This window comes from Phyllobates terribilis, unplaced genomic scaffold (genome assembly GCF_046119375.1).
Source record: "Phyllobates terribilis strain yellow unplaced genomic scaffold, ASM4611937v1 Scaffold_5__5_contigs__length_657084704, whole genome shotgun sequence".
Taxonomy (NCBI): Eukaryota; Metazoa; Chordata; class Amphibia; order Anura; family Dendrobatidae; genus Phyllobates; species Phyllobates terribilis.
Genome location: NW_027362765.1, coordinates 509,367,671 through 509,511,849, shown reverse-complemented (window position 1 = coordinate 509,511,849; position 144,179 = coordinate 509,367,671). Strand labels below are relative to the sequence as shown.

At 45.3% G+C, this 144,179-nt stretch overlaps 1 protein-coding gene across 5 annotated transcripts; it reads left to right on the top strand.

Annotated features, from left to right (window-relative positions):
• Window positions 1-22,961: 22,961 nt before the first annotated feature.
• PDLIM1 (PDZ and LIM domain 1) lies at window positions 22,962-138,007 on the top strand. 5 transcript variants are annotated; one of them, XM_073685636.1, is made up of 9 exons: window positions 22,962-23,260; window positions 68,669-68,820; window positions 87,020-87,104; window positions 122,105-122,175; window positions 123,050-123,358; window positions 129,454-129,605; window positions 135,071-135,130; window positions 136,554-136,665; window positions 137,605-138,007. In XM_073685636.1, exons 1-9 carry the CDS (start codon window positions 23,165-23,167, stop codon window positions 137,789-137,791), a joined length of 1,224 nt encoding a protein of 407 aa, XP_073541737.1. In that variant the 5' UTR covers window positions 22,962-23,164; the 3' UTR covers window positions 137,792-138,007. The 5 variants fall into 5 exon arrangements, with proteins under 5 accessions (XP_073541737.1, XP_073541742.1, XP_073541738.1 ...); XM_073685641.1 differs by lacking the exon at window positions 123,050-123,358 and having other exon boundaries at window positions 22,963-23,260; XM_073685637.1 differs by lacking the exon at window positions 135,071-135,130 and having other exon boundaries at window positions 22,963-23,260.
• Window positions 138,008-144,179: the final 6,172 nt, after the last annotated feature.

Here is a 144,179-nt window from a genome sequence, read left to right as displayed (position 1 = left end):
TTCCCCTTTTTCCACCGCAGCAATATGTCCGTTACAACACTTGTCATAACACTTAGGGCTCCAGGACTTAATTTCATTGGTAGACCAATCCAGTACAGGATTGTGCAATTTTAACCAGGGCAACCCCAATATTACTGGAGAAGGCAAATTATCCAATACCACCAAATCCAAATTCTCTTGATGAATACCATTAATAGTGAGGGGAAATTCACAGACCTTATGAGTAACACTCCTCAAGGGAGAGCCATCAACAGAAACCACAGCAATAGGGGATGACAAAGTTTTAGGTTCTAATCTAAGTTTTTCCAAGAATCCCCCATCAATCACATTCAGAGTAGAACCACAATCCACAAAAACCCGAAATTCAATTAATTCATCCTGAGCAGCAGTAGTAGCAGATAGGAATACTCCCTTAGAATTTAAACAGGCAATACGTGCATGACTGACCATTTTTTTTTCTTTCTTCATACGAAGCACACAGTTCTTAATAAAATGACCAGAATTTCCGCAATAGAAGCACAAGCCTTCAGAAAGCCTGCGGTCTTTTTCCTGAGAGCGGGGTGCCATCGCCCCAATCTCCATCGGCTCGCCATTGTCAGCACAGACCCTCTCAGGACTCGGAGCTGACATAGCAGAGGATTTGCTCTCATTAACCCTTGCACGCAGTCTCCTGTCCACCCGTATAGCTAATTGCATTGCCTCCTGCAAGTTTCCAGGTGTGGGATAAGCAATCAGTAAATCCTTAACCCTTTCACCTAGCCCTGCAAGAAACAAGCTTTTCAAAGCTGAATCGTTCCACCCCACCTGGGCAGACCACCGACGGAAGTGAGAACAATATTTTTCCACATTACCTGATCCCTGCCTCAAACGTCTCAATTCAGACTCAGCAGATGAGACACGATCAGGATCATCGTACAACAAACCCAAAGCAGAAAAAAAACTATCCACTGATCTAAAGCACGGATCACTAGGTTGGAGAGAGAAGGCCCATCCCTGAGGATCTTTGCGCAAAAGTGACATTATGAACCCTATGCGCTGTGATTCATCACCAGAGGATCCGGGTCTCAAATGAAAATACAATAAACAAGCATTTTTAAAAGAAAAAAAATCTTGTTGTTCGCCAAAAAATAAATCAGGCAGACGTACCTTTGGTTCCACAAAATGTGCTCCAGAACAGCTACTCACGTGTTGTTGGAGCTTGGCCACCTCCAGAGAGAGTCCCTGCAAGCGTTGAGCCAAATCTTGAACCGAGACCATGATGGAAAACTGGAGGTCTTTCCTTAGAGAAAATTTTTTTTTTTTTTTTTTTTTATGGCTGGACTTACTGTTATGATCTGCTACAGGGACTAAGGAAAGACAGGAGATCTGTCCCTACAATAGAACTAAACTAGATCCCTACGATGTAACGAGGAACCTGATCCTGCGATCAGACCCGCTAAAGTCCTCGGCTAGTCTGTACGAAGACCTATAGATGTGAGGAAGGGATCCCTACAAGAACTAGGGACTGGGATAAGTTGGACACATCCTAGCAGAAATAGTAGCAGTCAAAGACAAACACACAATAAAAAGCATAGAGGTCAGAAGACCTAGCAAAACTAACAGAGAACGGCAACAGAGCACCAAGCTAGCTCAAGAGTAGTAAATACAATGAAGTCCAGCAAGGCCATGAGGGCGGAGCCGGATTAAATAGGCAAAAATGGTCATGTGACCAGCAAACTAAAAAAAAACTAACAGGAGAGTTCTAACAATGATTACAGGAAGAGACCAGGATGGAGGACATTATTACTGGAAGGGGCCCATGATTAAAGTAAGATTCCAGGATAAAGGACATTATTACATGGAAGGCAAACACATGTCTTTATAGAATCTAGAATGCTGCAAAGGCTCATATGTCTGACCAACATGCAGGTGGGGGCCCAGGTTAAAATTTTGCACTGGGGCCCATTGAATTCTAGCTACTGCTAAAGTAAAGGTATACTGTATTCTGCATAGGACAGTGCAATCTGCTGCTCCGTTGCAAAACATGGGATACTGACATACCCCCTTGACAGAGGTCAAATAGACATTGTTTTGGACTTCTTTAGGTGATACATTTAACAAATACACAGCAGTAGTTTTTGTCCTAGTCCCTGGATAGAACTCTATAAGCGATCTGGATTAATAAAAAGCAAACCTGAATTAGTTGGCATAAGAGGCATTTACACTGGAAGAAAATCATGAATGAGCGTTGTTAATAACATTTGTTTCATGATTATCTTGTGTTGGAAACAGGTTGCTAATCTGATCAACAAGCAAAACGCTCGTTCATCAGGTGAAATGATCTCTTATGCAGCATAAAAGAACATCATTCTCATAGGTGTAAACAGGACTCACGCTGCCGAGAATCATGGCAGCCTATCGACACTGTGCGGTGTAACATGGTTCGATCAGTGCACATCGTTTACTTTGGTCTGCCTGTGTAAACAGACATCCAAACGATCCACAATTGGTAAACGTTTACCAATCAGCGGTCGTATCCAGCTGCTTGTTGGTCTCTGTAAACAGACTGAAGCTGACTCGCCCCCTGGGCCGTGGGGTACCCGGAGCCGGGCAACAGGAAGACGATGGGGGTAGTGGTGGCGACCCGGTTCCGTGGCTCAGGGTGGTCAGACCAATGGTAGTCTGCTATGTGCTGTTCATGTTGTCCGACTACGCCACCCGTGGATTGTGGTTATTATGAACCGCCGCTGCAAGGTAATCCCCTGAGGCTGATGGTGTACGCAGCTGAGGTTGTTTAACTCCCCACGGGAAGAGTGTAGCCCCAGGGTTGTGCAATGGATGATGGGGGTGATGGTGCAGGGAGTCCCAGTACCGGTAGTGCTGGAGAAGCGAGAAAGTACACAGACAACGTACTGCAATCCAATGTCTTTTACTCACAGTTCATGTGCTCCGGGTCACTTCTGTACAGGTAGTGACCGCCCGAGCCGTGCTGCGTCCACCAGGTGTGGGGCTCGGTCAACTCCCAGGCAGTTCAGAAGTCTGGCTCAGGACCCCCTTTTGCCCTTTCTCTGGCCTGCCTCACCAGTGACCCACTTTTGTCCAGCTGCCACGGATCTGCGCTGGTAAACGTGGGTCCCGTTCCCCGCTGTCCTATATGGTGCCTTCCTAGCAGGTTTAATGAGGTGTCGCACCAATAAATGGTCACAGCCTCCAGTCTTTGGCTGAGGGTAGTTTCTCCTCCACCAACTTGAGATCCGGTACCCTTAATCTGCCTGACCCTTCACCCGGTATTCTCATGGGTTCTTAGGGTCCCTTCCACCTTCTTGTTCCTGAGCCCTTCTGTTTCTCTATCTCTCCTCCTCCTTTTCTGTTCCTTCTTCTCCTGTTCCTTCTTCTCCTCCTTCCTCGGCCTTTTCTCTAGGCCCACTCCTGAGCAGAGTTCCTACAGAGCCTCTGCTCCCTGTCTTCTCCTCTGACTGAACAGACTCTGCTCTCACTCTTTCCTGCATCTAAGATGGTGCCCACCTTTTATACTTCCCTCTAGAACATGAGCCCAGGTGACCAGCAACCAATGGGCTCCTACCTACGCTCAGGAACCGTCCCCTCCTGCTCCTACATCACTGGGTTTTCCTCCCCCCTCCCCACTCCAGCCAGGGACATGGTCTGTCGTGCCTGCATTACTGTCTAATGGGAGCACCGTTGAACTGTCCCTCGGAAATGGGGTGTGTGTGCTATATGCAGCTAACTGAGCCCTGGTCCATACTTCATCCTTACCCGGGAGTGGAATATCACACCTCTGGCAGAGGTGCAATACCCCTGTAGCGGCCGAACCCTCGGGGCGCTACATAACTCTTTACCAACTTTACGCAAACCTCAGTTACTTCAACCCTAATTTTACCAATGCATTCTTCAGCTCTGATAACCAAATTACACATACAGTATTTTACTATACTAATTTTAAGAGTTATAAACAGAGTAGGAAACCCAACAGAGCCCAAATCACGTCCATAAGAAATTAGGTCTAGATGAAGATGGTACAAAGACTTCTAATAACCTTGTCACTTTACGCTAAGCCATCTTACTCAGGGCCGGCCTTAGGGTATATGGCGCCCTGTGCGAAATCCCTCTTGGCGCCCCCCCCCAAAGAAAAAAAATTAAACTCATGTAGGTGAAAACAACAAGTGCATTTTTTATTAATCAAATGATCAAGTAATAACAAGCAACAAAAGTTGAAAAGTTTTAAAGCCGCCACCACGATAAGGTAGACTCTTCTGGCAGGGCCCTACTCTAACCTATTAAAATTTTCTTAAAATATCCAATACTCTTTTTAGATATATTTTTATTTAGTTTTCTTTAAGGGAATGTGTCATATACATTTTTTTTTAAAAATGACCAATAATACCACATACAGGGAATACTGCCACACCATGACCAGACCACATATTACCACAACATAGTGACCGAATAATACCACACAGAAGGGGGAAAAACTGCCACACCATGACCAGACCACATATTACCACCACATTACTAATATTACCACCACATTACTAATATTACCATAAGTGTCATTATGCACGGGAGCTCTATACATGGTATGTATAATGTAAGTGTCCAGGTAATCTAGTGATCACCAGTGACATTATACACAGGAGCTCTGTATATAGTGTCAGTGTACAGGTAATACAGTGATCATCAGTGACATTATACACAGGAGCTCTGTATATAGTGTCAGTGTACAGGTAATACAGTGATCACCAGTGACATTATACACAGGAGCCCGGTACATAGTATATAGTGTAAGTGTACATGTAATACACTGACTCACTGGTGACGTCTCTAGGTGAAGTCCTTCAGCTACGCTTTTCTCCTTCATCCAGCACAGACCGCCATTACGTCTTCCAGCCAGGACTCGTCTCTGCATAAAATAACACAGTTATCTAGAGCACATTCCCCAACTTCTACATTACGCAGCTGAATACAGACGTGTATCCACCATCAATATATGGTTAGTTATTATACAACCTACCATTCCAAATATAAATTGTAATCCACCACGGTGCCCCCATTAACTGTAAATAGGCACTTAATATATAATTTAATTAGAACCTCTACTCTTTCCGCCAATTTGTTACCAGTTACACTCCTGCATCCGCAACGCCCCCTACTCTATACTTCCTGCTCCCCGCATTCATTATTTACATGCACCCCCTGCCCCAATTCATTATATCATGTCCTGCTCTCCCCACCCCATCATCATTTACTGTCCCCCACCCCACATTCATTATGTGCAGCTCATTATCCCCCTACTCCCAATTCCCCCATGTGCAGCTCATTTTCTCCCAATTCCCCCATGTGCAGCTCTCACCCCCCCATGTGCACATCTCTCATCCCCCTCCCCCACATGTGCCCCTCTCTCATCCCCCTCCCCCACATGTGCACCTCTCTCATCCCACTCCCCCACATGTGCACCTCTCTCATCCCCCTCCCCCACATGTGCACCTCTCTCATCCCCCTCCCCCACATGTGCACCTCTCTCATCCCCCCCATGTGCACATCTCTCATCCCCCTCCCCCACATGTGCACCTCTCTCATCCCCCTCCCCCACATGTGCACCTCTCTCATCCCCCTCCCCCACATGTGCACACCTCTCATCCCCCTCCCCCACATGTGCACCTCTCTCATCCCCCTCCCCCACATGTGCACCTCTCTCATTCCCCTCCCCCACATGTGCACCTCCCATTCCCCCCACTCCTAGTAAATTGTATTTAAAAAAAAAAAAAAACTTGTTATACTTACCCCCATGCGATCCCTGCAGAATCCTCGTCCAAATCGATGACACCAGGTTCTCCTGACTTCCGGTCATGTGACGGTGCCGTCACATGACCGGAAGTCAGAGAAATCATGACAGAGATGTTCCGGCCCCGGCGCTTAGCATGGGGCCGGGGGCCCCATGAGGAGAGAGACACACAAGAGGGGGGCCCCCAAGGGGGCCCCTACCGGCCGGGCCCCATACTGGAGTCAGGGCAGTCATGCCCTGATGGCGGCCCTGCTGGAGGCTGAAGGGGCCCCCTCTCCCTCGGGGCCCCCGTTCAATGAACCGGCTGCACGGGCGGTAGTTCCGCCCCTGTGTGTGAGGAGGAGAGAGTGCAGCGCGCCCGGGTCCCGGCCGGACATTTCAGAGCAGAGAGGGGGCGCCGGCGCCTGAGCACAGAAGAAACGCTGGGCGCTCCCTCTCTGCTCTTCCATAAGAAAAATACCGACGGGGAGGGAGCCAGCGCAGCGCCCCCCTTCACTCTCAAGTTTGAGGCGCCCTGTGCAGTTGCACAGCTGGCACGCCCCAAAGGCCGGCCCTGATCTTACTCTATATAAACTGTTATTTAGAATTATATTTAGCTTCTACTCATTATATCATATTACACAGTATTATTCAACGAGTGCGCAATTGCTTTTTCACCAAGGCCCACTAGTAAGCCATATTACAGATCAGTCTTTTTTGTATAATGTAATGGATCAAGTCTTGGAATGAAGAATTAGTAAAAACTTTAGTTTTAGGTTTGTTAGTCACACTATATATAGTCATAGATGTCTTTTGTATCTATATGAACAACATGAGAGCTTTCCCTATCAGTTTCCTTACAGAGCAGCTGTATCAGGAATCTGGCGCTATATATAAAGGCTCAAGGTCTATTAACAGCTTTCTCTATGCTCCAACATAAAATTTGTCAGTGCGGAGAAGGTATTGTTCTATGAAACTTATCATTCTCTTAAATAAAGCAGACTAGAAGGAATCCTCCTCGCCAGTCTGGATAAGATTTTCATTGTGGCAATTTAATTATGTTATGCATGCAAAAAATAGTCTGAAGTGTAATAAACTATGTACTCCTAATACATTATAGCATTATGCTTTGTTAAAAAAAAAAAATTGTTTTGCCATATTTTACTAGATTTTGGCCTCCATTTAAAACTGATTACTGACTGATTTCCAGAGACTTTTATATGAGTTTTTCTACCTCTATAGAGGAATTCCTTGTTTTTGAATATCAACTCACATAGATACAAAAAGGAAAAGAAGTACGACTATGGGACATGCTGTACAGGGACGAGAGGTGATCGGAGTGAGTATATCGTATGCGCCCTGGGTGACAAAATGACCAAAGACAACTCATCATAGCCTCCAACATGTCTAGTTCGTTGCAACTTCCTTACAGAGAGCAAAAAATTGACACATATCTTCTAGCAAAATAAAATAAATGTACAGATACAGGTTTCTCCCAGAGAGCAATTCTAGAGAATGAACTGCAAGTGTGGACTAGGCAAACACACTTTTGACAGTAAATAAAAATCCTGATTTGCTCCATAAGACTCCACAATCTGGCAGTCTGAGAGGGAATAACATCATAATATGGTGCCATATGGTCTTCCATACATCACTGCCTTTAATATAGGAGAAAAACATGTCCATATAGGAGGCACAGTGCTGACTCAAATCAATCTATGGGCAATGAATTACAGAACCTTCAGGGTATGCATGAGTTTGATGAGACATCAAAATGAGTCATTATTTTTTCACATTTCAAAGGCAAACAGTGACAGCATGCAAACCATTGCTCAAGCTGTTCTGACATGCAAGTCCATACACCGGGTCTAATAAACCAAACTCAAAATGCTTGAGGTCAGCAATCTAGGTGTCTGGTCATCAACAGGAGAGCCTTTAAGGTTAGATTCACACACAGTATTTTGCAATACTTTTACTGTGTTTTTAACAGTATTTTTTAGATTAAAGGAAATCTGTCAGTAAGATCAACCCTCCCAAGCTGTGTATATGGGCATGTAGGTCATAGGAAGTTAAATCAAATGATACCTTGATATCTGTGATCCGAAGTCTAATTCCAGAGAAATCCATGTTTTTCTTCTATGTAAATGAGCTTTTCAGGACTATGGGCCGGACACTGATCTGTATGAGAATCTGCCTCCAGAGATTATTTTATATGAAGGGGAGTTACCAGTGTGATGTGTGATGGCCACTCTCTGCTCTCCTGATCTCACTGCAGAGCTGTGTGTGATTATACCTGACACATCTGCAGGTTCCTCTCAGCTCCAGCTTCCATCTCACAGGCAGACAAGGTTGCAATATTGCTGCAATACAGCAGAGCTGTGAGAGCTACAGCCGCTAACGTGTTTGTAAAGCAGACAAAGTTCAGTTCTCCTGTTCTGTGTTAGTTATATGTCTTACACTGGTAATGCCTTCTTTTTTTTATAATAATCTCTGGAGGCAGATTCTCATGCAGATCAGTGTCCAACCCATAGTCCTGAACAGCTCATTTACATATATGAAAAACATGGATCTCTCTGGAATTAAACATCAGATCGCAGATATAATTTTATTCAGCTTCCTATGATCTACATGTTTATATAAACAGCTTAGGAGGGTTGATCCTACTGTCAGATTCCCTTTAAAGCAAATGCATAGTAAAATTTCTAGAAAATTATTGAAAGAAACGTCTACATGTACAGTGGGGAAAAAAGTATTTAGTCAGCCACCAATTGTGCAAGTTCTCCCACTTAAAAAGATGAGAGGCCTGTAATTGACATCATAGTTAGACCTGAACTATGAGAGACAAAATGAGAAAACAAATCCTGAAAATCATTGTCTGCTTTGGAAATAATTTTTCTTCAAATTTTGGTGGAAAATAAGTATTTGGTCACCTACAAACAAGCAAGATTTCTGGCTCTCACAGACCTGTAACTTCTTATTGAAGAGGCTCCTCTGTCCTCCACTCATTACCTGTAGTACTGGCACATGTTTGAACTTGTTATCAATATAAAAGACACCTGTCCGCAACCTCAGTCACACTCCAAACTCCACTATGGTGAAGACCAAAGAGCTGTCGAAGAACACCAGAAAGAAAATTGTAGCCCTGCACCAGGCTGGGAAGACTGAATCTGCAATAGGCAAGCAGCTTGGTGTGAAGAAATCAACTGTGGGAGCAATAATTAGAAAATGGAAGACATACAAGACAAATGATAATCTCCCTCGATCTGGGGCTCCACACAAGATCTCACCCCGTGGGGTCAAAATGATCTCAAGAACGGTGAGCAAAAATCCCAGAACTACACGGGGGACCTAGTGAATGACCTGCCGAGAGCTGGGACCAATGTTACACATTACACATGTTCTGCCATACAGAATTATGTACAATTATGTACATACTGTATATAGACACATATGAGACTGTAACTTCGGATTGGAAAACATGGTTGGTCTGGGCTTTACTATCTGTACACGGCCCGTGAAATACCCTCATGTGAACCGTGTCTGATTGCTACCATCTGAGAGAAATGGGCTGATTTTCTCAGGTGTCATCCTAGTTGCATAGGTTTTTTTCTCATCACGATTTTTGTCACTGAAACAAATAGACTGAGAGACTGTCTGAACTTTTTTTTATCCATTGACTTTTATCAATAGATCACTTAAGAAAGGATGAAACTTGGATGGGACACTCTGATACAAAGTATGTGTGGAGGCACAGATCCATTTTTAAAAGTGATGTGTGTATGAATAAATTGAAGCTCTTTGGATGTGTATTTGCAAATAAAACAAAAACGGACACCACATCGACCTGTCACACAGATGTGTGAATACAGCCTTAGTGCAAGCATCAAGCTGGGACTACACAGCGACATGGCTGCACACAGATCTGGCAGCCAGAGATTGCTGTATGCTGTGGCAAGTGAATGTGACAAGTGAGCAGCAAAAAGTCAGAACTAGTTGGACTTTTTGCAGCTTGTCACTGTACTTTGCATGTGGCAATGCAGCCTCATTCACTTGCTGTGATGTATCTTTGGCTGTAAGCTGTGACTTGGCCATAACCGTCATGTAGTGCCAGCCTTATGACACGTTCAGTATTTTACCTCAGTATTTATAGGCGAAATCCAGGAGTGGGTGATAAATACAGAAGTGGTGACTAGTGATGAGCGAATGTGCTCGAAACCGCTCGATACTCGCCCGAGCATCACTGTGCTCGATCGACGAGCTCGTCCCTCGGTGAGTAATTCCGGGTTGCTCAGGCGGGAACTCGGGTCCCCTCCCTGCATGTTGGCCGCTCTTTAGAGAGCCAATGAACATGCAGGGATTGCCTGCATCGCACTGTAATGCCGTAGCCATGTTGGTTGTGGGCATTACAGTGATTGGCTGGCCGCACAGCATCATCAGGTGTACAGTACAGACCAAAAGTTTGGACACACCTTCTCTTTTAAAGATTTTTCTGTATTTTCATGACTTTGAAAATTGTACATTCACACTGAAGGCATCAAAACTATGAATTAACACGTGGAATTATATACTTAACAAAAAAGTGTGAAACAACTGAAAATATGTCTTATATTCTAGGTTCTTCAAAGTAGCCACTTTTTGCTTTGATGACTGCTTTGCACACTCTTGGCATTCTCTTGATGAGCTTCAAGAGGTAGTCATCGGAAATGGTTTTCACTTCACAGGCGTGCCCTGTCAGGCTTAATAAGTGGGATTTCTTGCCTTATAAATGGGGTTGGGACCATCAGTTGTGTTGTGCAGAAGTCTGGTGGATACACAGCTGATAGTCCTACTGAATAGACTGTTAGAATTTGTATTATGGCAAGAAAAAAGCAGTTAAGTAAAGAAAAACGAGTGGCCATCATTACTTTAAGAAATGAAGGTCAGTCAGTCCGAAAAATTGGGAAAACTTTGAAAGTGTCCCCAAGTTCAGTTGCAAAATCCATCAAGCGCTACAAAGAAACTGGCTCACATGAGGACCGCCCCAGGAAAGGAAGACCAAGAGTCACCTCTGCTTCGGAGGATAAGTTTATCCGAGTCACCAGCCTCAGAAATCGCAGGTTAACAGCAGCTCAGATTAGAGACCAGGTCAATGCCACACAGAGTTCTAGCAGCAGACACATCTCTACAACAGCTGTTAAGAGGAGACTTTGTGCAGCAGGCCTTCATGGTAAAATAGCTGCTAGGAAACCACTGCTAAGGACAGGCAACAAGCAGAAGAGACTTGTTTTGGCTAAAGAACACAAGGAATGGACATTAGACCAGTGGAAATCTGTGCTTTGGTCTGATGAGTCCAAATTTTAGATCTTTGGCTCCAACCACCGTGTCTTTGTGCGACGCAGAAAAGGTGAACGGATGGACTCTACATGCCTGGTTCCCACCGTGAAGCATGGAGGAGGAGGTGTGATGGTGTGGGGGTGCTTTGCTGGTGACACTGTTGGGGATTTATTCAAAATTGAAGGCATATTGAACCAGCATGGCTACCACAGCATCTTGCAGCGGCATGCTATTCCATCCGGTTTGCGTTTAGTTGGACCATCATTTATTTTTCAACAGGACAGTGACCCCAAACACACCTCCAGGCTGTGTAAGGGCTATTTGACCAAGAGGGACAGTGATGGGGTGCTACGCCAGATGACCTGGCCTCCACAGTCACCAGACCTGAATCCAATCGAGATGGTTTGGGGTGAGCTTGACCGCAGAGTGAAGGCAAAAGGGCCAACAAGTGCTAAGCATCTCTGGGAACTCCTTCAAGATTGTTGGAAGACCATTTCCGGTGACTACCTCTTGAAGCTTATCAAGAGAATGCCAAGAGTGTGCAAAGCAGTCATCAAAGCAAAAGGTGGCTACTTTGAAGAACCTAGAATATAAGACATATTTTCAGTTGTTTCACACTTTTTTGTTAAGTATATAATTCCACATGTGTTAATTCATAGTTTTGATGCCTTCAGTGTGAATGTACAATTTTCAAAGTCATGAAAATACAGAAAAATCTTTAAATGAGAAGGTGTGTCCAAACTTTTGGTCTGTACTGTATATACATATATATATATATATATATATATATATATATATATACACACTGCTCAAAAAAATAAAGGGAACACTTAAACAACAGAATATGACTCCAAGTAAATCAAACTTCTGTGAAATCAAACTGTCCACACTGATTGACAATCAATTTCACATGCTGTTGTGCAAATGGAATAGACAATATATGGAAATTATTGGCAATTATCAAGACACCGTCAATAAAGGAGTGGTTCTGCAACTGGGGACCACAGACCACATCTCAGTACCAATGCTTTCTGGCTGATGTTTTGGTCACTTTTATGTTGGTTGTGCTTTCACACTCGTGGTAGCATGAGACGAATTCTACAACCCACTGAAGTTGCTCAGGTAGTGCAGCTCATCCAGGATGGCACATCAATGCGAGCTGTGGCAAGAAGGTTTGCTGTGTCTGTCAGCATAGTGTGCAGAGGCTGGAGGCGCTACCAGGAGACAGGCCAGTACACCAGGAGACATGGAAGAGGCCGTAGGAGGGCAACAACCCAGCAGCAGGACCGCTACCTCCGCCTTTGTGCAAGGAGGAACAGGAGGAGCACTGCCGGGTCCTGCAATCCTGCAAAATGACCTCCAGCAGGCCACAAATGTGCATGTGTCTGCACAAACGGTTAGAGACCGACTCCATGAGGGTGGTATGAGGGCTCGATGTCCACAGATGGGGGTTGTGCTCACAGCCCAACACCGTGCAGGACGCTTGGCATTTGCCACAAAACACCAGGATTGGCAAAGTCGCCACTGGCACCCTGTGCTCTTCACAGATGAAAGCCGGTTCACACTGAGCCCATGTGACAGACGTGACAGAGTCTGGAGACGCCATGGAGAGCGATCTGCTGCCTGCAACATCTTTCAGCATGACCGGTTTGGCAGTGGGTCAGTAATGGTGTGGGGTGGCATTTCTTTGGAGGGCCGCACAGCCCTCCATGTGCTCGCCAGAGGTAGCCTGACTGCCATTAGGTACCCAGATGAGATCATCGGACCCCTTGTGAGACCATATGCTGGTGCGGTTGGCCCTGGGTTCCTCCTAATGCAGGACAATACCAGACCTCATGTGGCTGGAGTGTGTCAGCAGTTCCTGCAAGATGAAGGCATTGAAGCCATGGACTGGCTCGCCCGTTCCCCAGACCTGAATCCGATTGAGCACATCTGGGACATCATGTCTTGCTCCATCCACCAACGTTATGTTGCACCACAGACTGTCCAGGAGTTGGTGGATGCTTTAGTCCAGGTCTGGGAGGAGATCCCACAGGAGACCATCCGCAACCTCATCAGGAGTATGCCTAGGCGTTGTAGGGAGGTCATACAGAGGCAAGTGGAGGCCACACACAATACTGAGCCTCATTTTCACTTGTTTTAAAGGACATTACATCAAAGTTGGATCAGCCTGTAGTGTGTTTTTCCACTTTAATTTTGGGGGTGACTCCAAATCCAGGCCTCCATTGGTTAATAAATTTGATTTCCATTGTTGAATTTTGTGTGATTTTGTTGTCAGCACATTCAACTTTGTACAGAACAAAGTATTCAATGAGAATATTTCATTCAGATCTAGGATGTGTTATTTGAGTGTTCCCTTAATTTTTTTGAGCAGTGTATATGTTACTGTAAAAGTCAGAAGGCCGGTAAAACCTAGGATTTACCGGTCAATCTGGACATTTACCGAGGCCGTCGGTAAAAGCTCAAAATGAAAAGTAAAATTGGACTTTTACCTGTGAAGTCTTGGTAAATGTTAACATTTACCGTCGAGCGTGGTAAAAGTCAGAAATATCAGGTGTGAAGATGGAACATCTGACTTTAACCAAGCGCAGTTGGTAAATGTGCACATTTACCACGGCTTCTTGGTAAATGTAGCTGAGAAGGGTGTAAGAGTCAGAATTCTGTGACTCAAAGTTACTTTTACCAACACATGCTGGTAGTTACTTTTACCAACAGATGCTTGTAAATGTAAAGATTTAACAATTCGACCAGGTAAAAGTCCAAAATCATTCGTTTATATGGAATACATCTGACTTTTACCAACGCTGTTGAGAAATGTTAAGATTTACCAAGACTTCACCGGTAAAAGTCCAATTTTACTTTTCATTTTGAGCTTTTACCGACGGCCTCGGTAAATGTCCAGATTGACTGGTAAATCCTAGGTTTTACCGGCCTTCTGACTTTTACAGTAACATATATATTCATCTGAACGAAGTCCTTCTGAGAACTAATCCAGCTGCGTATATTCAGTGGTGATAGCAGGAATTAGGCAGGCAGTGTATATGGCAGACTGCAGTGCATATAGTGCAAGAGGGTCCATTGAATGTTCCTGCTGCTGTACTTACAGATATTTGTAGACATAGCCCCATATATCAGGAGCCAGGGAATTTTTTTTTTTATCTTAATCCTGGTTATTTGCTTAAAAAGCAATCCAGAGTACACCATTTTAATGCACCATTTGCTTGTTCTCACTGCAGAATAAAGCCAGATCTGTTCCATATTTCAGCGATAAAAATCCAGAAATTTAAACTGAACGTGGAAAATATTGGGCTCCTTTTCCATTCTGTTGCAGTGTGTCGGTCAAGCTATTCACACTAGGCGTCTGTGAAGGATAGTATTACCAAATTTCAGGCCTGTTTATTTAAAATTGTTGTTCTCTGTCAGACGTAGCACATTGGTAGTGGGGGACTCAATTATTAGGGGAACAGATAGGGCAATCTGTCACAAAGACAGGGATCGTCGAACAGTGTGCTGCCTACCTGGCGCTCGAGTCCGGCACATCGCTGATCGGGTTGACAGACTACTGGCAGGGGCTGGTGAGGACCCAGCGGTCATGGTGCACATTGGCACAAATGACAAAGTTAGTGGTTTGTGGAAGGTCCTTAAAGATGATTTCAGGGAATTAGGCTGCAAGCTTAAAGCAAGGACCTCCAAGGTGGTATTCTATGAAATACTACCGGTACCACGTGCCACGCCAGAGAGGCAAGGGGAGATTAGGGAGATAAATAAGTGGCTCAAGAACTGGTGTAGGAAGGAGGGATTTGGGTTCCTGGAGAACTGTGCCGACTTCTCAGTTGGCTACAGACTCTACGCTAGGGACCGGCTGCACCTCAATGGGGAGGGTGCAGCTGTGCTGGGGGGGAAAATGGCTAGAAGGTTGGAGGAGTGTTTAAACTAGGGATTGGGGGGGGGGGGAGGGTATTCATTTTATAGGTGGGGAAGATAGTGCAGATAGTGACCTGGGCACAAATAAAGAAATTGGGGGTGGGGTTAGAACAGTCAATAAAGTAAGAAGGAATAGAGGTACAGAGAGATATATAAAATGCATGTACACTAATGCCAGAAGCCTCACCAGCAAAATGGAGGAATTAAAATTAATTTTGTTGGAAAATAATTATGACATGGTAGGGATATCTGAGACGTGGCTGGACGAGAGCCATGACTGGGCAGTTAATTTACAGGGCTATAGTCTGTTCAGAAATGACCGTACAAACAAGCGAGGGGGGGGCGTGTGTGTTTATATGTAAAATCATCCTTAAAACCCGTCTTGCGGGAGGATATATGTGAATCTAATGAAAATATAGAGTCCCTGTGGGTAGAGATAAGGGGAGGGGGAAAAAATAATAAATTACTGATAGGGGTTTATTATAAGTCTCCAAAAATAATGGAAGTAGCGGAGAATATCCTCGTAAAGCAAATAGATGAAGCAGCGACTCAAGGAGAAGTCATTATTATGGGAGACTTCAACTACCCTGAAATACATTGGGGGACAGAAACATGTAGTTCAAGCAAAGGTAATAGGTTTTTGACAACTATGAGAGACAATTACCTTTCACAACTGATTCAGGACCCAACAAGAAGGGGGGCACTGCTAGACCTAATATTAACCAATAGGCCAGACCGTATATCAAATATACGAGTTGGGGGTCACTTGGGTAATAGTGATCACAAAATAATACGTTTTCATGTAACTTTTAATAAGATGTGTAGTAGAGGGGTTACAAGGACACTAAACTTCAGGAAGGCAAATTTCCAACGGTTGAGAGATGATGTTAGTGCAATAAACTGGGACGATATCCTGAGACATAAAGCTACACAAAGCAAATGGGAGACATTTATTAACATCCTGAATAGGACCTGTGCACAATATATACCCTTTGGGAATAAACATGCTAGAAATAGGAGGAAACCAATATGGCTAAATAGAGCTGTAAGGGGCGCAATAAGTGACAAAAAGAAAGCATTTAGAGAACTAAAGCAAGTAGGTAGTGATGAGGCATTAAATAAATATAGAAAATGAAATAAATTATGTTAAAAACAAATCAACGTAGCAAAGATTGAGGCAGAGAGAATCATTGCCAGAGAAAGTAAAAAATAACCCCAAAATATTCTTTAACTGCATAAATAGTAAAAAACTAAAAAATGATAGTGTTGGCCCCCTTAAAAATAGTCTGGGTGAAATGGTGGATGAGGATGAGGAAAAAGCCAATATGCTAAATGATTTTTTTTCAACCGTATTTACACAAGAAAATCGCATGACAGAAAACATGATTAGTGATAACAAAAATTCTCCATAAAATGTCACTTGCTTAACCCAGCAGAAAGTACGGCGGCGTCTAAAAATCACTAAAGTTGACAAATCCCCGGGCCCGGATGGGATACACCCGCGAATACTGCAGGAATTAAGTAACGTCATAAATAGACCATTATTTTTAATCTTTAAAGATTCCATAATAACAGGGTCTGTACCACACGACTGGCGTATAGCAAATGTGGTGCCAATATTCAAAAAGGGGACAAAAACTGAACTTGGAAATTATAGGCCAGTAAGCTTAACCTCTACTGTGGGTAAAATCCTGGAGGGTTTCCTAAGAGATGCTATAATAGAGTATCTGAAGAAGAATAACCTCAAGACCCAATATCAACATGGGTTTACCAGGGACCGTTCCTGTCAAACTAATTTGATCAGTTTTTATGAGGAGGCAAGTTCTGGACTGGACCAAGGAAATGCAGTGGATGTTGTGTATATGGACTTTTCAAAAGCTTTTGATACGGTTCCACACAAAAGGTTGATACATAAAATGAGAACAATGGGGATAGGGGAAAATATATGTATGTGGGTTAAGAATTGGCTCAGTGATAGGAAACAAAGGGTGGTTATTAATGGAAAACACTCAGACTGGGTCTCAGTTAACAGTGGGGTACCACAGGGGTCAGTATTGGGCCCCCTTCTTTTTAACATATTTATTAATGATCTTGTAGGGTGCATACAGAGTAATATTTCAATATTTGAAGATGACACTAAACTCTGCAGGGTAATCAATACGGAGGAGGACAATTTTATATTACAGGAGGATCTATGTAAACTAGAAGCTTGTGCTGATAAATGGCAAATGAGCTTTAATGGGGATAAATGTAAGGTAATGCACTTGGGCAGAGGAAATAAAATGTATAATTATATGCTTAATTGTAAAACACTGGGCAAAACTGTAACTGAAAAAGACCTGGGTGTATTGGTGGACGACAAGCTCACGTTTAGTGGCCAGTGTCATGCAGCTGCTGCAAAGGCAAATAAAATAATTGGATGCATTTAAAGAGGCATAGATGCTCATGAGGAGAACATAATTTTACCTCTATACAAGTCATTAGTGCGACCACACTTAGAATACTGTGTACAGTTTTGGTCTCCGGTGTATAAGAAAGACATAGCTGAACTAGAGAGGGTGCAGAGAAGGGCGACCAAGGTTATTAGAGGACTGGGGGGTCTGCAATACCAAGACAGGTTATTACACTTGGGGTTATTTACTGTGGAAAAACGAAGGCTTAGGGGTGATCTTATTACTATGTACAAGTATATGAGGGGACAGTACAAAGACCTTTCTACTGATCTTTTTACTCTGAGGCCTGACACGGGGACAAGGGGGCATCTTCTACGTCTGGAGGAAAGAAGGTTTAATCATAATCACAGACGGGGATTCTTTACTGTAAGAGCAGTAAGACTATGGAACTCTCGGCCGCATGATGTTGTAATGAGTGATTCACTACCAACATTTAAGAAGGGCATGCCTTTCTTGAAAAGTATAATATTACAGGTTATATATACTAGATTCCTTGATAGGGCGTTGATCCAGGGAACTAGTCTGATTGTCGTATGGAGTCGGGAAGGAATTTTTTTCCCCAATGTGGAGCTTAGTGTTTGCCACATGGTTTTTTTTGCCTTCCTCTGGATCAACATGTTAGGCTATGGGTTGAACTAGATGGACTTAGTCTTCCTTCAACCTTAAAAACTATGTTACTATGTTACATAAAACTGCGTTCCAAAATCAGCCATTTCTCGTGAACGTGGAGAATATTGTCCTACATTAAAAATGGGCACGGTGGGCGGCAAGGGATGGGGAAGTCGACGTGATGGTGATGGTTCATGCAGAGGCTGAGGCTGAGGCCGTGGGCAAGCTGAAATTGTGCCACAACAAACACCCACATCTTGTCGCTCGATCTTCTTGTCCCAATTACTAGGGGACCGCAGAACACCACTATTGAACAAAGAACAGTGTGAAAAAGTCATTGGCTGGATAGCAGATAATGCTTCCAGTCACTTAGCCGCCGCCACCACCACCCTGTCTTCCACACGGTCAAGTCTCAGTAGCCGAGAGTCTGGACCGCATATTCATCACCCTGATCCTCCTTCCTCCCACCATGCCGAGTGCCCGGAGACAACTGATCCCACACTTGGACACTCTGAAGAGCTGTTCGCTTTTCCATTTGTAGATTCAGGCCTCTCACCCGGCCAGCTTCAAGCGAGTCAAGAGGAGAACGCGTGTAGCGATGCCCAAATGTTGGAGCAGCCACGGTCACACGAAGGCGACGGTGGGAAAGTGCAATTACTGTCGCAAGAGGTGGATGATGAGACACAATTGCCAGAAAGTCAGGAGGAGGACCAGGGTGCAAAAGTGGAAGACGAGGTGGTGGATGATATAGTAACTGACCCAACCTGGCAGGGGGACATACAAAGCGAGGACAGCAGCACACAGGGGGAGGGAGGCATAGCATCACAACAGGCAGGAAGAAGCAGTGTGGTGGCCGAAGGCATGAGGCGGGAAAGCGTTCATCGTAACACCAACACGACGGAAGTTGCCAGTACAACTGTTAGGTTTTCCCGAGTCTGGTTATTTTTTAATAACCTGACTGCAGATAACCCCAAAAAATAAATTTGCACCACCTGCCAGGCCAGCATCAGCAGGGGTAGCAAAACTAGCAGCTTCACTACCACCAGCATGATCAGGCACATGGCAGCAAAGCACCTGACTAAGTGGGCAGAACCCCACGGTCCAGCAACAGTGTCTACGGGTGACACCACTGCTTGTTCCGCTGTTGTGCGTGTACGCCAATCCCCTGTCCATGGCACATGCCAAGATGCCTCCCGTCCTGCACCTGTCGTTGAACATTCTCAACTAGCAACATCAGCAAGCACGTCCACGTCCTTGTCCCAGCGCAGCGTTCAGTTGTCCCTACCCCAGTCCTTGGAACGCAAGCACAAATACGCAGCCAACGCCCCACAGGCCACACTACTAAATTCACACATTTTGCGAATGCTTGCGCTCGAAATGTTGCCTTTTAGGCTCGTGGAGACTGAAGCTTTCCGCAACCTGATGGCGGTGGCCGTCCCTCGGTACTCGGTCCCCAGCCGCCACCATTTCTCCCAGTGTGCCGTCCCCGCATTATACGAGCACATGTCCCACAACATTAGACGTGCCCTCAACAATGCAGTTACTGGGTAAGTCCACCTAACCACGGACACGTGGACAAGTGCTTGTGGGCAGGGACGGTACATCTCGCTGGCCGCCCACTTGGTTTATATAATGGAAGCTGGGACACAGTCGGACCTTGGGACGGAACTCATCCTCCCGACACCGAGGATTGCGGGCCCTGGGTCTATCAGGGTTGCCCCCACATTCTACAGCTCCTGCACCTCCTCCTCTTCAGCCTCCATCTCCGAAATTACCACATCAGTCGCAAGCTAGAAGCACTGCAGCACTGCCTTGGCCAAGCGGCAACAGGCTGTGCTGGAGCTAATATGCTTAGGTAGCAAACTGCATAATGCTGAAGAGCTGTGGACAGCTCTGAAAGAGCAGGCAGATCTGTGGCTGACACCGCTGACCCTACAGCCAGGCATGGTCGTGTGTGACAATGGCGGTAACCTGGTGGCAGCTCTGAGGCGAGGCAAGCTCACACACATACCATGCCTGGCCCATGTGCTTAACCTTGTGGTTCAGCGGTTTCTCAAAACCTACCCGGATCTGTCGCATCTGCTTGTCAAAGTATGCTGCCTGTGTGCCCATTTTAGAAAGTCAGCTACAGCTTCCGCTGCCCTTGCCGTGCTTCAGCAGCGTTTGCAGCGTCCAGCTCACCGACTGATCTGTGATGTCCCCACGCATTGGAAGTCTACATTGCAGATGTTGGGAAGGATTTGTGAGCAGAAGAGGGCAGTTGTTGACTACCAGCATCAACAAGGCCGTCGGTATTCAGGTCAGACTCCACACATAAAACCTCAGGAGTGGACATGGATGTCAGACATTTGTACCATCCTCCAAAACTTTGAGGACTCCACCAAGATGGTTAGCTGCGATGATGCCATAATTAGCGTCACCATCCCGCTTCTCTGTCTTCTGAAACGCTTTCTGCTTACAATCAAAGAGGATGCATTGCAGGCGGAGCATGATGAGATTAACCATACATGGTGATTCCACACAGCCCAGCCTTATCTCATCATGGATTGGGTGACAATGAGGAAGAGGAGGAGGAGGATGAAGAACAGGAGCTAGTTTCCTGCGCTATAGACAGTACTACCTGCACAACTGTCATACCATCTGTTCAGCGTGGATGGCCTGAGGACAGGGAGAAGGAAGAGGAGGAGGAGGAGGAGAGAATGGTCAGTTGTCCTCTTGGTGAGGACATGGAAGTCTTGCCTCTTTGCAGTCTGGCACACATGGCTGAGTTTATGTTACGCTGCCTTTCCCGTGAACCTCGCATAGTCCAAATTTTGGGTGACAGTCATTACTGGTTGGTGACACTTCTAGACGCTACAAGGAGAACTTTCTGTCTCTTATTCCCTTGCAGGACAGGTCTAATAAAATGGGGCAGTAAGAGAAGGCCCTTGTTGAGGAATTATTTAAAAAATTCCCATCTGAAAACGCTGGCGGCAGAGGGCACAGTTCGTTGGACAACCAAGGAGTACAGGCGAGAGAGACACAAATGCAATCCAGCAGAGGCAGGGGAACACTGTCAAAGTTCTGGGACAGTTTTCTCAGATCCTCCCATCGCACAAGCCCTGAGGCGCGGAGTATTCTCCCAAGGAAGGAAAAGTTTCGGAAGATGGTGAGAGAGTACCTTGCCGACCGTACCAATGTCCTCCGTGATTCGTCTGTGCCTTATAATTATTGGGTATCCAAGCTGGACACGTGGCATGAACTGGCTCTCTACGACTTGGAGGTTCTAGCCTGCCCTGCCGCTAGCGTTTTGTCAGAGCGGGTTTTTAGTGCCGCTGGGGGAATTATAACTGATAGGCGCCTCCGCCTGTCAACTGAAAATGCTGACAGGCTGACTGTTATAAAAATGAACAAGGGCTGGATTGGGCCAGACTTCTCAACACCACCGAATGATAGCAGCGTAACATATACTCAAATACAGTGTCTTTTTTTTTGGGAGGTCTAACTCTATTCCCATGCACCTCTGTCTTCACACCCAGACATGAGTATACGCTTCCTGATTTTGTCTATTTGCTCTTGTCCTCCTTCTCCGCATCCTCCACCACCATATGTACCATATCAACATATCTACGTCTCTTGCAAGGGTCATTGGAGTTCCTCCAAATTTTCGGCAGCCGTTGCTTCACTGCGTAGGCAAACAGTATGGGAGACACACTTCCTAATAATGGGAGCATTTTTCGCAGGAGGCCCTCCAACCTCTACATCTCTTGCAAGGGGCATTGGAGTCCCTCCAAATTTTTGGCAGCCATTGCTTCACTGAATACCCTATAACTGAATAGCAGAGCCTCTCCTTTATAATGGGAACATGTTGTGCTCGTTACTGTGGCTTTTCCCAAATTTTGGCAGCTCTTGCAGTCACAGAATGGGCATTACCACTATAGGAGACCTGTTCTTTTATAATGGGAACATTTTTTTTTACTGAGACCCTCCTCTATGTCTCTTTAAAGGGGTATTGGGTTGCGTCCAAATTTTACTGAACGAGTGTGAACATAGCCTAAGACCAGGATGTCACCTACAAGGGTAGGTGACATCCTGGTCTTAGGCTACGTTCACACACATTGTGTTTTTTTTTTTTCTGCAGCTAAATCTGCTGACAACTTTTCTCTGGCAGGAAAACAGCTGCATCAAAAAAGCAGGTTTTCTCGCATTTTTTGCAGGGTTTTTTTTCACTGTCCTTCTGTCTCTATTTAGGCATATACATAAAGTTCTGTGAAAAAAAAGAATCCCACTATATTTTGCTATCAAAAAAGCTGCAAAAAACACAGGTGCGTTTTTTGCTGCATTTTTGGTGCGTATTTGTAGCGTTTTTTCACCACCCATTACTTCCTATGGGTGAAAAAACGCTGAAAGAAGTGACATGCTCTATTTTCCAAATACGCAAGCAACGCAGAAAATACGCAGCAAACAAAAAGCAACATGTGTGAACAGAGGATTCTGGTTTCTCATAGACTTTGCTGGTACTGCCAGACGCAGCTGGAAATTTGCTGCAAAATAGGCAGAAAAACAGAACGTGTGTGAACTTAGCCTAACAGAGGCAAATTTGATAATGCTACATTTAAAATCTTCTATTCAACTCTCTAAATTATTGTGACTTCAAACCAGAGCTTCAGGGGATTGTGTATTTAGCCTCCATTTTCACTCTAAGCATAGCTGTTTCTATATGAAGCAGAATGTATTCCCCAATCTCCCGGATCCTGGTGAGCCCCCCTGTGGAGCTGAAGGTGCAGCACTGGCTCCTGACTAATCCCATATGGGAGGGGGCAGGAATGCAGAGATGTGTAAACTTTCCCCTGCTTTGGGATCCCTGCTCTTCCATACAAGGAAACAGTGCAGTGTCAGAGAGGGGAGGAGATGTTAGGAGACCATCCCAAAACAAAGAGAGTCCCATACATCCAGTCACTGTGTAGAGTCTCCTCGCCTTTGTATGGGTGTTCCTGGCTGTCTGACACCACACCCCTGTGTGCTGGAGGCTCAGTAATCAGGAAAAGCTCCTGCTGTACAGGAACAGCCACAGCTTGTGCCTGGAAGGAACTGAGAGAAGGGAAACCTTCCCTATATATTCCCTATAATGGCATCTAAGCACATTACTATTGAAGGGCCAGCACCTTGGGGATTCAGGCTGGTGGGAGGAAAAGACTTTGATCAGCCTTTAACTATTTCTAGGGTAAGTGTCTGCCTTGTCTGGTGCTAACAGCTGTGTCTATCTGTCTGGTTCATTCTGAGGTGTAAGGTCTCCATACTCCTATTAGTTGTGATCCTATTAGTGTAGATTAAGATTGTCAATTTGGAATATTACGTCATTATTCAGAATTTCACGCTGTAATCTACATGAGACCCTCCGCTGAACGCTTATGTTGTGCTGGAAACACCTGGCTGCTTATACAATGCACTGATGGGGCGGGGAACACTGGTATAATTGTGATACTAGCACCACACTTTCCTGGATGGATCATTGCAATTAATGCTCCAAATCCCTGATAAATCATTAAAGGTTGTGACTCAATTTCCAAAATGAGTTCTGGTGAGCAGAATTGCACATATTTGTCAGGTTTGTGATTTTTTTGTAAAGTGATTTTCATTCCAGGATGCTTTACTATAGTGCGATTATCGCATCGTGCAATTGTAGAAGACAGATGTGCTATAATAACTCACCGAAGATGCAGTTATTACATTATATGTACACTAGAGAATAGAGAGCATCATAGTTTTGAAGCCATTGCGCCACTTTTTCTGACCTGCTTCTATTTTGGTTTGGCGTGGCTTTAAAGTCGCACAATTAAACACAACGATGACCGCTTTATGCCACTTTTCTGATTAGTAAAGTCGCAGAAAACACTAGGTGCAGCATAATGCTGTAATGACTTGTTTAGTAGTATAAACTGGTGCACCACTTTTGGTTAAACTATTAAAAAAATAAATAAATAAAAATCAGATCCTTATTTCTAATCCTGGACTGACTCTTTAGTTGCTTTTAATGTTTTTAAACTGTTGTATTTTTGGTAAATATGGTCGTGTGAATGTTCATGTGGATAAGATTTGACTGTACCATTGTATTTAAGCTGAGAAGCAAAGAAATGTCGATACAACTACAACTAAAGTGTATTTTGCGGTGTGATAACAATCATTGCAACAGAACTCGCATGGGACAAGTGAGAATCTTCAGTTGACTCTTGTGAAATATTCCAGCTATCAAATCGCTCTGCTAAAATTTAGTCCACAACAAGCTCTTCTTGTGACTACACATAGAGGCAAACTAGAAGTTTTTGCCATAATAGGGACGGAAATGTGTGAACATGTGTTATATAGTATCCATGTGGTCTTCCATAAGAACAAAATCTTAGCGTCAGTATTTTTTCTCAGAAGTGGGAGCCAAAACCAGGTGAGGAACAATTCGAGAAAAGGTATAATAGAAACAAGTCACCAATTCTGCATTTATCACCCACTCCTGGTTTTGTCTCCCACTCCTGAGAACAAATACTGACCGAATACTGATAGTGGGGCCCTGGTATTAATGGAAACCTGTCAAGTGAAAAAAAGACTATTAACTTGCAGATCTAGGATTAATAGCGACTAGTGATGAGCGAGTATGTTTTGTTAACCCTTTCACCAAGTATACTCAGGCCGAGCTCCGAGTATTTACAGCTGCTCGGTGATGTGTTTGAATCGCTCCCGTGTACATGATTTGCGACTGACAGTTTTAATACATGTGAGGAATGTCTGCTTCTTACACATTCCTCACATGTATTAAATCTGTCAAACAGTCGCAAATCATGCACACGGGAGTGATTCAAACACATCACCGAGCAGCTGTAACTACTCGGTGCTAGTCCAAGTATACTCAACGAAAGGGTTAACCTAACATACTCGCTCATCACTAATAGCGACCTGAACCTGCCCGGCGCTGGCACTTAGAACCCCGCTGCCGGAATGAAATTAGCTTTTATTCCCCCCGGCAGGCTCGCTCTTTTAGTCATCTGGGTGGTGCTGGCGCGATTTCAGTCACCGCTCTGTGACTAGAGAGCAGCGGCTTTGCTATCCCAGCACTGACTGTTGTCCAGCCCTAATGATGAGCGAGCTGTCTGTTAGTGCAGGGTGCGCGGTTACAGTCGCTCTCTATACACAGAGCAGGGCGGTGACTGATCCCGCGCCGACACCACCCCTATGACTGACTGCCGAATGCTGCCGGGAGGAATAAAGTTCATTATCTCTTGACAATCAGCCTTTCAGTGCAGGTGTCGGGCAGGTTCAGGACGCTATTAACCTGTAAATTATAACCCCATATCTGAAGGTTGTGTTTTTCATGTGACAGGTTCCCTTTAACTGATCCCCATAGACTTTAATGGATGGGAATAGGACAGTCTCGGGGTTGGACTCACAGATCCGTCTTTTACAAACAGTTGTTTGTATGAATCAATAAACCTGAGTTTGTGTGCTATCTGTTTTAAAACTGACAGCACATATACCTGTACAATGCATGTGTGAATATAGCCTTAAATCATTAGACGTATCTAGAATCTTCCAGATTATAATTATTGAAACTCCTGTATGTGGATTCTAAATTTCATGAGTACTTGGTGTATTTTCAGTGCTAAAGATTTTCTGCACCCATTAACTAAACTAGATTACTTGAGTTTTTTCATTGTGTTTTTGAGTGTGTTTTTTTTTCAGCTGCATTGTTTTGGATACTTTGCTTTAGTAGAACTTTTATTGGTAATGTCATGTGTGGGTTACATGCAGCGCTTTTCTTGCGGTTCTGAAATGGAAATGCACTAAAAAATGTTTTATTTTTTTTCCTGTGTATTTTCTTCATCTAATGTATGTCTATGGGGGGAAATACATGTATAAACTGCATCACAAGAGAAATCGACATACTGCGGATTTCAAAACTGTACTGCAGGTCATTTTACGCAGCATAAAAAAGCACAGTGGCCATGAGATTTATATAAACCCATCCACTTTGATGAAGCTGTAATAAGCTGCATCAAAATAAGCAGCGGGAAAAAAAACCTGCACAAAATACTCATCATGGGAACTTAGCCTAATAATTTAGAAACGCCTATACACATGAATGACCCGAGTAGATGAACCATCACTTCTGTTTGCAGTAATGGTGTCAGGAGAATTATGGTTTCTTTACATATTTGTAGTTCCCTTATAGAAAATATATTATGAATTTGCCCTTGATTCTGTAGACAAAAATCTCTACTCCTTTTTCTTGTTGCTCCTTGTTATCTTATAAAGGTCTTCACTGTAGTCTTGAATTTAGGACTGTAGCCTGGCAGAGATCCAAGTGAGCTCATCGGTTTTGCAAGGGCAGAAGTGTAAATCTGAGTATCAGACAGGCCAGGACTTATCATGTGCAAATAAAGTATATTGTCATCTAGAAAAACTGCAAAAATGTGGATATTAAATGTCCGCTATCACCTCTGGTTATTAGAACCGGTTCTTATAGTTGTCACTTTCCCATTAAAATGCAAAGTTTTGATCCCACAGGCAGAGTGTAAGCCGAGCACCTTCACAGGTTTATTTATTTTACTCATTTTATAGCACCAACCATTTCCGCAGCACTTTACAGTTATCAGCATCACTGTCCCCATTGGGGCTCGCAATCTAAATTCCCTATCAGTATGTCTGTGAAGTATGGGAGGAAACTGGAGAACCCAGAGGAAACCCACACAGACACTGGGAGAACATACAAACCCCTACAGATGTTGTCCTTGGTGGTATTTGGACTCGAGACCCCAGCACTGCAGGGCTACAATGCTAACCACTGAGTCACTGTGCTGCCCTTGCTTGTTTATTGGACAACAATAATGGCTGTGCTTGAGTATCGCCTTCTGTGGTGCTCTTATCTCTTAGATACCCTGTACAATATAATTCCAGTCTTTTAGACTTTGGAGCAACCTGTGAAGATAATGGGGGGAGATTCACCATAACTGCTATAAGGATAAAGTGGAGGACTTACATTGATTCCTAGAATCTGATGGAGGACTCGTATTCTTTTCTCTTGCACTAGTTTAATATTTCTACAACTATGCAGTCATCAGTAATACTTGTGTAAATTACTTGTAGCAATTAGTTGTTTAATGTTGGGCTTCATGAATAGCCGTGTTCAGTTGACACTGACCAATGCAAGTTAGTGGTCCCACTTTGCATCCTCATGTAGAAAGGGATGAGAGTGTGACATTGTGTGTATCCTAAAGAATAGCCTTTCTTATTATGACAAACTGCAATCTGAATGCATTTTCAGAGAGGTGTTATTTGGGACACCGATATAACCGCTTATGTGTTTTTTACAGGTGGTTACACTCTTTCAATGCGTCACACAAGTATTTGTGAAAATACCAGAATATTCTTCTTGTTACTTTTTCTCATGAATACACAAAACTTTCTCTGCTGGTTTTGTGTGGTTTGTTTCTATTTGTATTGCACAATGTTGCTTTATACATCCAGACTTCTCCTCCCTGAGAAATCACATCTGCTTGTCAGATCCTCGCAGTAAAAATGTATCATTACCAGAAACCAGTCGCTAATACAGGCTTATTGTATCCCCTTTTCCTTTGGTAATGTTACTATTTCACTGAACATGTCATGTACTGCACCCGATTACTATATACGGTCCCATATACTCTTGGTCGTGTGTTGTGAAAGACATTGAGAAGGGAACAAAGCCTTGTGTTCAAATTGTATGATCCATAAATAGTGGAAAATAATCTATTGACCTTAAGATAGTCATGCCAAAATATTTAACACTATTAATCGCTCGCATCTTGCTGTGGTACATGTAGTCGACGCCGCATCTCACGATGCAAGAAGAATAGCAGTCCAATATGACTGGCCAGATTAATCACAGTTTTTGGTATAAATTATATTACCACATGTCCAACAATTTACCAGTTGGTGCAGTAGATTCTAAGAAAACCACCAGACTCAGCATTCATGATCTGCAGGTTTTTGAGTCTGTGTATTTGAATAATTAATAGAAAGGGGAAGTGTTCAAAATAATAGCAGTGTGGAGTTCAATTAGTGAGGTCAGTCATTCTGTGAAGAAACAGGTGTGAATCAGGTGGCCCTTATTTAAGAGTGAAGCCTGCACATGTTGTACATGCATTTCTCCTTGAAAGCCTGAGAAGTATGGGTCATTCAAGAAATTGTTCAGAAGAACAGCGTACTTGGATTAACCCCTTTACCCCCGAGGGTGGTTTGCACGTTAATGACTAGGCCGATTTTTACAATTCTGACCACTGTCACTTTATGAAGTAATTACTCTGGAACGCTTCAACGGATCCCGCTGATTCTTAGACTGATTTTTCGTGACATATTGTACTTCATGATAGTTGTAAAATTTCTTTGATATGACTTGCGTTTATTTGTGAAAAAATTGGAAATTTGGTGAAAATGTAGAAAATTTTTCAAACTTTGAATTTTCATGCCCTTAAATCAGAGAGATATGCCACACAAGATAGTTAATAAATAACATTTACCACATGTCTACTTTACATCAGCACAGTTTTGCAACCAAAGGTTTTTTTTTGTGTTAGGAAGTTATAAGGGTTAAAAGTTGATCAGCGATTTCTAATTTTTCTAACAGTTTACAAAACCATTTTTTTTTAGGGACCACATCACATTTGAAGTGACTTTGAGGGGCCTTTATGACAGAAAATACCCAAAAGTGACCCCATTCTAAAAATTGCACCCCTCAAGGTGCTCAAAACCACATTCAAGAAGTTTATTAACCCTTCAGGTGCTTCACAGGAATTTATGTAATGTGGAAGAAAAAAATGAACATTTTAACTTTTTTCACAAAATGACCCCAATTTCTTTATTTTCGCAAGGTTAACCGGAAAAAATGGACCCCAAAATTTGTTGTGCAATTTCTCCAGAGCATGCCAATACCCCATATGAGGGGGCAAACCACTGTTGGGCGCACGGCAGGCTCAGAAGGGAAGGAGCGCCATTTGACTTTTAGAATGTAAAATTTGCTTGAATAATTACCAGACGCCATGTTGCATTTGGAGAGCCTCTGATGTGCCTAAACAGTGGAAACCCCCCACAAGTGACACCATTTTGGAAACTAGACCCCTCAGAGAACTTGTCTAAATGTGTGGTGAGCACCTTGAACCCCCAGGTGCTTCACAGAAGTTTATTACATGGAGCCGTGAAAATAAAAATGATGTTTTAGCCCCATATTTTTTATTTTCACAATGGTAAGAGGAGAAAAATGGACCCCAAAAACTGTTGTGCAATTTCTCCTGAGTATGCCGATATGGGGAAAATACACTGTTTAGGCGCACGGCAGGGTTCAGAAGGGAAGGAGCACTGTGTGACTTTTTGAATAAAAAATTGGCTGGAATTGAGAGCGGATGCCATGTTGCATTTGGAGAGCCCCTGATGCGCTTAAATAGTGGAAACCTCCTACAAGTGACTCTATTTTGGAAACTACACCCCTCAAGGATTTTATCAAGGGGTATAGTGAACATTTTGAACCCAGAGGTACAACACAGAAATTGACAACATTACGTCATCATATTGAATAAGTTGTCATTAGTCTTGAGCACGAGTGCTCGCTATTTGAGTTCGCATCGGGTACTCAGGTATGCACCATGTATCGCGGGTGCTCGAGTCCCTGCCCTGCATGTTTCACGGTTGTTAGACACCCCAAAAAAAAAAAAAACATGCGGGGATCACTCGGGCATGGCTGGCAATCCCCTTGAGTTTTTTTTTGGCCACGAAGCATATGGGGCAGAGACTTGAGCACCCATGATACTCGGTGCATACCCGAGCACCCGATGCAAATTTAAGTAGCGAGCACTTGCGCTCAACACTAGTCGCCATATCGTCATAATTATTATTTTTTTTCTTTACTTTTGAAAAAATCCCAACCCCCCCAACACAACCCTAGAGTTTATTTTTTACGCCGTTTCTCGTGCGGTATAAGTGATTAGATGACTTTATTCTTTGGGTCGGTGCGATTACAGCGATACCAGAATCATATCGTGTTTTTATGATGGACAGCTGTCACACACTAAAAGACGCATTTTTTTGCAAAATCTAGTTTTTGCATCGCCATATTTTGAGAGCTATAATTTTACCATATTTCGTCCGAAAGTCATGTGATGGCTTGTTTTTTGCAGGACGAGTTGACGTTTTTATTGGTACCATTTTCAGGCAGATGACACTTTTTGATCGCTTTCTATTCCGATTTTTGGGAGGCAGAATAAACAAAAATCAACAATTGAGGAATTGTCAGTATGTTTACAGCGGTATCACATTTATATCTTTTTTTATATTTTGGCGCTTTTACACAATAAAAACTTTTATAGAAAAAATAATTTTTTTTTTTGCATCGCTTTATTCTGAGAGCTATAACTTTATTTTTTTGCAGATGGAGCTGTATGGTGGCTTGTTTTTTTGCGGGACAAGATTACGTTTTCATCTGTACCATTTTAATTTACATTTGTCTTTTTTATTGCGTTCTATTCCATTTTTTCTTGGTGGTATGAAGCATCGTTTTTTGCTTCATATTTTTTTTTTTTTTACTGTGTTCACTAAAGGGGTTAACTAAGGGGACAGTTTTATACATCAGGTCATTCCGGACGCGGCGATACCAAATATGTCTACTTCTATTGTTTTTTTTTTTTTTTTTAAGAATAATATATTTATTCATGGGTACAATATACTTTAATTTTTTTTTAAATTTTTTTTTAAAAATATCTTTACTATTTTTTTTTTTATTTTTTTTTATTTATTTTTTTCCGCTGACATTTTTTTTTAAATTTTTACACTTTGTCCCACTATGGGACTTTCACTTTTTGCAGTCTGATCACCTATATAGCAGAGATGCAGCAGCATCTCTATGCTATACAGCCTGTCAACTCTGCACAGGCAGAAGTCACTTTGATCGCGCACTGCGCATGATCAAAGTAACTTCCTGCTGTCTGGTGACCCGGATGTTGTCATGACAACATCGGGTCGCCATGACAGCGCGGGACGCCGGAGAGGAGGTAAGTAAGCGGCGCTTACCTCCCCTTGCTCCCTGAATGCTGCGATCGACTTCGATCACAGCATTTCGGGGGTTAATGTGCTAAGAGCGGTGCGGAACCGCTTCTAGCACATAGCACCTGGTGTCGGCTGTGAGAATCGGATGACACCTGGCGGTGATCGCACCCCCACAGCCTGTGTGCGGGCGCAATCGCCAGGGTGTATTATTATGTATCTGGCACAAAAGACCCAGGGCACAGATACGTATTAATATGCCCCATGTCAGAAAGGGGTTAAAAAGTTGATTGGAGAGGGTAAAACTTAGAAAGAAGTGCAGGCAATGATATGCTGTTAAGATAAAAATGCTTTAAAATGGAAAGCGAAACCAGAGAGACATGGAAGAAATTCAAATGGATCGAAGAATAGTCAGAATGGCGAAGGCTCAGCCAATGATCAGCTCCAGGATGATCAAAGACAGTCTCAAGTTACCTGTGAGTACTGTGACAGTTAGAAGACGCCTGTGTGAAGCTAATCTCTTAGCAAGAAGTCCACGCAAAGTCCCACTGTTAAAAAAAGACATGTACTGAAGCGGATACAATTTGCCAAAGAACACATCAACTGGCCTAAAGAGAAATGGAGAAATATTTTGTGGACTAATGAAAGTAAAATGGTTCTTTTTGGGTTCAAGGGCAGTGGCCAGTTCGTCAGACGACCCCCAAATTCTGCATTCAAGCCACAGTACACTCTGAAGACAGTGAAGCATGGTGGTGCCAGCATCATGATATGGACATGTTTCTCTTACTATGGTGCCGGACCTATTTACCGGATACCAGGGATCATGGACCAGTTTGCATGTATTAAAATACTTGAAGAGGTCATGTTGCCTTATGCTGAAGAGGATATGCCCTTTTGAAATGGGTTTTTCAACAAGACAACGACCCTAAACACACCAGTAAACAAGCAAAATCTTGGCTCCAGTCCAACAAAATTGAGGTTATGGAGTGACCAGGCCAATTACCTGAACCTTAATTCGATAAACACTTGTGGGGTGACATAAAAAATGCTGTTTCTGAGGCAAAGCCAACAAATGGCAGAAGATTGTGGGATGTAGTCAAAGCATCCTGGGCTGGAATAACAGTTGACAGGTGCCAGAAGTTAGTTGACTCTATGCAACATAGATGTTTAGCAGTTCTAAAAAACTGTGGTTATACAACTAAAGATTAGGTTAGTGATTCGCAGGAATGCGAAATCCTAAAAAAAAGTGTACATATTGTGAGTTTGTAAAGACAAATGCAGACACTGCTATTTTTTTTAGAACAGCCCAATGTTCATTTTTTATTTTCTGTAAAGTGGTTAAAATTCTATACATTTCTCCATGTTTTGAATTAAAAACAGTGTGCAATGTTCCCAATGAATGGAAATAATAACTAGTATAAAGATTGTGCTTAACTCATGTTTTCGAACACTACTGTACCTTCCATACTTGCCGAAATATGACAAAAACAAACTTCCTCTGGCTCCAATGGATCGAGGCGACTAATCAAAGGTTAACAGAACTATGCAAAGCTCTGACATGCAAGTGTATACAAAACAACTAAATATGGTGGCCATTATCTTCAATTGTTAAATAACATTTTTTGCGGTATCCTGTTCTACAGTCGCATTACTTTTTGTCCCTTAAACTGCCATATATTAGGCTGCTTCCCAGTATCTCCAACATGTGAATGCTAAACCCATCCTGTAGTTTACCAAAAAACAGCTTTACACATGGTCGCTCGACCTGTAACTCTCCTGCTCCCGATCTTCTGGGTGGTGCTTTATCATTCTAGTTAAGTTTCTGCCTGTCATCATAATGGTGTATCTGTATATATATTTTATTGCTGTGACATCAGGCATCTCCAGGTGCATCTCACTAAATTAGAATTTCATCAAAAAGTGAACTTATTTCAGTTCTTCAATACAAAAAGTAAAACTCCTATAGAGTCATTACAAACAGTGATCTAATTCAAGTGTTTTATTTCTGTTTAATGTTGATGATTATGGCTTACAGCCAATGAAAACACAAAAATCATTATCTCAGTAAAATAGAATAATTAACAAAAAACACCTGCAAAGGCTTCCTAAGCATTTAAAAAAGTCCCTCAGTTTGTTTCAGTAGGCTCCACAATCATGGGGAAGACTGCTGACTTGACAGATGTCCAGAAGGGAGTCATTGACACACTCCACAAGGTCCCAGAGTTCCAATTTTCATTTGGAAATCAAGGTCCCAGAGTCTGGAGGAAGAGCCACAATCCAAGCTGCTTGAGGTCTAGTGTGAAGTTTCCACAATCAGTGATGGTTTGGGGAGCCATATCATCTGCTGGTGTAGGTCCACTGTGTTTTATCAAGACCAAAGTCAGCGGAGCCATCTACAAGGAAATTTTAGAGCACTTCATGCTTCCCTGTGCCGACAAGCTTTTTGGAGATGGAAATGTCATTCTCCAGCAGGACTTGGCACCTGTCCACACTGCCAAAAGTACCAATACCTGGTTTACACACCACAGTATCACTGTGCTTGATTGGCCAGCAAACTCGCCTGATCTTAACCTCATAGACAATCTATGGGGTATTGTCAAGAGGAAGATGAGAGACACCAGACCCAACAATGCAGACGAGCTGAAGGCTGCTATCAGAGCAACCTGGGCTTCCATAACACCTCAGCAGTGCCACAGGCTGATCGCCTCCATGCCACGCCGCATTGATGCAGTAATTGATGCAAAAGGAGCCCCGACCAAGTATTGAGTGCACTTACTGAACATACATTTCAGTAGGCCAACATTTCGGATTTTAAAAACATTTTTCAAGCTGTTATAAAGTATTCTAATTTACTGAGATAATGACTTTTGTGTTTCCATTGGCTGTAAGCCATAATCAACATTAACAGAAATAAACACTTGAAATAGATCACTCGGTTTGTAATCACTCTATATAATATAGGAGTTTCACTTTTTGTATTGAAGAACTGAAATAAATTCACTTTTGGATGATATTCTAATTTTGTGAGATGCATCTGTATTACACGTTGGGGCTGATTTACTAAAACAGACTTGGGCTATACAGTCTTAAAATGCTCCAGATTTATCATAGAGGTTCAGTCTGTTTTTAATAAATGTGGTGCATCTTTAGTACTTTAGGTTTATACCGTCTATTAGTTGACTGACTTTGGTCAGCTTAGTTATGGCAAAGTTTAGCACACAGGATCACAATTTAAGCTGAGCTCTTTTCTCCAGCCCCTTTTTTTTTTTTGTTGGCCACATTCCCTGGCAAGTGGATCCAAAAAATAGCTAAAACGCACAAGAAATGTGCTGCTATTACTCCCATTCCAGAGACAACCCTTCACTGCTAATCCCATCTTTGTTAACAACTGCAATTGTGATATAACAAGTACAGCACACGTGACCGCTGCAACTAATCAGTAGTTGACTCAGCAGCTCATGCTGTCTATATCAGCAGCATCACTGCGCTCTAGTTGTGACTTCAGCCTGTAAACAAAAAGAGCAGAGTTGGAGAAGTAGCACATCAGAATAAAAGCTGATACCTGGAAAAACCCTTTAATAAAGAATAATATTTTCTGCCAATTTTTATCCTGCATCCTTTTTCATGTATGTGTTTATATTTGTAATTTTGGATCATCTTTAATCTGAAAACAGTGTTTGGAGACATAATCAACTGGACTTTGGGCTCATAAAGCACAGCTGTCCATTAGAATACTACAAAGTACTGTTTTCTACATGTGTTTTTTTACATTTCATTGGTAATATTATTTTGATGGTCCAGTACTCATCTATGCTAATCCTGAATTGTCAATCATTTTTCCCTTCTCCCATGACGGCACCACCTGAGAGGGTATCCCCCCACCAAGGACAGGAAACCTACTGAATAAAAAGGCAGTATCTCTCCTCCGCATCAGTTTAGCTTCCTGTCCTTGATGGGAACCTCTGAGATGCGGTACTTCGTGGACTTACCAGGCTGAGGGTGTCTGGGACGTGGATTCCTTCGGTCTGGGATATGCTGCAGCCAGGAGGTCGGCGGTATAGTAGGCGTGCATGCGGGATCCTCTCAGGCATGTCCCCGACCAACACGTTTCCCGGGTCTGCCTGCACCGGATTTCATGCCGGGCTTGTGCTGGTGCCGGGCGTGATGCCTCTGATGGAGTGCGCCGGGACCCGCTTCCGAGGCTGTGCATGCGCGGGGTGCTGTCATGGTATGCACCTGTGGCTCAGCGCGCCGGTAAGCAGGACTTCCGGCTGCACATGTGCAGGGCGTGTGACAGGAAGTTCCGGCGCGCCCTAAAGATGTAGCGTGCCAGAATGCTGGGCCGCTCGGGACTGCGCAGGGCGTGTGTCAGGAAGTGACACTCCCTGCTGCCTGAGCGTGCCGGAAGCCAGGAATCCGGCATAGTAAAAAAATAAAACAAAAGAAAAGAAAGAGCTGTGTCTACTCGGATTTACGCGGGAGGGGCCGGACTGAGGGTGAATCTATTTAAGAGAGGGAGAGCTGCAGAATGGTGGTGTCTGTACATCTTCTTCATCATAGACCAAGAACCGCAGTCACCTGGGCAGCAGCAGCGCCATCATCAGGACCGCAGTAGTGGCAGTTGGACGAGCGGCAGGAAGACCAGCCAGAAGAGCAGGGTGGGTCGCGAGTCCATCGCCTCCAGACGGGAGAGATCATGTGAACTGATCCAGCCTCCATCTCCAGTACCCTAGACTGAACGGAAGAGTGGTGAGTGATCTCCGTGAAATGGGTCCCTTTTTTCTATGTATTTTTTTTTACTAGGAAAAGCCCAAAAAGTGTAGCGCCAAAAGGAATAACAGAGTGTGCGCTGTGCAGAGTTTTTTCCCAGCACCTACACTAAAAAGCTTTGCCCGAGTTGTACGCAAAGGACCATATCGGAGGAAACGCCTAATTTTGCCATGGATTTCAAATCCTTAATCGAGTCAGAGGTTAGGGACTCCCTGAAGGCGCTAACTACACGTAAAAAGAGTAAGAAGCTGAAGCGTCGTACTTCAGATTCAGAGGAATCTGTAAGATTCCAGGACATGGAGTCTAATTCCTCGCCTACCTCCTCTTCAGCCTCATCATCATCTTCCTCAGATAGCGATGCAGGGGGTAGGCCGTGTTTTCCAGTGGAAAAAACGGATAAATTAAAGCCATAAGAACAGCTATGGGCATAGCCAATACCAAGACCCTGAGAACCGTTCAGGACATCATGTTCAGGGGCCTGGATCAAAGTAAAGGCGCACATTCCCTGTCAATGAGAGAATTGGAACACTCTTCGGCTGGGAATGGAAAAGACCTGATTGAAGATGATGATAGCTGCCCTTTTCTAAGAGTCCGTTTTAGGAAGAGGATGCAGTCAGGTGGGATAAGACCCCAAAGATTGATATGGCAGTGTCAAAGTCTTCTAAGAAATCCACCATGCCGTTTGAGGATTTGGGAGCTGTCACAGATCCTCTTAATAAAAAAGCAGAAACTTTCTTAAAACAAACTTGGGATTCCTCACCAGGCGCATTGAAACTGGCAGTTGCAGCCACTTTCACTGCCAGGTCAATGATGGTCTGGTTGCAGCAGTTAGAAGACCAGATTAAAGGGGACATTCCCAGGGAAAAGATCCTGGCTGGTCTTCCTCGCGGACGCATCGTCAGATTCAGTGAGGCTGGCTGCCAGATATGCAAATTTCTCTAATGCGGCTCGCAGAGCACTGTGGCTCAAGATCTGGCCAGGGGATGTACAGTCTAAAACAAAACTAAAAATATATAAAACCACTGCGCTGATGTACTGAGAGGAGTAAGTGAGGATTACTGGGAGTAGTAATGGAAGAATATACAAATGTTGATGAATATTAATATTTTTATTGTGAGCCAATATTAAAAATGTTATGGATACATATTAGTATCAAAACAAGGGTTAAAAATAGTGCATTGGGTAATTCCTCCAGGGATCCAGAGCTGTTTGGGACCTGTAGTGGGACAAATAAGGACTATGATTACTGACCTGTATAGGTTAGTTGATTCTCTGTAGAACTACTGGGCATGCGTTTACCTGGGATGTCAGGAAGATCTTATTAGAAGATGAGGAGGAGAATACGAACGGAATAATAGATCTTCTTATTAGATGAAATATTGGAGTGATTGCTCTAATAAAAAGAATTTTATATTTAAACACCAGTTAAATCTTCCTATAGATAACTCTATAGTGATGGTTTACATAAAAGAGTGTAATCCTAGATATTGGTTAAATACCCAGGGGTGTGTCTTCAGTTGATGAGTATATGCTTCTGTGGGGTTATGGAAGCTTAATTTGGGTTAAAAAAGCTGGTAGAGCCTGTGGTTTTAGAACGATAAATAGAAATTAGGATTATAATTATGAACTATATGGGGCTTTTAATGAATGAATAGGGGTTTACCTGGTATAGTTCAGGTAAGCTGGTGGATGCATAGAAACCAGATCGGGGTGTTTATTTGGATCTGTAGAGGTAGAGCAACAACCTGTGTGGTAGGTAGTAATCCCCGTCAGATGAACCCTAAAACCAGGGGGAGTAGCTGTAGGTTGAGCTGCCAGCTGATGGCTGGTGTGGGTAGCTGAGAAAAAGAGTGGGGGTTATTCAATAAACATGAGTAGAAAACATGTATAATGGGGAAGTATATAAGAGGAAAAACCTCTGTGTCCTTAGTGTTCAAAGTTCAACGCCCGTTGGTGATACAGTTCAGTACCTTAATGTATAGCCAGGGCGTCTGATGGTTGCCTTGTAATATCCAGTGGTTCTGGTCACTCAGTTGCGGGGAGCATACTTATCTTCCGCTTGAATCTTGCTGGGTGAGCAGAGAAAGAAAACGAGATGCAGGAGAAAAGAGGTGTCGGGGTCCTGGCCAGAGACTCCGATACCACAATGCAGCGTGCGGCGTGCAGCGAGCGCTTCCGGGAGGACGCGCTGAGAGAGAGCGAGAGGACCTTCGTGCAGGGCCTTGTGTGACGTCACGGGTAGCGATCACAGATACCAGCAGCAGAGAGGACCAAAAAGGCTTTTCCTACGTGTTTCGGATACGCGGTATCCTTCATCAGGGATAGCCTTTGGTCTCCTGGTCCTGTTTAAGTATCCTTCCAATCAGAGGGTAACGATTAGCAGGTGTAGTTAATCAAATGCAAACAATTCTATACCGCCGTTGAGACCTCTTGGTTTCAAAGAGTCCATTTCATATATCCATTTCGTTTCATTTCTTGACATCTGATTGATGTAGTTCCCTTTTCTCCAGTCTTTTTGTATAAGCTGTATACCTGTCACTTCACTTCCCAAAATTGAGCCATCATGTTTGTCTTTAAAATGTTTAGATAAAGGGTGGCCTTCAAATTTATTTCTGATATTTCGTAAATGCTCACTTAGTCTTTTTTTTTTTTTTTTTTCAAGGGGCGGATAGTGCGTCCTATGTAGAGTTTTTTACAGGGACATTTAAGTCCATATATCACTCCCTTGCTAGTACAAGTTATAAAATCTTTTATTGGATGTTCGATCTTTCCATGGGAAATGGTGTTTTGTTTTTTAGTGTTTAAGGTTTTACAAGCTGAGCATTTTTTGCATGGGAAGAAGCCGGGCGGCTTATGAGAAAGAGAGATGGGTGGATGTGTTATTGTGGGAGCTACCCTATTGCCAATATTTCTCGCTTTCCTAAATATAAATTGAGGATATGGCGGTATTAATTCCCCCAATATTTGATCATCCTTCAGTATGCCCCAATGTTTTTTTATGATGTTTTTGAGGATGTAGACGTTTAAGTTGTATGTAGTTATAATTGGGGGAATGTCCATTGTGGGTCTGTCTGATTCCTGTTTCTTATCCATAAGTATGTTTGAGCGGGGTATTTTGCTTACTTCCTCTTTGGTTTTGTTGAGGAATACTTCATTATATCCTTTGTCAATAAATTTCTGTGTTAGTATGTTTGCTTCATTTGTGAAGTCTTGGTTGTGAGAGCAGTTTCTTTGAAGTCTCAAATACTGGCTTCTAGGTACATTTAGTAGCCAACTGGGTAGATGGCAGCTGTCCATATGAATGAAACTATTTGTGTCAGTAGGCTTAAAGTGTGTCCTAGTGCATAATCGTCCTCCGTTTACAAAAATGTTAAGATCTAAGAAACTAATTTCTTTCTGGCTTGTGGAGGAAATAAAATTTAAATAAAAATCATTTTTATTAATATCAGTTAAAAAGGTGTCCAAGGAAGGACGGTCTCCTGACCAGATGAATATAATACCATCTATAAAACGGCGCCATAGGACCAGATTCGCACATAGCTTACCATTTGGGTATATGTTATTATGTTCCCACATGCCTACGTATAAATTTGCATAACTTGGTGCGAATCTGGTTCCCATGGCGGTCCCCCATCTGTGTATAGAAGTTTTGTTCATATTTAAAAGAGTTATGATTTAAAATAAAAAGCATACAGTCCTTGATGAAGTCGATTTGGGTATTTGGCATATCGCCAAATTCCTTAAGAAAAAAACATGTGGATTGACAACCTTTTTCGTGCTGTATTACCGTGTACAAGGAGGTAATATCTATGGTTCCTAGGATGTAATGGTCCTGCCATTGGATTTGACTGAGCAATTGTAGTGTGTGTTTAGTGTCCTTCAGGTGGGCCGGTAGTTGGGGTACTAGTTTTTGGATGTGGCAGTCAACATATCTGGATAAATTTGAGGTCAGGCTCTGGATCCCTGAGATAATTGGCCTACCTGGCGGGTTTTCCAAGGTTTTATGAATCTTGGGTAGATGGTAAAACATGGCAATCCTAGGGAATGGAGTATTTATGTAATCAAATTCTTGTTTATTAAGCGAGCCCATTTCGAGGCCCTTCTTAATCAAGATTTTCATATCTTCAAGATGATGTTTAGTGGGATCATTGCTTAGTAGCTCATAGGTACGTGTGTCACTTAGTAGCTTCATAGATTTTGCGTGGTATTGTTCATAGTCCAGCACGACAATGCCACCTCCTTTGTCGGCTGGGCGTATGATCACGTTTTTATTTTTGGACAATTGTTGAATGGCTTTTTGTTCGCTGGCTGTGAGGTTATATTTATATCTGAGACATTTTTTGTCACTTGTTTTCCTGATATCATCGATCACATTTTTTTGGAAGGTTTCGAATGCTTCTGAGTATTCATGAGTAGGGTGAAATTTAGATTTCTTTTTCACATTCGTATGAATGTATTGGGAAAACATTGGATTGGGTGGTGATGCTGTATCTGGTTGTTTGTTTTTAATAAAATGCTTTTTAATAGCTAATTTTCTCATAAGTTGTTTGACCCCTAAAAAGGCATCAAACTTATTAAACCTGGTGGCGGGCATGTATTTGAGGCCTTTATTTAATAATTGTATTTCGTTCGGCTGTAACTGATATTTGCTGAGGTTGTAGATGGTAGTAGGGGGGGGTGGAGGTTTTCCTTTTCTTTATCTTTATCTACCTTCTGAGATTGTATCTTTTTTTTTTTTTTTTTTTTTTATTCTAAAACAAAACTGTGTTCAATCCCATGTGAGGGGGGAGTTTCTTTTTAGCAAAGCTTTGGATGACATTCTGGATGAAGCCGCAGATAAGAAGCATGGGTTTCCCAGTGTGTCGCTGCCTCAGTACAAATCTTTATTTCGTAAGAGAAGGTACATAAGAGGTAAATTCTCCAGAGACCAGGGGAGATGGAAGGACAAGAAGCCAAAGAGTGGAGGCTTCATGTTTGGAGGTGCTTCCTCTGAGAATAGAAAAACCCCTAAGTGACGGGCCTCCCCAGGTTAGAAGGAAGACTATCCCACTTCCTACCTGTCTGGGAAAAGATTTCATCCAGTGCCTCGATATTAGGGATAAGAGGAGCTGAGACTAGACTTCACATCTATCCCTCAGCAGACCTTCAGGATTTCACCTCCCAGGAGTCCCAGAGTGTAGGCAGCCCTGGAGCAAGAAGTATTAAACTTAGTGGACAAGAAGGTTTTAAGAGAGACTCTAATAAGCGAGCAGGGGAAAGGATTCTATTCTTCGCTGTTTTCTGATAAAGCAGCCGGACGGCTCCTTCAGAACTATAATCAACTTGAAGGGCCTAAACCACTTTCTAATCTACAGCCCCTTCAAGATGGAATCTATAAGATCAACCATAAGTGTTGTTCCCGGGTTTGTTATATGCGTGTCCTCGACCTGAAGGACTCCTATTACCACATTCCAATCCATGCGGAATATCCGCTGTATCTGAGAGTAGCAATATATATCAACAAGCATTTTCAATTCACAGCTCTCCCCTTCGGCCTCTCCTTGGCTACGAGGATTTTGCAAAGATCATTTCTGGAGGTCACGGCGCATTTACGAGAACAAGGTACTCTGGTAGTCCCTGACCTGGACGACTTTCTTGTAGTGGACAGATTAATAGAACATTGCAATCTCACATTGACCAGACTGGTTCTGACCTTTTGTCAATCTTGGATGGATACTAAATCTGGAGAAGTCAAGGCTGGAACCTCAGAAGGTTCAGTCTTTCTTAGGGCTTATCTTGGACTCGGAAGAACAGACTTGTCTACTACCGAAAGACAAGATTATGACCCTAATCTCAGGAGTAGTCAGGAATCCATTTACAGTACAGACCAAAAGTTTGGACACACCTTCTCATTTAAAGATTTTTCTGTATTTTCAGGACTATGAAAATTGTACATTCACACTGAAGGCATCAAAACTATGAATTAACACATGTGGAATTATATACTTAACAAAAAAGTGTGAAACAACTGAAAATATGTCTTATATTCTAGGTTCTTCAAAGTAGCCACCTTTTGCTTTGATGACTGCTTTGCACACTCTTGGCATTCTCTTGATGAGCTTCAAGAGGCAGTCACCGGAAATGGTCTTCCAACAATCTTGAAGGAGTTCCCAGAGATGCTTAGCACTTGTTGGCCCTTTTGCCTTCACTCTGCGGTCCAGCTCACACCAAACCATCTCGATTGGGTTCAGGTCTGGTGACTGTGGAGGCCAGGTCATCTGGCGTAGCACCCAATCACTCTCCTTTTTGGTCAAATAGCCCTTACACAGCCTGGAGGTGTGTTTGGGGTCATTGTCCTGTTGAAAAATAAATGATGGTCCAACTAAACACAAACCGGATGGAATAGCCTGCCGCTGCCAGATGCTCTGGTAGCCATGCTGGTTCAGTATGCCTTCAATTTTGAATAAATCCCCAACAGTGTCACCAGCAAAGCACCATCACACCTCCTCCTCCATGCTTCACGGTGGGAACCAGGCATGTAGAGTCCATCCGTTCACCTTTTCTGCATCGCACAAAAACACGGTGGTTGGAACCAAAGATCTCAAATTTGGACTCGTCAGACCAAAGCACAGATTTCCACTGGTCTAATGTCCATTCCTTGTGTTCTTTAGCCCAAACAAGTCTCTTCTGCTTGTTGCCTGTCCTTAGCAGTGGTTTCCTAGCAGCTATTTTACCATGAAGGCCTGATGCACAAAGTCTCTTCTTAACAGTTGTTGAAGAGATGTGTCTGCTGCTAGAACTCTGTGTGGCATTGACCTGGTCTCTAATCTGAGCTGCTGTTAACCTGCGATTTCTGAGGCTGGTGACTCGGATAAACATCCTCAGAAGCAGAGGTGACTCTTGGTCTCTTTCCTGGGGCGGTCCTCATGTGAGCCAGTTTCTTTGTAGCGCTTGATGGTTTTTGCAACTGCACTTGGGGACACTTTCAACGTTTTCCCAATTTTTCGGACTGACTGACCTTCATTTCTTAAAGTAATGATGGCTACTCGTTTTTCTTTACTTAGCTGCTTTTTTTCTTGCCATAATACAAATTCTAACAGTCTATTCAGTAGGACTATCAGCTGTGTATCCACCAGACTTCTGCACAACACCACTGATGGTCCCAACCCCATTTATAAGGCAAGAAATCCCACTTATTAAACCTGACAGGGCACACCTGTGAAGTGAGAACCATTTCCGGTGACTACCTCTTGAAGCTCATCAAGAGAATGCCAAGAGTGTGCAAAGCAGTCATCAAAGCAAAAGGTGGCTACTTTGAAGAACCTAGAATATAAGACATATTTTCAGTTGTTTCACACTTTTTTGTTAAGTATATAATTCCACATGTGTTAATTCATAGTTTTGATGCCTTCAGTGTGAATGTACAATTTTCATAGTCATGAAAATACAGAAAAATCTTTAAATGAGAAGGTGTGTCCAAACTTTTGGTCTGTACTGTATGTCTCTAAGGAAGGCAATGTTTCTTTTAGGTACAATGACATCATGTATCCCAGCAGTCCATTGGGCTCAAATACACTCCCAACATCTGCAGCAAGACATCCTAGCGGCAGAGAAACAATTCAAAGGACACTTGGACAGGAAAATGACACTTTCCAGTACAGCCATCAGTTCAGTCACATGATGGCAGGAACAAGAGAACCTGTCACAGGGAGTGCCTTGGTCGTATCAGGTCAGAGACCTAATTACGACGGACGCAAGCGCAGATGGATGGGGAGCACATCTGAGAGATTGTATAATACAAGGAGTCTGGTTGGACAACGAAAAGAGCTTCTCCTTAAACATGAAGGAGCTGTTGGTTGTAAAAAATGCAGTATTGAAGTTAAGTTCCCAACTGCAGAGACAACGTGTCCGCATTATGTCAGACAACCGGATGACAGTCACCTATGTCAACCATCACGGGGGTACGAGATCCAGTCCTATCATGTTAGTAACAGAGCAGATGCTACAGTTTGCGAGGCAACATGAATTTACGCTCTCTTCTCTCCATATACGAGGCAAGGAGAGCGAAAGAGTGGATTTCCTGAGTCGAAACATACTAAAACAGGGGGAATGGGAGCTGAATCCAGCAGTATTTCAACAGATTGCGGACTGCTGGAGTCAACCAGAAATAGATCTTTTTGCAAACAAGCAAAACCGAAACACAAGGATCTTCTGCTCCTTGAATCCAAAAGAAAGACCTTATGCACTGCAGATTCCCTGGAACTTCGGCCGTGTTTACACCTTCCCTCCGCTAATGTTGATCCCAACGATTTTGAAGAAGATCCGGGAGGAACAGGCAAATGTCATTTTAATCGCCCCATTCTGGCCCAAGAGACCATGGTTCACCTGGATAAAGAGGATGACCGAATCAGATCCATGGGTCCTTACAGACGATCCAGATCTCTTCAAGCAGGGCCCAGTCTTCCATCCTCAGAGGTCGGGCCTGCATTTGACTGCCTGGAGTTTGAAAGGTCGTTATTAATTCAGGAAGGGTTTTCCCCAGGTCTCGTCACTACTCTGCTTTGAAAGCAAAATGCCAGTAACGACTAAGATCTATGGTAGGACATAGCTGACTGCCCCAAAGTAGATGGGCAAATATCCTAAGGGTAAAAATCCTATTAAGGCCATTCTGGAATTTCTTCAAAGGGGCTTAGATATGGGGTTGGCTATCAGCACCCTTAAGGTGCAAGTATTGGCTCTAGGAGCCTTATATAACTACAATTTTGCAGCAGATAGAGGGGTCATCAGGTTCATAAAGGCATCTCCTTCTAACTAGCGTCAAAAAGTTACCAGAGAAGGATCCCCCTATTAAGTTCATATCGACATACAATAGTCATTGGCATGCGATACGAGGAATTCTCAATAAACATTGGTCAATTCTTAAAACCGAACCTACACTCAATAAGATTCTGCCTGATAGACCATTAATGACGGCCCGGAGGGGTAGAAGTCTGAGAGACTCGTTAGTCTGGAGTCATTATGTTGCCCCCACTTCTGCTCCCTTTGGGATGGTCAAAAAAAGATGGGGATGTTACCCATGTGGATCCTGTATGGCGTGCAGAAATATAATTCGTACTAAATCATTCTTTGCCAATAATGGCCAAGAATTTAAAATCACGCACTATATTTCCTGCAGCTCTACACACATTGTATATATGGCTACCTGTCCATGTAATCTTAGTTATGTGGGACTTACTTCCCGTGAATTTCGGGTGCGTATTAGGGAACATATCAGGGACGTGATTGCTGCGCGGGATATCTCTGACGTCTCAACACTCAAGACTATCCCGCGGCATTTCAGGCTGCGCCATAATTGTGATCCCTCATCCCTTATATTCAGGGGCATTGACATGGTACATTTGGGGACGAGAGGGGGTAACTACAAGCGTACTTTGGCGCAGCTTGAGTGCCGCTGGATTGCTATCCTGGACACGGTGACCCCTGGTGGTTTGAACGAAATTAACAGTTTTTCATCATTTTTATAGAAATATCTTTTCCCTTGTTTTTTATGTGGATTTTAACTTCTTTTGTTTATGTTGAAATTTTTCCTTCATAGCTTTGCATCTTGTTATCACAATTTATATGCCTCGACTACTACATGGAACTACTGGACACTCTAGGGATGTAACGATCTCATCAATCAGGAATCAATCACCATATACAAGATTTCAATGATTCAATGGAATGACATTATTGTATCTGTACTGACATTGCATCTGTATATATGTTCATACTGTACTGGTGTCTCTCCCGATTAGGTTGACAGCCTTTTTCTATATATTGATTCACTGTTTTCCCTTTCTTGTATATTGTGCTTTGTTACACACATTTAGTTGTATCTTTGTGCCCTCACTTCATTCCTTACTTGTCATGGCTGCCGCTGAGCCGCGCATGCGCAGTGCCGTCCTGCTCCGGCCGCGTCCCGTCGGGCTTCCGTACGTCGGGGCTGTGGATGGTGACGTCACTAGTTGCACGTCCCTGCCCATGGTTCCGTCGGGAAACTGGCCGGATGTGACGCGGTGTGGGGGGACGTCCTGTCACTCCGCATGCGCTGCAGTAATCAGCGCTGTCACCTGCGTTCAGTCTGTGCAGGAGATAAAATGGTGCTTATTCGTTCCACAACCACCGCCCCCCGAAGAAGCCAGGCGAAACGCGCGTCGGGGCTGCAGAGTGGCTTAGTGGTAACCTCTGTACCTTTATGGGTGAGCACTCTGGTTCCACCTGTTATTGCTATTTTTGCCTGTTCAACTTCTTTCAGTGACTTTCTATGATTGCTTCTCTCTGTGTGGAGGTACCTACCTTGGGGAGACCATTTTAACTCCATACAGTGCCTCTTGCTACCTCTTTACTGTACACATGTACTATAGACTACGATATGCTATAGTTGAATAGGGTCAGCCAGTTGTTCCCCTAGGGCCCACTTATTTATTGCTGCTCTGCATTTGTGTGTATCCTTCCCTCATAAGATCTATTTTCTTAACTTTGCTATGTGATTTTATCTTATCTATGAAATAATGTGTTTTTTATATATTAATATGGATTTACATTTGATTTGGGAAATTACTCCAATTTTGTAGGCTGTATATGTGACAGATCCAGACCTATTGCTACCCCTAGAATGCCTCCCTGGGATCTAAACCTGGTCCTAGAAGCCCTGATTAAGTTTCCCTTCGAGCCTTTAGAAAGTGTGTCAGAAAGAACTGTCACTTTGAAGACAGTTATACTGATAGCGGTAACATCAGCCCGTAGAGTTAGTGACTTGCAATAACTGTCAGTAAATCATCCTTTTACACAAGTCACTATAGATAGTGTTACGTTAAGGCCAGACCCGGCCTACCTTCCGGAGGTGGCCTCCAAATTTCACAGAACGCAGAAGATCATTTTCCCTTCGTTCTATCCTAACCCAGAAGATTCAGAAGAACAGAGACTCCATACGCTAGATTTAAGACTGGTTTTGTTTCAATATTTAGCTGCAACAAAATCTCCTGGAGGAGGAGTGAAGCCTTATTTGTCTCCTTCAAGGGAGCTAGAAGAGGCCTTAAAGTTACAAGGGGAACTGTAGCTAGATTAATCAGGGATCAAGGGGTTGTGCTTTCACACTCGTGGTAGCATGAGACGGACTCTACAACCCACAGAAGTTGCTCAGATAGTGCAGCTTATCCAGGATGGCACATCAATGCGAGCTGTGGCAAGAAGGTTTGCTGTGTCTGTCAGCGTAGTGTCCAGAGGCTGGAGGCGCTACCAGGAGACACGCCAGTACACCAGGAGACATGGAAGGTGGAAGGGGTCGTAGGAGGGCAATAACCCAGCAGCAGGACCGCTACCTCTGCCTTTGTGCAAGGAGGAACAGGAGGAGCACTGCCAGAGCCCTGCAAAATGACCTCCAGCAGGCCACAAATGTGCACGTGTCTGCACAAACGGTTAGAAACCGACTCCATGAGGGTGGTATGAGGGCCCGACGTCCACAGATGGGGGTTGTGCTCACACCCCAGACTGTCCAAGAGTTGGCGGATGCTTTAGTCCAGGTCTGGGAGGAGATCCCACAGGAGACCATCCGCAACCTCATCAGGATCATGCCCAGGCGTTGTAGGGAGGTCATACAGGCACGTGGAGGCCACACACAATACTGAGCCTCATTTTGACTTGTTTTAAGGACATTACATCAAAGTTGGATCAGCCTGTTGTGTGTTTTTCCACTTTAATTGTGGGGGTGACTCCAAATCCAGGCCCCCATTGGTTAATAAATTTGATTTCCATTGATGATTTTTGTGTGATTTTGTTGTCAGCACATTCAACTTTGTACAGAACAAAGTATTCAATGAGAATATTTCATTCATTCAGATCTAGGATGTGTTATTTGAGTGTTCCCTTTATTTTTTTTTGAGCAGTGTACGTATGTAAATCTCTCAGGTGGTGCTGTCATGGGAGAAGGGGAAAAAATCTTTAGTTACTTACTGGTAACGGGATTTTACAGAGCCCATGACAGCACCCTTATATTCCCTCCCTTTTTCACTTATGGTGTGCACTATATAAGGGTGTATAATGAGAAATGTTTTATAGGTGGTAGTTGTGTACTAACATACTGTCTAGAGGTCCTCTTATGCTCTGAAACAAAACTGATGCGGAGGAGAGGTACTGCCTTTTATTCTGTTGTTTCCTGTCCTTGGTGGGCGGATACCCTCTCTCAGGTGGTGCTGTCATGGGCTCTGTAAAATCCCGTTACCGGTAATTAACTAAGAATTTTTTTTAACTAAAGTTTTCGTACAATAGTGAACAAAAGTTATTTTATTAAATATTTAAAGGGGTTGTCCGGTAAAAAAAAATAAAAATGCCAGTGTGTTTTAATGATAAATACAACCTTCTTTCTAATTACCTTGCGCTGCTGATAGCGCCGCTCACAGGCAGTATCTGTGGCCGCTCACTGGCAGCATGTGACTCCTTCTGCAGCCGGCGCTGACATCCGCTTATGTCACGACAACTTGCGGCTGCAGCCGGGGGTCCCTCTTCCGCATTCCACTGATGAATGCTGGGTTGTGGGCGGGGTTAATCTGCGCGTCACACCCGTCATCCACTGCACGCTCTCCCTGTCCTCATTCACTGGGAAAGTGCGCGGTGGATGCTGGGTGTGACACGGGGAATATCCCCGCCCACAACCCTGCAGCCACCGCGGGGACCCCAGCGCTGAGTCACGCCTCACTTGTCGTGACATCAGTGTGGGGTCACGTGCTGCCTGTGAGCTGCCACCGATAGGTTGTATTTATCATTAAAACACACTGGCATTTTTTTTTAAAAGTACCAGACAACCCCTTTAAATGTTCTCTTTTGTACTCATCTTTGTAATAATAATTAACCTTTTTCTCTGTGCAAGTCCTGTTTTCACCAAATGAGGATTTTTTGAGCAAACTAAATGATAATTTTAGCCGAAGTACGAGCGTTCTGCACAATTATCGTGAAACGAGCATTTCTAGGAACACTGGTACCCAATAATCGTACAGTGTAATGGACTGGGTGACATGGTGTCATGCAGTATTCTTTCAAGCCATTATCAGCTCTGTGTTGCCTGAGTCACTGTGTAAACAGTAAAAGTTTCAATGTTCAGAACAGGGAGGCAAACAGGAAAGGAAACAATAGCTACTAAATTATGGACCTAACAATGTGAAACTGGTTTGTGTTTAACCCCACAACCTTTCATGTATAAAGTCCTTATATTTCTTGCATCTACTTGTGTAAATTTCTGTCCTTGATTTATTTACTTAGACATTTTATTGCTGTTTGATGCTAGAAGTGGCATTGATTACAGAACATAACAGTTGTCCCCTGGGCCTTGACTATGGATTCATGTTTTTTCTTGTTTAAAGACAACCTGTCAGCACTATATTGTAAAGTTAAGACAGGGCTGTAATGGTGCTTTAATACAGATTAAATCGACACCTTTGATGAAGTAATCCTCTTTGTTCTTCTTTAATCACCATTTGAAGTTTTCTGCTAATTAGATTTCGGTGCACATGGGCCTGACTGTTCACTGGTCTTCTCCTCCCTGTCTGTGATTCCTCAGCCCCTTCACCTGACTGCTCTGATGGTCTGACTGTTCATACTGTTACGGCTCCCGGTGGTGGAACAACTGTGTCGTGGTATAAGGAGGGACCAGAGGGTCGTAACTAAGTGCCTACCCGGACCGACTCTGGCTACACGGCGGCTTAGTCGACTCTGTGAACCAAGGAGGGATCAGGAAGGTGGACCAGGTGCCACACTGGGACTGACCTCGTGTGAGAGCAGGCGACTCACACGGGACTGACAGCCGAAGCTGACAGACACGGCAGATGAGCGCAGGTAGACTGGCAGGGTTGGCTGGCAGATTGACGGGTGGACACGGCAGATAGACAGGCTGGCAGGCATGGCTGATAGACAGGCTTTGCACAGGCACCTCCATTTTGGATGAGGTGCCTTTAAATAACAGAAGTCCTTCGGCCATTGGCCGGGGACATTTTTAAGACTGCGCGCTCGACCCCTTTTAAGAGTCCGGGAGCATGCACCCTATGTACTGTACCCGGGGATCTGCGCGGGAGACAGACTGGGAGGTGGAGGACGCCTTACCAGGGCCGCGGCGGTAAGTGGATCTGCATCTCTGCCGGGCAGGAGGCAGAGACGCTGATGCCCCAGTTCCCCCCTTTATGCCCCCTCTTCTTCAAACCTGCAAGAAATTTCTACAGAAGAAGAGGAGCATGAATGTTCTCCCTGGGCTCCCAAGACCTCGCCTCAGGACCAAACACCTTCCAATCCACAAGAAAGAAAGTCTTTCCTCTTACCCTTTTGGTGGCTAAAATGCTCTCTACCTCAAAAACGTCCTCAGTGGAGACTGGAGTTGGAGTGATACCGGGATCGTCAGTGAAGGAATTGAGGACTACAGGCTTGAGGAAAGACACGTGAAAGGAACTGGGGATCCATAACGAGGCAGGGAGTTTCAACTTGTACGCCACTGGATTTATTTGACTCCGAATTTCGAAAGGACCAATGAACCGCGGACCCAACTTGTATGAAGGTATCTTGAGATGAACATACTTGGAGGATAGCCAGATTCTTGTGGTCCGTGTAGATGACCACTGGATACAAGGCCCCCTCCAGCAAGAACCGCCACTCCTCCAGCGCCAGTTTGATGGCAAGCAGTTCACTATCTCCAATGGAATAATTGCGCTCCGAAGGAGTGAACAGCTTGGAAAAGAAGCCGCAGGTCACCATTCGCCCGGACGAGGACTTATGGGTGAGAACTCCTCTGGCCCCAGAGGAAGAGGCATCAACCTCCAGGATGAACTGCTTGTTACAGTCAGAACGATGAAGCATCGGGGCAGAAGAGAATGCTTGTTTCAAGGATATGAAGGCACTTTCTGCCTCAGGAGTCCATTCCTTGGGATTAACCCCTGTGCGGGTCAAGGCAGATATGGGAGAAATCCAGGAGGAAAAATGAGGAATGAACAGGCGGTGATTAACGAACCCCAGAAACCACTGAATAGCCTTCAACCCCTCAGGTCGGGGACACTTTAGAACGGCAGACACTTTCTCGGGAGCCATCTTTAGCCCGGTCTCCGAGATAATGTATCCCAGGAAGGGAAGAGAAGTCTGTTCGAAAAGGCATTTCTCGAATTTGGCATATTAACGATTCTTCCTGAACCTCTGTAATACCTGTCGAACGTCTCTTTGATGTGAGGGCAGATCAGAAGAGAACACCAGGATATCGTCCAGGTACACTACCACACAAGAATGTAGAGGGTCTTGGAAGATTGCTGGTGCGTTGCAAAGTCCGAAGGGCATCACACGATACTCGTAGTGGCCATCCCGTGTTGAATGCCGTTTTCCATTCGTCACCCTGACTAATTCGGATCAGGTTGTATGCGCCACGGAGATTGAGCTTCGTAAAGACCTTGGCGCCCTTGAGGCGATCAAACAACTCTGAGATGAGAGGCAGAGAATACTTGTTTTTAATAGTAAATCTGATTTAGGCCCTTTATAGTCGATACAAGGGCGAAGAGGCCATTCTTCTTAACAAAGAAGAATCCTGCTCCAGCTGGAGAGGTGGATTTCTAGATAAATCCCCTAGCTAGATTTTCTTCGATGTATTTGAACATGGCACGGGTCTCGGCCAATGACGGGGTAAATTCGACCTCTGGGTGGAGAAGCACCAGGAATTAGGTCAATAGGACAGTCATATGGTCTATGAGGAGGTAGTGTCACAGCCTCCTTCTTGTCAAAGATGTCGGCGTATGACCAGTAGGGTGCCGGCAAGCTGGGCAAATTAGCTGGAGTGGACGGAGGTCGAGCAGCACAGACGGGAAACAAGCAGGTCTTGTGACACTTTTTTCCCCAGCGGAGCACCTCTCCTGAACTCCAATCCAAAACCGGCTCGTGTGTCTGAAGCCATTCCAAGCAGTATAGAATGAGAGAGGCTGGACAGCACGTAGAAGGAGATTTTCTCCCGAGTGTAGCATTCCTATCTTAAGAACTACAGGCTCGGTGACTAACAAGATGTACTCTGAAAGGGGTCTCCCATCTACAGAAGAAACCGCTAATGTATCCGAAAGTCGTTGAATAAGGATCTGATACTGCTCCACAATGGCCTGTTGGATCAGACACCCTGCGGCACTGGAATCCAGATAAGCAGTCTCGAAAAAATGTATCTTACCACAGGTTATCGACACAGACAGTCAGGGATGGAGAGGAAGAATTTTTGCCCAGGACGACCTCTCCAAGCGATCCTGGGCACTGGAGTTTCCCGGTCTCTCTGGACAAGAGCAGATCAGATGCTCCGAGCTGCCACAGTAAAAATATCTTCCCTCGGTGCGGCTGACCTCCTGGCGAGACTTGACCATCTTGACCTGGTCTTCCTGCATAGCCTCTGAGGTGGATGCCAAGGCAGAGGCTAGTTGACAGACTGGCCTTTGGAAGGTTGGTGCTAGGCGCAGAGATTTTCTCTCACGAATCGCCTCCTTAGAACACTCCTGGAACCTGATGTCGATCCGTGTGGCCAAGGACACCAGGTCGTCCAGAGAGGTGGGAAGGCCTTGACCGGCCAGTTCATCCTTGATCCGCCCATAAAGGCCCTCCCAAAAGGTAGACACCAGGGCCTCATTGTTCCAGGCTAGTTGGGACGCGAGGGTTCGGAAACGCACAGTGTACTGGCCCACTATGAGGCTTCATTGGCGTAGACGAAGAAGAGAGGAGGCAGTCGAAGATGTGCGGCCAGGCTCATTGAAAATCCTCCGGAAGGCCGCAAGAAAAACCTGGAGGTTAGACACCAGAGGATCCCCCTTTCCCATAGGGGGTTGAGCCACCCCAACGCTTCTTCGGTGAGGTGAGACATGATGAATGCGACTTTAGCCCGGTCAGAAGCGAACTGATGAGCCAGGAGCACTTATAATTTTTGGGTACCTAAATTATGCTTTTACTATCTATGGTCATCTTAAAATCACTCTAATTTTAACGTTTCATAAGTGTTACACTTGGGTCGATATTGACTTGTAGGATTGCTACTTCCAATAGGTGGCACTAGAGTTCTAGTCCTCTTCCTCTCTGAAGAGAATTGGCATATTTTATTTCCCAGAGGAGCATCATGCAAGGCGTCTAAATCTCCTCATACTGGCATGCCAGACCTGGCTTGTCACTCTCCACAAGGAGAAACCTTACCCCATTAGAACATAGAATGAAGTAAATTTGGGATTCAGTTGGACCTCCCTTCTGGTTGTGCCGATCTTTATCCACATAGAATAGAATAAAGTAGGATACCACTAGGAAGGAGGTAAAAAAATCTGATGTTTTTCGGTTGGAAGGTCCCGATGGAATACTTGGTACTGCAAACAGTTAAATAGATGCACCCTCTGCTTTTTTTTTCAATATCCCCTTCTGTAGTGAGTATGTTGTACATGAGAACTAGGTTCCTTATCATTTCATGAACTGAGCAGTAAATATAAAGAAGGGCTTTGAAGATGGTTTTTTCAGATTGTAATAATTTTCAAGCTGTCATAGCATTTCTCAGAAGTTTGAGTCTGTTCCTGTATACAGAAAACATTCTCTGATTAGCTAGAAGAATGTTCTTGTGGAAAAGTTATTTGCGTCTCTGATAAGATCAGCCTGGTCTGCTGAACAATTCATTCTTCTATAGAAATATTTAGCCTTGTCTTTCTGTAACTAAAGGCCCCGTCACACATAATGAGATCGCTAGCGAGATCGTTGATACGTCACGGTTTTTGTGACGCAATAGCGATCTCGCTAGTGATCTCGTTATGTCTGACAGGTAGCAACGATCAGGCCCCTGCTGTGAGATCGCTGATCGTTACAAAGCTTCCTGGACCATTCCTGGGTCGTTGCGCTCCCGCTGGGCAGTGTGCATCGCTGTATTTGACACCTTATCAACGACCTCATTAGCGATTCAGAACTGAGACTCGTAGGCGTGCATAAAGTGGACTTTTCTGCGCCCCTCGTCCCCGATTGGTGGTCGCTACAGCGTTCTCATTTTCCACCGTGCATAAAGAAGGCAACAGAATAGCGATTCCATCCTTTGTTTCTGACCTCGTGCTGGATTGCAGATCCTAGCAGAATTCTCTGGGCTGTTGATATCCATTCATTCGACTGAGTCCTGATTTTGCGGATCGTTGTAGCGATCAAGGCCGCCCAATCAGAACGCAGTAGCGTCCACCATCGGAGATGAGGGGGCGCGGAAAAGTAATTTAATGCACGCCTTTGTGACACAGTACAGTCACTATCAAGGTGTGGGTCGTTGAAATAGCTGCTGTGTGAAAGCGTCCCAACGACCGCCGAGATCGTTAGTTAGATCGCTGGGGTGGCCGAAATCGTTGGGAAGTTCTGCATGTTTGACAGCTCCCCAGCGATCACGAAACGACTCTCCAGCGATCCTAAAACCGTGACGTAATAACTATCTCGCTAGCGATCTCGTTATGTGTGACGGGGCCTTTAGTCTAATGGCTTTCCACAGTATCCATGTAAATATCAGTGGGGGAGGATGCCAAACTTCTGTAAATGTACGTACATACACTGCTCAAAAAATAAAAGGGAACGCTTAGGCTGTGTGCCCACGATGCGGATTTAATGTGTTTTTGCGGCGGCATTTCCGCCGCAGAAACACATTACTATCGCTTGTTAAAACGTCTGCCATGTTTCCCAATGATAATCCACATGTGCTGTGCACATGCTGCGGAAATTTCCACTGCGGATTATCATTGCGGAAAAATCCGCAGCACAACCAATTTGGGCGCGATTTCGCGGCAAAATCGCTCCCATTGACTTGCATTGAACCTCATAAAATCCGCATGTATAGATTTATACATGCGGATTTTATGCGGTTCAATGCGCGGACGGTACTCTGGTCTGGAGAAGAGGAGACTCTCATCCGACTCGGGTACCATCGTACCCGCAAGTTAAAAAAGAATTATAAAGTGAAAAATAAAAAAAATTATTCATTACTCACCTTTCCGGCGGCCCCCGGTCTCCTCCCGGCGGCGATCCTCTGTCCTCGGCGGCCCGTGGTGTACTGATTAAATGTCACCGCAGGTCCTGCCAGTACACCGCGGGCCGCCAAGTAGAGAGGATCGCCGCCAGGAGGAGACTGGGGGCCGCCGTCTTTTTACCTTTTCATATATTTTTTTTTTTTTTTGTTTAGATGCACCATTTGAAAGCCGAACTCTCCTCATAACTTAGTCAGTCACACAATATAAATCGATGCCAGTTGCATGGATTTATATTGTGTGACCAACTTATATTGTTAAGCCCTTTTCCAAATGCATTTGAGTGATTCTCAAAATCGCATGTAAAAACGCTTAAACGCATGTAAAATCCGCATGCGTTTTTTCTGCCAAGGAGAGGAAAAAACACTCAGGAAATTTCTGCTTCAAATCTGCATCGTGGGCACATAGCCTTAAACACAATGTAACTCCAAGACAATCACACTTCTGTGAAATCAACCTGTCCAGTTATGAAGCAACACTGATTGTGGATCAATTTCTCCTGCTTAGGTAGAAATGATAGACAATTAGCAAGACACCCCCTATAAAGGAGTGGTTCTGCATGTGGTGACCACAGACCATTTCTCTGTTCTCATCCTTTTGGCTGAAGACGCTGTGGAGCACATTCTGCTACATGTAACATCCTTCAGCATGACCGGTTTGGCAGTGGGTCAGTAATCATGTGGGGAGGCATTTCTTTGGAGGGCTGCACAGCCCTCCATGTGCTAGCCAGAGGTACCCTGACTGCCATTAGGTACCCAGATGAGATCCTCGGACCCCTTGTGAGACCATATGCTGGTGCGGTTGGCCTTGGGTTCCTTCTGATGCATGACAATGCTAGACCTTATGTGGCTGAAGCCTGTCAGCAGTTCCTGCGTGATGAAGGCATTGATGCTTTGGACTGGCCTGCCCGTTCCCCAGACTTGAATCTAATCAAGCACACCTGAGACATCATGTCTCGTTCCTTCCACCAATGCAACGTTGCACCACAGACTGTCCAGAAGTTAACTGATGCTTTTAATCCAGGTCTGGGAGGAGATCCCTCAGGAGACCATCTGCCACCTCACCAGGAGCATGCCCAGGCATTGCAGGGAGGTCAAACAGGCATGTGGAGGCCACACACACTAGTAAGCATCATTTACTTGTCTTGAGGCATTTCCACTGAAGTTGCCTGTAATTTGATTTTCCACTTTGATTTTGAGTATCATTCCAAATCCAAACTCCATGGGTTATTAATTTTGATTTACACTGATCATTTTTATGATTTATTGTTCTCATCGCATTCCACTATGTAATGAATAAAGATCTGAAACTGGAATATTTCATTCAGTGATATCTAGGATGTGGTATGTGTTCTCTTTTTTTATTTTTTTGAGCTACATACATGCATACATACATTGCAGCCGCTAGTGGTGTAACTCGAAGCTTCTGGGCCCAATGAAAAGTCTCCAACTTGACCCCTGAACTCTAGGGTATATTTAAGACTATTAGTCTTCTCATATGGGTCAAGAAGAGAGCAATCACTGGAGAAGGACATCATGGTCGGAATAAGAGGAAAACCAGCAACTCAGTGACTTGATACTATCAAGATGAAGGTGGAGAAGACCCTGGTGGACCTATCTAGGCTTGCAAAAGATTGATCTTCCCACAGATCATTCATCCATCAAGTCGAGACCGAGCCAAAGGCCGTTAAATAATACATATTAATACGTATGGGTCAAAGTCAGGCTTAGGCCCACAGGGTAACTGGTGAATTTCCCTTGTGGACCTCCAGCTCCCTATATAAATAATGCTTGAACCTTAAGGCCCCGTCACACTAAGCGACGCTACAGCGATCCCGACACCGATACGACCTGTCAGGGATCGTTGCTGCGCCGCTGTGTGGTCGCTGGTGAGATGTCAAACAGTCAGATCTTCCCAACGACGCAGCAACGATGCGGCAACCCTTAACGATCTGTATAACGATGCACGCCTATGTGTTTCTGTGTCTGAGTCGTCAACAAGTTGTCAAACACAGCGATGCATGCTACCCAGCGGGACCTCAACGATCAAAGAAATGTCCAGACCATTCTGACATGACCAGCGATCTCACAGCAGGGGCCTGGTCGCTGCTACGTGTCAAACGTAGCGAGATCGCTATTGAGGTCGCTGTTGCGTCACAAAACTTGTGACTCAGCAGCGATCTCGCTAGCGATCTCGCTTAGTGTGACGGGGCCTTTACAATAGATGCACTATATACAAATAGGCCGTTGAGTCTGTGGTAAAACTGCATGCTGATGCACTTTTTGGCCAGTTTGTTGCCACGATTTGTGAACTTGCCTTCATTTTTTAGAAGGAGCCATTGTTGCCCTTTTTGGGTTCCTCACTTATCAGGTGAAAGGGTGGAGGGCTCATCAATTCCCAGCCAAATACTTTAGTGGAGATGTGGCTGCATACAAATGCTGCCACCTTTCCATTTATATGCCTTAATGTATTGGCCAGGAATTTGTAAACAAGGATCTAGTAATATTGGGGTTTGGCATGCAGCTGTAGATTTGGTCACAATTATTACCTGAGACCCATTATACAATACACAGCTCTCCTGGTGTGAGTCACAGTCTCCCACTAGCCATCTCAAACCATGGAACAGGAACCAGATTCGGGCCACAGCTCAGTTACTCTCTCAGGCAGCAGCAGAAGTCGTCACCACCAGATGCCTCTTCTTCCACTGTCTATTGGTCGCAACACCACTCGGTGTCCAAGACACAGCTCCTCTGTCCTTATATCAAGCCGCTGTGTTCACCACACTCCGTCTCAGTGAATTTACCCAGGATCTAACTTTGTCAGGACTTCCCTCTACTTTTTTGAGGTAGTCGCCAAGGTGTGGTCCATAACCACTTTATTGCACTGAGCCTGGCTGTGGGATGAGAGGCCAAGGCCAAAAGGCGCTGTTCGCGCGAGCAGATTCTGAATGAGGTATGATGAAAAGCTTGTTTTATACTCTGGACACACCATAGAAGAGCACTTGTGCTGCCCCTGCACAGATGACCTGTGACCTCAATCAGTCTGTGCAAACCGTACACATGCCACAATAAAGCAAAGTGCCTGCATTAAAGGGGTTAGTCTTCCATGTACAATAAAAAAAAAAATACTCCCTTCCTTCCTCCGTGCTGTTCCATCTATGTCAGCACCAGGTCTAGCAGGGCTTGATTGACCGGCAAAATCGCCTGCGTGGCATAACAATCAATGGCTGCTCACGCTTACCTCGGGTGGAACTTGGATGTCCAAGAAAAGTGTAACTGCTCTAACCCGTAAGAGGTATTGATAGGCTGCAAGGCTTATGTGGCACAACAACGTGCCACAATGTGTGGGAGGTGAATAGAAGTATAGCAAAAACGGAAAACAGTGGCCAAAATTGAGGCAACACCTGCAGTTTTTCACCAATATTTAATTAAAGTTTTCACTGACATACTTACTTGAACACACACCCTCTTCTGCGATATGTATTCTATGTTTGTTTACAGTGACCTGGGTGTGATTTAAGACCGATATTGTGCGATTTAAAAGGCGTTTTTTAGATTTTAAAGCCAGTTTGTAATCAAAACTTTAAGAGAAGAAAGGTACAGTTACCGGGAAATTGCAGCACGAATTGGAAAAGGGATCTCACCGGCCGGCGTTCTCAAAGTGTGTAAGCGGTTTCAAGAGACTGGTTCGATAAAGAATAAACCAGGTAGAGGAAGGAAGAAGGCTACAACTCCTCAGACTGATAGAAGAATTGTTAGAATCGCCCTAAATAACAGGTAATCAACTGCTGTTGACATCAACAAGGAGCTTGTCAACACTGGAGTGACAGTGTCCGATCGGACGGTTTGACGACGATTGGTAAACGCAGGGTTAAGAGCCAGAATACAACGTAAAAAGCCATTTTTGAATGCCTCACAGCGTCAAACGTCTGAGGTGGGCCAAAGAACATTCTAAATGGACCATTTGAACAATTGAGAAATGTTTTATGGAGCGATGAGACACGCATGTCCATCTTTGGCAGCGACGGCCGCTACGCTCGACGACCTGGAGAGGATTGCTTGCCAGAGTGTACAGTACTCACCATGAAGCATCCTCTGAGTGTTATGGTATGGGGCCGCGTGTCCAGAGATGCAGTTGGTAGGCTGCAGGTAATTGAAGGAACAGTTAATGCTGAAAAGTACGTCAAGGAAGTCCTTCAGCCTAAACTCATTCCTTCGGCACGTGATGTATTTGGTGAAGGGACACCGTTTATTTTTCAGCAAGATGTAGCCCCATGCCATACAGCTAAAAAAAAATGTCTCTTAGTTCAAGGACAAAAATGTCCATCTATTGAATTGGCCAGTAAGCAGCCTAGATCTCAATCCTATTGAAAATCTCTGGGCTCGGCTCAAAAGAGCGGTATCAAAACAGCGGGCTTCAAACAAGCAGGAACTCATTGCTGCCATCATCACATCATGGTTTCATATCCTCACACCATCTGATTTAAATAAACTGGTAGAAAGCATGCCAAGTAGATGCCAGGCAGTTATCAAGGCCAAGGGCTATCCAACTAAGTATTAACATTTTAGTGTTGGATATGAAAATAGGACAAATAAATGGCTTTGCTCCCACAGTCATCTGAGCGTCAATAGTGTCCAATTTGTTGACAAATGAACAAATTTCCTGCTAATATTGTGTTTCTATATGAGATTATTTCTGCTTAAAATCTTTACTGTGAAATCAAAAACATTCATGAAATTTGGATTTGTATTGGCAAAATGCTAAAAATTCATAAATCTTGAGGGTGTTTCCTCAGTTTTGGCCACTACTTTATGTAGCAAAAGGTGGCTACTTTGAAGAACCTAGAATATAAGACATATTTTCAGTTGTTTCACACTTTTTTGTTAAGTATATAATTCCACATGTGTTAATTCATAGTTTTGATACCTTCAGTGTGAATGTACAATTTTCATGAAAATACTAAAAAATCTTTAAATGAGAAGGTGTGTCCAAACTTTTGGTCGTGTGTGTATATAATATATTTTCAGATGGCACCTTTGTAATTCATACATGTCAATTTGCCTGACTGATTATGTATAGCTTTCTGTTGTTCAGGCATTGTGCCCAGTGATTCTGGTTGGTCAGAGTGTTGCTTCTTGGTTCTGGCTCCTTACAGACACACACCCTCTAACACAGGGAATTGTAAGACAATTTCTGGGAATAATAAGAATAGAGGAAAAGCACTATGCAAAGTTATAATAATAATGTATCCAGAATTCTTATTTCAGTGAGAATACTTGTAATAACAAAAATATACATTTGACTGGTCCCCTTTTAAGGTGGCATTTCCATATTTTGACGTTATAGCATATTGTTAGGATAAGACCTTATATTGTGATTAGTAGGGATCAAACCTATATGATTGCTGCCAATCCAAATTGTAAAGGGAGTAAATTCCTTATTGACTTTTTTCATGCATAGAGCTGCTTCTGTTCACCTGTTGTGTAGGCAATTGCAACATTGCTCCATTGAAGTATGTCATTAAAAATGTTCCCATTGTGTAGATCTTCTTTTCTTCCCTTTGTTTTCTATTTTCTTTTATTCTATACTGATCACAGCAGACCAAAATCTGCAAATACAGTCATGTCTTGGCCAAATGTTTTGAGACTGGCACAATTTTTGGTTTTCACAGTTTCCTGCTTCAGTGTTTTTAGACCCTCTTTAGATCTATTTTAGTGTTTGCCCTTTATTTTCAAGACTTCTGCAATTCTTGTCTAATCTGTGCTTGGGGTTTTTCACAATCTGTGTTTTTGTTTGTCTACTCACTATTTTTGAGGATTGACCACATGTTCTTAATGTAATTGAGATCTGGCAAGTTTCCTGGTCATGGCTCAAAAATTTCAATGTTTCTTCACTGAGCCATTTAGTTGTCACTTTTGCCTTGTGACATGGTGCTCCATCTTCTTGGAAAAGGCATTGTTCATCACCAAATTGCCCCTGGATGGTTGGGAGAAGTTGCTCTTGGTGGAACGTTTACATCCCATTCTTTATTCAGGGCAGTGTTCTTAGGCAAAATTGGATGAAATGCTACCCCACACATGAAGGCTGGCGTCACTACCCGGGCAAATGCCGTGGCCACAGACAAACAGGTGGACACACTTGCTGTCAGCTGGGGCGTAACTACCGTGGTTTCCACTGCGACCCCCTCTTGGGCCCAGCGGGTGAGGGTCCCGCCGGCACCAGAAAATACTTCAGCTGGATGTGCGTCCTCTTTGCAATTAAGGTATTTTCATGGCAAGGAATGACTTTGCAATTCAGATGATCGCTTTTCGTAACAATCTAGAGTTAATGCAAATTTGTGTCACTCTCAAAACTTTTGTCTAAAACTGTACACCCTCATCAGTCAATGATTCTTAAAGCATAACTGGAGTTTTCAGAATAAGCGGTCATCTTTGTTAACTGAAGAAAAAGCACTATTTTGTCCATTGTTTAACTTCTACTCTGTATTTTTGCCCAGTTTCCCTTTTGCTAGCTCTGTACTTCATTTTCCAGCTGACTTTGAGCTAATGGAGGGAGACTAGCTGCTATGATGTCTCCCATACACAGTACACACACACGGGATTCCTCCTTGCTTGTCTTTTGTAGTATTTTAGACACGCAGATATCTTTTTCCGGTATGTCCGAGTTGCTCAGGCATAACAGAAGAGAAAATGCTCATAAATGGAGAAAGATGTGTTCCTGTTGTAAGATATATAGCCAAAAATCCTATATTGACTTGTAATGTTGACCTTTTTATATAGAGTTTGCTGAATCAGCAGTAATCATTTCATTTAGTCCAATAAATAGTGCTGGCAGAACATCCATCCTCCTATAGAAATCTGTTTGTTTCCCATGAATGGAACTGATTTAAAGAATTATTCATATCTTAGATATTTATGGCTTATCCACGGGATATGTCTGATAGCTGAGGGTCCAATCTGTCAGAGGCTTTTGGCAAGTCGTCTTGGATAATACACTTCGCTATAGATTGGAAGTGCGTGAGAGGTGGAGATGATGTTATTTGTTCAGTATTTCCTTCATTACCACAGAATCCTTTGTATTCCAATTCCAGCTTCCCTTTTAAAAAAAAGTGCTGTATTACTAAACTGCCTCATTCTGAACTACGTGTTAAATTCAGTCCAAAATTCATTAAGGAGTCAGTTTTTGTCTTATATTAAATCTAGTGCAATCTCTACTTCTCATTTATATTTGATATTCGAGCATTGTACTTTATACGACTTCTATTTCATGTCCTAGTGAATTACTTAGGTGCCCTTACTAGACCCGTTGTGATGGCTTTGAACCTATTCTGGTTCTACTAAAAGCAAAGGAACATGAACTTTGTCAGGGTTGTTACATCCAGAATATAAACAGATAAAGGTGCATTCCCATCTTACAGGTCCAACCTGTAGGACCCTCTATTGCACGGGTCCTCAAACTACGGCCCGCGGAGGACTTTTATCCGGCCCGCCGGGCTATGGGCGGAGGAGAGGAGAGCGGTGTCAGCGCCCGCCCTTTTCCCCCGCTTGCTCAGGGCCCCGGCAGGCGGATACTTACCTGTCCCCGTGCCTCCGCAGATCCGCTGTCTTCCTGCTCTGCGCTTCCTGTGACGTCTCAGGTCAGAGGGTGCGGTGACGTCTTTACACTGCGCCCTCCCGAGTGTCGTCACAGGCAGCACAGAGCGGGGCGACGCTGGAGTCCAGACCAGAGTAGAGCAGCGGCAGCAAGTGAGAAGTGAGGTGAGTATTGGATATTTTTTTTTTTTTTTAATGTATGGAGGCATAGGTCATTATATGGGGGGTGACATCCTGCGAGGGGTATAATATGGGGGGGTGACATCCTGCATGGGGCATTATATGGGGGGAAAGGGACATCCTGCATGGGGCATAATATGGGGGGGGTGACATGCTGCATAGGGCATTATATTGGGGGGGTGACATGCTGCATGCGGCATTATATGGGGGGTGGCATCCAGCATGGGGCATTATAAGGGGGGGAACAGCCTGCATGGGGCATTATAAGGGGTGGAACAGCCTGCATATGGCATTATAAGGGGGAAACAGCCTGCCTATTGGGAACATTTACCTGCCCATTGAGGACCTATGCTGCCTATTGGGGACATTTTACCTGCCTATTGGGGACTTATGCAGCCTATTGGGTAAATTTACCTGCCTATTGGGGACCTATGCTGCCTATTGGGGATATTTACCTTCCTATTGGGGATATTTACCTGCCTATTGGGTACAGTTACCTACCTATTGAAATACCGGTTGATTTAACTTTACTTGTTCTTCATTTTGAATATTGTATTTGTTCCTGTATTGTTTTTTTTTACTACAAAATAAGATATGTGCAGTGTGCATAGGAATGTGTTCATAGTTTTTTTTAAAAACTATATTCCGGCCCTCCAATGGTCTGAGGGACCGTGAACTGGCCCCCTGTTTAAAAAGTTTGAGGACCCCTGATCTATTGTATAGAGAACTGTGCTACTTCCATTTTGTCCTCATGTCTTGTAGTTGTTAAATCAAACAGTGAATCATTAGTTCCTAATGTAATTTAAGGGTATATCATAAACAAACTGTATGGAAAAAGCCATTCAAAACCCTTGTTGGTGGGGTAGGGAGTGTAAAGCCCCCGTCTCACATAGCGAGATCGCTAGCGAGATCGCTGCTGTGTCACGGTTTTGGTGACGCAACAGCGACCTCACCAGCGATGTCGCTATGTGTGACACTTTGCAGCGATCAGGCCCCTGCTGTGAGGTCGCTGATCGCTGCAAAGTGTCCTGGACCATTTTTTGGTCGTTGCTCTCCCGCTGGTCAGCACACATCGCTGTGTGTGACCAGCAGGAGCAGCGATCAGGCTGGTAACTATGGTAAACATCGGGTTACTAGGGGCACACGCGCACCTAGTAACCCATTGTTTATCATGGTTACGAGCCTGCTAAAGTGAGCGGTAACCTCCCGCTCACTGTAGCAGAGTGGTAACCATGATAAACAATGGGTTACTAGGAGCGCGTGTGCCCCTAGTAACCCGATATTTACCATGGTTACCAGCCTGCTCCTGCTTCAGCAGGCTCGTAACCAGGAGCAGGACATCGTGGAAAGAATCTTTCCACGATGTCGCTGCTCCCCTGATCGTTGGTGAGCCTGCCTGTTTGACAGCTCACCAGCGACCACATAGCGACGCAGCAACGATCCCTGACAGGTCGTATCGTTGTCGGGATCGTTGCAGCGTCGCTAAGTGTGACAGGGCCTTATGTGTTTGATTTGTGTTTTTAAAAGGGTTGTCGAGTGAAATCAAGTTAACAGCATAAATAACTTGTGGATCGGTTGGACGCTGATTGCTGGGACCAACACTGGTCAACATAACAGAGAACTTTTTTACCCATTATAATGAATCAGCAGGACCCTTGCTCAACCATTGCTCCATTCATTTCTTATGGGATTTTCGAGCAGAGCGTTGCTCAGCTGTTTCCGGCAGCTTCTTAGAGACTGAATGAAGTAGCGGTCACTTGTTCCATTTTAGGCTATGTTCACATATCCAGTAATCATCAGTTAGAACAGATCCAGCAGCAATCTGGCAACCAATATTTGTGCAGAGACAACTTTTTTTTTGTCCAGCTAAAAAAAAGATTTCAACTGGATCCTTTTTTCTTTAACATTGCGGTCTATGGAAAACTGATCAGTTAAATAGCCATCGGTTTTTCTTTCATTTGAAAAGGGTGTGTTTTTGGTTACAGGATCAGTTTAATTGGAACAAACAGATGGCTATTTAACTAACAAATCAGCTTTCAATAGAATTCAATGTTAAAAAAACGGATCCAGTTGAAATCATATTCTAACTGATGATTACTGGACATGTGAATGTAGCCTTACAACTGAGATAAAAAAATTCCCCGCTCTGCAGGTCCTAGTTGTTGGACCACCGCTGATCAGTAGGTGATAACTTGTTTTTACTTGTCAACCTCGGAAAACACAAACCCCCTCCAAACAAGGGTTTTAAATGGCTTTTTCTCTACAGTTTATGTGCTTTACCAAAACGAACTACTTTTTTTCTAGACCCAATACTCCTTTTAAGTAAAGCGTAGGTTCATGAATGCTGGTTAGAATGACTGACTGATATGGACTCGATGGTAATGAAATAAATTTTGTTTAATTAATCGAGTCAGATAAGTTATTTGGCAGCAATTCAAGTTTTAGAGCAGCAGATGGTTCTTAATAATTTTATTAAGGCATGTAAATAGTTCAATTAATGTAAGAAAGGATAAAAAGCAAAACAGGATTTCTAGTTCATGATTTATTCTGGGCATCATCATTGTTGTCCCTGTGTGAACCTGGCAAAAGGACACCCTGCTGTTTATGTGTACAAATCAGACTATACTTGGTGCAGCTGCTTGGTTGGTGCAAACATTGTTCGTGCCGTTGTGCTCCATATTTAGACATACAGCGCAGGTTAAAACAAAGCCATAGAAAGCAATGTGCATCCCTCAACTTCCATGTCTAATTGGAAAATCCAATCCATCACCGTTGTCAAAGCTGAGCGGGGACCTCTCTTCACTGGCTAGAAGTGATTGGGCACAAAATAATAAAATCTTTAATATTTGGGAAAGAAAAGAGAAAGTGAAATACCAACATGTATTTGCTTTAAATAAATTTAAAAATAAATATGACTGTAGCGTTACTGAGCTTAACACAAATTCTTAGTATGTTCCAGTAGGAGTCATTCATAACTTTCTCTTTCTATTCCTTTATAATGTAATGGGTCAATAATGATAATGGCAAAAGCCATGTTGGAGTTGGATTTGACCCTTGCTACTACAGTTTATTTTTTATAGGTTGACTGTGTATATAAAATATTTTGGCTCCCACTCCTGAGAAAAAATACAGACCAAATACTGATCATGGGGCCGTAGCCTTACCGTCGTTTTCATTTTTATTTCATAAATCAATAGTACATGTGAAAATAAGAAACTTTGTTATATATGTTATCTGAGAGATCTTCTTTCTCCTCTAGGAGTGATCATCCCAATTTGTATTCTGTGAAGACAGATTTTCACGTTACGGAGATAGAAGATGACAGTTGTTGCTTTTTAAAATTCTCTGTAGGAGAGAAAAGCAGGAGGCCGACACCAAGATTCTGCTGCAAGTTCTCCTGGAATGACCGTTACAGTTCTCCATAAAATGTTCTAAGCACCAACTGTCATTTCCTATCTAAGTAATGGGGAAAATATGTATTCACTGAAGACAGATTTTACCCATGAATTGAGAATGAATGATCACTGAAAGAGGAGAAAGAAGCTGATTTCTATGATAAGATATATTACAAAGTTTCTTATTTACAAGTGTACTATTGATTTAGGGGAAAACCATTTAAGTTACGGTTACTCTTTTAAGGTCCATTTTCTTAGGCAGATTTCTACCAATAACGAGTGCCGGTCGACTATGTAACAAGTTGAATGTTGGTCATTAAGGCCTTTCACAGGCCACACCACAACTGTATGGGGACAGAACGATCAGAACTATGATTGCTCTATCTCGGTACAATATGTATTCTATATGGGTAGATGTGCTGCCAACAACCATGATTTTTATGCCGGCATAAACTGTCCAGTGAATTAACTTTTTGCTTGTTCATCTGCTGATTGGCAGAGTTTTTACCAATCCCATCAAAATATCCAGTCTAGCTTCTATCTTTTGGTCAAGCTATTTTTTTTTTAAATTAGGTTTACAAGTTCAACTATGATGACTTGAACCTGGTTTAATCTCCCTGATCTTTGGGACATTAGTCCCTTTCTTTGATGACTATATAAGTTTATGGTGCATGACTTAGTATATTTTAGCAGATTTATGACTATTAGGGGTTCTGTCTAATGATTCTGTCATACTGCTGTGCTTGTGACACTTACCAGCCAGTTATGGAGCGCTCATCTCTGATGTTAATCACTTCCTTGGGTTTATATCATGTCTAGAGCTGGAAAATATTTTTTGTCCTTGCCCTTGTTCTCTTGTGTATTCTAGGTAATGGTTAGCAAATATTCATATGTGCGGCTTCAGTCTAATGTGACCATGGATTAATAAATATCAAAGTACGGGAGCTACTATTGGAATACATTTTTTTTACAAATAGATAAAGGTATTACTATAAACATTAGCCACGGGGGTCTCAAATTTAAAATGGAGGGTTGAATATTAGAAAAATCTCTTTAGGGTGCGGGCCGCATTGTTAAACTGACTTATGGACTTATGGTTAAATCGTGACTTATGGAAACACATTGAATGGAGCTGCTGATTGCATCGTAGCGGCCTCTGCGAGGTGCTGCAGCACAGCTCCTGTTCAAACGGGTAAGAGCTGACCTGCAACACTCTGCAGCAGCCGCTGTATAATTCAGGTAAACAGTATGCAACAGCGGAGACACAGGCGGAACAAAAGTATGTTTCTTTTATTTAACAAATAATATTAATTGTAAAACATGTATTATATGATAACAATTTATTTACAATGTTTGACAGTAAAATAAGCAGTAAATCACATAACAGAATACACTAGATTTCAGGGGCTGGTAGTTTAAGATGATCTACTGCAGGGAAGGGGTACTAGATTGTCATTAACTATACCGGGCAAGGGGCAGTCTTTTAAAGCTTTGGCAATACTTTGTTCCTATCAGAACTCGCTGCCCGTTTCCCACGTCACTCTCTATCCACTTTTGTGATGTTGCTCTGGCGTCTGCTGATCCACATCTGACTACGGTCTTTCTCTCTATCCGTGCCCGGTACCATATGTCCCTGTCAGAGGTAACGTGTGTCCTTCCTGGTCGCTGACCCGACTGTGAATCTCTGATCTGACACCTTCAGAGTTTCTGCGACGACCTGTCACTGGCTCACACGTCTGAGAACCGTGCCGCTACAACCTGTTCCTGTTCTGTCGATCGACATCACCCTGGTGAGGCACCTTGACTGCCGTCGCTTCAGTTTTTGGGGCTTGACAGTCGACGTCCTGGCTGGGAACCTTGACTGGCGTCGCTCGGGTCTTCGGGGCTTGACTATTATAGGATTCGTCTGGCATCCATTACGTGTCTGCTTGTGATTGGGCAGCCCCTAATAGCTGCAGTAGAACCGGGCAGAAGAGGGCCATATGTCCCCCAGGCATGTCAGCCCACAGGCTGCATGCTTGGGGACCTCTGATGTACAGTATGTTTTGTACAAGTTATCCATATTAGGATAAGTGGTTATTCTGCCAATCTAAAGAAAGAGGGAAGGCCCTATTATATGTGGCTCGGATCCCTCCGTCATGAGCACGTGCCTGTACGCCAATCATTACTATTGTTATTTCTAGAAACACTCCTTTAGGAGCATAGGTACTATAGAGGCAGCTCATACAGAGAGGGGCTTAATTCTCTGTGGTCATTTTCCCTTTGCCATTGAGCTGTTCACACCTCTACAGGAGAACTACATTCGCAAACAAGTGAGCGTGAAATTGGCCTAAAGGTCAAAGAATAGGTGAAAAATCCGGTTTCTTGTTGACAAAACCCAGCAGCGTAACAGCACTTCTCTTGTGCCCTCTAGGTATACTGCTGCATCCCTGATACACACAGGCACGGTTGGGCCCAGTGGAAGTCAATATTTAGTAATAAAGATAGTTGTGAATTTTATAGACTATTGCTGTGAATTTATTTACAGATATGAGTTGTTTCATTTCTCAAAAAAAAAAAAAAAATTATTTTTTATTGTAATTTTGTGATCGACTATCTCATGTCATTGCAGGTGAACCCAGGGAGCAAGGCTGCACAGGCCGATCTATGCATCGGTGATGTGGTGGTATCCATCGATGGAGCAAACACAGATGGGATGACTCACTTAGAAGCACAAAATAAAATCAAAGGCTGTGAAGATGAACTTTCCCTGACGATAAACAGGTATCGGTCAATATCTTTACCCATATTGGAATGACATATACCATAACTGCTGATTTCATGCCTTTTAGTCCAAGTGTTTTACCATCCTCTCATGTATGAACAGGACACGGTGTACATTCCTGTGGTCTCCCCCATGACACGTGGGAGCATGATTACTGAGGAGAACATTGCAGCTGGATGCACAGAGCTGTAAAATCCCTGAGCTTGGCTTTAGAAAAAGGAGTGTAATAATGATTGCCCCGTGTTTTAAAAATGTAGTCCTGTTCTCCAAGTCTGGCACAAGGAAGAATGAACGCAATCTCCACATATGAATGTATGGCCTTCAAAGAGGTTAAACACAGATGACCGAATCGATTTGCAGGCTTCTGGTTCAGTGATAACATCAGTAGTCCATGGCTGCCGGATAGGATCCCTGGCGCCTTTTCTGATTTATTAGGCCCAGCGCGATGTCATGTCTGCGTCACACTGCAACAATGATCTCACCCCAAGCGTACAAGTCAGAAGAGACTCTGGGGATGTCAGCTAGTAGGAGACTTTGGGGATTGTGATGAACCTGTAGCCGCCATCTTGGTAATGATAAATCATATCCAGGGATGGCCACACTTCAGCAGCCCCCACCCTTGGGACCTTCTGTTAAAACGTCAACTAGATAGTTTCCCCCCATCCAGGCTCCTGTAAGATAAGAAGCCCCGGGGCCTACTTAACACTTGAATGCTAGGAGCTTCAAAGACTTCGAGAGGAAACACAGCCAGCAGGGGGGGGTGCTTCGTCTATCTGTACCTGACCATTTGTCCCATAGGACTAGTTTCTTTGTCTGTCACAAGCATGGAGGCATAAGATATAGAAACATGAAAAGTACACGCATGTTGCGTGGGATGGGCCAATAAAAAAATATCACGGCGTCCCGGAGCCATTGCGCACACAAGCCTCCGCGGTAGACGTTTGTACGTGCTCTGGAAGCCAAGATATAGCGCTGAGCCATTCCTGAGGACCGTATGGTATCATAATTGATATCAAAAGGTCGGTTACGGCGGCCCGAATCCATGGGAACCCCTGGGGGTATCATGAGACCATCCCAGAAGAAGTTATTGGGTTCCATAGAATTTGGGCTTCTGATCGAAGTCTTGACCCAAGAGTGGGGTGCTGAACATCTGAGCACCAGCTGAGGCCACCAAGGGGAGGAGCAGTTTGACCATGCGGTGGTAGGCCTCAGCCTGTAACAAAGAACCGTGCCTGCGACCGCAGAATCCTCTCCCTGCGTCACAAGAAAATCAAGAAACCGGTAACTGATATGCTGTGGTGATTCTGTGTGTTGTATTCCATTGTTGTATAGTTTAGCCTGACCTTATACCTGTGTATATTTAGTTGTATATCGTGTATCTAGTGTATTATTATAATCAATTACCTCAAGTAATTGTGGGCCTGCCTTTTATTCTGCATAACGAACGCACGTCCGTGTGAGCTCGGCTCAAGCCAAAACGCTACCCAGGGTTGGTTCCTGACCCGATATAGGCCCATTCACGGACTGGGCGTATATCTAAAATAGGGACTGGTGGCAGCATACCAACTGGGGATTGGGGAAGGCTGGTAGTGACGGTCGGAGGTTCAGATATATATATTCCTGGCGCGGCCAAGGAAGATATATATACCGCCCTCACTACAGAGGGCCCCGATACCCAGTAGGTTACAGGACAGTCTCCCTGGCGACCGCTTATCCTAGGTGCAGTTCCTTGACTGACCTGAGGCTAAGAGGGCGCTAGCGAGTTGTGCTGTGTAGTGACGTTACGGTTTAGTGACGTTGAAGGGATAACACACTACCGTGTTCCCTGCGCTGGTTGCAGCTACCTGGCACTACTTTCTCTAGGTGCAGTACCTTGACTGACCTGAGAGGTAAGGGGGCGCCAGAGAGCTGCACCCACCGGCCGGCTTTCATCACATTGGTGGCAGAGCGGTGGGATTGCAGAATAATAGTGTTGTGGGACCCCTACTCCCAGGCACTAAAGACTGCCAGTGGTAACTTCCACTGCTGGAGTCTTAAGGTCAGCCCAACGTTAGACGGTCAGGCTAAAAGTATAACAAGGTGTGTGCAAACTCAGGGTTGCAGCGGTGTCGGTTACCAAGATGGCAGACGGCACCAGGAGCAAGACCCTGCAGGAGGCTAATGCTACGGTCCGTGTGGCAGGAGGGGAGGACATTGTTACTCATGGCGAGGAGGAGTCCAGCCCGGGCACCTCAGGGAGCCAGTCCCCAGTATACGGTCCCGCAGTGGGCTGCCCACCACCTACCCAGCCCAGCCTGTCCAGATCACAAGCCCTTTTACAAGCGGCTATGGCAAGTCTCCAGTCTCATGGCGATGCCGTCTACAAAACCCTCCTGGCAGCATCAGAGAAGGCAGCGGAGGAGGAGCGCGAAGCTGCGGAGCGCCGGGAGGCTGCGGAGCGTGCAGAGCGGGCTGCAGAGCGCCGGGAGGCTGCGGAGCGTGAAGCTGCAGAGCGCCGGGAGGCTGCGGAGCGTGCAGAGCGAGCTGCGGAGCGCCAGCACCAACTGGACCTGGCCCAGCGGGGGCTTCCGCTAGAGCAACCAACCCATCAGGAGACCAAGTCGTCCAAAGTCCGAGCTGAGGACTTCCCTCTACTGGAGAAGGATGGGGACCTGGACTCCTTTCTGGTGGCATTTGAACGGACCTGTCTTCAGCACCATCTGGCCCGGGATCAGTGGGCCAGATACCTGACCCCCCGTTTGAGGGGTAAGTCCCTGGATGCCTTGGGGGACTTACCTGCCGGGGAGGTACAGAACTACGACTGCATCAAGTGGGCCCTGATCCGGCAGTACAACCTCACTCCCGAGTCGTACCGCCAGAAGTTCCGGAGCCTGCTGCGTGGCCCCAAGGACACCTGGACCGATCATATGCGGGCGCTGTTGAGAGCCGCAGAGCACTGGACCTCGGGTCTAGCGCTTACTACCCGCCAGGAGGTCCAGGAACTGTTCGTCACGGAGCAGTTCTTGTGGAACTGCCCAGAGGACCTCCGACAGTTCCTCCGTGACCGAAAACCAACAGGGGCTTCTGCTACAGCCGCCCTGGCAGACGAGTATGCCAATAACAGGGCGCCTGAGCTGAAGAAGTCTGCCAGCAGCACCTGGAGAGGGGGTAAGCCCAGTCATGCCCCTGTTTCCCCGGCCCTTAGAACACAAGGGGTGTATCCCCCTGTTGCCCTCTCCAGGCGAGGACCAGACGTAAGACGTTGTCATCTATGCAACAAACCAGGACACTTTAGGGCTGAGTGTCCCCAGCGCCAAAAGACCCCATCCCAGTCCCAGAGAGCGCCCAATGTTTTGTGTGTGGGAGGGGGTGGTGGTAGGTCCCTGGACAACATCCAACCCGTCACCATAGGCCGTTCTGCGGTCATGGGACTGCGGGACACGGGCGCTGAACGAACACTGGTACGGCCTGAGGTGGTGTCCCCCCAGGACTTGGTACCAGGAAAGACTCTTTCCGTCTCCGGGGTTGGAGGCGTGGAGCCGGCACTTCCCGTTGCCATGGTGTATTTGGACTGGGGTGCCGGAAGGGGGATGCGGGAGGTGGGAGTAACGCCAAATATTCCCGCAAATGTTTTATTAGGGACCGACTTGGGGCGTCTAGTATCGCAGTATGTACCCTCTGAACCCCCAAGTTCGGCCCCCCAAGAGTGTATTGATTTGTCTGCTGCTAATGCCAACCATGTTGTATGTAGTGTGTGTCCTGCTGAGGAGGAGGGAGTGAAACCTGAGGGTAACACCTGCACAGACACAACACAAACAGGGTTAGTGAAAGCAGGTGGGGAGTGTGGGGATGCCCGCAGAGGTGCTCAGCCGGCGTGCCGTGACCTCTTGTCCTCCGGTGAGGGAGGGGGCGGGCAGGATTCTGTAGAGGGAAGCTCAGGGATGGAGAGGGGGGCAGCTACCGGCAGTGTAGGGCTCCCAGGGGTATCCAGGCTGCTGAGTATAGGCCCACTGCAGGGGGAGGAACAGGCCATGGGAGGTGGGGGTGTCCCAAGAGAGGAGCCGCCAGGTAAGACCCCAGGGCAGGAGTTCCCCACATCCGAGATGTCCAAAGGCCTAGGAAGCCTGCCTGATCGGGCGGCTTGGTCAGAAACAGAGGGGAAGCAGGCACTACCCACGGTCACAGCGGTCATAGCCGCTGTCACCAGGAGTGGGAGCGCCGGAGCCCAAGGAGCCTTGCAGAGGTCCGACGGCTTCCCCACTTCTGACCAAGTGTCTGCCGGGTCAGACAGCGGCCAGGTGACATGCCCGGAGGGGCTGACGGAGGATGTGGCAGTTTCGTCGATTCTGGCCACATCAAGTCAGGAATTTCAGGCTGCGTTGGAAGCAGACGACAGCCTGAAAGCTCTCAAGGAACAGGCGGCACAGCCTCCCATGGAGTCAGACTGCGAGCGTGTGGTCTGGGACCAGGGACGGCTGTACCGGGTAACGGTCCAGCAGGGTTCACCGGAGGCGTGGCCCAGGGACCGACAGTTAGTGGTACCCTATCCGTTCAGGGCGGAATTGTTGCGGATCGCACACGAGATTCCGATGGCCGGACACCTAGGGATCGCTAAAACCAAGGCCAGGATAGCTCAGCATTTCTACTGGCCTGGGATGGGAGCCGCGGTGGGTGCCTACTGCCGTTCGTGTGACACCTGTCAGAGGGTGGGGAAGGCGGGGCCGCGCCCCAAAGCCCCACTGGTAACTCTGCCAATCATCGAAGAGCCTTTCTCGAGGGTCGCTGTGGATCTTATTGGACCTCTGTCCACTCCCAGCCACTCCGGGAAATGCTTCATACTCACGGTAGTGGACTATGCCACCCGGTACCCGGAAGCGGTAGCTTTGTCGTCCATTCGGGCCGACAAGGTGGCTACCGCCTTACTGGAGATCTTCTCCAGAGTGGGTTTCCCCCAAGAAATGCTCACCGACCGAGGGACCCAGTTCATGTCGCGGCTGATGGAGTCCCTCTGTAAGCAAATGCAGGTGCAACATCTGGTGGCCAGCCCGTATCACCCACAGACTAATGGCCTGTGTGAGCGGTTCAATGGCACCTTAAAGCAGATGCTTAAGATGTTGGTCGACTCCCACGGGAGAGACTGGGAGCGTTACCTCCCACACCTCCTATTTGCTTACCGGGAGGTTCCGCAGGCCTCAACGGGGTCCTCCCCCTTTGAGCTCCTGTACGGGCGACGGGTACGGGGCCCCCTGGCTCTGGTGAAGGAAGCATGGGAAGGGGATTTGGCCACCCCCGAGGTGTCGGTCATCGAGTATGTCGTGCGCCACCGGGACAGGATGATGGCCTTGGCAAAGCTGGTGCAGGACAATATGGCCCAGGCCCAGGCCGACCAGAAGCGGTGGTACGACCAGAATGCTTGTGAGAGGACCTACCAGGTGGGTCAAAAGGTGTGGGTACTGGTCCCCGTACCACAGAACAAGCTTCAGGCAGCCTGGGAAGGTCCCTACTTCGTGCACCAGAAACTCAATGCCGTCACCTATCTGGTCACCCTGGATCACGCCCGTGGAAGGAGGAAGGCCTTCCACGTGAACATGATGAAGGCTCATCATGAGCGGGAAGCGACTGCCCACCCAGTGTGCAACCTTCCCGAGGAAGGAGAGGTAGAAACCCTCCTGGATCTGCTCACCCAAGCCAAGGCGGGTGGGTCCATCGAGGATGTGGGGGTTGGCCACCAGCTCACGGAGGACCAACGGTCCCAGCTGGGGACCACCCTGCACCCCTTCCGGGGGCTGTTCAGCAGCCTGCCCGGAAGGACTGAGATGGCTGTCCACGACGTGGACACTGGCGATCACCCGCCGATCCGGCGTTCAGCATATCGGGTCTCTTTCGAGGTGCAGGGAAACATGCGCCAAGAGATAGACGAGATGCTGAAGCTGGGGGTGATCCAGGCATCCAGCAGCGCGTGGGCCTCGCCTGTAGTCCTCGTACCAAAGAAGGACCGAACTACACGGTTCTGCGTGGACTACCGGGGGCTCAACGCTGTAACGGCCACCGATGCGTTCCCCATACCACGCATCGATGACCTGCTCGATCGGATGGCCGGGGCTAAGTACCTGACCATCATGGATCTGAGCCGGGGGTACTGGCAGATTCCTCTGACCCCCGCGGCAAGGGAACGCTCTGCCTTTATCACCCCTTTTGGACTGTACGAGTCCACAGTGATGCCATTCGGCATGAAGAATGCCCCTGCCACTTTTCAGCGGATGGTCAATACGCTGCTTGAGGGACTTGAAGGGTACGCGGCTGCGTACTTGGACGATATTGCAGTCTTCAGTCCCACTTGGGAGGATCACCTAGAGCACCTGCGGCAGGTGCTCGGTCGGATCCACCGGGCAGGCTTGACCATCAAGCCGGAAAAGTGCCAGCTGGGCATGAGTGAGGTCCTCTACCTGGGTCACCGGGTAGGCGGGGGGGTTCTGAAGCCAGAACCGGGGAAAGTGGATGCCATCGCATCCTGGCCCACTCCTAGGACCAAAAAGCAGGTGATGTCCTTCTTGGGGACCGCCGGGTACTATAGGAGGTTCGTCCCACACTATAGCACCCTGGCCAAGCCCCTGACGGACCTCACCAAGAAGAAGCTGCCCGTCGCAGTCGACTGGACAGTCGCCTGCGAGACAGCTTTCGGGGCACTCAAGGCCGCCCTAAGTAGCTCCCCTGTACTGCAAGCTGCCGACTTCGACCGGCCGTTTGTGGTACAGACCGACGCCAGTGACTTTGGCCTCGGTGCTGTGCTAAGTCAGGTCAACACGACAGGCCAGGAACATCCTGTCTTGTACCTGAGCAGGAAGCTACTGCCCCGGGAGGTGGCTTACTCCACGGTGGAAAAAGAATGCCTGGCAATTGTATGGGCCCTGCAGCGTCTGCAGCCCTACTTGTACGGGAGCCATTTCACCGTGGAGACGGACCACAACCCCCTCAGCTGGTTACACACGGTCTCTGGGTCGAATGGCAGGTTGCTACGCTGGAGCCTCGCTCTCCAGCAGTACCACTTCTCCATTCGCCACAGAAGAGGCCGTGACCACGGTAACGCTGACGGGTTATCCCGGCAAGGGGAGGGTGCAGAAGGACGCACGGGGGAACACAGGAATGTGCTACCCCCTCGCGCCCTCGTATAGGGGGAGGTGTGATGAACCTGTAGCCGCCATCTTGGTAATGATAAATCATATCCAGGGATGGCCACACTTCAGCAGCCCCCACCCTTGGGACCTTCTGTTAAAACGTCAACTAGATAGTTTCCCCCCATCCAGGCTCCTGTAAGATAAGAAGCCCCGGGGCCTACTTAACACTTGAATGCTAGGAGCTTCAAAGACTTCGAGAGGAAACACAGCCAGCAGGGGGGGGTGCTTCGTCTATCTGTACCTGACCATTTGTCCCATAGGACTAGTTTCTTTGTCTGTCACAAGCATGGAGGCATAAGATATAGAAACATGAAAAGTACACGCATGTTGCGTGGGATGGGCCAATAAAAAAATATCACGGCGTCCCGGAGCCATTGCGCACACAAGCCTCCGCGGTAGACGTTTGTACGTGCTCTGGAAGCCAAGATATAGCGCTGAGCCATTCCTGAGGACCGTATGGTATCATAATTGATATCAAAAGGTCGGTTACGGCGGCCCGAATCCATGGGAACCCCTGGGGGTATCATGAGACCATCCCAGAAGAAGTTATTGGGTTCCATAGAATTTGGGCTTCTGATCGAAGTCTTGACCCAAGAGTGGGGTGCTGAACATCTGAGCACCAGCTGAGGCCACCAAGGGGAGGAGCAGTTTGACCATGCGGTGGTAGGCCTCAGCCTGTAACAAAGAACCGTGCCTGCGACCGCAGAATCCTCTCCCTGCGTCACAAGAAAATCAAGAAACCGGTAACTGATATGCTGTGGTGATTCTGTGTGTTGTATTCCATTGTTGTATAGTTTAGCCTGACCTTATACCTGTGTATATTTAGTTGTATATCGTGTATCTAGTGTATTATTATAATCAATTACCTCAAGTAATTGTGGGCCTGCCTTTTATTCTGCATAACGAACGCACGTCCGTGTGAGCTCGGCTCAAGCCAAAACGCTACCCAGGGTTGGTTCCTGACCCGATATAGGCCCATTCACGGACTGGGCGTATATCTAAAATAGGGACTGGTGGCAGCATACCAACTGGGGATTGGGGAAGGCTGGTAGTGACGGTCGGAGGTTCAGATATATATATATTCCTGGCGCGGCCAAGGAAGATATATATACCGCCCTCACTACAGAGGGCCCCGATACCCAGTAGGTTACAGGACAGTCTCCCTGGCGACCGCTTATCCTAGGTGCAGTTCCTTGACTGACCTGAGGCTAAGAGGGCGCTAGCGAGTTGTGCTGTGTAGTGACGTTACGGTTTAGTGACGTTGAAGGGATAACACACTACCGTGTTCCCTGCGCTGGTTGCAGCTACCTGGCACTACTTTCTCTAGGTGCAGTACCTTGACTGACCTGAGAGGTAAGGGGGCGCCAGAGAGCTGCACCCACCGGCCGGCTTTCATCACAGGGATGTATCCCAGAATTCCTCACTGACATCCATGGGGTACTGATGTGGCACCTGGGCCTGATTTTTGCGATTCATTTCAGTCTTCTCTAGTTACAGTGGTTCATGTTAATATGACCATACAAATCATAGATTTAGCAATCATAGGTGGTTGAAAAGTGCATCTTGTTTCATTGAAGCAGGAACAGCGGCTGCCAGAAACACATGACACTGCTTTTGTCTATGGTAAAAATAAGATTGGGGAGGAGAAACCCGACCAGCTCAATCCATGTATCTCCCCATAGCAAAAGTCAAGGGAGTGTCAGTCAGCACCCAGAAGTAGGAACTGATCAGTGATGTCCGGAATCGTAATAATTTTGGACAGATTAAAAATTATCCATCACCTTTCCTGATGTCTATATTAGCAAATGCTTGCATTCCCCATGAAATAACCAATCTGCAGCACCTTTTCTTAGAGCAATGGGCCTGTGTACAGACACATCGCTCAAGGGGAATAGTAAAACCTAATTTATTCCTGAATTTCTAAGGGGAACTGTAAAACGCAGAATTATAAGAAAATATTTTTCAGAACTGTTATTTTTTTGGGAAACTACATGTATTTACTAAAACGGACACGTCAAGTGCGATTACAGGTATCATGAAAAGAGAGGACGTGATTAAATATTCTGATTAGTAGCACAGGTAAAGGATAGAAGTAGATCCAGAATGTAATCTGAAAGAAATGAGCTAGTCATGAAAGTTAAACCTTAATCATTATCTAAGGTCATCCATTGCTGCAGCAATTCATCCTTTTGTCAACTAATATGATGTGAGTTGTATTAGTACCTCACTGTGATCTGTTACTTATTAAAACTTACGCCCTAGAAACAAAGAAAGGCGGCAGAGTCTGTGACCTCACGAAACAAACGTCAGCCAGTCAGCACTCTGAAGACAATTTTTCTAATGATTTTCAGCCATGTAACCAATTACGCTGCACCTAATAATCCAGACAGTGATTCAGGCAGACTAAGCACTATATGACGGCACAATCCCTGAAATAACGTAGATGTGCCTTGTATTTTAAAAGGAATGTCAGGGATTTACTTGTGTTAAAATAATACACTACACAACAACTTACATACAATCAGGTGAAAAAGTAACCCAGGGACTGTATGTTTGTTCTTCATACTGTGCTCCAATGTGCTTAAAAGCTCGATTCATATATTTATTTGCTAAAAAAGGAACTTGTCCTAGTGTACGTATAGGATAGTGGAGTATACAACAGCTGCAGGCTTATGCTTGGAGGAATTATGTTAAAGGGAACCTGTCAGCTAATTCATGTTGATCAAGCCATGGGCCCCTAAATCAAAGCACATTTGCAGCCAGGTATATTTTTCTCTGAAATGCTCTAGTGTTTGGGAGAAGATACCGTTAGAAAATCCGTCCGGATACCATACACAAGTAAAAACCCAAGATGAAAACATAATAAGCAAATACCCTGCAGTAAATAAATAAACAGCAATAGTGCATGAAAATAACATAGGGTGCTTAGTTAACATAATTTTGATCCAAAAAATGTAAAAGTCATCCCCACCATGTCACGGTGACCCTATTCTGGACGGTCCTAATCTCGAGTATTAAAATATTACAATTTGTTAAGTGACGTACGTGGTGTGAACAATGTCGCAGACTTGTTGAAGGACAGACTCGACTAGTGGACACGCAGCCATGGGGAATTACCTTGCTGTTTATTTGATTACTGCAGGGTTTTTTGCTTATTATGTCTTTATTTATGTTTTTACCTTGGGTTTTGTCTGTTTAGTGGCCAGTGTGAAAAACGGAAGACCTACTTTGTACTTCAGAGTTTAAATTGATCCATTCCCCAGAGTTAATAATTGAAAACAATGTAGGTTAAATGGATGAAACATGGAAGGAAAATGGTCTGTTTTTCACAAATGGAAACGGATCTGTAAATGTAACCTTATACTGAGAAAATGCTAGCCTTGTGGGGTTAGTTAACAGTGAATGCTCTGCAGTGTTAAGACCCACCCATACACATTAGCCAAATGTCGACTGAACCCTCTGATATTGATGGGTTCGGGCGACTGTCTAATGCGTATGGGGGTGCTAGCTGACTGATGGTCCGTAGAGATGTTGATCGCGCACGTCCGATTTTGTACTGCTGGCCAATGTGTCAATTGACAGCTTTCTCATAAAGAACATAGGAGTGCTCGGCTGAGCGAGCGCTCCTGTGTATGGGAGAGACTACTGAGCGATCGGCCGAAGCATGGTTTGGCAGACAGCCGTCTAATGTGTATGGTCAGCACTGGACTCCTTGGCTATATGAGACATAAGTAATTTGGTTTGAATGCTACATTCCATTCTAGATCTGTAAAATACTTCCCTGTTGTTGCTATGATTTTATGCACGTAATAAACACTGTGTAATAGTTTCTAGTATTGTCTAGATCTCTGCCAAGTGGTGTTTGTTCAGGGTTTGTCACCGTTTCGGTGAAGCAGAAGATTTTTATTTATGAGTGTAATAAAGGTTTAACCTGCAAGAGGCAGAGAAAGCCACACTGTTCTAGAATGGAAATAAACCATGGCCAGGAGTGCACGGCACCGACGGCGAGTTGGGTCCTATTACTGACTCAATGACTCATCATAATCGAAGACACTAATCAAACAACTCGCTTAATCCTCACTTTAATTTCAGTCTAATGTAATGAAATAATTTTTACTTCTACAAATTTTATAGATTAATGAATATGAACACTTGGAAAGATATTACTGTAGATCATTGCAAGCAATTATGTTTGGAACCAGCAAACAAACAAAAAAAGTCTAAGGACATTAGTTACCCAACTTCTTGTGCTTACACCATTTTGTATCTACAGTTTGATGTGAGACCTCACTGGGGAGGCTCAGTAGCATGTCTGTTTTAGTAATGCTTGTATTCCCCATGAAATAACAATTCTTGAGCATGTTTTCTAATAACTGTTTTGTTCCACTTTTATTGTTCCTTAAATATTTATGAATAAATTTGACAATGACGTGTTACCATTTGTCTTGCCAAAGAGGTGTGTCCTTCTACAATATAGCAGTGTCAGCACTGATTGGACAGTGTCGGTGTGTGCAGGAACTCTCCCCCTGACTGTTAATTTATTCATAAACTTTTAGAAGGAATAAAAGAGGAAAGGCTCGATGCTGAGAGTCAAGAGAAAATGCTGCTGTATTGTTATTACCCAATGAATGCGACTATTTTTGACTTGTGATGTATATTTTCGTTTCAGGTTGCTGAGGGCTGTATGGAGCAAATCTTATAAGCAACAGATGCTACAAAGGAGAACCACAATTAAACCATATACTGCAATAGCAGTGTGAATTGCCGTATATGGTTTAAGTACTCAAACAAATTCTGGTTCAAGTCAAGACATAAAGTTAAAAATGTAATAAAATATGGTATATGAAAAAATCTATAAAAGTTTGAATCTCCACACTTTTCCCCATTTCAAAAAAAAAAAAAGATAGATAAATATAGTATATACAGGTGCATCTCACTAAATTAGAATATCATCAAAAAGTTACTTTATTTCAGTTCTTCAATACAAAAAGTGAAACTCATATGTTATGTAGAGTCATTACAAACCGAGTGATCTATTTCAATTGTTTATTTCTGTTAATGTTGATGATTATGACTTACAGCCAATGAAAACACAAAAGTCATTATCTCAGTAAATTAGAATACTTTATAAGGCTATGTGCCCACGTTGCATTTATGAAGCAGAAAATTTCTGCTGCATAAATGCAAGTCCTCTCCCGGAAAAACGCATGCGGAATTCCGCACGCGTTTATCGCGCATTTTTCGCGTGTTTATCACGCGTTTTCCACATGCGGAATTGCCTTGCGTTTTTTATGCATTGGACAAAGGCAATTCCGCTTGCGGAAACACAAAATTAAATGACATGCTGCGGATTTTTGAACGCGGCATAAACGCTGCGGAAAAATCCGCAGCATGTGCATAGAACTTGCGGAAACCCATTGGGGACCATGGGGTGCGGATATACATGCGTTTTTCAAGCGTTTACGCTGCGGAAATTCCGCAGCATATACGCTTGAAAAATGCTACGTGGGCACACAGCCTTACAGTTTAAAAAATGTTTTTAAAATCTGAAATGTTGGCCTACTGAAATGTATGTTCAGTAAATGCCCTCAATACTTGGTCGGGGCTCCTTTTGCATCAATTACTGCATCAATGCGGCAATGTGGCATGGAGGCGATCAGCCTGTGGCACTGCTGAGGTGTTATGGAAGCCCAAGTTGCTTTGATAGCAGCCTTCAGCTTGTCTGCATTGTTTGATCTGGTGTCGCTCATCTTCCTCTTGACAATACCCTATAGATTCAAGGTCAAGGCGAGTTTGCTGGCCAATCAAGCACAGTGATACTGTTGTTTGTAAACCAGGTATTGGTACTTTTGGCAGTGTGGACAGGTGCCAAGTCCTGCTGGAGAATGACATTTCCGTCTCCAAAAATCTTATCAGCACAGGGAAGCATGAAGTGCTCTAAAATGTCCTGGTAGACAGCTGCGCTGATTTTGATCTTGATAAAACACAGTGGACCTACACCAGCAGATGACATGGCTCCCCAAACCATCACTGATTGTGGAAACTTCACACTAGACCTCAGGCAGCTTGGATTGTGGCCTCCCCACTCTTCCTCCAGACTCTGGACCTTGTGGAGTGTGTCAATGACTGCCTTCTGGACATCTGTCAAGTTAGCAGTCTTCCCCATGATTGTGGAGCCTACTGAAACAGACTAAGGGGCCTTTTTAAATGCTTAGGAAGCCTTTGCAGGTGTTTTTTGTTAATTATTTTAATTTACTCAGATAATGACTTTTGTGTTTTCATTGGCTGTAAGCCATAATCATCAACATTAACAGAAATAAACACTTGAAATAGATCACTCTGTTTGTAATGACTCTATATAATGAGTTTCACTTTTTGTATTGAAAAACCTGAAATAAATTAACTTTTTGATGATATTCTAATTTTGTGAGATGCACCTGTATATTATATATATTACATATATTTGATATTATTGTGTCTGTACACTTAAATGTCAAAAAGGGAAAAAAAGAAAATCAAAATTCCAGAATTGCTATTTTTTGATTTCCGCACATGCCTTATAAAAATACAATAAAAAAAGATCAAAACTTCATGAATACCGCAAAGCGGTATAATTAAAAACCAAAGCTCGGCACACAAGAAACAAGGCTTCATCCAGCTCCATGGACAGAAAGATAAATAGATAAATGACAGGTCTCAGAAAATGGTATTACAAACATTTTTTTTTTTTTTCCTGCAAGGTTCTGAAATTTTTTTTTAACAACTAAAGAATGAATTTTTTTTTTATAAGTTTAGCATCACCGTAATTGTATGGACCTGGAGAATCCTCTTACCGTTTTTTTACCGAGTGATGAACGCTGTTAAAACAAAACCCCCAAAAAACAATGTTTGAATTGTGGGATTAGTTTTCACTATTTCACCTCACTTGTAATATTTTTTCCTCCATTTTTTTCAGTACATTATATAATAAAATGAATGGTATAATTCAAAACTACAGCTGGTCCAACAAGAAAACAAGGCCTCATGTGGCTGAGTTGGAAGAAAAAAAAAAGTTATAGCTCCTGGAACAAAGAAAAAAAAACCTAAATATTAATCCTTAACTGAAATGACAGGAGAGCTGAGGGTTCCCTTTTTAAAGGGGTTGTCTGGGACTTTAATATTGGTGGCCTATCCTTATGATAGCTCACCGATGTCTCATCGGTGGGGGAGTGACACCCGGCACCCCCGCCAATCAGCTGTTCTCGGTGTCTGCGGCAGAAACTGCTCAGTTGCGAACCTGCACAGCTCCATCTACAGAATAGTGGCCGCGGCTGGGTACTACACATCCACCCCCTATAGTTTTGAATAGGAGGTGGATGTGCAGCACCCAGTCACGGCCAGTATATAGTTGACAAAACTGAGGTGTGCAGGTCTGACTGCCGCCAACACCAGGAATAGCTTATCGGCGGGGGTGCCAGGTGTCGCGTCCCCACCCGTCAGACAGGATAGGCTATCAATGTTAAAGTCCCGGACAACCCCTTTAACAGTGGCCCTGTCAAATGGAAGATTCATTCTAGTGACTATGTCAAATAACTACAAGGATATGACATCATAACCACTGCACCATGGGGCATGACCGATGTGTACTTTGTAGGGAACTATTAAGAAAGGCAACCAGGAGGATTTAGTTTCTTATTTTCCTTATTTTCAGGGTTTTCATTTTATATTGCCTTTTTCAAATTTAAAAAATGTAGACTCCCTTTTAGGACTTTTTCTAGCAGTAACTAATGTAATTTTTTCTCATGACATTTCAGAACATCTCTGTTTATTTCTTGGCAAAAGTCAGATATAAATAAGCAGTTATATTGAGTAATATTTTTATCTTTAGATTCCAAGACATCCTGTCATTTATCACACTGGTTTATTTTTTTAAATGTTAACATTGGTATCTTAGTTTTCCTGTTCCCATCACTTGTCATTCTTGGAAGGAACGCTTGTGCAACATAAACTAACACGATCTCATAAGAGAAAAAAAAAATACATTAAAATGCCATATTAAGTTGTGCACCTGGAATGCTAAGAAACCCATCAGTTTTAAGGCTATGTGCCCACGATGCAGAAATGCTCTGGATTTTTCCTGAGTGTTTCTGCATCTCCCTGGCAGAAAAAACGCATGCGGATTGTACATGCGTTTTTCCTGCCAGGGACATGCGGATGTGAAGCGTTCTTCACATGCATTTCCGCATACGGGTTGACAAGCGTTTTCCAAGCAATTTTAGCATCACTTGGAAAGTGCTTGACAACTTGGTCACACTATATAAATCCATGCAAACAGCATGGATTTATATAGTGTGACCCCAAAGAATGTCAAAAAATAAAAAAATAAATCTATACTTACCTTCTGATGGCCCCCACAGTCTTGCTTCGCTCCGTCCTGGCTTGCTGGCAGCTCGCGGTACACTGCACTGAAGGACCTGCCGGTACATGACTAAATGACGTCAGCGCAGGTCCTTCAGTCCACCGCGATCTGCCGGCAAGCACAGAGAAGGAGTCCGGGGGCCGTCAGAAGGTAAATATAATATTTATTTTTTATTTTATTCTTTTTTTTTTTTACAGGTTCTATGGTACCTGGGTCCGGAGGAGAGTCTCCTGTCCTCCACACCCGGGTACCATCCGCACATTGAAACGCATGGATTCCGCATCTACATATGCTGTGATGCGGATTACATGCGTTCTAATGCAAGTCAATGGCGGCGAAAACGCAGCGCTTTTGCAAAATAATTGGTAGTGCTGCGTTTTTTTCCGCAATGATAATCCGCAGCGGAAATTTCCACAGCATGTGCATAGCACATGCGGATTATCATTGGGGAACATGGCAGGCCTTCTACCATGCGTTTTTTAAGCGTTTCTGCAGCGTTTTAGCCACTGCGGAAACGCTTAAAAAATGCATCGTGGGCACACAGCCTAAATGAGTGGTCTCAGCACACTCTGCCATTTTCACGTGGGAACCGACAGCCCTAACAAATTGTTGATTTTGTAATATTAGGCTGTGTGCCCACGACGCTTGTCTTCACTTGCCGGCAGATCGCGGTGGACTGAAGGACCTGCGCTGACGTAATTTAGTCATGTGACGGCAGGTCCTTCAATGCAGTGTACCGCGAGCTGCCGGAAAGCCGGGACGGAGCGACGCAAGACTCCGGGGGCCATCGGAAGGTAAGTATAGATTTATTTTTTTATTTTTTTTACATTCTTTGGGGTCACACTATATAAATCCATGCCGTTTGCATGGATTTATATAGTGTGACCAAGATGTCAAGCGCTTTCCAAGTGATGCTAAAATCGCTTGGAAAGCGCTTGTCAACCCGCATGCGGAAATGCATGTGAAGAACGCTTCACTTCCGCATGTCCCTGGCAGGAAATCCGCATGTACAATCCGCATGTACAATCCGCATGCGTTTTTTCTGCCAGGGGAGATGCAAAAATGCTCAGGAAAAATCCGGAGCATTTCTGCATCGTGAGCACATAGCCTTACATGGCGACCATTCAGATGACACAGTCTCTCTGTTCTAACTCCTGGGGGATCTCAACAAGGAAATTCCCCTCTATCATCATGTTCATTGTGCCTAATAGAGCATATGGACACTGATTATCTTCATGTGATGGTAACAAAAATATATTCTATACAAAACATTAAAAAAAACAGACAACAAAACAGAAAACAATAACACAAAAACTGGTTCTTGTATAAAATAGTAATAAGGAACAAATTAAAAAGTAATAGAATGGGGAAAACTGGTCCGCATTTATCATGCAGATCACTTTAACAGATTTGGTGTGCACTGGGACATAGAGATGCAAAAAAAATTGTACAAAAAGTTGCTACTTTATTTGATATTCACCAAATTTGGAGAGTGACAAGAAAACTGTGCTTGGTCTCCAAGACAATATTTTACGTCTAATATATTATGAGAAATACCTAGAAATAAAGGAGCAAATTTTGTTGAGAATCGGTCAAATTTCTGTTTGCCTTGATCAGAATTGCAAGTTTAAAAATGCTCCAAAGCTTTTTAAAACCCATGCATCTTTTAATAAATTTTGGTGTAAATAATTACAACTATCTGCATTTCAGCAGATGTTTGGGAAGGAAGTCACAGGAGATGGGCCACCGCCAGTGGTGTCTAGGAGCAGCTTCTTATTCGAGCATACATGTGTATGAGTAGTAACTGGCTCGGACTGGCTCACAGGAGAATCCTCCGGTAGGCCCCTAAAAAGGAGTACTAATGAGTGGTGCTATTTTGCAGAAATGGGTATAATCTAATCCTTCATTAAACAAGCTAGCCAAGTTAATATTACATAGAAGCAAAAGTAAATTTGTGTACTAGGGTCGGGTTATTTTTGCATGTAGCTGAACAGTGGGCCCGAAGAATCAATCAATGTTACTGGTGGGCTTTTGCCAACCCAGTCTGACACTGAGTAGTAGAGAGGAATAGCTGTTAGCAAACCGGCCATAGACAGAGGGTTCAGCCATGTCAGACATTCACGGTCATGGTTCAGGTCATGATTACTGGACCGATCACAGGTCATCTGACTTAAATGTATCAGCTTCATAGGCATTTATGAGGCTGTTACCTTCGGGTCAAGAAATCAACACTGGTCCAGACATCATGATGCATACTGGACTCATAAATGTTGAACATGGGGAAAAACATTTTAAGATGTATGGACACCCTGAGATTGGCATAAGATACATTTTTCTTCACTGGTGTATGTCACACGGACCATAGGATTTACCTAGACTTTGATTTCACGATGTGTCACACAGAGGTTGGTTTCTCTCTCCAACTTGGTTGTTAAGCCAAAGACTGCACCTGACTGTATAGCCTATAGTTAGTCTAGAGTGTATTTTATTCATGAACAGGTGGATATTTTATTTCTGCTGGAATAATTATTATTCTTGGATGTGGCGTTCCTATGTTAGCGCATTTGGACTGGTTATTCTAGTTGACGAGTTAGTATCTTCCATGATTATCATGCACTTACCGAAAAATCTTTTGTTTTCTTCTAGGGTTGAATCTAAAATCTGGTCACCTCTTGTGACTGAAGAAGGCAAAACTAACCCGTATAAGATGAACCTGGCAGCAAATCCTCAGGTATATCATTGTATCATGAACGCTTTGTTTTACTGTTAGGGCAGCTAATAATAAATCTTAAAGGTAATTTTCAGGCAATACTTAGGATTTCAGCATGCTGGGATAAATGGCTCCACATTCAATGGGGGCACAAGTTGATGGCTTGTACTTGTGCAGTAACCTAAATCGCTGCCTTAGCTTAAAGCGACCCTCCATCCAGAAACTAAAGAGACTATACATTTCTCACAAATAGTCCTCCAACGTAATGCCCTCTGTTTGCCTCTCGCTGCCTCCTCGGCTCAGATCGGTGTTCTGTTCCTCCTGATCACCACCACAGTGTCATGTGGAAAGCAACAGTAAGGCTGTGTGCCCACGATGTGTTTTTTAAGCGTTTCCGCAGTGGCAATTCCGCCGCAGAAACGCTTAAAAAACGCCTTGTAGAAGGCCGGCCATGTTCCCCAATGATAATCCGCATGTGCTGTGCACATGCTGTGGAAATTTCCGCTGCGGATTATCATTGCGGAAAAATCCGCAGCACTACCATTAATTTTGCGTAATCGTGGCGTTTTCGCTGCCATTGACTTGCATTGAAACTCATAATATCCGCATCACTACATGTGCACATGTAGTTATTCTAAGCGATTCAATGTGTGGATGGTACCCGGGTCTGGAGAAGAGGAGACTCTCCTCCAGACCCGGGTACCATAGTACCTGTAAAAAAAATAAATAAATAAACATTATACTCACCTTCTGATGGCCCCCGGTCTCCTTAGCGATGCGTCCTGGCTCCCTGGCGGCTCGCGATGGTCTAAAAGGGACCTTCCATGACGTCATTTAGCCATGTGACAGGTCACGGCAGTCATGTGACCTGTCACATGACTAAATGACGTCATGGAAGGTCCTTTTAGACCATCGCGAGCCGCCCAAGACGCCGGAGAAGAAGACCGGGGGCCATCAGAAGGTGAGCATAATGTTTATTTTTTACCATTGCTTTATTATTAACTTGGTCACACTATATAAATCCATGCCGGTTGCATGGATTTATATAGTGTGACCAAGTTGTCAAGCACTTTCCAAGTGAGGCTAAAATCGCTTGGAAAAGTGATTGACAACCCGCATGCGAAATACGCGGGACATCCGCAAGTCCCTGGCAGGAAAACACATGTACAATCCGCATGCGTTTTTTCTGCCAGGGAGATGCAGAAACGCTCAGGAAAAAATCCTGAGCATTTCTGCATCGTGGGCACATAGCCGAAGTCTAAGGCCTCGTTCACATGGTTAGTATTTAGTCAGTATTTCACATTAGTATTTGTAAGCCAAAACCAGGAGTGGGAGAATCTGCGGAAAAGTATAATAGAAACTCGTCACCCCGTCTGTATTTTTCACCCACTCCTTATTTTGGTTTTCAAATACTGAGGTAAATACTGACAAAATACTGAACTTGTGAACATGGCCTTAGGCTACATTCACACTGTGCAGCATTAAGCAACTGCTGATTGGCAGCATGTTTGCCTGTCAGAGGTAGTTGAAAGCACCACTCCAGAATTTCTTGTTTCTTTTCAGCGCTAGAGTGGTACCAATCGAAGTTCCCTGACCCTAGTGTTATACTCCGCAGCTGCCGTCTTCCTCTCATTGTTCTTGGCGGCACAGGTAATCTTGTAGTGTAAACTGACTCTTAGCCGCACCTTTCATGCCTTTCCAATCCAACAACACAGGAAAGGCAGCGGCTGCATGATTCAGCCCTACATCCCATGCCACTGTACTCATCTTACAATCAGGGTAGGGCCGGGTGACGCCCATCTGGGCAGAGGGAGGCAAAGCGAGGGCACCTGGTAGGAACAGGCACCAGGCTGGTGACAAATGTATAGTCTCTTTTCAGTTTCAGGATGGAAGGTAAAATTAATATGTAATAAAACTCATTTTCTGCTTGTTTGCTATAAGAATTCAGCACCAGAAGTGTCTGAAACACATTGCAAACAGTGTAATTGTTCCTCCACAATTACTAAGTGCACTTAGAATATTTCTGCTTGTTAAGAATGATGGATTCTCCAGTTGAGTTGCTATATATACAGATCCTTCTAGCTGTGCGTCATGCTGCTTTGCATCTATTGTATATTTCCATACCTAATGAATTAGTGTTTATAGAAAGCACAGCCGCGACTTCACACAATGTAAACTATGCTCTCATCTACCATGAGGAAAAAGGATGTTTTTACTCTTATAGTACACATTCTGTTGACTAAAACTAAAAGGCTGTTTTTTTTTTTAAACTTCTAAAGCCCCCCATGCACAATGACTAGCTGCCGGCCCAGCAAGTGCTCAGCAGCTGACAGCTGCCTCCCCTGACTCCTCCGTACACTGGAGCAACCGGCTCCGCCGAGCGCTTGTGTACTCTACCACAGAGCCACTGCCAGACTCCGAAACTGAACATGCCAGATCCTTCTCTTTAAAAACATCATCTGTCGGAGTAGAGCCTCTCTCCCCAATGGTTTGGCCAACGTTACTCTGAGTATGGAGAACAGCATTATGATGCACTTGCTGCATGGATGTAGCCTGTATGGCAGCACATTGAGACCCTATGGGTTTGGGTTATGGTCTTACAGGCATGCCATTCTCCCTCTTTATGATATCCCTATAAGATGATATTCTATTATACCCTAAAAGCAGTGCCTCTGGGGAAAAAAGGCATTAACAATGTAATTTATGATGAAACATACCATATTTTTCTTACCGAATTTTTGAGAAAAAAGGTAAATATAGGTTTAGTATGGATAGCCTTTTACAAATGTATACAGGGATCTATAATACTACAAAGCGCATGATATCTTAAATTGCTTAACAAATAACAGGCGGTCTGGTGGTATAGCCCTATAACCTTGCTGCTGGCAATCTTCGATTAGGCCGGGTTCACATGGGTGTATTTCACAGTCCGTATATGGACCGCATGCGCCCAAGTGAACCCGGCCTTACACTTACTGTAACTGTCTCACAAATCTGTATACATAAGACTGTAATAAAGTGAGAGTTATACAAACAGCCCTAATGAGGACTACGCTTGCACTTTGCATGTTAGGTGGTGGATGCTGGCATGTAATGTTAATAATGATATTTTGGTAATCGCCTCATCACAATAGAAATCCTTTATTGCACAAAGAAGCTTCAAAAATAACAACTTGGTATATTTTGCATGTGTGGCACCACCACTGTAAGGAATGGGATTGCGTGGCTGGGAGTTTGCCATGCTGGTTTTTACATTACAAGAGCATGAACCTTCTTCATGTAATGTCAGTTTTGTAGATATAATGGCTCGCAATTATAAAGACCGCTTATGAGAAATTTACCTTGTAAGCCTATTAAAGTTGTACAAAAATGTTACTTGGTAAAATATTTATTAGAACAATATAATAATACTAATATATTGCCCATTAACTTGCCCCCATAATGCTGATCAGGAGCCAGACTTAAAAGTATATTTCCAAAAAATCAAATATCCCCTTATCAGTAGGAAAGGGGATAACTGCTGATCGCTGGGCTCCAACTGTTGGGAGCCACAGAAATCCCAAGAATGGGGCTCTGGAAACACAAGAATGGGGCTCTGCCGATCTGTCCTGAATGGAGTGGGGAGCGCATGCTCGGCCTCCGCTAGATTTTTTGTATATGGGGCTGACAAGTGAAGCGCTCGGCTTTGTCCTTCTGTCCAATCGACAATGAATGGAGCAGAGGCCGAGCAGGTGCATCTCTGCTCCACTGATACATCTGTTCTTGTGATTCCAGAGCCCTAATCTGTGAATCACTGTGTTTCCCTGTGGTCAGACACCAGCTATCAGCAAGCTATCCCCTATCCCAGTGCTAGCGAACCTATGGCACGCGTTACTGGATCGGGCCCGGCGGGTGAGAACTCTGAGCCCGCCGAGTACGACACCAGCGCCACTACTTCAGCTAGATGTGCGTTCTCGGACGCACATCTAGCTGAAGTGTATTAGGCTATGTGCCCACGATGCAGAAATGAAGCAGAAAATTTCTGCAGCATTTCTGCATCTCCCTGGCAGAAAAAAACGCATGCAGATTGTGCATGCGTTTTTCCTGCAGAATACATGCGGATCCACATGCGGATTCACATGCGTTTCCGCATGCAGATTGACAAGCGCTTTCCAGGCGATGGCATCACTTGGAAAGTGCTTGACAACTAGGTCACACTGTATAAATCCATGCAAACAGCATGGATTTATACAGTGTGAACCGTAAAAATTAAAACAAATAAAGCTATACTCACCCCCGAGGCCCCGGCGTGGTTGCAGCGCTGCTTCCTGGCTGGTTCCCGGCTGCCGGCATATCGCGAGACAGAGTGGTGAAGGGCCTGCGGTCACATGACTGTGACGTCACCGCAGGTCCTCAAGCGATGCCGGCATTCAGAGAGAAGCCGCCGGACAGGTGAATATAAACTTTATTTGTTATTTTATTCTTTTTTTACAGGTACAATGGTACCCAGGTCTGGATGAGAGTCTCCTCTCCTCCAGAACTGGGTACCATCCGCACATAGAGACGCATAGAAGCCGCTTGTAAAAATGTACAGTCGCGGTTTCTATGCGTCTCAATGCAAGTCAATGGCGGGAGTTCCGCTGCGCTTCCGCAAAATTAAATGACATGCTGCAGATTTTTTTACGCAGCATAAACGCTGCGGAAAAATCCGCAGCATGTGCATAGAACATGCGGAATCCCCTTGGGGACCATGGGGTGCGGATTACCTAGCGTTTCACAAGCGTTTCCGCTGCGGAAATTCCGCAGCCTAAACGGTTGAAAAATGCTACGTGGGCACACAGCCTTACAGCGTTCAAACTTGCCAGGCCCGTGCGCTGCAATACACGCTGCTAGCCAATCAGAGGCCAGCAGCTAGCAGCTGACGTCCACGTACACGCGACTGGGCGCATGGCAGTGAGAGGGAGCATGTGTATACATGGACTGACGCGGGAGAAGAAGGAAGATGAGTAGGAGTGTTTATTATGTTTTTTTTTTTTTTTAAATATGCGATGCACAGTGATGCCAGCAGGCTGGGGGGGGGTATGTACATGGACAGGGGGAGAGGGAGCATATATACATGGACTGAGGGGGGGGGAGCATATATACATGGACTGAGGGGGGGAAGCATATATACATGGACAGGGGGAGAGGAAGCATATATACATGGACTGAGGGGGGGGAAGCATATATACATGGACTGAGAGGGGGGGAGCATATATACATGGACTGAGGGGGGGGAGCATATATACATGGACTGAGGGGGGGAAGCATATATACATGGACTGAGGGGGGGGGAGCATATATACATGGACAGGGGGAGAGGGAGCATATATACATGGACTGAGGGGGGGAAGCATATATACATGGACAGGGGGAGAGGGAGCATATATACATGGACTGAGGGGGGGAAGCATATATACATGGACAGGGGGAGAGGGAGCATATATACATGGACTGAGGGGGGGAAGCATATATACATGGACTGAGGGGGGGAAGCATATATACATGGACAGGGGGAGAGGGAGCATATATACATGGACTGAGGGGGGGAAGCATATATACATGGACAGGGGGAGAGGGAGCATATATACATGGACTGAGGGGGGGAAGCATATATACATGGACTGAGGGGGGGGGGGAGCATATATACATGGACTGAGGGGGGAAGCATATATACATGGACTGAGAGGGGGGGAGCATATATACATGGACTGAGGGGGGGGAAGCATATATACATGGACTGAGGGGGGGGAAGCATATATACATGGACTGAGGGGGGGAAGCATATATACATGGACAGGGGGAGAGGGAGCATATATACATGGACTGAGGGGGGAAAGCATATATACATGGACAGGGGGAGAGGGAGCATATATACATGGACTGAGGGGGGGAAGCATATATACATGGACTGAGGGGGGGAAGCATATATACATGGACAGGGGGAGAGGGAGCATATATACATGAACTGAGGGGGGAAGCATATATACATGGACAGGGGGAGAGGGAGCATATATACATGAACTGAGGGGGGGGGAAGCATATATACATGGACTGAGGGGGGGGGAAGCATATATACATGGACTGAGGGGGGGAAGCATATATACATGGACTGAGGGGGGGGGGCATATATACATGGACTGAGGGGGGGAAGCATATATACATGGACTGAGGGGGGGGAAGCATATATACATGGACAGGGGGAGAGGGAGCATATATACATGGACTGAGGGGGGGGAGCATATATACATGGACAGGGGGAGAGGGAGCATATATACATGGACTGAGGGGGGGGAGCATATATACATGGACTGAGGGGGGGGAGCATATATACATGGACTGAGGGGGGGAAGCATATATACATGGACTGAGGGGGGGAAGCATATATACATGGACTGAGGGGGGGGGGAAGCATATATACATGGACTGAGGGGGGGGGGAGCATATATACATGGACTGAGGGGGGGGGAAGCATATATACATGGACTGAGGGGGGGGGAAGCATATATACATGGACTGAGGGGGGGGGAAGCATATATACATGGACTGAGGGGGGGGGAAGCATATATACATGGACTGAGGGGGGGGGAGCATATATACATGGACTGAGGGGGGAAGCATATATACATGGACTGAGGGGGGGGGGAAGCATATATACATGGACTGAGGGGGGGGGAGCATATATACATGGACTGAGAGGGGGGGAGCATATATACATGGACTGAGGGGGGGGAAGCATATATACATGGACAGGGGGAGAGGGAGCATATATACATGGACTGAGGGGGGGGGAAGCATATATACATGGACTGAGGGGGGGGAGCATATATACATGGACTGAGGGGGGGGAGCATATATACATGGACTGAGGGGGGGGAGCATATATACATGGACGGGGGGAAGCATATATACATGGACAGGGGGAGAGGGAGCATATATACATGGACTGAGGGGGGGAAGCATATATACATGGACTGAGGGGGGGAAGCATATATACATGGACTGAGGGGGGGGAAGCATATATACATGGACTGAGGGGGGGGAAGCATATATACATGGACTGAGGGGGGGGAAGCATATATACATGGACTGAGGGGGGGAAGCATATATACATGGACTGAGGGGGGGGAAGCATATATACATGGACTGAGGGGGGGAAGCATATATACATGGACAGGGGGAGAGGGAGCATATATACATGGACTGAGGGGGGGAAGCATATATACATGGACTGAGGGGGGGAAGCATATATACATGGACAGAGGGAGCATATATACATGAACTGAGGGGGGGGAAGCATATATACATGAACTGAGGGGGGGGAAGCATATATACATGGACTGAGGGGGGGAAGCATATATACATGGACTGAGGGGGGGGAAGCATATATACATGAACTGAGGGGGGGGAAGCATATATACATGAACTGAGGGGGGGGAGCATATATACATGGACTGAGGGGGGGGAGCATATATACATGGACAGAGGGAGCATATATACATGAACTGAGGGGGGGGAAGCATATATACATGGACTGAGGGGGGGAGCATATATACATGGACAGAGGGAGCATATATACATGAACTGAGGGGGGGGAAGCATATATACATGGACTGAGGGGGGGGAAGCATATATACATGGACTGAGGGGGGGAAGCATATATACATGGACTGAGGGGGGGGAAGCATATATACATGAACTGAGGGGGGGGGAAGCATATATACATGGACTGAGGGGGGGAGCATATATACATGGACAGAGGGAGCATATATACATGAACTGAGGGGGGGAAGCATATATACATGGACTGAGGGGGGGGAAGCATATATACATGAACTGAGGGGGGGGGAAGCATATATACATGAACTGAGGGGGGGAAGCATATATACATGGACTGAGGGGGGGGGAGCATATATACATGAACTGAGGGGGGGAAGCATATATACATGGACTGGGGGAGAAGGAGCATATATACAAGAATGGGGGAGGGCAGCATATGTACAAGGATGGGGGGAGGGCATCATATATACAAGGATGGGGGCATATACCAAGATGGGGGTGAGCACATTCTTTATTTCTGCAGTCTCATACCCCTGCTCCTTCTTGTGGCTGCTCTATGCTGCCCTCGTCTGCTCTTTGTATCAGTTGTTTCTATCAGTAAAACCTCAATATTTAGGTTAAATTGCCTTGTTAGCATTTGGCTATAAATAAGTGGGTTTTGGATTGCAGTTTGGGCACTTGGTCTCTAAAATGTTCGCCATCACTGACCTATCCTATCGCTAGTGGAGAACCTGATATATATATATATTTTTTTTTGTGATTAAACCCTTAAAACATGTGGACTTGTCCTGTTTCATAGGCGGATGCATGGACATGTCATGTGAACATTATAACTGGGTGTGCTTACAAAGGGAAAGTATGTTTTTATATATATATATATATATATATATATATATATATATATATATATATATATATATATATATATATATATATATATATATATATATATATATATATTAGTATATGTATGTATGTTTGTGTGGACAATATGTAGATTTATCCCTTCCATAACCATTGTGTAGGGAGACCATTTAAAGGGAATCTGTCAGCAGGTTTTTGCTATTTTATCTCTTATCTGAGGACAGCATGAGGTTGAGGTTAAGGCACTGAACTCAAGGATGTGTCACTTATCTGGCTGTTTGCTGTTATTTACTTATAATGAAGGTTTTATCACTAGGACATTATCATTGCTTTTACTAGCCAGCGTGCGTTTGCTAGTCCAAAGCCGCCCCCTCCTGTGATGAGCATCTCACTGTCAATAGACAATGTATATGGAGAGCCGACTGTATTAAAGCCGACTGCACACATGAGGGATGTTGAAGCAATAATAACTTCAACATCATTTCTCATATCTGGCGTTCTAATTAGCCAACATGCATATTATTTCTACTTGAGAAGGCGATAAATAGATTCCAAGTCTCTGTCACATTAAACAAATAAGGCATGTCCTGGCTCTGTCAGGACCCCTCACCAGTGATTGGCAGCTACCAATGTATAAGCCTGTGCACATTGACGGCCATCATTCATTGCTGAGAGGGCAGGAAGAGGAGGCCGAGGAGTTCCAGGCTGGTGACTTTTCTGCTCGTCTGACGTGTGATAACTGCTTGTAGACCGAGCTGCATTTTTATTGGCATCAGTAAAATATAAGGTGGGAGCTTCATAAAAATGTTAACAGGTTCACTCTGAGCTATAGCTCGGCTTTTTTAACCTGGGGCAAAGCTTAAATGCCGACCCAGCCCTGTATCTAACTATGAAGACCAAGGCAAAGTGGCTAGTTGGCTCTGTCTTCATCACCCGCCCCCTCGGCTTTGCCCCTGGGGTAACATTAGTAAGCTTTAGTATATTGAGTCCAGGGCAGGTATGACAACCTGAAATCTTTGTCAAACAAGGAAGTTTCTCAATTTTTCTGTGGTAATTTTCTAGCTAATTGATAGAGAAGTAATTCTTACAGTGCTGTGTAGGAACCTGACGTAATGCGGTGAGTGCACAGGAGAAATACATTACTATTTTACTTTAGTTTCATTCCAAATCTTAACCTTTCTGAGCTCCTTTATCATAGAAATGACAAGGTCAATGCAGGATAACGTTTCACTAATGTCACACATGGCATCAATTATATTCTGCACAACACGTGGAGAAAATTATTTTCACTCAGATGTAGCAGAGCTAAATTTGTCCTTTTATCTTGGCGTTGATTCATCAAGACTGCCATATTGTATGCCAGTCCTGATGAACGAGGTTCTCATAGACTTGCATTGAGAGCTTGTGACCATTACCCCTGACTGCTGGTCAGTCAGAAGTTGTGGTCACAAGATGGTGGTGCGGGATCGGAGTGGTGCCGGGAAAAGCTGAAGACTGCTGCTGGTGAGTGTCATAATGGGTTCAGGGAACTTATTAGTGGCTGAAATAAAAAGACTAACAGTGTAAACTAAGCACACAGTCTTATAGGGGATGTAATCTCTATAAAAACCTCACTTTTAGTGTTCTAATCGCTGCCTCCATTCTGCAAAAACTGAAGTTTAAATATGCTTGATGTACCATTGGCGTGGCAGAAGGCTTGGTGGCCCACCTCCCTCACTGACTTGCCTGAGCTTTCTCTGCAGACAGTGGTCACACCACGCAAGCCAGGTCTGTCAGTCACAAGTGAGGGAGGGGTGGACATGCAAAACCAGTTGGTAGAGCTGTTTCGCCACGCCAAAGGTGCATCAAGCACCCTAATCGACATGTTTGATTACTGTTCAGTTTCTGCAGAACGGAGGCAATTACAACACTAAAGGTGCAATTTTTAAAGGGCTTTATATCCCTACAAGGCCATCTATGTCCTTAGTTTATACTGTCAGTTTGGGCTGACAGACTGCCTTTACAGAGGTTGTCCTCTAGGACAACCCCTTCTCAATCCTCATGTTTTCCCATTGTAAAAAAAAGTAACACTTGTACTCCTTTCCCGGTGCTGGCTCCATTCCAGCAATGTCTGCACTGGCTATCCCAGGGATCGTGGAACATTGTCATGAGATCCCAGCAACCAATCAGAGCTGGCTTCACTCTTCCCCGCCTTGGACGAATCACATATATCTCGAGGAAGTCAGATCTGTGGCTGCTTTCTCACTTCCTCTGGAAGGCAGGGAAGAGTGAAGCCAGTGCTGATTGGCCACAGGGATTACATGACATAACAATGTTATGCGATCCCCAGGAGAGCCTGTGCCAACACCGCTGGAACAGTGCCGCATCGGAGATGAGTAATAAGTGTTGTTGTTTGAGAAGGGGTTGTCCGAGTAGTGGACAACACCTTTAAAGTGTAGTTGTATGACAATACATTGGTTGACAATGCCTTCACACAGAGCAGATGGCATGTGATCTTTTGGTAGATAGCATTGCCAACATTACTAATAATGTGCCTTTTGAATCAAATAATAAGAGAAATACAGCAGAAAACGTCTACTATACTTAATAATCCAATATTAAAGGGGTTTTCTATTTTCAGAAATCTCGTGTCCCAAAGCTGCAGTTTATGCCGAAAAAAAACACCAAGCAAGCTGAGCTTTACGCTCACCTTTCATGTGGTCATAAATCAGCTGACAGGAGCTCATAAAAAGAACGAATTATAACCTCATGAGCTCACTGGCGAATCTTCAGATAACTCCTTTTGCAGCTAACAATAGACACTGAAACAGAGTCTACAGAAGGCAAACCATGCAATATTTTTTGCAGTTGGCTTTCATTAAAATATTTTTTGTCAAATATACATACATTTAAGTAAAATAAAAATGCAGAAGAGGTGCTCTTATCCTTTTAGCATGTATGATATATAATATGCCATAAATGCCTAATAGGTTCTTTTTCACCTCTGACCATACAAGAGTCTATGAAGTTCACTAAAGAGGTAAAAATTGCTTGGCTGATTCTGCGACTACCATTGACTTAATTGAATAAGATACATGAGAAGGTTCAAAGACTGGCAGATGTGAATCAATGAACATAAGTCACTGCACCCCTAAATGACGAGGGTACCTGAAGTAGGATCCATATTTATCTGGCACTTATGGTACAGCACAGACCAAAAGTTTGGACACACCTTCTCATTTAAAGATTTTTCTGTATTTTCAGCAGCAGAAGGGAAGGAAGGGAGACACAGATCCATTACTTAGTGGGTAGGCGGAGCCCCATAGGATAGTCACCTCAGATTAGAAAAAGTGATGACCGGCCCCTCCAGTATAAAGGCTCCTCCTACTCCCATGTTCTCCAGTCTTTTATCTGAGGTCTCAGAGGATAGTCGCTGCCTCGGCAGCTCCTCAGAAGAGTTTGTTTTTTTATATCCAGCGAGACCTGGACCCCCCATGGTCTAGAGGTCTCAGGGGGTCTCAGCACTACTGAGACCCCTGACCCTCCCCTGGCGGCTCTGTGTACCCCTTGAGGAGGTCCCCACAGAAGTCTGCCGGCCCCGGGCGATACAGGGCGCTCCCTGGCGGAGACGCACACCACATCTGGGGGTCCCTGCGTGTTCCGCCGTAGGGGGGAGCGAAGGGCCACAGCGCCACACATCCCTGAGGATCCCTGTGGCGTTCAGCCGGGTAAGTGCTCTTTTTCAGAAGAGTGCCTTAACGGCTGCGGCTGCAGCCGCCGTTTCTATAAGTGTGACTGCCTGTGTGTTTTTGTCTATTGCAGACGCTGCCTTTACTGGGGGGAGCAGAGACGGAGGCCAGTAATGTTTATATGTGGCCCCGCATTGCTTGGCTTCCTGCCGTGTTTCAGGCAGGAAGCTTTTTGTATTAGCGCACGCTTTTTCTTTTCTTGCTTCCTGCCTTCATAGAGGCAGGAAGCTCTCTGTCTAGCACGCTTTTGCTTGAATAGCGCGGGCTCTGTCGGGGGGGGCGTGGCTTAGCATCTCCTGGCTTCCTGCCGTCATATCTCAGGCAGGAAGCTCTTGGTTTGGGCGCGCGCTGTGTCAGTCCCTGCTTCTCCTCCGGCTTCCGTGTTCCATCGGGCACCTCCTGCTCTCTGCTCCCCGTCCACGCCACACACTCAGGAGGAGCGGTCGCCGCGGTATCGGTGAGTTCCCTCTGCCTTTGGCAGAGGTTCCCTGACAGCGTTTTTCACTTTGGCTAACCTGCTAGGGAGACATAGTGAGCACTACCGCTTCTCTTTTGAAATTATTTACTTCGCTGACCTTAGTAGGCAGTGTAGTATTTTAGCTGCAGTGATATTAACCCCTTCTGAACAGGATGGTTCTTTAGGGTTGTTTTTGCTTTTCCTGGGGAAACACCTTGTGTTTGAGGGCGCTTCTCCCAGTTGATTAAGTTAAATTATTTGCTCGTCATTTCTGGGGTAGCTCTCGCTAAGGGTGAGCTTTAACCCTTCAGAGCTTGAGGCATACAAAAAAAAAAAGAAAAAAAAAAAAGAGTGTTGAAAACAGGCTGTGCAACTTTCACACTTTTATTTGCCATCCTTATTGTAACATCCTGGCATCTGGTGTGGGTGGCATGTCGGATCAGGGGCCTGGGAGTGCGGACCGCTCTCCTGATTCGTTCCAAGTTTGGTTACACGCTTCTGATACACCCAGGCCTTCAACAACGTCTAGTTCGACCCTCAGTGATGTTAAGGTGGAGGCGCTCACTCGCTTCATTGATAGTCTTTCTAGTCTCCTGGGTCAGTGGGTGTCAGCTAGATCGCATCCGACGCCACGAGGTAAGAAGCGCCGCAGGACTGTGGTGGCATTGTCTCCCCCGCATAGCGCATCAGAGGCTTCGGATTCACCAACGAGTTCGGTTGATGAAATCTCTGATTCCGAGGAAGAGGATCGACGAGGTCGCTCTGTTTCACTTTCAGGCCGCGTAGATGTGCTTATTAAGAACATGCGGGAAGTGTTACAGCTGTCTGAAGAGCCGACAAAACCGTCTAGGTCGGCCCGGCTGTATCGGGAAACGCGCCATGCTCGTTCGATATTACCTGCGCATGAAGAACTTAACGAGGCAGTGGAGAAGGAGCGCCGGTGCCCGGATAAACGCTCCCAGGGGATGCTTTTTTTTGATGCTCTGTATCCCTGCGCCAAGGAGATGGTCACTAATTGGGTTCCCTCTCCTGAGGTGGATATATCTCTGTCTCAGCTGACCAAGTCTTCCCTGCTTCCTGTTAAAGGGAGAGCCAATCTTCAGGATCCTCTGGACAGGAGATCGGAGTCAGCGGCGAAATCCATCTATGAAGCCGCGGGTCATGGTTTCCGAGCGGCCTTGGGGGCCATGTGGGCCGGTGAGGCTTCTCTGCGGTGGTTGGATCAGCTGCGGGCGGCATGGCAGGATGGGACTTCGCGTTTAGAAGTAGAAAGGATTTTTCAGCTGATGGAAGAAGCTATGTGTTACGGCAGGGATGCAGTACTGGACACTACTTCAGTTCTGTCCAGGGCTCAAGCTTCGGCTTTCACAATTAGAAGAGCACTGTGGCTTAAACAGTGGACCGGAGATGCAGTATCCAAACAGGGGTTGCTCAGTCTGGCATATAAGGGCGGTCAGCTTTTTGGTTCGGACCTTTCGGAACTGATTGCGAAAGCTAAGGATGTTACCCTGTCTCTGAGAAAGGCAGTGGCATCCACATCTAGCAGGACAGGGCCCGGTAGAGGTCTTCGGTCCTTTCGGACCAGGGGACGATTCGGTCAGCCTTCTTGGAGATCGGGTCGTCCCTCGTCCTCCAGCAGATCCTCCCAGAGATCTCGTACTCCTTGGAAGCAACAGTCCCGTCAGGACAGACGGGAGGTTGATAAAAAGTCCGCTAAGGCTGACTGACGCCAGGGATCCCCCCCGAGGGCTCTCGGGTGGGAGGTCGTCTGCTACAATTCGGGTCGATTTGGGCATCCCACATAGCAGACGCCGGGGTGACGCGGGTTATGTCGGCAGGCTATTTCATAGAGTTTCATTCTCTACCTCCAGACAGGTTTCGTCAGACGTGCATTCCATCCGTGCCAAGGCTGGCTGCCGCACTGTTACAGGAGGTCGACTCTCTCCTACAGCAGGGTGTGGTGGTTCAGGTTCCTCCGGAAGACCAGGGAAGGGGTTTTTACTCCAACCTTTTTGTGGTCCCCAAAAAGGAGGACAAGTTTCGCCCGGTGCTGGATCTCAGAGATTTGAATATTTACGTCCGGACACGGAAGTTCCGCATCTCCTTTCGGTAGTAGCGACCCTGTCGCAGTACAATTTCTTGGTGTCGATCGACATCCGCGATGCCTATTTGCATATCCCTATCGGCAGAGCTCACCAGCGTTTTTTGCGTTTCGCTATAGGTCAAGCCCATTACCAGTTTGTGGCCCTACCATTTGGGTTGGCCTCAGCACCCAGGGTTTTTACAAAGATTCTGGCTCCTCTCATGGCGCTTCTTCGAAGACAGGGGGTTACGATCCTCCCCTACCTGGACGACCTGTTCATAGTGTCGCCCACAGCGGAGGAGGCGATAACTGCTCGCGATCTCTCCCTTCAGTACCTGATGGACTTCGGGTGGCTGATCAATTGGAAGAAATCGTCATTGGAACCAGCACAGTCCATTCTTTTCCTGGGGATGCAGTTCGATACAGTTCGGGCAGTTGTGTCTCTGCCTCCTGTCAAACAGACGAACCTTTGTCTTCTGGTCCAGGCTATGAGGTCGGCGTTGTCAATGTCCCTTCGGGAATGCATGCGCCTTCTGGGTCAAATGGTGGCAGCTATGGAAGCAGTACCATTTGCACAATTTCATTCCCGGGATCTCCAAAATCTTATTCTGACCCATTGGGATCGATCGCTGACTTCTCTGGATCGCTCGGTCGTTATCTCCCGCAGGGTGCGAGAGTCTCTTGGATGGTGGTTACGTCCAGAGACTCTATCCCTGGGGAAATCCTTCCTTCTCCCGAGGTGGTCAGTGATTACCACCGATGCCAGCCTGACGGGCTGGGGGGGAGTTTGGAACGACCTCTGGGTTCAGGGGGTCTGGTCGCCAGAGGAGTCGTCTCTCCCGATCAACATTTTGGAGTTGAGAGCAATATTTCTCTGCCTCCAACATTGGACGGTCTTGTTGAGCGGTCTGCCGGTCCGGATCCAGTCGGACAATGCGACGGCTGTCGCGTACATCAACCATCAAGGCGGGACGAGGAGTTCCAGTCTCATGACTGAGGTCTCTCGGATCCTGGTCTGGGCCGAGTCCAGAGTTCCAGCAATCTCTGCAATTCACATCCCAGGGGTGTTGAATATCTCGGCGGACTTTCTCGGTCGCGAGCAGGTGGACCCTGGGGAATGGAGTCTCCATCCAGAAGTGTTTTCACTGCTGTGTTCCCGTTGGGGGACTCCTCAGGTGGACTTGATGGCATCCAGGCTGAACGCCAGGGTTCCGACGTTCATGTCCAGGTACAGGGACCCGGAGGCTGTGGCGGTAGATGCTCTAGTGGCCCCGTGGGGTCAGTTCAAGCTGATCTATGCATTTCCGCCGATATCCTTACTTCCTCTGGTGATCCGACGGATCAAACTCGAAAAGGTATCAATAATTCTGATAGCACCAGATTGGCCGCGGAGGACATGGTATTCGACGCTGGTGTCTCTTCAGGCGGCGCCTCCGTTTCCGCTGCCCCTTCGCCCGGACTTGCTTACCCAGGGGCCCTTTCGTCATCCGGACCTGAGGTCTCTTCGTTTGACGGCGTGGCTCTTGAGACTGAGATCTTGACCCGTCGCGGTTTTTCGCCCGAGGTCATTGCTACCTTGCGGGCGGCCAGGGGTCCAGCTACGTCTAGGATTTATCACAGAACTTGGGAATCTTTCTATTCATGGTGTTCTGGATCTTCAAGAAACCCGAGGGTTTTTTCCATCCCCAACTTCTTGGCTTTTCTTCAATATAGTTTGGCCAGGGGTTTGGCAGTTAGTACTGTGCGGGGTCAGGTATCTGCACTATCCGCACTTTTTAGAAAGGCTATTGCCTCACGCAGGGATGTGCGTTCTTTTTTTCGCGGAGTCACACGTCAGTTTCCGCCGCGGAGGGCAGTTGTGGCTCCGTGGCGGCTTAATCTAGTCCTGGAAGCCCTTCAGCATAGACCTTTTGAGCCTATGGATTCTGCTAAACTTTCGTTACTTTCTTGGAAGGTGGCCTTCTTGGTGGCAGTCACCTCTTTGAGAAGGGTGTCGGAGTTGGCGGCACTATCTTGCTCGCCTCCTTTCTGGAATTCTTTCCGGATCGTGTGGTGCTTCGTACCCGTGAAGATTTTTTACCTAAGGTAGTGTCACAATTCCACATTAATCAGGACACTGTGTTGCCTTCTCTTTGTCCAAAACCTAAGAATCCAAGGGAGCGGGCCTTGCACTCATTGGACTTAGTGCGGGCATTGAAGTTCTATCTTACAATCATACAAGGTTTTCGGAAGTCGGACTCTCTTTTTGTGATTCCGGCTGGTCGTCGGCGTGGTCAACGTGCTTCCAAGGACACGATAGCTCGGTGGATCCGTTCGGCTATCCTGGAAGCGTACCGGCTCAATGGCGAGCCTTGTACGGTTAAAGTTCAAGCTCATTCCACGAGAGCCATTAGCTCATCGTGGGCTTTTCGTCAGGGGGCCTCGGCAGCGCAGCTCTGCCGGGCGGCCACCTGGCGCTCCGTTCACACCTTTACTAAGTTTTATAGAGTGGACGTGAGTGTTTCCGCTGATGCGGCCTTGGGACGCAGGGTCCTGCAGGCGGCGGTAGTTTAAGTTATCTCTTTATTGTTTATTTTTTCTTTATTCAGCGCGGTTTGCGCTCTTGCCTAAGTTGTTGGGGTGTTGGAGATTCTGCCACTATTTCCCACCCTTAAGTGAGGTACTGCTTTAGGACGTCCCATTAAGTAATGGATCTGTGTCTCCCTTCCTTCCCTTCTGCTGCTGAAAGTCGGATTTTGGTAAGAACTTATCTGTAAAATCCTTTTCAGCGAAGGAAGGAAGGGAGACACAGCACCCTCCCATGGCAGAAGTGTTTTTTTTTGTGTTTCTAGATGCAGCGCGTCTCCTTCCTGATGACGATCATCTGGACTGGGTTTAGCGCTCTACGGCTCTCCTTCCAGTTTTGCCAGCTCTACACAGTTGTCAGGTCCAGTGAGGTATGCCTAGGACTGTGTGTTTCTATTACATAACCTGTTTTTTCTCATTTCTGAACTTTCAGAAGGGGATGTGTTGTTCTGCTGGTGTTGTCTGCTCTTCCTTAGCTTGTGTATGGACTGGAGAACATGGGAGTAGGAGGAGCCTTTATACTGGAGGGGCCGGTCGTCACTTTTTCTAATCTGAGGTGAACTATCCTATGGGGCTCCGCCTACCCACTAAGTAATGGATCTGTGTCTCCCTTCCTTCCTTCGCTGAAAAGGATTTTACAGGTAAGTTCTTACCAAAATCCGACTTTCATGACTATGAAAATTGTACGTTCACACTGAAGGCATCAAAACTATGAATTAACACATGTGGAATTATATACTTAACAAAAAAAGTGTGAAACAACTGAAAATATGTCTTATATTCTAGGTTCTTCAAAGTAGCCACCTTTTGCTTTGATGACTGCTTTGCACACTCTTGGCATTCTCTTGATGAGCTTCAAGAGGTAGTCACCGGAAATGGTTTTTAATTCACAGGTGTGCCCTGTCAGGTTTAATAAGTGGGGTTTCTTGCCTTATAAATGGGGTTGGGACCATCAGTTGTGTTGTGCAGAAGTCTGGTGGATACACAGCTGATAGTCCTACTGAATAGACTGTTGGCTGCTTTTTTTCTTGCCATAATACAAATTCTAAGTAAAGAAAAATGAGTGGCCATCATTACTTTAAGAAATGAAGGTCAGTCAGTGCGAAAAATTGGGAAAACTTTGAAATTGCCCCCAAGTGCAGTTGCAAAAACCATCAAGCGCTACAAAGAAACTGTCTCACATGAGGACTGCCCCAGGAAAGGAAGACCAAGAGTCACCTCTGCTTCTGAGGATAAGTTTATCCGAGTCACCAGCCTCAGAAATCGCAAGTTAACAGCAGCTCAAATTAGAGACCAGGTCAATGCCACACAGAGTTCTAGCAGCATACACATCTCTTCAACAACTGTTAAGAGGAGACTTTGTGCGGCAGGCCTTCATGGTAAAATAGCTGCTAGGAAACCACTGGTAAGGAAAGGCAACAAGCAGAAGAGACTTGTTTGGGCTAAAGAACACAAGGAATGGACATTAGACCAGTGGAAATCTGTGCTTTGGTCTGATGAGTCCAAATTTGAGATCTTTGGTTCCAACCACCGTGTCTTTGTGCGACGCAGAAAAGGTGAACGGATGGACTCTACATGCCTGGTTCCCACCGTGAAGCATGGAGGAGGAGGTGTGATGGTGTGGGGGTGCTTTGCTGGTGACACTGTTGGGGATTTATTCAAAATTGAAGCCATACTGAACCAGCATGGCTACCACAGCATCTTGCAGCGGCATGCTATTCCATCCGGTTTGCATTTAGTTGGACCATCATTTATTTTTCAACAGGACAATGACCCTAAACACACCTCCAGGCTGTGTAAGGGCTATTTGACCAAGAGGGAGAGTGATGGGGTGCTACGCCAGATGACCTGGCCTCCACAGTCACCAGACCTGAACCCAATCGAGATAGTTTGGGTTGAGCTGGACCGCAGAGTGAAGGCAAAAGGGCCAACAAGTGCTAAGCATCTCTGGGAACTCCTTCAAGATTGTTGGAAGACCATTTCCGGTGACTACCTCTTGAAGCTCATCAAGAGCATGCCAAGAGTGTGCAAAGCAATCATCAAAGCAAAAGGTGGCTACTTTGAAGAACCTAGAATATAAGACATATTTTCAGTTGTTTCACACTTTTTTGTTAAGTATATAATTCCACGTGTTAATTCATAGTTTTGATGCCTTCAGTGTGAATGTACAATTTTCATAGTGGTGAAAATACAGAAAAATCTTTAAATGAGAAGGTGTGTCCAAACGTTTGGTCTGTACTGTATATGTTATGAATATTCCAACTATGTTTAAAATGGGAACACCCCTGTAAGGGTATAGTCACTGAGTCATTTTCAGGAGATTTTGGAGAAGAAGCTCTTAAAAAAAAAAAAAAAAAAATCAATGAATCAAAAAAATGAAGGCCCCGATTTATCAAAGCTTTTACAGCAAAAAAGTGGCGTAAAAGTTTTGAAAAAAGTTCGGAAAGTCATACATTTTTTTTGAATTGCGCTAAAATTTAGTGACACTTGGTGCCTTTTATGCTAGTTTCTCTCAGCTCTGCCGAAATGGGTGGACCAGGAGCAAGGTGGGGGCATGACGCTACAGCTTGTCTAATTCATGACGAGCTGTGGTATTCTGTACACCAGAAATCTTATTCCATTAACTGACTGGAGGAAGATCTGTGGTGTGGCACACAGACACATGCTACTCGTCGGACACTCTAGATTCATGTGTGCACCTCTTAATGAATCAGGAGCATCTGATTCTACCTCACCCCCTCATCAAGAAAATCGTCGGTCCTGAAGAATTGAGAACCAAGAGTTTTGGTTGAAGACTTCTCCAAAAACTCATGAAAAAAACTGTGAACATAGCCTAATGTGTTAAAGGGAACCTGTCAGCAGGTTTTTGTACTCCAAACTAAAATCATATATGTTAAAGGGAATCTGTCACCACATTTGACCTATATAAACTATTAATATGGGCATACAGGTTATAGACAGCTGAGGAGAGTGATCCCTGTATGTCTCATATCAGATGCCTTATTGTTGAGAAATCATCTTTTATCACTTTATAGAAAATTACCTCTTCCAGGCTCTTGGGAGGACGCTGTCTGAAAGATGACTCTGCCCCCAGAGCTCCTGATACACGATGGTGGAGTTACCAGTCAGCTGTGTGTGATTATACCTGACACATCTGCAGCTTCCTCTCAGCTTCCCTCTCACAAGCAGACAGGGTGTAATATTGTTGTAATACAGTAGAGCTGAGAGCGAAGCAAAGCATGTGTTTGCAAAAAGACAAATTTCATTTCTTCTGTTCTGTGTTAGTTACTTGTCTCACACTGGTAACTCCCCCTTCATGTTTAATAATCTCTGGAGGCCGCGTTATCTTCCAGGCAGCGTCCTCCCCAGAGCCTGGAAGAGGTAATTTTATATAAAGTGATAAAAGATGATTTCTCAATAGCAATGCGTCTAATATGAGACATACAGGGATCACTCTCCTCAGCTGTCTATAACCTGTATGCCCATATTAATAGTTTAGAAAGGTCAAATGTGGTGATAGATTCCCTTTAAATGATGATGAATAAATCCATAACTGTTTAGAACTCCATGTTTCTGTTTCAGGGTAATCCCAAGATCAACATTTATGCTAATGAGCCACAATTGCAGGGGGCTTGGCCCTGCCCTTACAGCTCTCCAGCCTCTTTCCTTGCCCGCCAAAGGCCTCTTGTGACTGACCGACAGGTAACTTCTCCCTGAGTGATCTGCTCCCAGACCGAGATCTCGCGCAAGAGCTGTCATTCTGGGAGCAGTGCATGCGCACTAGGTCCTCAGGACATTGCGAAAGCTTGCCTATTGCTCATATGTGGCGCCTCCAGGAATGACTGCACTTGCGCAAAACGTCCGGTGGGGAGCAGATGAGTGACTTGTCAGTCATGGGGACGTGGCAGGTGGGAAAAGAGGTTGGAGAGCTGTTAATTCAGAGCCAAGTACCCTGCACTTGCAGCTCATTAGCTTAAAATTGGACAAGGGATTTCTCTGAAACAGAAACATGGAGTGCTAAAACTAAGTCATGGGTTTATTAAACATTAAAGGGGTATTCCCATCTGCAAGATCCTATCCCAATATGTAGTAGGTGTAATATAAATAATATTAGCATATTCCTAAAGTGCAATGCATGCACGTGAGGAAAGAGACATAGTGAATCAGAAAAACTATACTACATTTCCAGCTAAAGGCTAATTCTAATATTATTATTATTATTATTATTGTTATTACACCTACTACATTTTTACATAGGATCTTGGAGATGGGAATACCCCTTTAACCTAAGTTCACATGTCCAGTAATCATCCATTAGGCCATGGCCCCACTATCAGTATTTGGTCAGTATTCAGTCAGTATTTTTCTCAGGAGTGGGAGACCAAACAAGGAGTGGGTGATAAATGCAGAATTGGTGACTTGTTTCTATTATACCTTTTCTCTGATTGTTCCTCACCTGGTTTTGGCTCCCACTCCTGAGAAAAAATACTGACTGAATACTGACCAAATACTGATAGTGGGGCCGTGGCCTTAGAATGGATCCGGCAACAATCCATTGACAAAAGTTGTGCAAACAGCTTTTTTGTCCGTTTAATGTTAAAAAAACAGATCCAGCTGAAATCAGTTTTTTTTAAAATTTTTTTTATTAAGTCTATGGCAATGGATCCGTTAAATAGTGATCAGTTTTTCTTCCATTTGAAAAGGATCTGTTTTTTGCTTACTGGAGGTGGGAAAATTAAATATTTAACATATACAACAGGACATGTGGACTTTCAAGTAATCATCTATTGGAAACTGATCCAGTAAACAAAAAACAGGTCCATTTGAAATGGGAGAACACCGTTTGGCTATTTAACAGATCCATTTTCCCTTGACTTCAAAGAAAAAAAAAAACTGTCAACGGATTGCTGCTGGAGCCGATCTATCTGATTACTGGATATGTGAACAGGGACTTACAGATGCTTAGCATAGATGACATTAATTTGTGGTGCACAAACCTGCTGACAATTCCTTCCCAATAAACTTCATGACAAAATAGCACCCCCTTGTGTGAATATCCGGGTACTGATGTTGCCTTTACGGTAACCTCTTAGAAATCTCCTGCATGGTACTTAGCCAGCCGCCAACTTTTATCACCAGCCCATAGGACACACAATTATAGTTAATTTACTGGAGAGTTGTTTAAAAGTTTATTGCTGTGTAATTTCCTGTGAAATCTCATGCATAGAAATGCAGAGGAAATGTCAGGGCACGCGGTGTTCATGGCAAGCCGTGACTGTGGTTTCATCATTTTTCTGCTGTATTTGTCCTTGTTGTTCTGTTTCCTGAGAGACATGATATAATTAGGAGGGTGCGTCAACCAGCGCTAGGTGTGATAAGAATGGAATAACAGGCACAAGATATAACAGGACTATTGTTTCACTCACTGGAGCCATGATTGCCTCATGGGTAAGGAATGTCAGGGTATGGATTGTGGGGAGGTGACTTCACACCGTCAATGCCCGTCATGTGGGGGATTGTCTGACTGGCAAAAGTCACAGAGAACAGATTATAGCAACTAATGTTTATTATTTATAAAATGAAAAGTTCTAAATCTTTCCAGTATACTCTATAAATTCCTAAAGATTTTCAATATCTCTGCTTGCTATTCATGATTGTATTTTGACCTTTTTTATCTATTTTTTTTTGGTGTTTTTCTGTTTTTTTCATTTGTGCCTTTAATTCTTTTCATTTCAAAATTTTGTTTGTGTGTTCTCTTGTTCGTCATTGTGGGCGAGGTTTCCAGATGTTTTTGGCTGATAAATCCATTGTGCCGCTTTAAAAAAGTGGCAACATTTTTACACAAAGCATTGGTCATCAGTACCGACCCCCTCCCCTTCACTCCCCTCTCCCCCACCAGAATTATTTTATGTACATCTGGATTTTTGGTGAACTCTTTGCAACATTTTAGCAGAACATTCAACTTTTTGCACTAAAAAGTCACAAAAAAAAGGTTAGACAAAAATAAAAGGCATTGTTGATTTTGCGCAAAATCGTGAACAGTGTTCACCAGTTTTGAAGAATTTGGCACAAAAACGAGTACCACAAGACATAAAAACAAACAAACGTGCAGTTACGTCATATGTCGTGTCCCTGACTTCTTTCCTACATCTTTCCCGGCAGATGATGGCTGAATTCAGCCATCACCTGTGTGATGAAAGCCTGCCGGTGGGTGCAGCTCTCTGGCGCCCCCTTACCTCTCAGGTCAGTCAAGGTACTGCTCCTAGAGAAAGTAGTGCCAGGAAGCTGCAACCAGCGCAGGGAACACGGTAGAGTGTTCCCTTCAACGTCACTAAACCGTAACGTCACTACACAGCACAACTCGCTAGCGCCCTCTTAGCCTCAGGTCAGTCAAGGAACTGCACCTAGGATAAGCGGTCGCCAGAGAGACTGTCCTGTAACCTACTGGGTATCGGGGCCCTCTGTAGTGAGGGCGGTATATATATCTTCCTTGGCCGCGCCAGGAATATATATATCTGAACCTCCGACCGTCACTACCAGCCTTCCCCAATCCCCACTTGGTATGCTGCCACCAGTCCCTATTTTAGATATACGCCCAGTCCGTGAATGGGCCTATATCGGGTCAGGAACCAACCCTGGGTAGCGTTTTTGGCTTGAGCCGAGCTCACACGGACGTGCGTTCGTTATGCAGAATAAAAGGCAGGCCCACAATTACTTGAGGTAATTGATTATAATAATACACTAGATACACGATATACAACTAAATATACACAGGTATAAGGTCAGGCTAAACTATACAACAATGGAATACAACACACAGAATCACCACAGCATATCAGTTACCGGTTTCTTGATTTTCTTGTGACGCAGGGAGAGGATTCTGCGGTCGCAGGCACGGTTCTTTGTTACAGGCTGAGGCCTACCACCGCATGGTCAAACTGCTCCTCCCCTTGGTGGCCTCAGCTGGTGCTCAGATGTTCAGCACCCCACTCTTGGGTCAAGACTGACTTATCTCTTGTCTGTCCTGCTATCTTACCTGCCCCGTCCCGCCCACTGCTGGTGAGGTCAGCTGGCTCAGTCTCCACCCTCAGGTCTAACTTCGATCAGAAGCCCAAATTCTAAGGAACCCAATAACTTCTTCTGGGAAGGTCTCAGAATACCCCCAGGGGTTCCCATGGATTCGGGCTGCCGTAACCGACCTTTTGATATCAATTATGATACCATACGGTCCTCAGGAATGGCTCCGCGCTATATCTTGGCTTCCAGAGCACGTACAAACGTCTACCGCGGAGGCTTGTGTGCGCAATGGCTCCAGGACGCCGTGATATTTTTTTATTGGCCCATCCCACGCAACATGCGTGTACTATTCATGTTTCTATATCTTATGCCTCCATGCTTGTGACAGACAAAGAAACTAGTCCTATGGGACAAATGGTCAGTTACAGATGGACGAAGCACCCCCCCCCCTGCTGGCTGTGTTTCCTCTCGAAGCCTTTGAAGCTCCTAGCATTCAAGTGTTAAGTAGGCCCTGGCTCTTCTTATCTCACAGGAGCCTGGATGGGGGAAACTATCTAGTTGACTTTTTAACAGAAGGTCCCAAGGGTGGGGGCTGCTGAAGTGTGGCCATCCCTGGATATGATTTATCATTACCAAGATGGCGGCTACGGGTTCATCACACCTCCCCCTATACGAGGGCGCGAGGGGGTAGCACATTCCTGTGTTCCCCCGTGCGTCCTTCTGCACCCTCCCCTTGCCGGGATAACCCGTCAGCGTTACCGTGGTCACGGCCTCTTCTGTGGCGAATGGAGAAGTGGTACTGCTGGAGAGCGAGGCTCCAGCGTAGCAACCTGCCATTCGACCCAGAGACCGTGTGTAACCAGCTGAGGGGGTTGTGGTCCGTCTCCACGGTGAAATGGCTCCCGTACAAGTAGGGCTGCAGACGCTGCAGGGCCCATACAATTGCCAGGCATTCTTTTTCCACCGTGGAGTAAGCCACCTCCCGGGGCAGTAGCTTCCTGCTCAGGTACAAGACAGGATGTTCCTGGCCTGTCGTGTTGACCTGACTTAGCACAGCACCGAGGCCAAAGTCACTGGTGTCGGTCTGTACCACAAACGGCCGGTCGAAGTCGGCAGCTTGCAGTACAGGGGAGCTACTTAGGGCGGCTTTGAGTGCCCCGAAAGCTGTCTCGCAGGCGACTGTCCAGTCGACTGCGACGGGCAGCTTCTTCTTGGTGAGGTCCGTCAGGGGCTTGGCCAGGGTGCTATAGTGTGGGACGAACCTCCTATAGTACCCGGCGGTCCCCAAGAAGGACATCACCTGCTTTTTGGTCCTAGGAGTGGGCCAGGATGCGATGGCATCCACTTTCCCAGGTTCTGGCTTCAGAACCCCCCCGCCTACCCGGTGACCCAGGTAGAGGACCTCACTCATGCCCAGCTGGCACTTTTCCGGCTTGATGGTCAAGCCTGCCCGGTGGATCCGACCGAGCACCTGCCGCAGGTGCTCTAGGTGATCCTCCCAAGTGGGACTGAAGATTGCAATATCGTCCAAGTACGCAGCCGCGTACCCTTCAAGTCCCTCAAGCAGCGTATTGACCATCCACTGAAAAGTGGCAGGGGCATTCTTCATGCCGAATGGCATCACTGTGGACTCGTACAGTCCAAAAGGGGTGATAAAGGCAGAGCGTTCCCTTGCCGCGGGGGTCAGAGGAATCTGCCAGTACCCCCGGCTCAGATCCATGATGGTCAGGTACCTAGCCCCGGCCATCCGATCGAGCAGGTCATCGATGCGTGGTATGGGGAACGCATCGGTGGCCGTTACAGCGTTGAGCCCCCGGTAGTCCACGCAGAACCGTGTAGTTCGGTCTTTTTTTGGAACGAGGACTACAGGCGAGGCCCACGCGCTGTTGGATGCCTGGATCACCCCCAGCTTCAGCATCTCGTCTATCTCTTGGCGCATGTTTCCCTGCACCTCGAAAGAGACCCGATATGCTGAACGCCGGATCGGCGGGTGATCGCCAGTGTCCACGTCGTGGACAGCCATTTCAGTCCTTCCGGGCAGGCTGCTGAACAGCCCCCGGAAGGGGTGCAGGGTGGTCCCCAGCTGCGACCGTTGGTCCTCCGTGAGCTGGTGGCCAACCCCCACATCCTCGATGGACCCACCCGCCTTGGCTTGGGTGAGCAGATCCAGGAGGGTTTCTACCTCTCCTTCCTCGGGAAGGTTGCACACTGGGTGGGCAGTCGCTTCCCGCTCATGATGAGTCTTCATCATGTTCACGTGGAAGGCCTTCCTCCTTCCACGGGCGTGATCCAGGGTGACCAGATAGGTGACGGCGTTGAGTTTCTGGTGCACGAAGTAGGGACCTTCCCAGGCTGCCTGAAGCTTGTTCTGTGGTACGGGGACCAGTACCCACACCTTTTGACCCACCTGGTAGGTCCTCTCACAAGCATTCTGGTCGTACCACCGCTTCTGGTCGGCCTGGGCCTGGGCCATATTGTCCTGCACCAGCTTTGCCAAGGCCATCATCCTGTCCCGGTGGCGCACGACATACTCGATGACAGACACCTCGGGGGTGGCCAAATCCCCTTCCCATGCTTCCTTCACCAGAGCCAGGGGGCCCCGTACCCGTCGCCCGTACAGGAGCTCAAAGGGGGAGAACCCCGTTGAGGCCTGCGGAACCTCCCGGTAAGCAAATAGGAGGTGTGGGAGGTAACGCTCCCAGTCTCTCCCGTGGGAGTCGAACAACATCTTAAGCATCTGCTTTAAGGTGCCATTGAACCGCTCACACAGGCCATTAGTCTGTGGGTGATACGGGCTGGCCACCAGATGTTGCACCTGCATTTGCTTACAGAGGGACTCCATCAGCCGCGACATGAACTGGGTCCCTCGGTCGGTGAGCATTTCCTGGGGGAAACCCACTCTGGAGAAGATCTCCAGTAAGGCGGTAGCCACCTTGTCGGCCCGAATGGACGACAAAGCTACCGCTTCCGGGTACCGGGTGGCATAGTCCACTACCGTGAGTATGAAGCATTTCCCGGAGTGGCTGGGAGTGGACAGAGGTCCAATAAGATCCACAGCAACCCTCGAGAAAGGCTCTTCGATGATTGGCAGAGTTACCAGTGGGGCTTTGGGGAGCGGCCCCGCCTTCCCCACCCTCTGACAGGTGTCACACGAACGGCAGTAGGCACCCACCGCGGCTCCCATCCCAGGCCAGTAGAAATGCTGAGCTATCCTGGCCTTGGTTTTAGCGATCCCTAGGTGTCCGGCCATCGGAATCTCGTGTGCGATCCGCAACAATTCCGCCCTGAACGGATAGGGTACCACTAACTGTCGGTCCCTGGGCCACGCCTCCGGTGAACCCTGCTGGACCGTTACCCGGTACAGCCGTCCCTGGTCCCAGACCACACGCTCGCAGTCTGACTCCATGGGAGGCTGTGCCACCTGTTCCTTGAGAGCTTTCAGGCTGTCGTCTGCTTCCAACGCAGCCTGAAATTCCTGACTTGATGTGGCCAGAATCGACGAAACTGCCACATCCTCCGTCAGCCCCTCCGGGCATGTCACCTGGCCGCTGTCTGACCCGGCAGACACTTGGTCAGAAGTGGGGAAGCCGTCGGACCTCTGCAAGGCTCCTTGGGCTCCGGCGCTCCCACTCCTGGTGACAGCGGCTATGACCGCTGTGACCGTGGGTAGTGCCTGCTTCCCCTCTGTTTCTGACCAAGCCGCCCGATCAGGCAGGCTTCCTAGGCCTTTGGACATCTCGGATGTGGGGAACTCCTGCCCTGGGGTCTTACCTGGCGGCTCCTCTCCTGGGACACCCCCACCCCCCATGGCCTGTTCCTCCCCCTGCAGTGGGCCTATACTCAGCAGCCTGGATACCCCTGGGAGCCCTACACTGCCGGTAGCTGCCCCCCTCTCCATCCCTGAGCTTCCCTCTACAGAATCCTGCCCGCCCCCTCCCTCACCGGAGGACAAGAGGTCACGGCACGCCGGCTGAGCACCTCTGCGGGCATCCCCACACTCCCCACCTGCTTTCACTAACCCTGTTTGTGTTCTGTCTGTGCAGGTGTTACCCTCAGGTTTCACTCCCTCCTCCTCAGCAGGACGCACACTACATACAACATGGTTGGCATTAGCAGCAGACAAATCAATACACTCTTGGGGGGCCGAACTTGGGGGTTCAGAGGGTACATACTGCGATACTAGACGCCCCAAGTCGGTCCCTAATAAAACATTTGCGGGAATATTTGGCGTTACCCCCACCTCCCGCATCCCCCTCCCGGCACCCCAGTCCAAATACACCATGGCAACGGGAAGTGCCGGCTCCACGCCTCCAACCCCGGAGACGGAAAGAGTCTTTCCTGGTACCAAGTCCTGGGGGGACACCACCTCAGGCCGTACCAGTGTTCGTTCAGCGCCAGTGTCCCGCAGTCCCATGACCGCAGAACGGCCTATGGTGACGGGTTGGATGTTGTCCAGGGACCTACCACCACCCCCTCCCACACACAAAACATTGGGCGCTCTCTGGGACTGGGATGGGGTCTTTTGGCGCTGGGGACACTCAGCCCTAAAGTGTCCTGGTTTGTTGCATAGATGACAACGTCTTACGTCTGGTCCTTGCCTGGAGAGGGCAACAGGGGGATACACCCCTTGTGTTCTAGGGGCCGGGGAAACAGGGGCATGACTGGGCTTACCCCCTCTCCAGGTGCTGCTGGCAGACTTCTTCAGCTCAGGCGCCCTGTTATTGGCATACTCGTCTGCCAGGGCGGCTGTAGCAGAAGCCCCTGTTGGTTTTCGGTCACGGAGGAACTGTCGGAGGTCCTCTGGGCAGTTCCACAAGAACTGCTCCGTGACGAACAGTTCCTGGACCTCCTGGCTGGTAGTAAGCGCTAGACCCGAGGTCCAGTGCTCTGCGGCTCTCAACAGCGCCCGCATATGATCGGTCCAGGTGTCCTTGGGGCCACGCAGCAGGCTCCGGAACTTCTGGCGGTACGACTCGGGAGTGAGGTTGTACTGCCGGATCAAGGCCCGCTTGATGCAGTCGTAGTTCTGTACCTCCCCGGCAGGTAAGTCCCCCAAGGCATCCAGGGACTTACCCCTCAAACGGGGGGTCAGGTATCTGGCCCACTGATCCCGGGCCAGATGGTGCTGAAGACAGGTCCGTTCAAATGCCACCAGAAAGGAGTCCAGGTCCCCATCCTTCTCCAGTAGAGGGAAGTCCTCAGCTCGGACTTTGGACGACTTGGTCTCCTGATGGGTTGGTTGCTCTAGCGGAAGCCCCCGCTGGGCCAGGTCCAGTTGGTGCTGGCGCTCCGCAGCTCGCTCTGCACGCTCCGCAGCCTCCCGGCGCTCTGCAGTTTCATGCTCCGCAGCCCGCTCCGCAGCCCGCTCCGCAGCCCGCTCCGCAGCCCGCTCTGCACGCTCCGCAGCCCCCCGGCGCTCCGCAGCTTCGCGCTCCTCCTCCGCTGCCTTCTCTGATGCTGCCAGGAGGGTTTTGTAGACGGCATCGCCATGAGACTGGAGACTTGCCATAGCCGCTTGTAAAAGGGCTTGTGATCTGGACAGGCTGGGCTGGGTAGGTGGTGGGCAGCCCACTGCGGGACCGTATACTGGGGACTGGCTCCCTGAGGTGCCCGGGCTGGACTCCTCCTCGCCATGAGTAACAATGTCCTCCCCTCCTGCCACACGGACCGTAGCATTAGCCTCCTGCAGGGTCTTGCTCCTGGTGCTGTCTGCCATCTTGGTAACCGACACCGCTGCAACCCTGAGTTTGCACACACCTTGTTATACTTTTAGCCTGACCGTCTAACGTTGGGCTGACCTTAAGACTCCAGCAGCGGAAGTTACCACTGGCAGTCTTTAGTGCCTGGGAGTAGGGGTCCCACAACACTATTATTCTGCAATCCCACCGCTCTGCCACCAATGTGATGAAAGCCGGCCGGTGGGTGCAGCTCTCTGGCGCCCCCTTACCTCTCAGGTCAGTCAAGGTACTGCACCTAGAGAAAGTAGTGCCAGGAAGCTGCAACCAGCGCAGGGAACACGGTAGAGTGTTCCCTTCAACGTCACTAAACCGTAACGTCACTACACAGCACAACTCGCTAGCGCCCTCTTAGCCTCAGGTCAGTCAAGGAACTGCACCTAGGATAAGCGGTCGCCAGAGAGACTGTCCTGTAACCTACTGGGTATCGGGGCCCTCTGTAGTGAGGGTGGTATATATATCTTCCTTGGCCGCGCCAGGAATATATATATCTGAACCTCCGACCGTCACTACCAGCCTTCCCCAATCCCCAGTTGGTATGCTGCCACCAGTCCCTATTTTAGATATACGCCCAGTCCGTGAATGGGCCTATATCGGGTCAGGAACCAACCCTGGGTAGCGTTTTTGGCTTGAGCCGAGCTCACACGGACGTGCGTTCGTTATGCAGAATAAAAGGCAGGCCCACAATTACTTGAGGTAATTGATTATAATAATACACTAGATACACGATATACAACTAAATATACACAGGTATAAGGTCAGGCTAAACTATACAACAATGGAATACAACACACAGAATCACCACAGCATATCAGTTACCGGTTTCTTGATTTTCTTGTGACGCAGGGAGAGGATTCTGCGGTCGCAGGCACGGTTCTTTGTTACAGGCTGAGGCCTACCACCGCATGGTCAAACTGCTCCTCCCCTTGGTGGCCTCAGCTGGTGCTCAGATGTTCAGCACCCCACTCTTGGGTCAAGACTGACTTATCTCTTGTCTGTCCTGCTATCTTACCTGCCCCGTCCCGCCCACTGCTGGTGAGGTCAGCTGGCTCAGTCTCCACCCTCAGGTCTAACTTCGATCAGAAGCCCAAATTCTAAGGAACCCAATAACTTCTTCTGGGAAGGTCTCAGAATACCCCCAGGGGTTCCCATGGATTCGGGCTGCCGTAACCGACCTTTTGATATCAATTATGATACCATACGGTCCTCAGGAATGGCTCCGCGCTATATCTTGGCTTCCAGAGCACGTACAAACGTCTACCGCGGAGGCTTGTGTGCGCAATGGCTCCGGGACGCCGTGATATTTTTTTATTGGCCCATCCCACGCAACATGCGTGTACTATTCATGTTTCTATATCTTATGCCTCCATGCTTGTGACAGACAAAGAAACTAGTCCTATGGGACAAATGGTCAGTTACAGATGGACGAAGCACCCCCCCCTGCTGGCTGTGTTTCCTCTCGAAGCCTTTGAAGCTCCTAGCATTCAAGTGTTAAGTAGGCCCTGGCTCTTCTTATCTCACAGGAGCCTGGATGGGGGAAACTATCTAGTTGACTTTTTAACAGAAGGTCCCAAGGGTGGGGGCTGCTGAAGTGTGGCCATCCCTGGATATGATTTATCATTACCAAGATGGCGGCTACGGGTTCATCACAACCTGCCTCTAACAACTGGAGTGGAGCTCCACCCTTGGCTGTTAACATGTTAGATGCCACTGTCAATCTCTGACAGCGGCATTTCATATGTAGCAGCAGGGGGGAGGGCGAGGGTCATTCCACGCGCTCATCGGTGCGCTCGTGGAGGAAAATGGCAACGAAAGCAAAAGAAAAATTTCAACACTTAAATAAAATTAAAAAAACAAATCTGTGCATGTTTGGTATCTGTGTAATCATACTGACGTGTAGAATCATATTGTCAGGTCAGTTTTACTATATAGTGAACCTGGTAAATAAAAAACCCCAAAAAACAATTGTGCAATTTCACTTTTTTGCTAATTCAACGCACTTGGAATTTTTTCCCTCTTTACAGTGCATCACATGATAAAGTGAATAGTGTCATTCAAAATTACAAAATGTCCCGCAAAAAACAAGCCTGTCATGTGGACAGAAAAATAAAAAAGTTTTGGCTCTTGGAAGAAGGGGAGGAAAAAACGGAAAATGGCCTCAGAAGAAAAAACTATACAAATGATGAATCGGGCCCTGAATATTGCTAGTAGGTGCAAGCAGAGATCTTGATGACCCAAAGAAGAAAAAAAAGAAAGTATATTGGAAAACTATGCAAATGATACAATGACATGGTCATGGGCAGGAGGTCATCACTTTGGTTTCCCACAGGAAAGCCAGCAGTTCCCACATTACGGCCCCGTTGTCACACTATTATCCCTGTCATCCATGCATGATCTAAACATTCTCTCATTAAACTTGTACATATAAAGAATTTGGACTATTCTTTCCAAATTGTTGGCTATAAAGGAAAACTAAACCTAGAAAGTTTTAAAATAAAAGTTAATCCGAATTAAACTTGCCCATACTGTGAAGAGCTCATTTTTGGTCTATTTTAGAATATATTGATTTGAGTCTTTTAAAAATTCCAAGTGAATATTTTTTGATACCATTAAGAATTAAATAAATGTGGCAATATTGCAGTTGATTTTTATAATTTTTCAAGTGATAAATTATAGTCTGAAATTTGCTGGTAGAGAATATTGCATCCAAAGAATCTGACCAAGAAGTCTTTTGTACAAAGGGCAATGAATGTGGTATGCACTTTACAAGTCATTTACAAATATCTTTACTTCATCATTTGATTTAAGGGGGTGGCCTTATCATAGGTAAACTTCTGAAGTGTGTGTGTAAAAACAAGCAACTTTGCAAATTATTTTTTATTGAAAATTCTGTTCTTAAGAATGGAGGGTGGATTTTTAATTTTGTTTACTGCTCAATGTGAAGGTTATCGGCCATCACTGCAGTTTATCAGAGTTCTCCTAGACATGGAGCAAAGCGCTTACAAGCTCTTTTTATAGAGCCTATAGGCACTGCCCTGATGCTGTCTGGATGGGAGAGCCCAAAGTTCAGGCCAGCAGCTACTTGATGCTGCTGCGTTGAGCTGTCAATCAATAAGGGGCACAAGACGCCCCTCCCCCCCCCCCCCCTGACAAGCAGGAAGCCAGGAGTATGGGGAGCAGTGCGATCCTGAAGACAAGATGAGAATAGCCCTGTAATGTTCTAAAGATAAAAACAGCCCAAACTTTTATTATTCCCTAAAATCAACACTCTGTAATAAGGAAAGGGAGAGGTTTCAGTTGTATTACCTGAACTACAGAAATGAATGCAATGCTGGATTCTGATGATTTTAAGGCCCAAAATCCTAACGGCAAGACTGAGCTGCTTGAACACACAGAGAAGGAACTATTTTCATGGGATGTTTGGTAGAAACTGACCTCATACATGTTCTCGAAGAAAAATTGTCACACTGGTGCCCCATTTTTTAGGATAAAAAGGTTGAAATCAGATCTTGGAGAATTTTATTGCTTCCAAAACAAACCATAAATTCCAGAATTTAATAATTTAGTTAAAAATGACAAACTCAGAACTTTAATTTAAAGAGGACCAGTCAACAGTGACCAGGTTTTGCTCATATTTTATTCCCATTTTTGGTAAAATTTGCCATACGGTTCCAGAGATACAGACCTTTTATATTTGGTTGTAATTTTTATTGCTCTTTACAAGGGGGCGTGGCTCAGTGGTGTTTGGGGGATGTCTTTAGGCTGTGTTGCATAATTATCTTGTGAGCCATGCCCCCTTAGTAAAGACCATAAGAATTAATACTAAATAAAACTGCTCATATCTCTGCAACCATATGGCGGATTTAAAACAAACAAATCAACACCATACTTGGGGCAGCAGTAGGAATAAAATAAAAGCAAAGACTGGCCACTTTTAACCTAGTGACAAGTTCACTTTAAATTTAGAATTTACATTCCCCCGATTTTAATGCTGCCTGTGGACGGTGCGCTGCCTGTGGACGGTGCGCTGCCTGTGGACATATAAGTGAGGATTCCTAAGTGTTCAATTCTAATGAAGAGGACTCCTAGGCTAGGACTCCTGTCTCACCAGGACTAAAGGGTCTCCTTAGCCCATATTAAAGGACTGATACTATAAAGACCCATAATAGTTGGGGTCCTTGTTAGAGATTTTGCATTAGGGCCCACTAGCCTCAAATTAAGCCGCTGCAAGCCCAAGGTCTCCATCAATAGCATGCAGCACATTCCCTGTTTGCAGGCTTACAATGGAGGAATGTAAATGAGTAGAAAGATAAGAATGGTGGATTCTGAATAAGCATCTTTTCAGCTATTTATGTATGACTGCAGTTTAGAGAGGTTGGAGTTGACATAATCCCATTGTGTGTGATGCTTCTGGAGTCTTCCCTTCCGCCATGGACGGCACTGGCTGATACGTGGAGTTGTGTTGCTCGGCATTGCATGAGTACTGGCTGTCTTGTCACTCCACGCGTGCATGTTAGACACTTCTGATTTTCCTTCTGGTCCCTTTGCATGCAGGAATTAAAACAAATAGGAGTTGCACACAATCGAAGTGCTATGCCGTTCACTGCCGCCTCCGCTTCCAACACCCCCAAAGTGATCACTGCTCAGTACAACAACCCAGCCGGCCTCTATTCCTCTGACAATATCCAAACCTTCAATAACACTTTGGAGACAAAATCCTCTGGTGCCCAAGTGCCAAGCCAAGTGTAAGTATCTATGTGGATAATGGTCTGTTTGTTCTATACTGTGCTCTTTGAGGACTAGATGTCATGTCTTGTCATTTTACAATGGTCACTAATGTGATTTCCTTTTCAGGTGATTGTAAAGTTTACAAATGTTACCGAGAATTCTGTATAAATGTCTTAAATTCTTTCATTTTCTTCTCTATCTTCACAATCAATCTACAGCTGATTGACAGATGGGAAACTAACCTTATGTTTTTTTTCATTTACCAGAGACCTGTCCAATTTCAGCGTGCTTTCAGCATGACTTACCAGCCACTAAAATCACCAACAGGCTCCATCAGGTGCTTTCTCCTTAAAACAGTCTGCTCCTAGGTTATACCAGACTAGTTAGTGTGATGTAACATTGAGCTAAATTAGTAGACTAGAAAAGTTAGTGCCCCCGTGATGCCACTAGATCTTACAAAATTGATTTGGCTGATCAGGAAAATGGCTTCTCCAATTAATGCTGGTATTCCCATCTCAAAGACCCTATGCCAATGTGTATTATTATTAATAATAATAATAATAATAATAATAATATTAGCGAATACCTCCAGATAGAAATGTAGCATAGTTCTTCTGATTAACTGTCGCTTACCCCATGTGCAGTGTATTGCAGTAGATTAGGTATCCATGGTTACGACCACTAATGGCTAACTGTCACTATATGAGTGGTTGTAATCATGGATACCTAATAATGGATAGCTAAGCTACTGCAATGCCCTACCCATGGGGTAAGAGACGTAGCGAATCAGAAGAACTCTACTGCATTTCTAATAAGAGGTATTTGTTAATATTATTATTACACCTACTTCATATTGGGATAGAATCTTGTAGATGGGAATACCCCTTTAAAGTTGCTCTCCATGAGAGAGACTATGGCCATTCTAGTTAAAATACCGTGCCGCATTATAGTGCTAGTGACAGGCACAACAAACATCATAAGCAGCGTAACTGTCCATATAATACTCAAATTATTAGTAATTTGTGAACTATTTTAGCATTTATGCAAACGCCATATTTGTGTCACAGAGGATTGTTTTGTATGTAGGCACCTTATATAGAAACATCATTGCTGTGTTACCAAATATTAACTTTTCCATTTCCTTCCTTTTCTTGATCACCTGTCATAAACCACTCTCTATCTATTCTCTTTAACCTCCTACTGGTTTCTAGTCCCCTTTCTCCCTCTGCCATGTTTAAGGCTCCCTTGGCTTCTGTCTATAGCCCTCTTCAGCCACGTACTAGCCCTGCCTCTTTACAAAGAAGGCACAGCACCTCCTCTATCCCAAATCAAGTGCGAGTGGTACCTGAAGAGTTAAAGCAAGCTGCACAGATCTGTCCCAACAGTCCTGTGGAAGTGGATATTCCTGGGCTCAAAGTCACCCACATCCAGTTTAACTCCCCATTACAACTCTATTCTCAGGAAAACATTGTGGATACATTGCAGGGGCAGATCTCTTGCATTAACCCAACTTACTCCAGGTAACATTGCCTGTGTGCACAATTACCTGGCACCCTGCATGCTTGTTGTGGATTGGCACTACCTGCTTCACAGTTGGCATCTCATTGTAATACCATGTAATCCTTCTTTCTCTGAACTCCTTCTCCACGTCATCGAGAACCCACCTTTCATGTGCCTGTATGTTGCCGTTCTCAACAATGTGCTGCCTTGCAATGTCTATAAATCTGTGCAAAGTGTAATATTTAATCATTTTTATACCGATTTAAGGCAGCTTTGATGAAAAGTCTGGATTTTTTTTTTTTAATGGAAACTCCGGATTCCTTCAATAGTTGAAGAGCACCAACATCTTCGATCACTACTTGTGGTTCTCCTTGGTTAACTCGCTCACAGGTTTAGGCCAGGTTTACATCACGTTTGGACCACGCATTTGTGGCTCTATCGGGACTTTTGTCTAAAGCCCTGAAAAATGGGATGAAGATAAAACTCCCAATGGAGCCACTGTGTGCTCTGTGTAGCATCTGTTCTGGCAGTGTCCATCTTTTTAAGTGCGGTCTACCCATTTTTCAAGGCATCAGACAGAAGCCCCAATGGAGCCACAGGCATGTGGCAGAATCAAAATATGCTCAAAGCCTTAGGACGACCCATTGAGACATTTGTAGTCATAGGTTGAGTCTATAAAGTAAAATTGCTGTTTATCAACCTCAAAAGGGTTTGATTTTAGGACTGAGACCAAGCTAAGCTGGCTTAGTTTAGATGAGGCATGCCCTGTCCTGCTTGCCCTCTTAGGCTATGTTCCCACATGTTGTGTTTTTTTACGTCAGAAATCTGCAGCAAAACTGAACTCTGGCAGGAAATCAGCTGTTTCAAAAACGCAGGTTTTGGTGCGTTTTTTGATGCATTTTTCAGCGTTTTTTTCACTGTCCTTCTGCCTCTATTTATGCATGTACATAAAGTTCTGTGAAGAATAAAACAAACAAACCCATTCCATCAAAAACGCTGAAAAATTTTACCTGTGTTTTTTCAGCGTTTTTTTCACCACCCATTACTTCCTATGGGTGAAAAAACCCTGAAAGAAGTGACATGCTCTATTTTTTTCCAAAAACGCAAGCCAGGCAGAAAATACGCAGCAAAGAAAACAAGATGTGTGAACAGAGCATTCTGGTTTCTCATAGATTTTGCTGGTACTGCAAACCGCAGCTGAAAATTTGCATAAAAATCCTGCAGCAAAATACACTGAAAATTCTCACACTGGCCACTGGGGCGATTCTAGTGTCATACTTCTTGTTATTCTAGGAAATTCACATGCACATTAGCAGCAATAGACTGAGTCAGACCCTATCTTTTTGTTTTTAAGCATCTGAGTGTGTGCAAAAGTCATTATGAAAGGAGGGAGAGCTGGATCTGCTCTGATATAATCTCTTATGAATAGTGGATCCTTGTAATCCTGTAAAGAGGAAGAGAAAATCACAGGTACAAAAAGCCGGGCACACCCAAATACTTGTATTGCAAAAATATAATATTTTATTAAACAGGAATTTGACAAAGACCATTAGATCACACAAAAAACATTAAAAACATTTAGAAAGAAAGAAAATAACCCATGCAAGGGTATAGTATCCCAAGCATGCACCAACAGGTACTTTAGTAGTTTATAGTGTCAATAATCATTTAGAGTTTTAGATTCAAAAGGTATATAATGCTGACCAAAAAATAAATAAATCATTAATAGCCCAATGTGCAATAGTATATGACTATAAAGTGCAATAGAATATAGGATGTAAATAAAATGCAAAATGCATAAATATTAAGGAGTCAAAGTGAGGGATGCTTATTAATATCACCTAATCAGCCCGATCATAGAGTTGATCATTAATAACCCAACATGCAACCATTTTATAATTGTTGAATACAATAGTATATAAGAAATGAGCAAAATGCAATATGAAATATATAGCGCTATTAAGAGGTCAGAATCAGCATACCTGCTGTGGTCACCCAACGCGTGTCGCTGCCCACTAGCAGCTTCGTCAGGGGTAATCCCATAATGTGATACCTAGTCTAGATATAGGAAGCTTAGGGAGGAAATATCAGCTGAGGCAGATTGATTAATATACTCAAATTGTCATCATTTGAATCCCAAGTGGACACACGCATAGGTCGTCATGGTGTGTTGGCAGCCGATGCATGTGTCCTGAGGATACATAGCGTGCTTCTCACCACAATAGTTGTGGAGCGCAAGGCGCTTCGTTTCCGGCCGGGCGCTCTCATGTGACGTTACAAAACGTCACTTCCGGTCCGGCTTGGTAACATGCGTTCCACCTAAGGTGAAGGTGGAACGCAAACAACGTCACTTCCAGTCGGAAGTGACGTGAAGCTAAAGCAAAGTGACATGCGTTCCAATAGTATGGAACGCAAACTTGCACTTTGTTAATGGATCCAAAACAGTATACGCTGCGCAAAAAAGGGAAGAGGGGGAAGGAGAGTGGGGATAAAAGGATAGAAAGATGGGGAAAGGAAGAACAATGAATGAAGTAACCACATGACAAGTGAGACACATATACACAAAGATACAAAAGTACAAAAGGATGATTATAAAGGAAAGGTCAGAAAGCACGAATTGTTGACATAGTACGCTCCCCCTTTTTCTGGAGGTTCTAACACCCATGGACATACTACCAATATGTAGGAGGGTGATCATCCATGGAGGTGGATCAAGCCCAGAATTTAAGGACCACAACATGGACAAAAAAAAAAGAAGGAATTGTGCAAAAGGTACCATCATACAAAAAGGACTATATAGAGATGTAATAGGGGGTCACCCCCATGCTTAAACCTCAAGAGTAATTATTTTATTAAAAAACCTATAAAGGAATGGTCCTCATTAATACCATTGGGTGCCACAGAGTCCAAGGTGTAAATCCACCTCGACTCTATTTTTAGAAGTTTACGCAAGAGAATTCGAAAACACATCTCCAACATTAATCTAGCTAATCAGGATCTACAAAAAGGAAAAAAGATTTCCACAGTGGCAGCACGTTTCCTAAATAACCATGGTGGCACACCCCATGGATTACGTGTGGTTGGCCTCCAGAAAATACAGCCTAATCCACGGTGTAGTGATTATTCCAATCAACTTCTAAAAATAGAGTCGAGGTGGATTTACACCTTGGACTCTGTGGCACCCAATGGTATTAATGAGGACCATTCCTTTATAGGTTTTTTAATAAAATAATTACTCTTGAGGTTTAAGCATGGGGGTGACCCCCTATTACATCTCTATATAGTCCTTTTTGTATGATGGTACCTTTTGTACAATTCCTTTTTTTTTTTGTCCATGTTGTGGTCCTTAAATTCTGGGCTTGATCCACCTCCATGGATGATCACCCTCCTGCATATTGGTAGTATGTCCATGGGTGTTAGTACGCTCCCCCTTTTTCTGGAGGTTCTATGTCAACAATTAGTGCTTTCTGACCTTTCCTTTATAATCATCCTTTTGTACCTTTTGTATCTTTGTGTATATGTGTCTCACTTGTCATGTGGTTACTTCATTCATTGTTCTTCCTTTCCCCATCTTTCCATCCTTTCATCCCCACTCTCCTTCCCCCTCTTCCCTTTTTTTGCGCAGCGTATACTGTTTTGGATCCATTAACAAAGTGCAAGTTTGCGTTCCATACTATTGGAACGCATGTCACTTTGCTTTAGCTTCACGTCACTTCCGACTGGAAGTGACGTTTGCGTTCCACCTTCACCTTAGGTGGAACGCATGTTACCAAGCCGGACCGGAAGTGACATTTTGTAACGTTACATGAGAGCGCCCGGCCGGAAAAGAAGCGCCTTGCGCTCCACAACTATTGTGGTGAGAAGTACGCCATGTATCCTCAGGACACATGCATCGGCTGCCAACACACCATGACAGCCTATGCGTGTGTCCACTTGGGATTCAAATGATGACAATTTGAGTATATTAATCAATCTTCCTCAGCTGATATTTCCTCCCTGAGCTTCCTATATCTAGACCAGGTATCACATTATGGGATTACCCCTGACGAAGCTGCTAGTGGGCAGCGACACGCGTTGGGTGACCACAGCAGGTATGCTGATTCTGACCTCTTAATAGCGCTATATATTTCATATTGCATTTTGCTCATTTCTTATATACTATTGTATTCAACAATTATAAATGGTTGCATGTTGGGTTATTAATGATCAATTCTATGATCGGGCTGATTAGGTGATATTAATAAGCATCCCTCACTTTGACTCCTTAATAATATTTATGCATTTTATTTACATCCCATATACTATTGCACTGTATAGTCATATACTATTGCACTTTATAATCATGTATATTTGCACAGTGGGCTATTAATGATTTATTTATTTTTTGGTCAGCATTATATACCTTTTGAATCTAAAACTCTAAATGATTATTGACACTTTAGTAGTTTAAAGTACCTGTTGGTGCATGCTTGGGATACTATACCCTTGCATGGGTTCTTTTCTTTCTTTTTAAATGTTTTTAATGGTCTTTGTAAAATTCCTGTTTAATAAAATATTATATTTTTGCAATACAAGTATTTGGGTGTGCCCGGCTTTTTGTACATGTGACTTTCTCTTCCTCTTTACATTATATGCATTACACAGGCTGCCTGTAGCACCCCTTTTATATTTAGCTGTGCCTCCTATTGCTTTGCTTTTGTCATTGTCATCCAGCCTCTGATGATAAGGAGACTGCTGAAAACTCCTCTGATATAACAGGAAGTATGAGTTTAAAATAAGTTAAAAATAGCCCCAGTGGCTGTTTATAGAGATGTGTATATATATCTCTCTTGCCCAAAAAATATATATATATATAATTTTTTTTACATATTGTCATATGAAAATTAAAATACAATTACAATAAAAACCTGATTTAAACATTAGTCCATTTTCTGATAACGCCTTCCCTTTTACATGCTTTAATGTTTCCCTGCTGGTCCATGGTGGCCACCATAGTAGTGTTCAGTTCACTTCAAGGGGAAAAAAAGGTATTGAGGGCCAAAAACTGCTACAAAAAATGTGATGCAACAAAAATGTTTACCTGATAATTAATAACTGGTAAGTAACAACCATCTGAAAAAATGATGAATTTCCTCTACTTTTGTGCTTCCATGTGTTTTTACTGCTTGTAGTATTGTTATTGTCAGTGCATGGGTATGTTCAGGGGGTTGGCAGAGATTGGAAAACGGGGGCTGTTAGTTTTTTTTTCCTCTTTGAAACAGCGCCTCGCCAATCAAGGGGCTGTGTTTGGTATTGCAAGTCAGCTCCAGTGAAGTGACTAATCTGCAACACCAGACACAAACCATGGACAGGTTGCACTGCTTTAAAGGGGGTTGACCATTTTGTATATTTATGACACATAAGTATATGCTAAGAATCCCTGATACGTGCGGGTGTGAAACCCACATCTATCTCGAGAATGAGGCCCCATCACATGCTGCCACGAATAGAAAGGTACAGAAGTTCTGAAAATTGGTGCTTGGTGGTGGGATTCGCCTCGATCAGACATTTATTATAACCTAAGGGTATGCCAAAAATGTACAAGATGGGAAGACTCATTTAAAGAGGATGTGTCACCAGGTCAGAAGTGGCCAGTTTTTGCTCTTCTTTTATTCCCGCTGCTCTCCTGAGTATTGTTTCGGGGGTCTTTTTTTGTTTTCAAATCTGCCATTCGGATCCAGAGAAACAGTTTTTTATTTAGTGCTAATTCTTATGTTTTTTTACCAAGAGGGTGTGGCTCACAGGATTCCGTGGGGGCATGTCTTTAAGTTGCTCTGCAGTATTACCCCTGAGCAACCCCCTCCTTGCTAAACACCATAAAAGTTGGCGGTAAATAAAGGCTCATATCTATGGAACCGTATGTTGGATTTGTAAGAAAACAAACAAAAAAACAAACAAACAAACTTGGGAGCAGCTGGAATAAAATAAGAACAGACACTTTTGACCTGATGACGGGTCCCCTTTAAGGGAATAAAAGGCCCTTTCTTACAAATCTCTGGCAACCCTTTTAAAAAATGTGCCATAAACTCAAGGTGTACTCAGACTTCTGCTTGTCTTTATTTTCTGTCGCATTCAGTGTGGAGCAACCTCAGCCGCCCAGTGTTCGGCCAATTGACAAAGACTCTGAGGTTTACAAGATGCTGCAGGAGAATCAAGAATCCAACGAACCACCGAGGCAATCGGCTTCGTTCTTAGTATTGCAGGAAATTTTAGAGACTGATGAAAAAGGCAAGTAACCGCTAACTGACTGAAATCGTGAACATGCATTTATCAAAAGCCGAAAAACAAAACAAAAAAAAAACAAAAACAAAACACTACTGAACGGAAAGGCATTTCTAACATAGTCAATGGAATTTTTTTTTTCTTTATGAAAAATATATATTTTTTTATGTCAATGGGATATATGTCTCCTATTTTATAGTGTATGAGTGTAAAATAAATCCTACTCTAGTTCGTGGGCTGTGTGCAGTATTGTAGTCTGATACAGCTGCAATACCAGACACCGCCTATGTACAGCGTTGGCGCATTTTCTTGGAGAAAGTAGACACACATTTTTGTAAAGATGAAGGCAGGTAGGTTTGTCAGCTTTCCTTGCATTACCAAGCTCTCACAAGAGTTTTGGGAATTAATCCATAAACAAAGGTGCAAAACGGCCGTAGCCTGTTCTTGTCTGTATCCTTATTCCATCATGGAATAATAAAGTATTTAAAAGCTCGATGGTGAGTGCCGCTACTTTGCCTATGATAAGTAATAATTTGTCCAGCTTCAGTAGGCATGCATTAACTATAAAACCTTACAATCGCTGTGAGAGCGAGGACGTGTGGTTATAAAGGACTATATGACAATGGAAAATAAAAGCAGAAATTAATTTGAATGAAACAATGTGAACTTTAGTCAGAGATCAATAACTTCAATAATAATTGTAAGTTGTACATCCTGATAGTCATTACTGTATACAATCTAAGGTCAGTACTCCGTACAGTGTAGACGAGGAGTGCTCACTATCATAGTGGCCAGATTACATGCGTCAGTGCAATAATTTGTGTTCACAGGTGTTTTTTTTTTTGTTTTCGTGCCTTCATTATTTCCTTAACGTCTTCCGAGAACCGTAGCATTTTTATTTTCGCAGGACGCGTTGTAAATTTTAAGAATGGCATTCTCTGTTAAGTGAAAAATTATATATTTTTTTTACATTGAGGTGAAATGGCAAAAAAAAAACCCTCCTAAATTACAGTATTGTATTTTTGGGGTTTTGTTATTGTCCTTCATTGTGCAGTAAAATTACTTGGCAATATGATGTGTCAGGTCAGTATGATTACGGCCAGTATAGTGTGGTTTTCTTATTGCTTTTTATATAGATTTTTTTAGTGGATAAAAATTTCAGAATTTGACATCAGAAAAATTTGATTTGCGTCACCATTTTCTAAGATTTGCTTTTTAAAGTTCTTGGTTTGAATGTGATTTAAGGATCTGTATGGTGTATGTACACTTTGTCATTTGGGTTGATTTCCTTCCATATTCAAGAAAGAAGAGGGCAATTGGTTTCTTAAAGGGGTTGTCCACTACTATTTAAAATATGCCAAAGCGTTTTTATGATGAAAAGCAGCTTCTTTGTAATTACCTCCCTCTGCCTTTTCTGCCTGTGAGCGACGCGATCACTGGCCGCTCACAGGCATCATGTGACCCCAGGCTGCATCCGGCTCTGACATCCACTGACGTCACGACAAGTCCAGGCTGCAGCCGGGGGTCTCTCTCTTCCGCTTTCCACGGTGGCTGCTGGGTTGTGGGCAGGGTTATCCCCGCGTGTCATACCCTGCATACACCGCGCACTCTGCCTCTCCCCATTCATTGGGAAAGCGTGCGGTGGATGTTGGGTGTGACGCGGTGGGGTAACCCCACCCACAACCCAGCAGCCACTGCGGGGACCCCAGCGCTGAGTCAAGCCTCAATAGACGGGACGCCAGCAGGGGGTCACGTGCTGCCTGTGAGCGGCCACCGATGGCGTCGCTCACAGGCAGAAAAATAAACACCAATAAATCATTTGGGCCCAGTTAAGAATCCACAACACCAATATAATTGTGGGCCAGGAGTCTGTTAGACTTTAGTCTGTGTTCATCACATTAAGTGTGCCCATTACTTAAGTGTGAGAAAAATGAATTAATCCTGAATTGAACCTGAAGGGAACTGGATACTAAATTACAGTAAACAATGTTTGTCCTTGTTTTCACTCTCACCCCCTTAATCCTTCACTTCTTACAACCTCCCCTAATCCCTACACCTAGTAATGAACTCTTTATCTCTCCCTCCATTCTCCCCACCCATCTCACCTCCTCTTCAGAGCTATTCCTCAACATACAATCCTTTGTCTCCAAACACAGACAGCCACCTCATGCCCTCTCCTGCTCCCACCTACTAACGCTTTCTCTGCTCCTCCTCACTGCCGGCGACATCTCTCCACATCCTGGCCCTCCTCACCACATCCCTACAATCACTTCCACCTCCTACCCACGATCTATCCCAAACTCTTGTAACCCTTCTAACCTTATACCCATCCGCCCAGCCCCCGCTTCCCCAGTCCCTCTAACAGGAGCTCTACGGAACGCTCGCTCCATCTGCAACAAGCTTTCCTACATTCATGATCTCTTCATCACTAACAAGCTTTCCTTCCTCGGCATCACTGAAACCTGGCTCGCCCCCTCCGACACGGCCTCTCCTGCTGCACTTTCGTATGGCGGATTCCACCTTTCCCATATTCCCCGCCCCACCGGCAAGCATGTTGGAGGAATAGGTTTCCTCCTATCAGATAACTGCTCCTTCACCCATATCCCACTGCCACCCTCCATTACTTTCCCCTCTTTTGAAGTGCACTGCGTACGCATGTACTCCAACCGGCTGTCATTTACCGCCCCCCCAGGATCAACCACCACTTTTTTTGACCACTTCACCACTTGGCTACTTCATTTCCTCTCCGTTGACGTCCCCACTATCCTCATGGGCGACTTCAACATCCCCTTTGACACTTCCCTCTCGGCTGCCTATAAGCTTCTATCCCTCACTTCCTCCTTCGGCCTTATTCAGTGGTCTTCCACACCCACTCACAATCTTCACCCGCCTCTGTTCCCTATCTGACTTCTCTAACTCACCTCTCCCTCTCTCTGACCACAACCTACTTACATTCTCTACCCTCTCCTCTCCAGGGCAACAATCCCCACTCCACAAACTTGCCTACCCTCGCAGAAATCTTAAACACCTTGACCTACACCTACACTCTCTCTGAATCCCTTCTCCCTCTTACAGACATTAGCTCCTTACATGATGCAGATGTTGCTGCCATTTTATACAACACCACAACAGCCGCAGCTCTCGATTCGGTCGCCCCCCTCACACATACCAAATCAACAGACAACCCTGGCACACCAGCTTAACTAAAGAACTGCGACGGGCCTCCAGGGTTGCTGAAAGTAGATGGAAAAGGTCCCACTCCAATGAGCACTTCAACGCATTCAAACAGTCCCTCACTACCTTCAAGTCCACACTCACTACAGCAAAACAAACATACTTATTATCTCTCATATCCTCCCTGTCTCACGACCCCAAACAACTATTCAACACCTTCAATTCTCTCCTCCGTCCCCCAGTGCCTCCTCCCTCTCCTGTTATATCAGCCAAAGACTTTGCCTCATTCTTCAAGCAGAAGAGTGATGCCATCAAACAAAGCTTTTGCCTAAAGCCCCCACAGCCCCTCCCCACGCCTACTCAACCCTCCTCCTCCAAAACCACCTTCTCAACCATTACGGAAGATCAACTTTCCTCTTTACTCTCCAAATCACACCTCACCACCTGTAAACTTGACCCAATCCCGTCCCAAACCTTACCACTATCTTCATCCCAACCCTAGCCCACCTCTTCAACCTGTCATTAACAACTGGCATCTTCCCCTCATGCTTCAAACATGCCTCAATCACACCCATCCTCAAAAAGCCCTCCCTTAACCCATCCTCTCTGACTAACTATTGCCCCATATTACTTCTCCCCTATGCCTCAAAACTACTGGAACAACACGTCCATTCTGAACTGTCCTCCCACCTCTCCTCCTGCTCCCTCTTCGACCGCCTACAATATGGTTTCCGACCGCACCATTCTACTGAAACTGCACTGACTAAAGTCACCAACGACCTACTAACTGCCAAATCCAAGCGACGCTACTCCTCCTCCTCCTAGACCTGTCATCTGCCTTCGACACAGTGGAGCATTCCCTTCTACAACAAACTTTCTCATCTCTCGGCATCACAGACTTGGCCCTATCCTGGATCTCCCCCGTATTACCCCCGCGATAGCACACCGCAAGCATGCCGGCCGCCGTGTCTGGAATCCGCCGGAAGAAGACACAGTTGACAAAGAGTACTTCCCATCATGTGACCACTCAAGCGTATACACATATTGGTGGCCTCTGTTATTGGATATTTTTATTCATATATTAAGGTTGTGGTTTTATTAGGCTCTTATCTTACTGACATTCGCGCTTGTGTATACCGGCAGGGGTTTTTCCTTGCGAGCTCCATCTGCTGCCTCTTTTGACCAGAGCCCTGGCTACTGCGCATGCGTCAAGCGCCATAAATACAAATCACATGATTTAGTCCCGATAATGTGACCGCGAGTGGTCACATGACGGGAAGTACTCTTTGTCAATTGTGTCTTCTTCCGGAGGATTACGGACACGGCGGCCGGCATGCTTGCGGTGTGCTATCGCAGGGGTAATACGCTACATAGGTGGCCATGACAACGGTGATCTAAGGTCAGGGCTCGCACAGGGGGTAGTAGTGCAACTGAACATGATTACCAATTAGGGCGTCATTGGCCAGGACCCATTTAAATACTTACCCTTTCCAGCATTCCATCACTCCTGGACAAAGCATTTCCTGTGCGAAACGCGCGTCTGGTGTGTGGTGGGTGCCTGGACCTCAGACCAACGCTCCTTGGTAAATATAGTTTTTCTTTATATTTATATTGGGTAGTTCCAATATGGGCTTTCTTATGTATATATGCTGCTCCACTTGGATATTATGTACAAAATAGTTACCCATATTCATGTTTCGATGGAACTATCCGATGTATTTATATATATATATTTTTTCTCTATGTGTGGCTTACCATTTATGTATTCAATGCTGTTTAATCACTTTTATATGTAAAGGTCTATCATACCATATATTGACGTTGTACATGTACCTGTTGGAGCTATGTGAATAATATATTGGTTATTCTCTATACATTGTATAGGTCCAGGTGCTCCACCTCTCTGTCATCTGTGGTGTGCCTTGTTTTTACCTTGTGCATTTTTGTCTTTTATATGTTTTCAATAAAGTTTTGGCAATTTTTAACACGGGCCACGTAGTTAATCTTTGTTTTAGGTATATTGGTGTTATTGTCACAGGCAGAAAAGGCAAAGGGAGGTAATTATAAAGAAGTTGCTTTTCATGATAAAAAAACGCTTTGGCATATTTTAAATAGTAGTGTACAACCCCTTTAATAAATTGACCCCAGTCTCAAATAGGGAAAGTGATTGTGAGCTCCATTGGGACAAGGACTGATGTGAAAGATGAATCTCTTTATATGGGTCAAACATACTTTGTAGCCTTGTACAAATAGAATAAATACATTAATAAATGATTTACCGTTCTTTCCTGGTGCAGATTTTGAGGGCACAGAACTTGCATACACAGGTCCAGGAGGTGAATATTTTATAGACCCAGGTAGAGGACGATATGCAGAACCATTGCTCTTTCTCACATGCACGTGAAGGCTGTCACGTCTGTCACTGCGTGCACCATTTCTCTGGTCATTTGCATGTTGTGTCTATGAAGGGAAGGCAGTGCCGTGTACATGATATGGCAGTGACCAGGATCGCATTTGCTGTGTTTCACGCTATAGCAGTAACTTTCAGTAGATTTCTTACCTGCTGTAAATACATTTACTTATAGTTCTGAATGTTCTTGGATTTACAGTAGGAGCAGTATTCTGCACATCCATCTGGTAAAAGCAATCTTTGAGTGTCCATTAAAATCTGATGCGTTTCTGGTGCATGGAAGTGTCCATAATCTATAATTCAGGGAGCTTCCATGCTTTAGAAACACGTCTGGTTTTAAAATCCCCCCTTTTGGATCCTGGTGTTGATGGACACTCAATAAAGATTGCTTTTACCGGATGGATGTGCCATATACTCATCTTCGTTGTTCCTAGTCTCTGTTTTGTCAGCTGGATCCCCGCACCCTTAGAGGCATCATTCAGTGCATTTGCCCTACAGTCGTGGTGCGATGCTACCCACCCCCCTTCTTTCTTTAGATTTAAAATAATCATTCCTCCAAACTAATAAGCATTGTAGCTATAAACATAAAAATGGTGGCAAACATGCCAGAGAAACCAGTACAGCATAGAAACCATATCAGTAAGGGTATATTCACGAGTCGAGGATTTGACAAATTTCAATGTGGATTCTGTGCCAAAGTTAATGTTAAAATCAACAATACTCTGCATCCCATGCATTTGAAAGGGATTTCCACAATTCCCTTCACATGCGACGGAAATGTCTCATACATTCCCATTTGAAAGCTGTAGAATAAGCCAGCTTCAGATAAACCTCATGGAATAGGATTAGTACTCTCACTGCAGAACTGGGGAAAAAATCTGACATTTGGTTGATTTGCAATATGCAAGTCTGGTAACGCATTCACGGCAAATCCCCACTGATAGAGAATTACATCTGCATTTGCAGTGTATAGAATTACACCAGAACACATTTAAAAATAAGTAGACAATCCCTTACAGGACATTTGGAGCTGGTACGTCTATGCCCCAAGAACTGTGTGCTGCAGTACAGGGTCTGAGCACATAGCTACCTGCACAAATTCAAGTATTAGGAAGCTGTTTTAAGTAATTGTAAATCTATTTCTATAGCGTTAATATTCATTATTAAAAAACACTTTTTTTTTAATAAAGGGAAGAGAATTTGGTCACTGCTATCACTGACTGCTCCTACAGCTTCTTGAATGCACAGTTCACAAATTCAAAGGCTCCGCAGCTTCTAGGTTTCCCTTATTGAAATGTGAAATATACAATATTTTTGTATGTCAATTCTTATATGTCTAATTTATTCATATTTCTTCATTTCTGGTGCAGGGGAGAAACCTTCTGGGTTCCGTAGTGTAAGAGCTCCTACTACTAAAGTGGCTGCCTCCGTCGGTAGTGGACAGAAACTGCCAACATGTGATCACTGTGGAAATGGGATTGTGTAAGTGGCATCTCTAGAATACGCTGTGCAACATGAAATACTGTATATATAATCTCACACTAAATTGTTGCCATGTAGGGGAACGTGATTGAAAAGACACCTTAAAAACTAGCTTTAAAACACTCAGCTTGAGGGCTCAATGTTTTTAAAGCTCAAACTAGGCTTTCCTTCACCTGCACTAGTCCTGTACCTCTACATCCTGGACAACTGGAGTGCCATACACCTTCTCATCTAACATCCATGATCTAACAAACCCTCCTGAGCCCTGCTCCTGTACTTGCCCTAGTTTAGTAACTTGCACTTCTAATTTTGTCTTACAAATGTTGATGCAAAACACTGATGTCAGAATAAAGCCTAAGGCCACGGCCCGACTATCAGTATTTGGTCAGTATTTTTTCTCAGGAGTGGGAGTCAAAACCAGGTGAGGAACAATCAGAGAAAAGGTATAATAGAAACAAGTCACCAATTCTGCATTTATCACCCACTCCTGGTTTTGGCTCCCACTCCTGAGAAAAAATACTGACTGAATACTGAGAGTGGGACCTTAGAGACATTTTGAGATTTCTAAAAGGGGTTTGCCCCTATTGAAAAACATTTGCCCATAGACTCAGTTGTAATGAAAAACTAACAGTGCTTTACTTTCCCTCCCTGGGAGCAGCGCTGCTGTGTACATCAGCTGAGCTCAGTGATTGGCTGCAGTGGTGACCTCACATTGACAGCACTGCAGCCAGTCACTGAGCTCAGGCAATATACACAACATAGACTGGAGAAAAATGGGAGACACCTTGGAAGATCCGAGGAGAGTAAATAGTGCTCAGTTTAGTTTTTAACTGGTAACTGAGCTTATGGGCAAAAGTTTTTGAAAGTGGACAACCCCTTGACTTTACCTTCTAGGAATGGTGTTTTTCAGTAAATAATGGTTTTGTTTTTTTTTTTCAGGGGGATCTTTGTGAAGATCCGAGACAAACCACGTCACCCTGAATGTTACGTGTGCACAGACTGTGGAGTGAATCTCAAACAGAAGGGGCACTTTTTTGTAGAGGATAAGATGTACTGTGAAAAGCATGCCCGTGAACGTATGACACCACCTGAAGGATATGACGTGGTTACCGTCTACCCCAAGTAAACTCTCAACAGCAGAGAAGTGACATTATGGAGTCTGTTTAATGCTTAGCAAGACTCCAATTCACCTGAACATGAATGTTGTCAGTAAAGCTTCTTGAGAATATACTGGGGGGAACCTGTGGAAATTTTATACATGATAGTTATTTCAAAACAACATCTATGATGTTTTTCATCTTTGCCTTTGTTGATATTCAATACAGAAAGTCTTTATTACATAGACCTGTGTCACTTGTGTTTTGTTGTGATCTGTGCCAATCTATATCATAGAATCCTTGAATATTAGAGTTGGAAGGGACCTCCTGGGTCATCTTGTCCAACCTCCTGCTCAATGCAGGATTCACTAAACCATCTCAGACAGATGTCTGTCCAGCCTATGTTTGAAGACTTCCATTGAAGGAGAACTCACCACCTCTCGTAGCAGCCTCTGCCACTCATCGATCACTCTCACAAGTTTTTTTCTAATATCTAATCTGTATCTCCTCTCATTCAGTTTCATTCCATTGCTTCTTGTGTTTCCATGTGCAAATGAGAATAAAGCTGATCCCCCGCTACACTGTGACAGCTCTTCAGATATTTGTAGACCACTATTAAGTCTACTCTTAGCCTTTTTTTTTGCAAGCTAAACATTCCCAGATGCTTTAACCGTTCCTCGTAGGACATTGTTTGTAGACCGGTCACCATTCTGGTAGGTCTTCTCTGAACTTGCTCCACTTTTGTAAAATATGGTGCCCAGAATTGGACACCACATAAAGTGGATATAAACCCATCCACTTTATTTTACACAAATAGGTTGGCCAAATGTCGAACTGGATAAAGTCACCCCCCCCCCCCCCACATATTAGACTGTTACTCAAAGCTGCCGATATAAATTGGTTCGACCTACCTAATTTTTACGGATGCCCCGAACAATTGATCATTGGGAGCGTTAAGAACCTGACATTTCAGATTTCGGACTCCGGCTGGCAGCTATCTTGGTTGTCTCTTCCATGCACAGAACAGTTGTCAGCCATTGCTCGGCTGACAGCTATCTAATGTGAATGAGGTGGGCTTAACTGTTCCCTGACAAGATGTTGGGAGAGGTAGAGTTCCCAAGGTAAATGCACTGATGTCAAGTCTAATACGGTATATTGGAAGTGGGGTTGCTGGAAGATTGAATGCATAAATGACATGTGTCAGCCCGAAGGATTCTCTCCATCTCTCATTTAATATACAAGATCTCACGTTGCCTTATCTCTCTAGTATCTAGTCTCTGATTTCTTCCGTTTTACCAGAATATCATTTCTGCTTAGACATTCAAATAATTATCGTTAAGTGCGTGATACAAGAAAGAGAAGACCACAACGTAACCTTTTGAGGGTCTGGACCGATTATGTCTGAACTATTTGTGTGCAATTCTTTAGTTAGGTCCAATGCTCTGTTTTAACAAAAGGATAGTGGTAGATCTGATAGTTCGCTAGACTGTATTTGTTTAATTCGGAAGGACAGTTTTCTAATGTTTCTACATCAATTGGGGGGCTATAATTATTCCTCCATACTTCATAGGAGAAAAACTCTTGAAAATTTAGAAAGATGAAGCCCAGCTGTAGGCCGGGGTCCCACTAGCGTATGGCATCCGATGCCAGAGCACCCGGTGTGATATGCTAATGACATTCGGATACTGCTCTGCTGCGAGCGTGAGCCGAATATCAGTGCTCCGATCCTCTGACAGAATAGCAGCACAGCTGTGGAGGGACAAAGTAATCCATCTCCTCTTTTGCTGGTGTTGGCGGGAATCGCACTGCACTCTGGTGTTATCAGAGTGCAGTGCGATGTTTCACATGCACCCATAGTCCTAAACTGGATCGCACGCACCCATATAAGGATGCAATCGCAGCATGCTCCAATTGTTTTCGCATGCCGAATCAGCATGAGAAAATAATCGCAGATGTAAGCTACCCCATAGAGTAACATTGGCATGAGTGCAATCCGATTATTTTTTTTTTTTATCGGATTGCACTCGTCCGATTGCATCGCAAGTGAGCGCGAGCCCATGTACAGGTCTTCAACGAAGTACCATAATGGCAGATGGGGGGTATTCAGCAAACCATCCACTGATAAAGCAATCCCATCAGCATTCTGTAATAGCACCTCCCCGGCTTGTGCGCCTTAAATGTAGCTGTCTGAGACTGCAGCATTTAAGAGGTTAACAGCAGCATGCAGCATTCAGATCCACCCACTGCTGCAGGAGCAGATGGTGGCTGAATAAGGCTGGGTTCACATGAGCCCCTGTTTTGCATCTATTTTTTCATATTTGTATGTCCAACCTGTATGGAGTCTATTTTTCAGATGCACAATTTAATTTAAAAAAAAGTCATTATTAATCTTAAATGTAATGGATCCATGAAAACGCATGACAAAATTCAGATCACAGTAGTGCATATGAGATTTTTTTTTTCCCTCTTACATGCAGACCATTGGTCTGTGCATAGAAACGCTCATGTGAACCACCACATTTACTTGTGTTTGTCAGTGCGCTGTCTGCATGCTATCAGTTTAATACCAATATTTGAACAAGCTCTAACATTCGCATCAAAGAGGAGGACCCGACATAAATGTTTGTCATACGTTGAGAAGGTGTTATTGGGAAGCTATCATCAAAAAAATGACCTATTGTTTAGTGTGAACCAGGCCTAAGGCCATGTGCCCACGTAGCGTTTTTACGGCCATGAAAACGCTTGTAAAACAGTCTGCCATGCAAAGCAATGTGAACTCGGATGTGCTGTGCACATGATGCGCTAATTAGCGCGCCGAATTCGCATTGTGTTGCAAAACGCAGCATGACCATTTCTACCGCGATTATGCCACAAATTCGCGGCCACTGACGAACATTGAAACGCAGCAAACCTGCAGTTATATGTGGATTTGCTGCGTTTCAATTAAATGCAATGGCCGCGAATTTGCGGCGTAATCGCAGTGCGTGTGGTACCCGGGATGAAGAGGAGATTACAACCCCTCTTCATCCCGGCTACCACGCGGTGAAAAGACGGATTTTGGTAAGAACTTACCTGTAAAATCCTTTTCAGCGAAGGAAGGAAGGGAGAGACAGTCATTACTAGTGGGTAGGCGGAGCCCCATAGGATAGAACACCTCAGATTACAAAAAAGTGTTGACCGGCCCCTCCAGCTTGGGCTCCTCCTACTCCAGCTCTCCAGTCCGTACACAAGCTAAGGAAGAGCAATTCACACCAGCGGAGCAACACAACCCCTTCTGAAAAACTTAGAAAAAAGCAAGAAGACAGGTTATGCATATAACAGAAAAAAACCACACAGTCCCAGGTACTACTCACTGGACCTGACCACTGCGATGAGCTGGCAATGCTGGAACAGAGCCTTAGCGCGCCGACCCCAGCCCAGATAACCGCCATCAGAGAAGGGTCACGCCGCATCTGAAAACACAACAACACACTTCTGCCATGGGAGGGAGCTGTGTCTCCCTTCCTTCCTTCGCTGAAAAGGATTTTACAGGTAAGTTCTTACCAAAATCCGTCTTTCAGCAGCAGAATGGAAGGAAGGGAGACACAGACATTACTAGTGGGACGTCCCAAAGCAGTCCAGAAATTAAGGGTGGGAAAAAACAACAAAGGCAGATTCCCAACAACTTAGATAAATGCGCAACCACCGCTAAACACAAGTTAAGGAGATAACCTAAACTACAGCCGCCTGCAGGACCCTACGTCCTAAGGCCGCATCCGCGGAAGCACTGACGTCCACCTTATAAAACTTTGTAAAAGTGTGGACGGAGCGCCAGGTAGCCGCCCGGCAGAGTTGAGCTGCCGAGGCCCCTTGATGAAAAGCCCACGATGAACCCACAGCTCTCGTGGAGTGAGCTCGAATCTTAATTGGGCAAGGCCCTTAAATCGGTAAGCTTCTAAAATGGCCGACCGAATCCATCGAGCTATAGTGTCCTTGGAAGCTCGTTGACCACGACAACGACCTGCTGGAATCACAAAAAGTGAGTCCGACTTCCGAAAACCTTGAGTAATAGACAAATTGAGCAAACGGGACCGCTTCCATTGATGCCACCATCAGACCCAGAAGGCGCATACACCTTCGAAGGGACATTGCTGTCGAAGACTTCATAACCTGTACATGTTGACGAAGACTTGCTTGCTTGTCCGGAGGCAAGGACACCACTGCCCGTACCGTGTCGAAGTGCATCCCCAAAAACAGGATTGACTGCGACGGTTCCAGAGATGACTTCTTCCAATTGACTAGCCATCCGAAGTCCTCCAGGAGCTGAAGGGATAGATTGCGAGCCCTCACCGCCTCCTCCTCTGTGGACGCCACAATCAAAAGGTCGTCTAGATAGGGAAGAATTGTCACCCCCTGCCTTCGAAGGATTGCCATGAGAGGCGCCAGAATTTTTGTAAAAACTCTGGGCGCTGATGCCAACCCGAATGGCAGGGCCACAAACTGGTAATGGTCCTGACCTATGGCAAAACGTAGGAAGCGCTGGTGAGCCCTTCCGATGGGAATATGCAAATAAGCGTCGCGAATGTCGATTGACACTAAAAAATTGTTCAGCGACAGAGCCGCCACAACTGAGCGAAGCGACTCCATGCGGAATTTCCGGGTCCGGACATGCAGATTAAATTTTTTGAGATCCAGAATGGGGCGAAATTTGTCCTCCTTTTTGGGGACCACAAAGAGGTTGGAGTAAAACCCCCTTCCCCAATCCTCCGGCGGAACCGGCACCACCACACCATTCTGCAGAAGGGAATCGACCTCCCGCCGTAGAGCGGTAGCTATCTCGGGCTCTGACGGAATGCGAGATTGGCAAAATCTGTCCGGGGGTCGAGAAAGAAACTCTATGAAATAGCCTGCCGACACAACCCGCGTCACCCAGGCGTCTGAGACGTGGGACGCCCAAGTCGACTCGAACTGGAGCAGGCGACCCCCCACTCGAGGACCCTCGAGTGAAACCCTGGCGTCAGTCCGCCTTAGCGGGCTTTTTGTCAGCTTCCCGTTTGTCTTGACGGAAGTTCTGTTTCCAGGGAGTGCGGGATTTCTGAGAGATCTTTTTTCCCGAAAACGAGGGATGACCCGATCCCCAAGAGGGCTGACCGAACCGTCCCCTGGGCCGAAAGGGCCGCCGACTACTACCGGCACTAGACTTGCCAGACGCAGAAGCCACAGCTCTACGCTGCAGTAAAGCCGTTTCTTTTGCCTTAGCTTTCGTAATCAGTTCCGTGCGGTCAGACCCAAACAGCTCTCCACCCTTGTAAGCTAAACACAGCAAACCTTGCTTGGAAACCGCGTCTCCGGTCCACTGCTTAAGCCACAGTGCTCTTCTGACTGTGACAGCCGAGGATTGCGCCCTGGACAGCAGTGACGTAGTATCCAGAACTGCATCTCTGCCATATCGCGCTGCCTCTTCCAACAACTTGAAAAGCCCTTCTACCTCGGATAGCGGGGATCCATCTTGCCACGCCGTCCGTAGGCGGTCCAACCACCTCAGGGAAGCTTCACCAGCACACATGGCTCCTAAAGCCGCTCTGAATCCATGACCCGCGGCCTCGTAGATGGATTTAGCCGCCATCTCCGTTTTTCTGTCCAGCGGATCCTGCAGACTCGCCTTCCCTTTAACAGGAAGTAATGAAGATTTGCTAAGCTGGGATAAAGGGACATCCACTTCAGGAGAAGGAATCCAATTAGCAATCGACTCCGTAGAACACGGATACAGTGCCTCAAAAAACCATGTCCCCTGAAAACGCTTATCTGGACACAGGCGTTCCTTCTCCACCGCCCCATCAAGTTCATCCAAAGATGGTAACGTTGACCGCGACCTATGCGACTCCTGAAAAAGCCGGGCCGACTTACCAGGGCGTCTAGCTACCTCCTCCGGTAACTGTAACGCCTCCCTCATAGCTCCAATAAAAGCATCGACACGGCCCAAAAGAGAGGCAGCGCGCCCCTGCCGATCCTCTTTATCCGAATCGGACATCTCCCCAGCAGAGCTTGAAGGGGAACCCTCCATATCAGAGATCTCAGAGTCGCTGCGCGGGGAGGACAGTACCGGCCTGTGGCGCTTCCTGCCATGAGAAGACAGTTGGGATCTAGCTGACACCCAATGACCTAGAAGGTCAGACAGGCTATCAATAGAATGAGTGAGAGCCTCCATTTTAACATCACTGAGTCCCCCGACCTGCGCTGCACTTGACGCCGTCGAGGACTCCTGCGAGTCAGATACGCGAGACTGATCCTGTAGCGGACCTGGGAGACGGACCGCGCCTCCTGGACCCTGATCTGACATGCCCTCACACAGTATATAGCAGGCTTAAGCCCGTCAGTAACTAGGACAATGTGGCTTCTAAAAGGAAAGAAACGAACGCTGAAGGGTTAAGGCTCTTA

Excerpts from the sequence above, each read along its gene's own strand:
- PDLIM1 (XM_073685636.1), top strand. The coding sequence starts at position 23,165 with ATGGCATCTAAGCACATTACTATTGAAGGGCCAGCACCTTGGGGATTC. Across the intron at positions 122,176-123,049 it reads TCACCAACAGGCTCCATCAG|TCCCCTTTCTCCCTCTGCCA; the intron begins GTGCTTTCTCCT and ends ACTGGTTTCTAG. Across the intron at positions 136,666-137,604 it reads CACTGTGGAAATGGGATTGT|GGGGATCTTTGTGAAGATCC; the intron begins GTAAGTGGCATC and ends TTTTTTTTTCAG.